The sequence below is a fragment of the Pyrus communis genome, chromosome 9, assembly GCF_041283825.1.
Source record: "Pyrus communis isolate YQ-2024b chromosome 9, ASM4128382v1, whole genome shotgun sequence".
NCBI lineage: Eukaryota > Viridiplantae > Streptophyta > Magnoliopsida > Rosales > Rosaceae > Pyrus > Pyrus communis.
The window spans coordinates 1,876,230-1,991,069 of NC_142573.1; the positions used below are offsets into that span (position 1 = coordinate 1,876,230).

Here is a 114,840-nt window from a genome sequence, read left to right on the forward strand (position 1 = left end):
TCATAACTCTTGTTTTCTCAGCAACAAATGAGAAAAGTAACGGCATCTGCCCCATTGGAAGCTGGTATTCTAGAATCTCATCACGTGCTCGGAACTTCATCTGAAAAAAGTTAAAGTTCCAATATAAAACTAAGAATAATACCATCTACATACACATCTCTACGCAATCTTTAATTGTAAGGTATTTTTTGGGGTCTCTGGACAGTCCCCTATATTATAGGGACTGGAGTTCCAATCCGCTAAAAGTCACCAAGTTCTTAACTTTAAGGACATACGATGGTAAGGACCAAGTATAGGGATAAACATTAGAGATACTCTAATTCAACGCACAAAACACCCATTCTTGCCGATGGTCCCACCATGTGCTCCTTGCGCGCGTGCGAGCGTCCGAACTCAAGGATTGCCCCTTGTAATTTGTAAAAGCAAAGAATAGAAAAAGACGACCATATTGTATTGCTGGTAGGTGAACTCAGAAAGAAACAGAACGCTCAACGGCCATACCTGAGCCCTCAGATTCACTCGTTAGATTTCTTTGTAAATTTCTTTGCATCCTTCCACGAACGTTCAGTTAAAATCAGCAATATATTAACCCGCTTCGAATATTCGTTGCAGGGTACAAGAGGAAATAAATAATGCAAGTGGGAATAATTAACCTGAATTTTAACACGTAAACGTACAGGAGAAGCCGGGGAAAAGCATCAAGGCAAAGGTCTAGGGCCCTCCCTTTCCCTCCGAGAAGCTTTTAGGAACAATTTGCGTTGACGACGACCTAGACTTTGCTGTGCATCGTCGACTTGGTGGAAGTTTCGTCGTGGGGCCTTTTGATTGGTGGGAGAAAGATGTCCATAATATTAATAATAACGATAGGATTAATTATTCTATATAAATAGAGATAGGAGGACAATTCTGGTATCCAGTTTTCTCCACCTACCGTGTGTTTTAAGCAGATCGGCAAAAGCTTGAAGATGAACGACCAGTAAGTCAACTTCGACTTCAAACTCCTCCGATCCTTGTTTTTCTTTGAATCCTTTGCCATGATTTTTCTTGTGTTATCTTGATTAAGCGGAAAATGGTCTGGAATGGCTAAAAGTGTGTTTTTTCAACAATCAAAAGTTCTTATGGTTGAATCTGGCAAAAAAAACACTTGCAAAACGCTTTTAGATAGACGGTATAAGCTCTTTTAGGAGAAGCATGTGCTATGTCCGCCTTCTACAAGCACTTCTATATTTCAAGTGCTTTTTCGAAGGGCACTTGATTATTTAATAAACATTTCTATATGTTCATGGTAAATAATAAGTGCTTATGAGTAAAGTGAATCTTACGAAATACAATAGCTTAATGATCGTCCTTATAGTTTACCAAAGTGCAATTTCATTCTTCCAAGTATTTGATGAAGTGGCTTTGTTAGAAATAGGTAGTATTATTCACGCACTTATTTTTATTCGTCATACATCTCTTGATTTTTGAGTCGTCAGATCAAATGAAATGAGGAAGATCAATGAACAATAATTTTCGGAAATAACACTTTGCTAGAAATATGACGAAATTTCTCTAGAAAACTAGCTTGTTTGAAATATTTTTAAAATCAATTCTTACTAAAAATATAAGTAAAGCCTGGAAAAACACTTCAAATGTTTCTTGTAAGTGTTTTTGGAATCTAAAAGTATTTTATCTAAAAAACTTTTAATTATTTTAAAAGTACAACTAAATGTCGTGTAATTAAAAATACTTTTGGTGGTTAGACTGACATTTTCAGCTATTTCAACAGAAGTTTCAAGCATGTTTGTTATTATAGTTGGATGCTATTTGCTTACACCCTCCTTTTAACTTTGCTTCAAATTTTTGTTGGTGATGACAGAATTAGCAGTGCTGGGCTTGAACTAGCAAATGTGCTGGTGACTTCTCCTCCCCTGCACCAGTCATGGGACGCGGTTCAGAAGCAAAAGCTCCAGACAGCTGCTGATCCGAATGCACAAATGGCCTTATACATTAATGAAACCAAGCACTCAAACACCATCATCATATCTTTTCTTACTTCACCCGTCACGCCTCACGATCAACCAGTGATGGTTTCGTCGTTGACTCTCAAGGACGCAAATTTTCCTCTCTTTGAGTTTTTGTGCAGCAAAAACACCCCAAGTTTCTCCGTCAATGAATTGGCAATCGAATTCTTCAAATTTAACCACAAAAACCTCGATAATTTGCGAAAAGAGGTGTGTATTATTGTCTCTCTGATAACCGATAATGCTTAACCGCTTTGACGACTCTTAATGATAGTGAGAAACAGTTAAAAATCATATATATATATATATATATATATATTGCTAGATTACATTTCACTTAATTAGTTTGGCTTCTTTGACAAACTGTTAATGTTAACGAAAAACTCTTATATATCCCTCATTTATAGAGTTATAAGAACCGGATATATTAACAGTGGAGTCCTTTCTTTGTTTGTTCAAAACCGAGTTTAAGTGTTTTTATTTTTTTTTGTTACTATGAATGAAGTTTGAGGAACTTATTTGTAAAGACTTCTCCGAATTGATTATATAGAAATTCAGTAATTGACTAACTTTTATGTCAATATTTCAGCTGGTAGCTAGCAGCAAAACCTCACGGATAGTTATCACTGGACATTCTTTTGGAGGTGCTGTGGCTACCCTTTTCACCTTATGGCTGCTAGAAAGCCTCGACTTTTCGAAAGCAAAACGCCCCCTTTGCATCACTTTCGGTTCACCCTTGATCGGTGACGAAAAACTCCGACAATGTGTGTTGGAATTCTCAACATGGACTTCTTGCTTTTTGAATGTAGCCTCCATCAATGATCCTGTACCTAAAGTCTTCCTAACTTCGCAAGCAAGTGGTTATAAGCCTTTCGGAACATTCCTACTGTGCTCCTCTTCGGGTGGTTCTTGCTTTGAGGACGCTGATGCCATTTTGCAACTATTGGTGGAAACCAGCTCTCAGTGTGTTCAAAATCCAGTTCCGAATTCAGGGACTCAGTTGTTTGATTACGGAAAGATTTTGAATGATCTCAAGACCAAGGCATTGTCTAGAGATGTCTTTGAGTTGGTTGAAGAGGATAGAGTTCCACTTAAAGCTGGAATTAAAACACAGTTGGCAGCAATATTAGGAGTTCTCAGCTCACAGGTATCAAACTTTCAACAGAAATATCTGATTTGATGATGATTTAGGGAAATGGTTTCCGCACAAACCTGTTTATTTCCATCTCTTGATTCTCCTTTGATTTATTTAATCCAAAGACTAGAAATAAACACGGGTGTGCGATGGGAGAATACGAGTTTTGCGGAAATCACATCCCATGTTTACTTCTAGCTACTAACTTTTCTCTTAACTCCTTTTGTAAAAGTCATTGCAGCAGCAACAACCCAAAATTGAATTCGAAAGTCTGATAAAAAAGATGGTCACTCACGAACGTAAAATAGCGATCCAGAAGACGAAGGTTTACAGTTCTTTCTTGAAATTGAATGACATTAAAAAGTACATGGCCAACATGGAATGGTACAAGAAGGAGTCCAAAGACATGGGAATTGGATACTATGACAGGTACAGAAACAAGCGTTACGCGAGTGACATTAATGCCGAAGAGTACAAGAAGAAGCTCTCAAACTATTGGCTTGACACGGTTACAGAAGCTGCGAACAAGCCCCAGACAGAAGGAGCCGCAATGCGTGTCCGTTTTCTTTTTGCTGGAACGAATTACAGAAGGATGATCGAACCGCTTCACATTGCTGAGTACTACAAGGAAGGTGGAAAAAATTACAGAGAGGAAAGGCCTCGGCATTTCGTTCTTTTGGAGCAATGGTACAATGAAGAGGAGAAAAAGAAGAAGGAAAAGAGAGAGAGGGAAGAAAGGGAGAACCCGCAACTGCGCAGCGCAAGCAAGTCCAACTCAAAAGCGAAGAGTGTGGCTTCTAGTCTGAATGATGATTCTTGTTTTTGGGTGCACGTCGAGGAAGCGCTTATCTTGTGCGACGAACTAGCAAGTAATCCAGATGCCAAGCTAAAGCTGATCGAATTTGAGCGTTACGTGCTGGATACGCTCGAGAATTTCGCAGTGACACCTGATATTTTCTTGGCGCAGAGCAGCTTCATGCGATGGTGGAACAAGTATAAAGAGATTGTGGGAAGTAGCTACTCCTCAGAACTCACAGATGTCATGAAGCGTCGCACTTATCGCAGGTATGCCGATGGGGTCTCGGTTCTTGCTGTTCTATAATCCAAGATAATTAAGTTTTAAGCAAGCAATGAAATCAGATAAAGCAAGATTAGTTTTGCTGTATTCCTCCCGATCTTCATAGAGAAGGACGGGCAGTACTTGCAGGACTTGTTGGTGCTACTACGTTTGAATGTTTTTGTTTGTGGTTTCGTGTTGTTTTGGGCTCTAGCATCAACCTCTCTCGTAAGAAAAATAATGAGTGGGGGAATTGTTTTCAATTATAATGTTGTAATTTCCACTTCATAACAGTAATCACGCTTGTTGTATTTTGATTTCACTAAGTTTGAGAGCTACCCTAATCAACATTACTTGGCGTTTGTCATGGTTTGCGTTGTATTAATCTTCATAGGAACCTATAAAGTACAAAAGCTTGATCTAGTAAATACATATTTTAGCCAAGTGACAAAGTGTGGAACTGGGATTCAAAGCTAAAGTAGAAATATTTACATATCCCATAGTGTATGCCTTCTGATGCTTTTTCACATAGCACGCAACGTGTGATTAAGCAACTAGGGGTGTGTTTACGTATCAGTAATCGAAAAGAGAATGTAGAATTGAATTCCGATTACAGAGTATTCTAGTGTTTACTAAACATGGAGGAATCAAAAAAGCAGTGGGGCCCACACAAATTTTGGAATTCAATTCCTTGTATTGATGCAATTGGATTCCCTAGATATAGGTGGTAATCCAATTCTTGATTGTTTGGGTAATTGGAATGACACTTTTGTTCCCTTTGTGCCCTCACTTACTGTTTTTATTTTCAAGACTATCCTTTACAAACCCATTAAAGTACATAAAATATTTTAATTGGAATAAGGGCATTTTAGTAATCATATTAGTTTATATTCCGATTATGCTGAATTAGTAAACAGTTTTATGAAATTCTATTCCGATTCCAGAACATTTAAGTAAATAGCTCCAACAGGAATCTGATTCTGACTTCTCCTCATTCCAACTCATCCTCAATTCAATTCCTCTTATTTTCATTACCGTTACGTAAACGCGCCCTAAATGGTATACATCTCGAGATAAGTAAGTCCATCTCCTAGTAAATTAGCTTGATGTAATGTAGTCACGTGACGCGTAAGAAACGAAGAAATGAGTGTACAACTTGTGACACAGTACATATACATTTTACAACTACATGTATGTATGCTCTGGGTGAGGCAGGTCGAGAGGGATCTCCATTTTTTTCAAAAAATAAAAATTAGTTGTGAGACCCACTCCACATCGAATTTCAACAATCCGAATTGTCTATTTTCTAAATCTTGATTCATAAATCATTCTTGCAAAAATTCAAGTCCGAAACCATTTGCCAATTTAATTATCACGATAAAATTTCAATGTTTTATTAGAACAATGCATTCATCAGTTTTTTTGAACTCAATTAGATACTTTAAATATTTTCGATTTAACTAATATTTTACAAAGTTAATCTATAAAATATAATTTAAAAAATACACGATTCAAATCGTGAAAATTTGATATGATACCCTTCCTTAAAATGAGGTAGTGATTTAGATAGACACTGTCAATTTGACATGCCAAATATTAGGAAAGTAGAGGGTAGACATGGGAAGAAAACCCAGCTTAGATATGGGACCCACATGCACATGCACATGCACATCCACATGCAGTTCTCATCAATCTCAATAATTTTCAACAAACCTTTTTGTTTTGATTCAAACAGTTTCCCACTTTCGTTTCTTCCGGTCCTACTGCAATTGTCCTTTCCTGCTTTCTGCTCGGAGGGCAAGGAGCAGTTTTTTATCTTTATAAGTTTAACTGCTCATTATTATTATTATTATTTTATTTTTTGAAAATTAAAATTGGTTTCAGAATTTTCTTTTCAATTTTTGATTTTCAAACGAATCTTATGATGTTTATAGGATCAATATACGTTAATGCATAAATGAACGAGGAGGAGCATGCCTAAATTGAGATATCATTCAAATTTACATGTGATTTAATATTTTAATAGATAGCGTGTTAGATTTTTACTCATGAGCTTCCAATTAAAAACTCTCTTATTTCTAAATTATTGTGATAATTTCGAACATTGTCCCTAATAATATGGAACAAATTTATCGCCACCGTTGTGTCCTGATTTAATAAATCAACGACGTGTGTAAGTTTTTCATTACATCACATTATATAGTTAAATTGATCAAGATGCTACGTGATTGCAAAATCATTCCATATAAATTGTTCTTTTAAATGGACAATATCGTCCTTTTAAAATCGGGTTGGGTCGACTATTCGATTAAGTACAACACACAATTAGCCCCTGGATTCGAAAATACAAATGAATCAGCACCATTTATACGTTTCAATGGAATGCTTGTCCAAATTGGAGCGGGGTCCATTTCCTTTCCGATAAAACAGCCACTTTGACTTTGGACCGTTGGATTAGAGATAATGATGAGCTTTCAGCGCGCTGTTTAGCTTTAACGCTGCATGATCCATCACGCAACGGACAATATACACGCCAGATACAACGTTGAACCTTTTAACCTTTCTCCCCTGTTTCCACCTAATTATCTCAGCCTTCATTTAATGACAATTTAATATCTACAATCCCTTGCTAATAGTTGGGGGGTTTTTCTTAACTAAGTTGTGTGTACTGTGTACAAAACTGTGCAGGATAACCACAATCGTACGTTGATGACCGAACTTTGAGAAATATTCCCAAAGTGGACCATAGTTTAGGTGATTTTGGGAACCGGAGGAAGGAAGTCCTCGCTAAGGGAGGGAGAGGCTGATATTGGCGTCGTGCTCGACCTTGTTGAGGGGGATGGAGGTGCGGTCGGTTCAATACTCAGATTAACCAAAGGGTAATGTTGTCCACACATATTTTTTTAAGTCTCACGCATTCGTTGTTAATTTATGTCATTTGATCATCTCCAAATCTTTCAAGTCAATTATCAAAATTGATAGATGTGTGTGAAAGGTAAAAAGGGGTTAACAACACTCTTAACTGGAGGTGGCAAATCAACTCATTGGGCTGTTAATGAGTATCCATTCATAGTTTGATTTCACCTTACACCATTATCACCATTACCAATCTTATCTCTTTAATTTGGTGATATCAAATTAAACGGATCTTAACTGGTATCCATTAATAACTCAATAAGTTGATTTACCACATCTACTCGTAACCAAATAGTGTTATTAATAAGCGTATCATAATAATAAATGAAAGGTTGACATCTCATATTGCCTCCTCTCGGAAGCACGATAGTCATAAAATAGAGTATAGACATGTGTTAGACCAAAAATGACACAGCGCGACAATGTGACATTCAAACTAAAAAATACTTGTTACTCTCAAGTTTAAGGAACAGTTAGCTACACTCAATATGCATCTTGACACAAATAGTAATATTCACACAATCATTTTTACCTTTCACACATCCTGATTAAGTTTTGGCTATTGATTTTTTTCAATTCATTTGATCCAACAACTAAAAATTGAAAAAGGTGTGTGAAAAGTAAAAATGAGTGTGTAAATAACATAACCCTGTGATAATACCTGAAATTTAACTTTTTCACATTGCAATGCATAATAGACTTTTTATGCGATTAGATAACTTTAAGGTTTAGGCGTGATTAATTAAACTATAACATGAGATGATAATGAATTACCCATTCACTTAACTTGTCAATTCTACAACTAATTTAATACGTCATTACAAGCCACGTCTACATTGCTAGGCACGGTCAACGTATAATTGACTTTATACAATGTCACAACCATAGTATTATTGAAGGGTAGAAAAGTCGTCCCCAATCACTCCATAAAATGGAGGCACATTGTCTGCCCTTCTATATTCTTTTATTTTGTATGATCACGGTTAAATCACGTTAACATTTTATATTGATTTTTTCACAAAGATAATAAGATAAAAAATAATAAGAATATAAAATGTTAACCTGATTTAACCGTGACATCACAAATAGGAAGGGATGAAAATGGCATCTAAACAGGAGGGCAGACATTATGCCTCCTCATAAAATAGGGGCATTTCCGTCATTCCAAATGCCTTGATCCGAAGTTCAACCCAAAATTTAAGTGGGCCGTCCATTACTCCCAAGCACGATTCCCGTGATTGACGGTGGACAGAGTGCCGCGTGGTCACTCCCTTCCCCACTCTAGCCCCCCCGGTAAATCCATCTCTTCTACCACGTGACCTCACTCCGTATTTCTCTCTCTGTCTTCCTCCTCCGAGCTTCCAAAAAGCTCATTTCTTCCTTCGAGCTACCGCCCGCCAGCTGAAGCAGTTGCAGAAGCAGCAGCAGCTGCAGAGAGAAGCTAAGCATGGCGGCATTCATCATTGTCCTCCTCACATCTCTACTATCTCTCACCACTCTCCCCACCGCCGAATCCCGACTCTACACCAACTACTACCAAAAATCGTGCCCGAGATTCGCCCAAATTGTCCAAGACACCGTCACCAGTAAGCAGATCATGAATCCCACCACTGCCGCCGCCACTCTCCGCCTCTTCTTCCATGACTGCCTCGCCAACGGCTGCGACGCCTCCATCCTCCTCTCCTCCACCCCCTTCAACAAGGCCGAGCGCGACGCCGACATCAACCTCTCCCTCCCCGGCGACGCCTTCGACGTCGTCGTCCGCGCCAAGACCGCTCTCGAGCTCGCCTGCCCCAACACCGTCTCCTGCGCCGACATCCTCGCCGTCGCCACCCGCAATCTCGTCACCATGATGGGGGGGCCTTTCTACAACGTCCCCCTCGGCCGCCGCGATGGCCGCTTCTCCAAAGCCTCCGCCGTCGAAGGCAACCTCCCCCGCCCCGCCATGTCCATCTCCCAGCTCATCCAGGTTTTCGGGTCCAGGGGCTTCTCCGTCCAGGAAATGGTCGCCCTCAGCGGGGCCCACACCATCGGGTTCTCCCACTGCAGCGAGTTCAGCTCCGCGATCTACAACTACAGCAAGTCAGCGCAGTCCGACCCGAGTTACAACCCGAGATTCGCGTCCGGGTTGCAGCGGGCATGCGCGGATTTCAAGACAAACCCAACTCTATCCGTATTTAACGACGTTATGACGCCGAACAAATTCGACAATGTCTACTTCCAGAACTTACCAAAGGGGTTGGGGGTTTTGAAATCGGACCACGCGCTGTTTGACGACGCGAGGACGCGGCCGTTTGTGGAGCTGTACGCAAACGACCAGAACCGCTTCTTCGGGGATTTTGCCAAGGCGATGGAGAAGCTCGGCGTGTTAGGGATTCAGACCGGAAGGCGGGGAGAGATTAGGCACAGATGCGACAAGTCTAATTATTAATTAATTAATTTACGATTCGCATTTAAATAATTTGAAAAGGAGAAAAAGACTTTGTTTTAATTTCTTTGTTTTATTTTTGGGTGCTTTTTTAAGTGCATTTTGTGGTGAGATCCAATATTTGTGAGAAGAAATGATAATATGTATACTTGTTTATTTATTTATTTTTGTTAAGGGGATATTTCATAAATATACATTTTTTTGTGAATTCTGCAAAATAAAATTGCATCCAATTTTCTTCAGTAGTTTTGGTTTTATGGTAAATCCCCGTATTGTACACTAGTGCCTCTGTTTAAGTGTCTTGGTTTTGGAAATTGTGCGGTTTAATTAAGGTAATGGAGAAATGTTGTAATTTGATTACCTATACATTTGTTTTATTCAATTGATATATGCTCATATAATGCAAATTGCGAGAATGACTTTCAAACTTACGAGTGAAGAGGAGAAAAGCTTGAGCTCGAATATTTCAACTAAGTTATTTGTTAGCACCTTTATATCAGCATGATATTGCTTTTCATTTTCATCACACCCGACCCTATATTGCTTCAAATCCATGTAAAAGTTAGCTGTAATAGATCGTAAATACAGAAAGGAAGGGAAAAAGAAAAAAAAAAAAAAAACGATGCTCTAGCTAATTTAGCTATTACTTTGGGATTTGGTTTACGGGAGAGCGTTTGTGGATACACGATGGCAGCAAATGGCATAGTCGAATGCAATTAACCAATTAGCTAGCATTTCAGCTCCCATTAAAAAATATTATAATTTAATGATGAACAAATTAATTGAATTTTGTCTATTCTGTACGTCTCGTTCGATAATTTATTTATTTAGAAATTAGTTTAGATGTTTTCTAAAACAAGAAGAAATTGATTTAAAATGGTCCGTATGCAAATTTGCATGTGCGTCGAGTAATTTATGTGCCAAAGCTCGGGTTTTAAATTTGGGAAAACAGCTTCTCATGTCGAGGAGGAGAAATTTTTCAGTGTTCCCGTCACACGAGATGGTACATCACGTGTCTCAATATAAATGGTGGGTCATATGTGTTAAAATATTAATAACTTAAAAATTAAAATTTTCCACCACTTGCATAAAAACACGTGGTGTACCATCCGTATTCCCGTCACAACTAAAAATTTCTCGTCGAGGAGGGGGACGAGGAGAAGGTTACAGTCAAACTAGAAACATCTGTCAGTCGGTCATGTGGGGTCCAATTATTATATGAGTATATAATGATTGTTCTTCCGAGAAGCCTTGTTCTCAATCCAACACAATCCTCTCCGCATTCTTTTGGTGGACATCATGAAGATCCGTATATAGTGTTCGTTTAAAGTTCCTCATAAATAAGATCAGGCGAGAATATGAATTTGTTCTCAATCAACATATAGGGAGCCAATCTCTGTGATTGAGTTGGGTTTTAATCATTTTTATATTCTTGTGTGTATCATATATTGATATTTTTTGGGGCACAAAAAACATTTAAAAATGTTCGGAATCATTATCATATTGATAAGAGAAGAAGCATTTGATGAACTTATAAGTAATTTAGATTATTTTTCATATTATCAATTGATTTTAGGGCAGGATCTCGACTTCTTTCATGGTATCAAAGCAGGTTGGTCCACGTGTGAAGTTCAACGGCCACATGTACTCTACATCACTTAATTTTGGTTGTCCACATGTTTGACTTAAAAATTTATCACACCTGAAAGAGCTTGTGACAATGTGAGGATAAAATCTCACATCAGGAAGGGACCAAACTATACAAAGACTTAGAAAGAATTGTCTACTTTTCATATTATCAATTAATTTTCTTCGTTCGTTGTATCACAGCTAGTTTGCTTTAATCCAGTTGAAGTCAATGACTATTTTCAGCATGGGCTCCATAAAATGGAATAGGATCCTATGCGGAGTCTATTTGTAGGAATCCAAATGTCCGTTCATCGTATATCGTGTGATTAAAAATTATTTGAAAATTTTTATTTAAAATTAAATATAAACAATACCTAATAAAAATTAACTGCACATATATAATGAATATTTAGATTTTCACAAAGAGAATCCGGAGATGATTCTTGTCCCTCATCAAATATCTTTTTAAATGCAATTTTTTAAACAGAATGTCATTGGATGTTGAAACTCGAAATCCAACGAAAGTTGACTACAGATGCGGCATCCAAAGCTAAGCTGAAGATTGGGCCCACTACTACTAAGAAGATGTGAGGCTGGTTGGATGGTAAAGATGGCCCAGGGACTATGGTGGTCCGGATTGGCCATCGGGCTTGTCTAATATTAACCTGGACGGGACTCTTCAGTCCGGCAACCCATAACTTTAGAATTATGCTTTGTTCGGGTTATGCTTGGTTAAAGAATAATAAAACAACATAACTCTTATCACGTCAAGTCACGTACCTCTCCAGAAAGCGCTTTTATATGTAAGTCATGACGACACACAGATTCAAGGTCCAAAATGTCACAAGTTCAAGCCCTACATCACAAATCGCATAATGTGAAGTCCAACACCTCTAAAATCAAAATCCAAAAAACATAAACTGCTTTTAAACTAATTTTACGCAATAAAAATGGTACTCAACATCTCTCTTCTTAACGTCGAAAGATATTTTAAATATAGAACCTCCTAAAAACTTTCAATTTTGTGAAGAAAATGAGACTTCATTATGCTTTTGGTATAATTTTAGGGAAGTGTTATTGGCACTTCAAAAATCTCATTTTACACTCCTCACAAGTGTATTTTTCTTTCCTAATATAGAAAGTTTGGAGTGTAGAATGAGATTTTTAGAGTGCTACTAACAATTCCTTAATTTTAAAGCTAGTAAACTATGCTATTAATATTTGTTCAGATTGAGAACACATGAAATAAATTGAAAGCAATCCAAAAATTATAATGCCGAAAAACTTTTATCTAAAAAAGCGCCAAATTATGTACTCAAAATTCAGATGAGTTGGCACTCAACCCGCCTAACCCACCACCGGGTTGACACCGAGTTCGACTCCCAAACCCCGAGTCGAGCAATTCCTCCCAGTCCACTTCTTCTTCTTCTTCCTTCTCTTTCCCTCTCATCATCTCCAACATTCTTCTCGCTTTCTCCCTCGCCCGTTCGCTTCCCTTTTTCTCCACCTCTCTCAACGCCTCCACCAACCCCGCCGTCTTCGCCAACCCTTTGAACCTCAAACCGCCGTAACTCAGCCCATACAATGTGCCCACACAACTCTCTTGAGTCGCCTTCGAGTCAAACTCGTTTCCTCTTAACACACCCACCAAACACTCCACCCCACCCGATTCCAACAACGCGGCCCGCCCGTTCGCACACAAACTCAAATTACACAATATGAGCAATACCCGACCCGTCATGTGGCCCGACTTTACCATTCTCAACAGAACCGGAACCGACCCTAGCTTAACCAACTTGGACCGGTTGCTCTGAACTAGTGAGAGGTGGTACAATGCGAGTGCCGAGTCATGCCGAGTCCGCTCGCTCTCGGACCGGAGTAAGTGCAGCAAAGGCGGCAACGCGCCCAATGCGCCAATCGCGGTCTTGCAGTCGTCATCAAGTGCCAAGCTGAAGAACGCACCGGAAGCGTGTTCCTGCGCCTCACGGGATCCTGTCTTGAGCACGTCGATCAGAGGAGGGAGGACTCCTGACCGTACGATCTTAATCTTGTTTGACTTTTCCAGCGACAGGTTGACCAACGCTGCGACGGAATCCACCTGAACGGCGGTGTACCTGGATATAATCAGAGGGCGGAGGCCGGAAAGCAACCGCGGGGTGCAGAGTCGGGCCCGGGCGTCCTCTCTGGTCCGCGTGATCTTCCTCAGCGAAGCCAGGGCCTCCTCGATTTCGAACACGTGGCAGCTTCTGAGCTTGATCGAGATTTCGTCTTCTTCTACAGAGCGGGAGGGATTACTGTTGCCGTTAACGGTTAGGATTTCGTTTTCCGAGAAGGAAGACGACGGAGATGAGTAGCAACTCGGCTGAGTTGAGAACGGGAGAGGCGGAGCCGCGGTGACCCATTCGTCGGAGCTCGAGTGGAAGTGAGTCGGGCGCCGAGTCAGATCGGTGGCCGCGTGGACGAAATTCACAGTAGGGGTATCCTTAACACCGTTGATCAGCAACTGATTCTCCAAAACTACGCCATTTTGGAGCTTGGTTTCGTTCCGGGAAGCAATGGAGGCGCGGACGAGCTTCTCGGCGGAGGCGACATCGAGGGGCTTGGGAGGATCGACCGAGGACTTCCGGCACCAACTGAGAATTGCAGATTTGAGAGCGAGGTTGGAGATTACGGAGGAGAAATCGGGCGGCGGAGAGTCCGGGAGAGCGGGCGTGTAGCTGAGGGACTTGCAGGCTTGGATGCAGGCGCGCTCGAAGGTGTGGCCGGAGGAGACGATGACCGGGTCCGCCATCAGAGAGCCGGAGATTGGACAGAGGAACTCTCTGGGAGCTTGCGGCTTTGAAGTTTTCGACGGAATTGCCGACGACGACCTCTGAAAAAGCTTCCATTTTCGCCGGGAACTCGGGCTTGCACCGCTCATCTCCGCCGCTCTTTCCGGCGTGGCGAAAGCCAATTCGTTCTCTTTTGATTTGTGGACCATCAGCTTCAACATAGCTTCCTGAAACTCCATACCTGAAAAAAGTAAGCTACTTTCTTCAACTCTGTATTATGGGAGTGAAAGTTCTGAGCTTTAAGCTTAAGTAAGGATTATGCCTAAACCCCATGATCCTTAATTCAAATTTAAGCGACTTTGAGAGGCCTAATCCGATGGGATTATGTTTTGGATAATTTGGATTAGCAGAGATATGGAGCTTGCTTGAAGGTAGAGTTTGGTGGGGATACGGCGGGAGAGGGAGAGGGAGAGAGAGAAAGGTTGGTGTTGTTTGTCTGATAGAGGAGACTGGGAAAAGGAATGGGATTCCGATTCCTCTGGTTTGGAGAAATTAGCCTGAATCACAAAACAAATGCTGGAGCTATATCAGCAACCCAATCTCTTGTTTTTCTCCTGCGGCTTCGCTTGTGTTGTAAGTAACTCATTTCCCTTGTAGAGTGTGCTTCCCTCGAGCTTCTCATGACTGGTTAGGTTATCTCCAACCCAGGGTTGGCTAGAGGGTTTGTTTTAGCCCTATGATCCTCTAAGATTCTCTAATATATTAATATTTTAATGAATAGTACATGGTCATATTTGCCTCCGTCTCCAACCGAGGGCCAGAGGGCTCGTTTTAGCCCTGTCACAAAAAACCGTCTCCAACCGAGGGCCAAAGGACCATAGGGCCAAACATAATTTATTATTTAAAAACTACAACTTAAATGTTGTTTAAGTTTCATGTTGTTAAATGTTTTTTTTTTATGTTGTATAATTTTAATGTTGTTTCATGTTACTTAATTTAATTTAATGTTGTATAATAGCTTAGGAGGTTATAGAAAAAAATAGAATTAAAAAAAAATATATGAAACAAATTTTGTGAAATAGAAGTTATAGGAAAAAAAATAGAATTTAAAATAAAATGAAACAAATTTTGTGAAATAGAAGTTATAGGAAAAAATGAAATTAAAAAAAATATATATGAAACAAATTTGTAAAATAAAAGTTATAGGAAAAAATAGAATTTAAAAAAAAATGAAAAATAGAAGTTATAGGAAAATTTTTGTAAATAAAAAATAATAATAAAACTGTTAAAAAAAAAATTCAAAGAATTCCTGTCAATTATAACCGACAGGAATACATTTGTATTATTTAGTATAAATGTATTACTGTCGGTTATAACCGACAGTAATACATTTATATTAGTAATACAATGTATTCCTGTCGGTTATAACTGACAGGAAATCCAACATAAGCAAAAAAAAAGGCCAGCTCTCTAGCCTTCTCCGATTCTATGGGGCCCTCTCAGATTCCAAAGCCCTCTGGCCTAGCCCTCGGTTGGAGACGGTTTTCGGACTATTTTCGACCATCTCCAAGCCCTTTGGACCATTCGGTTGGAGATGGCCTTAATGAATCGACACCCTCTCTGTATTTCTGTGTCGGGCCTTTAGAAAAAGAGATCCGGACCTTAATTTGTTTAAGGTTCATCAATAAAATGAGTTAACAGGGGCCACAAACTTTAGAATAAATGGTTTGAATCTCCTGATCCTTGAGTTTCGAACACAAAGATCAACGGTCAAACTTTTTGACTAATTTCTTAAAATTTTATAAATAAAGAAAAACTGTGGGGGAAGAATATATATATATGTCCTTGGAGCTTATTCTTTGATTAAGTACCAACCCTAGTCTGTCACAAGCCAACCCAATATTCCACCCATCAAATTTTATTGCAAGGAAAGTCTAAAAGCTAAAACACCTTCCTTAGGCTAAATTATACTAGAAAACAAAGGACGGTGTAAAACAAGTGATTCTATACATGATGGATTCTTACACGTAAACGAGACTATATCGTCTCATCATTATCTAACCGGGTGTGTATTAATTACTTTTACCTTGCGTTTTTTTTGTTATGTGACGAAAGAGATACTGATATTGTGTACACCAATAAGTACCCAAGAACCCTCCTCTAAACAGATGTTAATCCGTGAATCAACAGAAGCTTAGAGAAGGGTTGATGTGGAAATGTCTGGACCATCCATCTCATTGCCCACTTTTGCAGACAAATACATGCTGTTACAGCCGTTTGATCCCACCACTGAGAAAGTTTGAAGGAAAAAGGTACTCTCTCCTCCTTACTTTGCATGGAGATGGAGAAGAAGAGCTCCACTTTCATCATTATTTGTATATACTTAATAGTTAAGTTTGTGTAGCCATAGAAATACGCAGTTTCTTTACCAGTGTTCTAGGCTGGATAATATTAATATATCCCTTTCTTCTTTACCAAAGCGTGGTTGATTCCCTTTTTCTACTCAATACATGGATGATGGACCACCCACCCTTCACATAAATGACAGATTTTTCAAATGTGTCTGAACACGGGGCAGTACAATGTACACCATACGTTATTATACAATTGGAAAGGAAATTTTTTTTTTTTTTTTTTTAAATGTTCCTCTACCTATATAATGTAAATGACTTATGTGCTCGTTTTCCGAGCACACTGAAAAATCTGTTTTTATAAACTAGTGTTTTTTTTTCCTTTTCCTTTCCCTTCGTTATATGATTAGATCTAAGCCAAGTGCTTAATTCATTTCAAAGATTTGGGATTAGTTTATGTTAATAATTGTAATTAGTTAAGAGAGGTAATCTTTCCATTTCTATCGGTTGAACACAGCTTTCATGTTCGTATGGGGAGATCAGATTCAGACTCGTGATTTGGTTGTAGCCCTCCAGGAGGGCCCCTCCTTTGTCTGATTAAGATTGGAAGTTGCCTGTTTTTATTTAAATACATTTGTATTATTTTATGAATGTTGTTTTGCTTCCAAAATGGTTTTCTTCTGAAACATATAAGAAAGATTAATTATCTTCTTAATTACTTGGCGTATTTCGGAGAGTAATGCCCTATCTTTCTAGGTTATTTTCAGACCAAATGCTTTGGTTGCATTTCTAAATTACATGCACTTTTCACGTGGGGAAAGCTAATTTATATACAATAACAAAACCTGAAACCAAAAAAGCTGAAGAAAATGAAGATCTTGAGCTGTGGTTTTCCCTGGCACCCAACAAGGATGCATGATTGCACGCTTTAATCAGAACCCACCATTTCACACAGGGACAACTTTGTCAGTGTGTCGGAAACATGATCCGACACCAAGTATCATAATACAAGTAGTTGAATTTTTCTTCAGGTACTCAACCACTTGTATCATCAGACTTAGTGTACTAAGCAGTGTTCCCAGCACAAGGAAAAATCTCTCCAGAGCAAGTTCTATCCGTGGAGAAGTTTTCTGGGATCACGGCTTGGTACGTCAAGTGTCGTAATTTAAGTGATTGAATTTTTTTTGTCAAGTATCCAACGATTTGTATTATAACACTTGATGTACCAAACCGTACGTGCTTCCGACACGCTAAAAAATCTATCCTAACCGGGTCCTTTGCTCTAATAATCCTTCCATTGACATCCAATTATAGAGCAGCATATCTTGGTGGTACTGCCAATATACTCTAATCTAATATCATACATTATATTTCACTCAAAAATATATATATATATATATATTTATATATATCATACATTATATTATGCTGGATTTGCACGAAGAATTTTGGTTCTTTCGTCCTCTTTTGATGTTAATATGATATATTTATATGTGCCCAATGTTGATGTGATTTAAGCTTTATGAAAGGAAAGGAAAGAGTGTTTTGTTCCAACTTTACAATTTGGCACCAACCTTTTTGTTTGCTTATATAATCTCTAGTGCTGCATGGCTTTTGGTCTTTTCGTTCATACAATCATAGCCATAGGCAGGTCAGGTCACCATCTGCATGGTAAAAAGCACATTGGTTTTTAGCTTTTGTCTAATCCTTCACGTACATGTTTTTAACTTTAATGGAGAGGAACTTCTCTACCCCCGTTCCTTTCATGTCTTTCTTCTTACGTGACGAAATCAATTATAGTAAGATACTGATAGAGGAGAGAGCGGAAATTGACACAGAGCCGCTTTGACAAGTGCTATTTCATAGAGTGGGCTTAAACGCCGAGGACTTGGCTGGGTTAAAGCAATGTCATGGATTCTAGTTTGATTTGGGCATCAAAACAAAGAGAATCTCTTATTGGTGGGCTGCGAAGTTGATGGTAGCTTAGGTTTAGTAACTTTTTTGGGCCAATACCCATCTAGTAACTTTCTCACTCCAACTTTTTTGGCTTCCATTCTCATTTTGCAAGGTTACTTTGATGATTGGAACCATTTACTTCAGACATCACCCTCTGAAGACCAAGTCTGCAAAGAATCAACGAAATTAGAAATCGTTTAATCTTTCGATGAATGCTGTCAAATTTAAGTCTTTAAGTGCGAAACATAGTTTGTGGTAAAGAGATCCATTCATTGATAAGAAAAAGAAAAAACGTGAACAGGGATTCGATTGATGATAAAATAGAATCCTAAGTCTCGAACAGTAAATCGATTGATGATAAAGAAAGAGAATTCTTGGTTCAATTCTCCACCTTAACGACCGAAAAAAGGATTGATCAAATCCTATTGAGTCTAACTCATAAACAAAACGATATTATCTACACTAACGGGGTGAGGGATTGGGTTAATTCTTACAATGAGATAGCTATAATATGGTTTAAATTCGTCTTTGACGAAAATTAAGCCTAAGACCTCTCATTTTACAAGTGAAGATGAATACCGCTAGACTATAATACTAATTGACTTCTCTATTTATTAGATAACCATCGAAGATTTAATTAATTTTTTGCTCAGATAATTTTTAAATAGTTTACTAGACATCTTGATCATCGAACAACATTTCAAGATGAGTTGGAGAGCTGAAGCGAATTGATCAAAAAAATCTTAGTGGGGGGTGTATGTCCTATTTTTGCAAGGAGAGAGGATCCTCGCCAGATCTTTTTTTTGTGAGGATCCTGGAGATCTTCCAATTACATTCGTTCATCGTACATTATGCGACCAGTTTTTTTTAGGTACTGTTTATATTCAATTTTAGATTAAAAAATTTACAATGATTTCTGATCGCACAATATATAATAAACGAACATGATTAAACAATTCCCGAGATCTCACAAAGAAGATCCGGCGAAATCCCTCACTTTTTTGCAAGGATGGTCCAAACAGGTGGGTGGCGTGGGTCCTTCCTTCCGTGTCAGCGTTTGCGATGACGCGTACAAACTACAAATTGTAGGAGCGAAGAAAGAAGCATCGTGCGACACCGTTTGGAATCCAAGTCAAAGCTGGCTTTTGGCTTTAGCTTTTCCCGCAAGCCAACCCCAGAACCGACCCCTCTCCCTCTCCCTCTATAAATAAAATTTAAATTCCCCCTTTTGCTTACGAATTGTTTCATTGCAAAATTTAACAGACTGAAAAATCAAACTACGATCAGGATGACGGGGGGAACAGAAGCTTTTCCGGATTTGGGTCGGCACTGCCAGCTCTCCGATTGCCACCAACTCGATTTCCTCCCCTTCCAGTGCGACGGTTGCCGTAAGGTTTTCTGCGTTGAGCATCGGTCTTACAAGTCCCACGAGTGCCCCAAATCGGACCACAACAGCAGAAAGGTGGTGGTTTGCGAAATCTGCTCCGCCTCCATAGAAACCACCGGCTGCGACGACGAACAAGACCATAAATTGCTGTTGGAGAAGCACGCCAAGTCTGGGAATTGCGACCCCAAAAACAAGAAGAAACCCACCTGTCCCGTTCGCCGGTGCAAGGAGACTCTCACGTTTTCTAATACCAGCACCTGCAAAACCTGCCAGATCAAGGTCTGCCTCAAGCACCGGTTCCCGGCCGACCATGTTTGCAGGAAGCAAACGGCAGCTCAGCCGTCGTTGCTGGCGGGTAATGGCATCAGCTGGAACGACAGGTTCATGGCTGCTTTTGCTTCTAGGAAAGGGAAAGAATGCGGGAAGAGTGAGCGGGATTCCAAGTCTTCCGCTTCGAGTGCGCCATCTGTTCGAGCGCATTGAGAGACTGTTCATCTGCTTCTGCTGGGTTTGTTTACCATTCCGCAGTTCCATGTTTCTTCGACACAGCGTCGTTTCGTTGTAATTCTTTTAAATGGTCAAGATTTTAAGACCCTTCATCATTAATCTACAAATTACAATTCTTACTTTGATCCGATTGTAGTACACTAAAGAACGTTAGATTCCTCCGTAACTGCAAATCACAGTGTTACGAGTACTCTATGTACACAAGTACACGTACAAAACGAGAAACTGATGTGCAATGAACAAAATAACTAAAGATTAAATTTTGTGTATATAAAATACAAACAGAACAAGCCCTATAGAAGTTATTCAACCTAATCAAAACCCTCGCAAACCTGAACTTCAAACACGATTTCGGATACAATGGGTGAAGGTACATACGAACAAACGAAATGCTCTTGAAATAGCAGCAATTTTCTTTTCTTGGTTCTTAATAGGATCTTTCGTTGCATCGTTACGAGTAGGGATTACGGTGGTGGCCGTTTAGTACGGGGCAAAAGTGCAAGAAGGATCTTTTTTCTTGGTCCCTACATATTAAGCAACCTTTGTGAGAACGGACCGAGTTCCATTGCAATGAGCATGCAGATAACAGAGGAAGCTTAGAGTGAATGAAAATTACCATCGGTATGCCCAGCTCTTTGAGGTCCTTATCCCCCATCTGCTTCAAAGCAGTCATGTCTACCTGTAAATCAGAAAATCGAGAATTACGAAAACTTGAAGTCCGCAGCCAAAGATGAAATGTAGAACCTAATGTCATCTTCATTTATATTAGTATTCCTCCTTGGATTGATCAGATTTCCCCTTTAAAAACACACATAATATTCCCTATTTTAGATGCTGTGTCAAAAATCAGATAACGACAGCCTATTATCGTCATCCAAATTAAGGAAAGCAAATTTGAATGGAAAATCCAATTCGGCCAGGTAACTTACTTCTTCAGCCTGGAAAATAATGGCATATTTACCCAAACCAAGTCTATGCAACAACTCAGCAACAGTTCGAGTGTCATCCACCTGCACAACCACAGAGATAAACTCATCAAATTTGAAGTAGCAATACATGACCAGATTTCCCAAAAAGGAAGCTAAAATGGTGCAGTTACCACAAGGTAGTACCATTTGTGAACTTCTCTGCACGCCGCCAGTTGCTGGAGCAAACTGTGCTATTGGCCTAGCAGCTTGAGGGGCAGCTTTCATTGTGAAAATAAAGGAGTCTGTCGGCTGAGAAGAACCAACCATACCATTTCTCGGGAACTGGCCAGCTCTACAAGCGTCAACTGGCCTAAATGATGATGGTGGGTGCAGCTCTCTTGGTGGGGATCTACCTCTGAATCCATCCGTAGTTGGAGAAGAGTAGAAGTTTCCTCGAGAATTTACCTGGTATAGACCAGCTGGACTTTCTCTCAGAGGAGCCTGCCTCATGGGGCTACTTGCATTTGTTTCAGAAGTATGCTGCAGCACCTGGTATCTCAGTGAAGGATGAACAGGTTTTGAAAGCTTTGCATGAGGGTCCATCTGCTTGCGCTCTTCAGCAACTCCGTCAATTTGCTTCTTAGATAATCTTTTATGCAACAATTTCAATCTGAGGTCATTTCGACTGATTCGTGAATCTTCACTTGTTTTAATGCACCAGAGTCAATACAAAGAAACCATATAAAGAACAATAAACGAAATATAATAGTTGGTAATATCACGTAAGATAGTTTTACCTTGCAGTGTTCTATCATCCTCATTCCATTTTATGCCATCTCCTCGTTGCCTGAAAATTGATATTGAACGCATCATGATAGGATTAAAGACGCATCTGACATGTTATTATGTTACTGCCTGAAATACCAATTCTTGAAATGGGACGACCATAAAAACGTTACAACCATTCTCACAATGAAAATGCTTCAAGAGATAGTTCTGGTATTGGCGGTGGCTTGCACGGTAGAAGATGTTAAACGATTATGGGCATTGGATACGATGAGTTAAGAGAAATAACTGATAACAACCATAAGAAGGAAAAAGACTATTGGAGAATCACAGGCATTCCCAACACACAGCCTATGAAGGACTACTGAAACAAGTAATACGGTGATAAGCCAGGTAAATAGATAGAACAATGTACCGTTTGCCCGCAGAAAACGAAAAACCATGAGCATTACTCCCAAGTCTGCCTGCCATTCGTTTACTTCCGGAAACCATCCCACTATCACCACGCACCTTCGCAGAATTGGATACAAATCCTCCTCTCTCCACAACCTACAAATATTTCATCAAATAAGCACACAACACTCACAAATCGATCTGAATTCGCATTCAAATCGGTTCTTCAGCCCAGGACAGCACAACCCAAAAGTTCATCAAAGCATTCCAAATAGCTAAATAACAAAAGGGCTGGATTTGGATTTGAAGCTCAAGAAATTGAATCAAATATAGTAAACTTCAGACAAAATTGCTCCCTTTCCCATTGAAGCTTGATTAATGTGGAAAACCATACAATTTGAATAATTGCATCCACCCCCTTCTTCCTCACAGATTAAACTGGCGCAGAAAAACACAGAAACAAGAACGAAAGCAAAGAAGAAGAATTTACCTGACCAGAGCGACCGAGGGTGATGGTGACCCTGGAATTCGACATTTTTGAAAGTCAAATTCCTCAATTACTTTCAGAGATCCGGTAAGAAGAAAAGGAAAAGTAAAACCCTAATTTCAATCTCTCTCTTTCTCTATGTACGCTGCAGTGCAGATGCTGCTATTTGCAAAAGGAAAGGTGCTCTCGTCCATTTCCATGGACGCTGCGTGGCATCGCCATCTTCCAGTTGACGCCCGGTCAAGTCAATCTGCTGGGATGGGCCCAAGATATTCCCTCGGACCCACCGCCTTTCAAGCCCACTTATTTAGGGATCAATATAGTTGAGGGCCATATCAAAAGTATGGTTTAGGTCAACTAAATCACTTAATCACATAGGAATTATACCATAATTCTACATAAATAAAAAAATATTATATTTTTATCAAAAACTGTAAACTATTAAGTCATGACTTTTAATCAATTCCCAAAAAAACATCACCAATTTGCCTGAATTAAAAGTTAAAAATGCAGATCGTGTTTTTACCGCGAAAAACAATAATGTCTATACACTCAAGTGCATGTTTGATCTTCATGAATTCTCTCCCCTTAACATTCAATTATTTAACATAGGACTGGTTCGGTACGAGATCCCAAACGGAAATTGAGATTCGAAATTCCAGACCGAACTTTTGAGATTCTCGAATTTCGGGATTTCCGTATGGTTCGGGATTCATCGACCTCCCACCTTCCCTGCCAGCCCAGACGGCCACACCTCATCCCAGATTTGTCGATCTCCCCACTCCCCACCCCCCACCCCCATCTCCATCCCTCTCATTCCTGGGCTTGTCTTTGCAGCCTTCGGGAGTCGGAGCGCTTTGCCAAGAAATTTATGCCACGGTGTAAGGTGAGAATACCACAACTGTATTCAGGGCTTGAACCAGAAACACAATTTGGACATCAACATTTGGTTATTTGATGGCAGCAAAACATGCATATACTTTTTTATTACATTGGACATTAGAACAATTGAATGATTATCATACCCAACTTAATAAGCAACGTAGAATCTTTCTGTTCCGTTCATGCTGAAGAAAGATGGTTATTGGCCAGAGGAACGGTGGTTGATTAAATAATATATATATATATATATATATATATATATATATTATCGGTTTGGGATTCCCGCATTAAGGAAAATGTGATACCGATTCTCGTACCGAATTATTTGAGATTGATACCAAAATTTTCGATTCGAGATTTTTGGAATTTTTTTCTGGTCCTAATTTAACTCACTTTATAAAAAAATTAAAAAAATTAAAAAAAAATTAAAATGCACCAATAGGTGGTGATGACAAACTATAATTGTCCCATGTGTCTCAGGAACACATCCAAGTGAGTGTTGGTTTGAAGCACAAAAGCTACGTGGCAAAGTTTCATTTGGTTTTGAGGATAAGGCAAAGTTATATTACAAGAAAAGAATGTTGGGGTTCATGAGAATATGGCAAAGTATAGGGGCTGGAGCATAATTCTACAACCAGTATATATCCCAGAAAAAAAGGAAAGTGTGATTTGCACGCTTCATTTCTTTTTCTGCACATTCCGAGTTCATATTGAACCTTTAGACTATCTCCAATGGTTGGGCTAAAAGATCATCAAGAAGGTGAAAAAGAGTGCGGAAATTATTTCTCTCGAAAAATTATATTCAAAAGATGAGCTCCTTTTTTTATTTTTTATTTTTTATTTTTAAAAAAATACAGAAGTGGACTGTTTACACATAGTTTGCAATACACACAAAAAGCTTGTTACATGTTTGCCGTCGATTCTCTGATCTCTTCCAAGGAGATGGCCTGCATTGCATAAGAATTATTGAGGTAGGTAATTAGGTTATAAAATACCGTAACCGAAGAACACGACTACATAAGATTTCTCAAAGAATGATGGATAAATTACCTGTTCCGGTCCGGCAAAATCATTGTCAGGAGTGAGAAAGAGCATGCAGTGGCATTCCTTCCTGCCAACACCGATTTACAGTTTTCATAAGAACCAACCGGGTTGACATATACACACATCATTTTCATATAACGATCGTTTGAATTCAAATGTTAGAGCTAAAGTGAGTAGATAAGCTTGTGACTGTCAAGCTGGATTGAAACTTGCAGCAACTATCGGTGTTTCGCTGGAAATTTCCAAGTAGATTTTTTTTCTTACTATATTTTTAGCCTTTAAAAATATCTAACATAAAGCCTACTTATCTTCGATTTGAATTTCTGAGTACCAAAGTGTAATGCCGATAAAGATTTACCAATATATCATAATCTAGCGTGGGTTTTAACAACACTTTCCCGTCAAGTATACAAATCTACAAACAAATGAAATTGAAACCGTATAGAAAAACTAGTTGATATACTAATCTTATAAAATTATGAAACGATATATACCTCTCTCTCATGGGAACACACGGGCAGTTCCAAAAGCCTTGGCCTGCCTCGGCAGGTTTATCATCATAATGCCTGCAACACGACAAATTCAGACTTGGAAAACACGATATGACATGAATATGAATTGACTTTGACACTGGTAAGGCGTTTAAGGCATGGGGCGAAGTAAGAACACCATAGACTCATGGTCAAGAAAAACTATCAAAGAACAGATGCTTACCGACAAGGGCAGAGTGGTGCGCCCAACGAATCTTTATGGTCTGCCAACCCCTGTTGAAATTCGAGGATGAGTTTCTTTCACATACACTATCGAACAAATACAGTTTAATCAACTGCCATGACGATAATGAAGGATCCAAATATATAATCTCAGGGTGCCATAACCATCTGTAAGAAGATCTTTTCGCCCCAAATAAAATCTCTTGTGAATTGTGATAAAAAAGATAAAGAACTACAGCAGCAAGATACTGAACCGAAAAATTATGCATATGGGGGTCGATTTGAGGGAATAATTTAACGCTATTTCATAATCTATAGGATCTAGGGGGTCAGGTTACATGTTCTTTAGTGTTTGGTTGAAGGCCGGAAGCTCATAAAGTAATCGGCTTTGACGTTGATTTGAGTCATTCCAGCATACAACCACGACGAAAATACTTAACACAGTTCCAATTAAGCACACAACAATACAAGTAATAATATCCAATAAGTAAATTAATACACACCTTGATAACAACAGAAGTAACTCCCTTATCGACGCAGAAATATGTTCCGGACTTGCGAGCATACTGCTCGGAGAACTTCCTCATGATTTCAACAGACTTATCTGACGGCTCCGCTGCCAGAAAACACACAAATTTTGGAGTATCCATCAATGCGACATTCACGAGCTAAATTCTGACTGAAGCTCAAAAATGTTATAAAGTCACGAGCTTTCCAACCAAATGGATAATTTATGAAATCCCAAATTCTAATTGGCATCGCATCTAATCTAAGAACGTTCAATTGGTGCTGTAAATCTGAAGGGTCACTAATTATAAACTCATAAATTCAAATATAAAAAAATAATTAAAAAAAAAAAAAAAAAAGGAAAGAAGGAGATTAAGAAGTTGAGCAATGCTAACCAGCCTAACCTTTAGCTCGGATTACAGGGCGGCGCGTGGAGCGGTTGAGAGGAGAGACGAAGGACGAAATGCTGGCGGCGAACGACGGAGCTTGGAGTTGCAGAGTCATGGCCTCTGAGACTGATGAGAGAGTGGACCGCTGTGAAATTAAATTATTTTTTCTGGGTAATAATCCGTTCGCTTATATAATTTCTGGGGGTTTTAGTTTTGGAATTTTGGGGATTTATGATTTAATTTTTGGAGGGTTTTGGTAACTGGGATTTAACAGAGTTGTGGTAGGAGGAGCCGTTGCCCGCCACACGTTGTGAATATCGGTTAGGGAAACACACCAACCACTCGGTCCGCTCGCGGCCTCCACCAACGAATCCAACCCCCTTCCCTTCCTTTCCTTATATTATAAGGCCTTTGGGGCCTTTTCCCTTCTCGGTTTGTCGGCCCAATCCATTTATATCTGGCACGGAATTTACCAATTCTGGCCCAAATATGGATACAGCGATATTTGTGTTGAGACACTGGATTCGAAAAGAAGATACCTTGTATGTGTTTAATGTAAATGCGATAGTACATATATTGCTAATTGGTTTTATAATATCAGATCATGTTGTTTCATGTATAAAGCTCAATGGCTGCACGTGCCCCATTTCATCTAATTTGTGTTGTTCACACGTTAAGATTGAAAATTCGCCGCATATGAGAGGGCGTGTTAAGAGTGAATTCTACATTGGAGAAGGGAGGGACCTTGTGCTTGGAGTAGTTGGACTACTATCCATATTGCCAATTAGTTCGGTAGAATCTTTGTTGGCGGTTTGAGTAAAGTCACACTGCAAGTGGTCGTAATTAAGTTTGAACTCCTTATTCATGAAAAGTATTCACACTTGAGGCGTCAAACGTACAAGTAAAGATGATTATGGCTAAACCAGGGCGCAAGTGGCATAAAATGCAATCTTTAATCTTCAAACAAATTGGAGTGAATAATGGTGTGAATTGAACTCAGATTTTAAAATCCGGCTTCAGTCCTGCTGCGCCGGAAAATAAGGTTTTCCGTCCACAGCCAAAAAGAAAGGTATGAACAAGTCTTAAGAGCTTGATGAACATGGCTTGCATTTACCAAAGCCAATGGCCTTAGCCAATGAGTTGCCTACTTGATTTTCTAAAGTGCGAGACCGTTGTCCAATTTCATGAGTCGAGTTTCTTCTCTACTACGAGCACCAAACATGTACCACATGAAATAATTCAATTTGCTTGAAATACAGTCTTGTCGTTGCCCAGCTAATTGCCAAACGAAGCCAAAAGAAGTGTTGGCAGAACCAGAACCATTAGCTAGCTGGGGCAAGGCATAATTTCATGGAGAAATTCTTGAGTGAAGCAAACCCTGTACGGTACTTTCTCCATTTCATCTGTATTCTATATTAATTATATATGTAATCTCAATATCTCTGTTAATCTACACTGTCAAACAAAGGTGGAAAAAAGATCACCATGACCAGCTCTCTCTCTCTCTCTCTCTCTCTCTCTCTCTCTCTCTCTCTAATATACACAAGAAGGGTAGGGGCACAACATTTTGAAGTTTCACATGTAAAACTAAATGGGAATACGGAGAATAGCTCAATCTTTTATAAATCCTTACATAGATTAATCTCTCACCGGTGTCGGATTTTGTCTTCGCATTCTCATATGCCCTCAAGATGTGAAACTTTATCTTCACATTCTCACACACCTCATTTTCAAGTCTAACACATAAACAACACAACATGTGAATAACACAAACGAGATGATATAGACGGTGTGTGGTTAAGACAATCTGCTTTGATACTATGAAAAAAATTGAAATTCCACTTTAAAATCAAATAAAAATATGAATAGTAATACAGCCTCTTATAAGCTTTTACATAAATTGATCCCTCTTCCATGTGAGACTTTATCTTTACATTCTATCACAAGTACATCACCCATATCTGACAAAATGTACACAGCATTCATATAATTTGGGTAAAAGAACAAGATTTTCTTACTTCACAACCTGGACAGATCGATGAGATTCCCAGCTTATAGTGCATGTCGTTTTATATGTTCATGTAAAAATCAAGTGCACACTTAATTTCAGTAATACTTATGGAATTAATTTTAGATAAAAATTATTATTTTCCAAAACCAGTTCATGTTATAGGCTAATACAAATAATTTTTTCCAGCAGAAAAATTTATACAATGACTTCCATTTCATCATAAAATTTGAAACATAGATAAATTGATCCACATATAATTAATAGTTCTGATCATTTCAACAGGATAATCTAGAGAGAGAGAGAGAGAGAGGAGTTTCTTACTTAAACAGTAACTTGAGTCTTGATAACTAACAAACAAAACCAGGAACGGAAAACCCTCTATCTTTAAAGCTAAAACACACGATCTAAAGTTGTTCGCACAAACAAAGTACGTAAAGAAACAGGTTGCAAGAACATGAAAATTTGAGATTTGCTTGCTTTGATACAACACACTAGCAATAGCAAATCGTTGTCGTCGGACCAAGATGCTTGATTCCCCAAAAGCAACAAAGACTTGGACAGAATCTTTGAAATATATCAAGGAGAGGAGAGAAAAACTCATCAGACTCTTTCACTTTTTCTCACCAAGGAGTGAGAAAGGTAGTAGCTATAGCTGAGCTGAGCTTGGGTTTCAGCTGGCCGCTCGAAATCATGATGAGAAAGTTTTCTTTTCGTTTTGGGTCGTCGCTTTTTCTTCTTCTTCTTTTTTGTTGGTGATAATATTAAGGACAATGATGATGCTGCTTTTGTGGTGGGGTGGTTGAAGGAGGTGATGAAGTTGCAGGAGGGGATGGTGTGGTAGCAATGATGGCGATAAAGAAGGTAAGGAGAGGACATGATGATTGCTGTTTGGTTTCTGGCTTTGAAAGAAAGGCAAAGAAATGTCTAGGTTTTTTGTGCCTCTCTCTCTCTCTCATCTGACACATATTAGAGGGTAGAGAGAGATTGTGTGCGAGTGATGATGACATCCATTGATCAGGCCAAACCCTAGCTACTTTTCATCTGAAACCAAGGTGCGTACGTGTCAACCAAAATCCTCATTTTCATCTCTTTATTTTTAAGCCACTATATGCATTATTGAACTATTTGATAACCCTTTTAATTTTTAATATTTTTAAAAAACTTAAAATTAAAAATTTTGTTTAAAATTACTTTCAGTTTAATTAATAAATAAATAAAAATTAAAAGACAAATTCTAAAAACTAAAAATAATAGTTTGTAATTTTTCGTTTTTAGTTTCTTTTTTAAATTAAACATAATTAGCGAATCATGTGACTAGTCTAATATCTAATGTAACAAAATTTATCATTTGATTAAAAAATTTATTTTAATTTTTCAATAAAATAAAACTAAAATTAAAAACAAAATAATTATTAAAAAGAGAGTTTGTATTGTTTTCTTTGGTACAATGGATGGTTTCTCAGCCAACTTTGTAAATGTCGTCTCACCTAGCCGGGTCTAGCAGATTAGATGGATGCTTGGGAGGTCTCAGTGTTATTTCTTAATTTTTAAATACCAATTAATTCGAATAGTGATTAGCCATCTAATGCTTATGAGCTGCTAAACGAAGATTTTTATAACAGTGTCTAGAAGTTATATTAGGCGGAATTGGATCCTCTCCTGAGCAGAAGAACAAGATCCTCCTGACCTACTAACATGGACTGTTAGATTTTGATTCAACGGCTACAAACAAGAGGTCTCTCTAAAAGTTATAACAATTATAATCGTTGAATCAAAATTCAACAATTCGAGTTAGTAGATCAAGAGGAAGGTCCTGATCTCTCTCGCTACGAAGAGGATTAAATTCCATATTAGGCTATCCAAATGTTAAAACGCAAAAGTTGATTCAGGTTTTTAAACCATAAAAACTAATATTGATTCATCATTGAACTTAGGAGGCAGGACGGGTGGAACATTTGGAGCCACATATCTTTGACTTTGACTGGCTCGATAATGTCAGATTACCCATCATTACTTAAAGCTTAAACATCCAAACACATCCGTAATCCACTTTCACAGACCTTAACATTATTTCTTCGATATCGACGGAGAAACAAAACGCATGCTTCTAGGCAATGGCTGGTGCGGCCTGTAATGTCATGTCATTCTCCAAATAAAGCATCGTGGGTTCGTTCCACTTCCACACAAGTGGAAAAAGGAAAAAGACTTAAACAGACGAAAGATTTATATGAAACGAATAACATCTCGAGATAACGATGAAAAATCAAATTTTTTTAACTTTCAATACGACAACATAGGTTGGAAACACTGTCACATTAATATCCTGTTTTAAGAAAGAGATCGTTTCCAGATTTCTTTTATCAAAATCATCAAGTCTATTAATTTAGATCCTTGAAATTTGATTCAAAAGTTAAAATTATTATAACTTTTTAAGAAATCCCCTATTTGTAATTATTGGATCAAATTTCAAATTTCCGAATGAGTAGACTTCGTGACTTTTGTAGGAGAGATCCAGAAAGGATCTCTTTCGCCTGCTTTATGCATGTTCTCAAAATGAGGAGTTTTGGTTGGACAATACCTAAGGGGAAAATGTTGGTTTTCTCATTCCATAAAACGACTTTACCATTACATGACGTTCTGATCAACACATGTTTTTGTTTCTGAACCTCAACTCAACCAGCTCTCAGGACTTGCAACGTAAAACTTCGGCCACTGGATGTCAGGTGTCGACGGAGTGCGTGCATTTCTTCTTGCAGTAATAAATCAATCTATGTACAGAGGTTGTTCACCATTCCAAAGTAATAATCTCAATTCCTGGAATTTGAAATACCAAACCTCACACTTGTCGACGATCATGGGCTTCAGTGACTGCTATATACATAGTGAGTGTACGTGCACGCATACTACCATAGGCAATGATCAAGGGATAGATGATACCAATGGTATATTCTGGCACAAGCTAAGATTCCAACCTAAAAAGCCGCATCTTTGTCTTCACGAAACTTTGTTAGTACAAAATTGGCAATTCTTGATAAAATGCCTAAGTCTGTAATAGTTTAGATTTGTTACATATTTTCAATTGTAATTGTTTAAGTCTAAGGATGTCTCTCACACCGATGCAAAGATGTTACGTAAACAAGATACTTATTCAGGTACGTTTGCACGCATGCATTCAACTACATTCATCTGTTATCTCATGTTATTGTAATTAGAATAGGACTCTTGACCATTGTATGTTTTATCTCTTTTAAATGACTTATCCTTTCTATATTAATTATTAAAACACACTTTCAAAAAACAATCTGATTACATTGAGACTAATCTGATTGCATTGGGACTTATTGGTTTGCATTGGGACATACCTGTTTGCATGTTGGTAGGAGTCATTTGATTTTATGGATTGCGTTCTTATCGGTTTGCATCATACAGTGCATTAAGTCTTTATAAGAGTCGTCAAAGTCTTGAAAAAGGTGAAGCCGCATATGCATGTTTTTTTTTTTGTTCTAGATTGGCAGCAGCTTTGTGTTTTAACAAATGAAAAATAACTTTTCAGTGGCTGCCATCTTGTGGTTTCAATAGCATGTGTGTTTAAAGAGAAAATATCATTTTCATGCTAGTTTCATTTGGTTTTTTATTGAATGTCAATTATGAAAATGTGCCTTGTGATTTTCGTACTTGATTGTTTTCCAAACAAACACTTCATCATATAAACATTCTGCATGATCGAGTTAGTATCTTGCAAAGTTCGAGGAGAAGATGATTGACGATCGCATTAGTATTGTGCCACTTCAACTTGAAGACTGACGAAAGATCGAGTAGTAAAGCACGAAGACAAAGCTGCCAACTAGTATGGTTGTATCTAGTTGATGAGTTCTTGTAAGTCTTTATGTATTCTTTATTTTTTAGTGCTTCCTGGCTTGGTAGCCCGATGATTTTTCTAGTGATGGGTTTTACCTGGTTAAATCCTACATCATGTGCATACTCTTTATATTTATTATGACTATTTGTGTAGAATTTAGTTTGCATAACTGATTAATTTAAACCTTAATTTGGATTAGTTTTAAGTTGGAATTTAGTTATATTTCTAGGTTAAATTAGTACTCATCCTAGAACTTTCAAACTTGAATCCGCACTCAAGTCTTATTGCTCCCAGGAGTTCGGGAGACACAACACCCTGAGAAGAAGCCTTTTTTCCCTGTGTTAATTCCGTTCCTATCATTAAGGCCGGGATCATCTCCTGCGCCCCAACCCCTGTAAAGTACAACTTTGCTAGGCTCGTGGGAGACTAACACTGCACCTGTTGCTTGCTATAAGAGAGAGAGAAAGAGAGAGATCAACCAATTTATAATGTAACAAAAAATAAAAAAGGAGGGGATAAGAGAAATAAAAGGAACTTGGGCGTGCAGACCTCGAGTTTGAAAACCACTTCCAAGGCCGAAGTTTCTTTTGCTATGCCTTTGACGTTCACTATGGCAAGAGGGTGCTTCTCAAAGTGCTGCTTGATTGTCTTAGCGACACCAGCTACAATATTTTTCCTTCCTAAAAGGTGATAACAGAAGCTAAGTACTTAAAGTTTCTTACCAAATATATAAACAACCGTTTTAGCATAATGGTAGATGAACAAGAAGAGGCAAAAGGCAAACAGGAAAACTTAATTTGGATATAAAATTACCGACTGTAATCACAGGGCGATTTTTCATCTTGAGGGCTTGTTTTGCAGAAGAAGCCTCTCATTGTTGGAAAGATGCACTGCTCACGAGGGCTTCTCGTTAAATTTCTTTCTTGCCAATACTGGGACTGACGGTTCTGATTCACTATTGCCAGAAATGCAACGATGCTTGCCAACAGTTGCTGAGCTGCTCGAACCGTTTGACTGAATTAACAACATATATCAGACTGTTGAGAGTTGTCCCACATCGATGGGAAATAAGGTTTGCTATGTGTTTATATGATCTTGGACTATTTCCTAATTGCCAATTGGTTTTATGATGGAATTTTAATTTCATCATGGTATCCACGTGTGAAGCCCAACGGCCACACGTGTTCCACGTCACCTAGTTGTTGTCCACGTGTAGGCTTGAAAATCCACCACACTTGTTGTCCACGTGTAGGCTTGAAAATCCACCACACATGCGGGAAAAAGTTTGCTATGAGCTTATATGGTCTTGGGCTATTAGTCCTTAGCTATGAGCTTATATGGTCTTGGGCTATTAGTCCTTATATTGCCAATTGATTTTATGATGGAACATAAACATGCATAGGACTTCATGGTAACTATAATTACCGAGACAGATGTAGAGACGGGGACTCCCTCTTCTCCATTAACATCATCGAACAAATTTGCAACCGTTTCACTTATAGCTGGTTCATTTGAAGATACTGGATCAACTTTACCATTTTCATCCTCACCACAGATCGAAGAAAATGTAATCGCCATATTTTGTTTTATGGCTAGCTGACCATTTACTACAGTGCCCGTTTCATCTTCCAATTTCACGGGAGTCACATGAGCTTCTTGTTTGTCTCTAGCCTTGACAAATACTTTTCCATGTTCATATCCTCGTCATAGGTCGGAGAGAAACTAGTCACATTATCTTGCTGAGTGTCTAATTGATCGTTCGCCACAAAAACTAACGTTTGCCTCTTCAAAACTGTTATGTTTAGCTCAGTTTATTACTTAATTTGGTTTGAAGCGCATGGAAGTATATAAACATAAGATAGCTCACCAATTGAGTTATTGATTCGTTAACCGAGTGCGTATTTTCTGCTCCCTTGTCTTTATCTTAGTTCAAGTAAACATAGCACAATCTGCCTCACTTTGCCGAGAACAATAGACATAGATTTTTGAAAGAAAATGATAAAACAGAAATATGGAAACCCAGGACAACTCACCAACTGAAGCTTCAATTCATCTATGTTTTCGTTAAGCCTTAAAACATGAAGTTTCAAGGACTGCTTGTCAAAGCAGGAAACAAAAAAAGAGGAATCAGATGAAGTAGATATGAGATTGGGGAAAGCTCAAAACAGAAAGTAATTACACAAATTAATAGGAGTTTTAACAAAACACTTCCGGTACTGCAGTAAACCACCATCTGCTTAGATTTTTTATATCTTGATATACTCATGTATTGGCAAACGTGGCCTCAGAAATTATATGGATTTTATATGCAATTATAATTGTCTCCTTTAATATACAACAGAATTCTTATGCACAATGCAAATGCAGATCCAGCCAGCTCATAAACAAGCAAGACGAATCACAGTTTGATCACGAGTAATCCCCGAGTCAAGGCGTTCTCTGTACTGTAGATGGCGGAGATTCGTTTTCGGGAAGTCGAAAAACAAACAGAATCTTTTGAATTAAGCACTTGAAGACATGAAAGTAAATTTATTGATTCAGATATGATAACATGAGGCTACATTTATTTCTTTGGATGAAGGTACTGATCGACCGTGAGAGGTTTTGGACCGCCGAACCAGTTGATCAGAAAGATGTTCTCGATGTCTAATTTGAAGAACTGGAAGTTGTGAGTCTTGGGCCAGTCTGTTAACCATGCAGCAAAATTAAACAAAAATCACTCTGTTAGTTGAGCAGAAGATGAAACGAAAAGCTGAAATTACAAAAGGGTAATGCTAAGAGACTAAATACGGAGACATAATTTACCAATAGGAATAAGTGTTAAAGTAATAAACTAATTATCAACTTTCATGTCTTATAGTTTTCAAAATTTTGTTTACAAATTTAGTCTCCCTAACATTATCCATTACAAAATAGGGACCACAAGTGGTGTACTAGAGTGCAATGTTTATAATATCGGTATTGGTGGAAATATCGATATATAAATTGATGGAAATATCGATAGATATATCATTATTGATAACGATATCGGTTGCCTTTGGAAAATGTCATATGACAGTTTGTCGATATTCAACTGATATGTCAGAAATATTGATGAAATTTGTCAATTTTAGCCAAAATTTAACAGTTTCGCTGATATGGGGTAAAGGGCGAGCCTTAGCACAACAGAAAGGTTTTTTGTGACTGAAATATCACAAGTTCGAGTCGTGGAAATAACCTCTTTGCAAAGCAAGAGTAAGACTGCATACGATAAACGTTCCCTTGACTCTTGCAGAGTAAGAAGTCTTTTTGGGTTAGAGTTGCCCTTTTAACAGAATATCAACCGGTATTGAAGAAATTCAAACACTATATTTGTGTTTACCCTTCATCTCCGGATGCTTCGTGAACAAGGCCCTTTTAGCAAATTCTAATTCTTTAGGATCCGCAAGCCTCAGCTGAAAAAAATATCATGCATTCCAGGTTAGCCAAAATCAATGCGATTTCTCCTTCTTCTCATGGATAGTACGGATAACAAATAAATTTTCTGTTGCGGTACACCTTCCCGTTGAGTGTAAGCTTTGCACAAGTGGGATTTTCTGGGTCTGTCTTGCCACAGGTTCCGATAGGATGTTCACTAATTGTCAACGAAGCTCTTGGATCTTTCAGTGCATTTCTTGCAGTCGGATCAAGAGTTGTCAAGTAGAAGTAAGGGATACCACTGCCTTTTCCAGGTTCTCCGTCGCTAAATGAAACCACATTCCTGCATCGTATTTTCAAAATTATTTTATCCGAGAAAATAAGGATTTTTCATTCATTTCTTCTTTTAAAATGCTTTTAATATAGTAAATAGTTCTACACAAGTCAATTCTCTCTATTGAACAAGGCCTAGGAGTGTATGTCTGGCCTCGATCGAACCCTGCAAAATATTTCGCTTTTGCCTAAACTTGTACTCGTGAGGAATACTTGACTCAAATACTAGCATTGAGTAGTATATCTAACTTGATAATATATATAACAAGAAGAAATAAGAAATCTTACCCGAAGGGTGCTCCTCCCAAATCGCTTGAGATAGTACTGTGAACGGAAAAAAAAAAAAAAACACAAGTAAGCATGAAATGTCTAACTTCCAAACACAAATATCAACTACTTTCTAATGAAAATACTTCTAGCATAAACACTTATAAGCTAAAGTACTTCTTACAAAAGTAATTACAAATGACCCCAACAAGTGCTTCCATAATCAAAAGCACTTTTAAATTTTAATGGCAAACGTCACTAAAAGTGCTTTCTAACACCAATTTACAAGCAAGATTCTAGAGCACCCCACACATGTTTGAATTTCATCACAACACACAAGGTTCGAAATCAGATCTCCAATTTGACCAATAAGAAACCAAATTAAAATCACACAAATTCGGTTCTCTAATCAGCAAACTTAGGCCTGGTTTGGTACTGATGTGATTCTGAAAAAAGCTGGGAGCTATTTTTGTGTTTGGTAAACATTTAGCTTCAGCATTTTTTTTTCACAGTTTTGGGTGAAAAAAAGCCAAAAACAAGAAGCTGCAAAACCCAGCTTTGAAAAACCGGTTTTTTCCACATCTGTTTTACATAAAAGTTTACCAAACACTATAATATTGCATTTTTTTTTCAAAAGCACTTTTACAAAAATGTTTACCAAACACTTTGCTGCTTTATTTCACAGCTGCTTATTCTTATAGCAGAGCAAAATCAGTTTTTTTTTCAAAGCACAGCAATATGTGGACACAATGGTATCCCTCGTATCATGTGTTGTATCGTATCGTATCTCGATGTCGTATTCTCTTGTGGTCATATATCATTTCTTCTTGTTAATTTTATGCATCTGATCCATGTCGTATTGTGTCGTATCATGTATCCATGCATTGTAGGCCAAAAGCCTCTGTACCATCAAAACTGAGCGCCCCAAATTAACACACGACAGTAAAGTAAAAACCAACAGAAACAACACCAAAATACGAGAAGATAGTAAAGAGATCATTACTCCAAGACGCCCCAAATATTCTGGGAGACCAACCAACGAGCACTGGCAGCAGCATTCTCCGGGTCGGGTTTCTTCTGCAAGAGAACTCGCCCGTGCACGGGCACTTGGACATCCGACGGCACAGAAACCAGGTAGATTGCGAAAACGAAGTGGACAAGCCCTTTGATCTTCTTCGTCGTCGTCATCAGACTCTGTCTGTTTTCTGTCGTGGTTTTTTGTGTAGAAAGAGAGAGGGAAAGAAGGAGATGAGCATGATACTATACGGGAACGTGCTTTTTATACTCGAAATCTTATGGGCTGACCCCCGAATTAGCGGTTGTGAGCATGCGGGGAGGAGGTTCTATCCTCTGCAAGCGGGGGTGGCATATGGATAATGGATCGCTATTTACCTTCCTCATTTGTCTTTCTTCATTTACCTTTCTCACTCATCATTTGACACGTGTATTTTATTAACAAATTAAACTCCATAATTAATGAGTTAAAATCATAAATTCAAAATTTTCACCTTAAAATCATGAATTATGTAATTTAATTTGTTTGTAAAGTGCATGTGTAAAGTGATGAGTGTGAAAGATAAATATGGAAAGGCAAATAGAGAAGGTAGATAGTATTCCGGTAATGGATGTAACCGCACATTTCTCTTTTTTTTTTTTTTTTTTTTTTTTTTTTTTTTTTTTTTTTTTTTTTTTTTTCTATTTTGTTTAAAATTTATTAATTTCCTAACGAACGATAATCAATGCAAATGGATTTTCTATAATAAATTGGAAGTGATTTTCGCATACTGTCTTTGTCTCTTTGCACCCTTTAGTGTATCTTTGATCTTTGAAAGAAGTGCGTAAATGATAAAAAGAAGTGTGCCAAGTGCTTGCATTACTTTCTTAATATAATAACGAATAATGCTGGGAATACCGCATATTTATACCACACGTGATGTGATAAATACATTAGTCAATGAAAAATACTTTTATTAATTGACATGATGTTTACAATCCTTTGCAGAGAAATAAATCTTCAACTTTATTAAGAATATGAGATGTCCAAAAAATCTTGTAGAAAATGAATAAAAAGAAGTTGAAATTAAAATTAAAAAGAAAGTTGCATGCACTTCATTGCAGCTTAATTATGATACTTCATATATATAGTTGTGTTCTTGTCCATACTCTCTCTTTAATTTTGAATAACGCCTCCATCCGGCCCACGTTTTTTCTCCTCTGGCTTTTTTTTCCCTTTTTCTGTTCACTCTTTTTTTTTGGAGAATTCACATGAATTGTCCATTTGGAGCTTACACAACACTCACAAGTCACTAGTCACAATACCCACGACCATAAAGTATAAATGCACAAATATACAAAACGAAAAGGATTATACTTGGGTTCTGACTGTTTATTCATGCACACGAGCTCATGTGTTTATCTACCTTGCAACATTTGTTGAGTTTATATGATGGGCTAAAAAATATCAACTCAAGAAGCCCATAAAAGTTGGGCTTCACAATTGGGCTTTCCCACAAAACAGTTGGACTAGCGGAAGCCCACCCGGCAAGTTCGTAAATTCGCGGTAGCAGCGAGCACATTCCGAACTGCAAATAATGCAACCGAAAAGTCAGACTCCTCCTGCAATTGTCAGCGGAAATATCATCATCGATTAGACAATTCCGAAAGAGTCCGACATGTCGGCGCACGCCAGCAACATCAACCACCCAACCGTCTCAGAAATCCGAACCCTGCATTGGAATTGGAGCCCCTCGACATCTCTCTTCTGAGAGGAGAAACACCAATCCGAAGATCAAGCACATGGGTTTTCTCACCTTCGCCGCTGCAGGCGGCGGCCTGATTTTGATGGGCGTATACGAGGCCATTTCTTCCTCAATCCAAAACCCAAACGCAGATTCAGATTCAGATTCATCTCCGCCGTCGCCGCCTCAAGCTCCGATTCGTCCCCCGCCGCTGCAGTCTAAAGCGAAAACGCAGTCTCGATCATCGTCGATTTATTACCTCGCCGCCGCCGTTATTTCGTTGCTGTTCATCTTGAACTCTTTGGTTTCTTTCTTTGATGCGCTCGACTCAGCCGACGGAGTCGGGTCAGCTATGCAGTTGCAAGTCCTGGCGGTCGCATCGCTGTTCTTGCTGTACGCGATTACGGGTCTTCTGGTAAAATTCACGAATTCAGCTCTACCTTGTTCGTTGCTTAGTTTGGTCGGTCTTTTCGCATTCGTTGAAGAATTTTTAATGTTTTACCTTCAAAGAAAAGACACGTTCGGAATCGAAAATCGGTACTTTGATCTGTTGCTTGTGCCTATTGCTGTTTGTATATTTTCTACAATGCTTGAATTCAACAACCCCAAATCGAATTATCCGAAATTGGCTCGTGGGGTTGGGCTGGTTCTGCAAGGAATGTGGTTTCTGCAAATGGGTATTTCTTTGTACACCGGCTTCATGGCGCACGGATGCTCGTTGCACGAAAAGAGTAGAGGGAATTACACAGTGAAATGTAAGGGGCACCCTGAGTATCACAGGGCTAGAGCCATCGTCACGCTTCAATTTAACTGCCATCTTGCTTTTACGGTGGTTATGGTTGTGGGAGTGTACTCGATTATCAGTAGGAAGAGTGGCGGAGTTCGCGGTGATGTTTCGCACTATAAGCCGCTTGGCACAGAAGTACATCAGTTTGATAATCAGAGCCGGTTTACTTTGGATTCTGATGAGGATGATGAGATTAAAGAGGAGGGGAATTTGGCAATGCAGAAAGCCGGCGAAGTGGAATTGGGCGTGAACGGTTATGGTTCTCATAAGTGAGGTATATCTTACCGAATTTTGATATGCTGAACGTACTACTCCATTTTTCATGCTGCATTTATGCATTCAGTTTCAACCGACTTCCTGAACTTGATTATCGTTGTTGGCATACTGATAGTTCTTTGTAACTTTTCTATAGCTAGATATTCTTTATGGATAAGCTCATCAGCTTATATGGAGAATGAGTAAGGATTTGGAAAATGATGTAGTAGTTCTTCAATCTTTGATCTTAAATCGCATTAAGTTTCTTAAATCTTTTCTAAACTGCGATCGTGAAAGTAAATTGATGTCTGGTCTTTTATTAACCGTGTTAATGTTCATCAGTTTGTAAATCTTTTACTCATGTAACTCAGTTCGGCTGCTGAGTTCAGTTGAATCTTATTTATATTCTCTTGGAGTCGGACATATTAGGATTCAGGACGAGTAGTTTCCTTCTTCTTTTACACTTGAATGTTGATGTCCTAATCTATTTGTAAGCAGGTTCTTCATACGGAGGACGCATAGGAATTTTATGTATTTGGGTGCCTTAAGCTGGAAGATTGCATAGGAGCAGGTTCAATATGTAACTTTCATGCTTAGCCAACAAGTTTCCGAATTGCCGATTCAGAAGGACCTTAGGAACTCCACATTGTAGATTGATTTTCTTCAATTGCCTGGATTTTCTTGAAGACTTCTTTCATACTCTGCTCTGTAATCGGAGTAGCGTGAACATAGTTGGGCTCGGGAGTCTGTTACTCGCATAATGAGGACTCTGTATGGATCTACGGACGCAAATTTGCGCCTTGTGCAAGCATGTCCGACTCCAAGAAATCAAATGCACCCTTATGCAAGTGTGTCCGACTCCAAGAAAATGCAAATAAGGTGCAACCTTACTGAACTCAGTGTTAAGACCCTCTCTACGTCTTTCTCAATTGCACTGTAAAAGTAACTCTTTATTACACAAATGACAACTTTACAACTGACGCATGCTGCTTTACAAGAACCCTATTTATACCCCAACATGATCCTCTCCGGATCATTTTGGTGAGGATCCTGGGGATCTGTGAGTTGTGTCTATTCATCGTACTTCATGCGGTCAGTTTTTGTCAGGTACTGTTTGTGTTTAATTTTAAATAAAAATATTTAAACTAATTTATGACCGTACGATGTACAATGAACGGACATGATTCACGAATCTCCGGAATTCTTACAAAGAGGATCCGGATTCATTTATACTAACTATGAACATACTTACATGCTAAGCAACAAACCAACAGCTTTAACCACAATTAGTTACAATTTCTAATCGGACAATACTTGGGAACTCAGTGGAGAGTACCTAACTTACTGAATATCCTACATGGGCTGTTAGCACGCAGTTCAGCTTCCGCCTGATCTCAAGCACTAGGAATCCAGATCTAACGGTGATTTTTCACAGACGTGCTCATGGAGATGGATACCCATTTAATAGCCGTGGTGGAGTCTTGGCCCATTCATCGCCATGCTATTAAATATTTTGATTTAAGTTCTTTCTTTCTAAGAGGTGGAACAAAATAACCCGGTTGAAGCGTAATGATCATACGTCTGTGGATGTTGTGACGGGTGCTTATGACTTGGTAGTCTGTGGCTTGGCATGAAATTGGGCATCTGCTTGGGCTTGGGCATAGTTCTGTTCGAGGAGCTGTAATGCTTCCCACTATTAGCTCCGGCTTCACACGCCGGAGGTTGACTAGGGATGATATTAAGCGGAATCAAGGCTCTATATAAGACTGGATCGATGATGATCACCAAGTTCACTTATTAGTAAGTTCATCAAAAGCCGTGATTTTCTAGTTTCCTGTATCGAATAAATGTACCTATTGTACGGAAAAACCTGTCTTGTAACTGGTAAAAATTCTCCGTTGAGCATATAACTGGGGATAATTAATATTCTCCAACCATATAAACTGTACCTAGGTGTTATAAAAAAATAAACAAATAAAAGTTGTACCAGTATGTATATGTTGGACAAAATTGCAAAGAGCTTTATTTACAGACTTCATTTTCCAAGTCCAAATCCTTCATGCTTGTGTAACACCTAGACAAAATTACATAAAACACAAAGCTCAATGCACTTAGTGAGGCCAAAAACCAGTAGTATTTATCAAGTCTAGCTTCATTCATGTCATCAGAGAACCAGCTCTGCCTTCCTCCTGAACTTGTAACTGCCTCAACCGTTGCAATCAAAAGGGTACTCAGGTAACTTCCCACCCCAAAAACGCTAGTGTACAATGCAAAGGCCATTGTTCTCATCCTTCTGGGGACTTCAGAGTAAAAGAACTCTTGTATTCCAACAACGGTGAAAATGTCTGAAATGCCTAGAAGAATGTACTGTGGAAGCAGCCAAAAGATGCTAAACGGTACAGTTTCGGGTTGAGATCCCAGCATTTCCATTTCTCTGCTGATCTTGAGCCTTTTTGTTTCCACAACCGCTGCGATGACCATTGCTATGACCGAAACGAACATTCCGATCCCCATCCGTTGCATCACGCTAATACCCTTTTCATTAGACGTAACCAGACGCGTAATCGGGATCATTATTTTGTCATACAGAGGCATCAGGAGGATTATGGAAAGTGTGATAGCGCTTTGAAGAGTTGCTGGTGGAACCTTGAAGTTGCTTCCAATGTTCCTCTTCATCGTCATGCCTTGTTTGGTGAAAAATGTTGGAGGCTGTTGGAAAATCACTGCAAACATCAAAAGCATAATCCATATTGGCAGAAGCCTCAAAAGCACTTTTGCATTTTCAAGCACGTAGAAGCCACTTTTGGGATTCCCAACCAAGCTTGCTGTGCTGCTATTATTTTGACAGCAAAGCGGTTTCTCTTGAAGCCTACATAGTATAAAACCAGCCAAATAATATATCATTAGCATCAGGATTCATGTACATTCATTCTAAGGAAAACTAATGAAAATGACTTGAAAATTTTGAGTTTTAACGATAATGACAGAATAAAGGGTAAAGTGAATAGTATGAGAATTGACTTTTTAGTGTAAAAATGTGATTTTTCATTAAAGTGAACAGTACCGATAACTTTTCGTTAAAGTTCTCTTAATTCTAAGGGAAAATTTTCGATCCACACTCTCATTTTCTCCTTTTGGCAGTCGTTGATTTATATATGTCCCTTCATTCTCCTTTGTTTATTCAACCCAACAGGTAAGGGAGGAGTGCAGGGGAGAAAAAGAGAGTGGGAAAATCATTATTGTAAACTTGACCATTAAAACCACAAAAAGAAGTACCATGTTAGAAATTAGTTAACTTACTCTAGCTCGGTAACATTAGTTTCATTCGGTAATATGATTCTGCATTTCATTAACCTTAATGCAGTTGCCTTGATGACTTGAACTATGTTGAAAATAGGCTTATAATCCATTGCCTGATCATTTTCTCTGTATGTATAGATTCGGCTTCCACACATAAACACCACGACCGATATAACCATCGATATCATGGGGATGGCGAAACCTATAATCCAACCGAAAGTGTCTTGAATGTAGGACATGAGAGTGACACCCATGAGGCTGCCACTGCAAACACCAAAATACCACCACTGAAAAAACATTGTCTTTTTGCTTGATTTTTGGTCGTCTTTGCTGCTAGGAAGTTCCTCTTCACCGTCCAGTTGGTCTGCTCCAAATGCTTGCAGCGATGGGTTGTATCCGCCTTGACCTAGAGAAATCAAGTACAGAGAGCAAAACAGAAATGATGAATTGGAACTTGCTTTGTTTGCAGCACGTGTTGCCCGGGTGAATGCCGTTGATGTCAATGCCACAAGCCCCTAAAAACAAAACCATGTATATGTGAGCTTATAGTTGCACCTTTCCTACACATTTAGAGCAAAAATTTATCGTGACCAAATTGAAAGTCGAGAGGCCAAATCAGATAAAGGTCATAAACGGTAGTTGTAGTTGGGAGGTTTTATTTGTAAAAGATGTCAGTGCAATTAGTAGTAAACCTACTTGCTTTTTTTTTTAACAGTAAACCCACTTTTTATGACCTTTTATTCTTCAACAATAAATTAAGAGGCATTTCTAAAAATCTCCACTATATTCTAATGGAAAGAAGATTAGTGCAGATGACTCATACTCCATTTTAAATCTATCATCAGCAACATCTTGATTAAAAAAAAAAAAAAAAAAAAAAATTTGTGCCGAGCTTTTAAACTTTTAGCAAAAAAGGAATTTCTGTTTAATAAGATACTTTTAACTATATAAATTCCTATTTATTCAGTGATATCCTATGATCAAGATAATTGGCCTAAATTCGCTAAAACTATTTTATAGATAGTCATTTATATTAAGTAAGAATCAAAGAAGATCAAGTAAGTGCATATGTGGGTTAGGTTAGTTGACCATTGCAGCGTGCAAACCTTGCGCTAGAATTCGAATCTCACTTTCAACTAGTTAGAGATATCCCTTTGTCAAAAACAAAGGAAAGGAAGGGAGGAAACAAAGTGAATGTGTACTTACTGCAACATAGAGGAAAGAAGAGACCAAGATGGTGGGATATCTATCCCAGTAAGAGTCGACAAGGGGTGCAACTAAGAGTGGGAGCATGGATGTGAACCCACACCAACTGTTTACCGTCTTGGCTGCTGCCGAGTTGCTCATTTTCACCACATCGGTTAAATAAGTCACTAGATTCGATGCCACTCCTTTGTATGCAAATCTCTCCATCCCAGAAATCACTATAATTATAAATAAACAGACAAAAATTAACCCATCTGGCCGGTAAAACTCACATCATGAAGAGAGTATGATTAATTACCTATCAGAAGAAAGCAAGAGGTGCCGAGTCTTTTTCCTCCTGATCCAGCCATGATGTTCCAAAATTATATCAAAGGATGACTGCTAATGATCCCTTTAACATACAACCTCTGCTTCGATGTGATGCGAAGCTACTAGAAAATTGAGCTATAGCCACGGAACTCGGCTTTAGCGCTCCTATAATCTGTCATCATTTGGAGATTACTGTGCTGCTACTGTTGTTTTCATATTCCCACCAACCAGCAATAACGCAAACTTCATCATCATTGGCAATATATTTCCTTCCTTCCCAAACACTTATGAAAATGTTTTGTATATATAATGGTAAGCTCTCCAACAATGCTCGCACAAATTTATTAGGCAATGGAAAGAGCTGTCAATTAAAGTTAAATGGATTCCACTTTATTTTATTTTTTCAGTTTTGGGCGCGGTGTCTTCATGGCGACGTGACCAAGAAGGCAATGATCTGATGCAACAAAATAAGCCCCATACGTCAGTCTCTAACGTTCACTGTTTGATATCCTACCGATATATGTGCCACATAATGATGGAACAAGTGGAGCGTTTGACACGTAGGATGGGCCAGCCCTTGGAAAGGGATCCGGGGAGGAGCTTGCCAGGATTGCTTGGTAAGCAAACAACCAGTTATGTAGGCGCCAACTCCAAGTTCGGGTCAGTCCCAGAAAAAGGATCCTCTCTCAATTCCTTTCATAAAATTCACTAAATCCATCAATTCGGACCTTTAAAATTTGATCCAACGTCTAAAATCATTATAACTTTTAAAGGAACCTCTATTTTTAACCGTTGGATCAAATTTCAAGAGCCCAGATTGGTGGATTTGACGAAAGCGAGAAGATCCCTTTCCTCCTACTTTGTGTTCCATGTGATGCGAATCATGTGATATACATGGAAGATTCCCAAGGTTATTCCAATTAAGTTCCAACTAGTAATTATATAAACCATACAGAGTCGGATGATAAATAAATGGGATACACTTTCATGCAATTAAACCCTAAAAGTAGCTTAACCATTAATGTTTTCTTGCCAACCATACATCAAAGATATGTTAGAATAGGTTCCTTAATTTTTAGAATTTTCGCTGTGATTATTGTTTTTTAAGGTAATAAGTATTTTATTAAACAAATAAAATGAAAAACATCGTCATCAAAATACAATTTTATAATTATAAACACAACATAACGATAATAAAAAAAACAATCACTTTTAAATTAGTTTTATTTACTTTTCATTTTTCATACGGGGAATGAAAAGTAAATAAAACTAACATAGGGAATAATACTCGTGTATTCAAAATGATCACATAAACATCTTATATATTGTCAGATAATTTGGCATATCATATTTATTTTGCATCAAAACTAATGATTTGATGTAAACATTTCACAAACAATAACTTGCATGTGCCACACTTGTGCACGTAATTTCCATATAATTAAGATTCAGTACTAAAAGATGAATGATGATCATCTCCGGATCCTCTGTGGAAGAACTCTGAGAATCTATCAATCGTATTCGTTTATAATACATCGTGCGATCAGAAATCATTGTAAATTTTTTATTTAAAATTGAATATTAATAGTACTAGATAAAAATTAGTCACACGATATACAATAAACAGACACAATTAAAAGATTTCCAGAATCCTCACATTGAGGATCCGGATCCTCAATAGTGCTACTAGCTACTACTACCACAAGATAAGATTCCATGGTGATCAGAAAGCAGCCTCATTATCCTACGCAGAAAACACTTTTGACTGAGTGTCCAATCTCCGTTAATAATGATATGCACACCGGTCGGTTCTCTCCTTTCAGTCTGTTACAATTTGTTCATCTTTTTGTGTCGAAAAATCCACACAATTAGGGCAACAGAAGCAATAAAGTTTTGAGTGCGTTTGATTTTTGGATGCGTTTCGTTTGAGAATTGAACTAAAAGAGAGATTCATCAGCATGCGTTACTTGTGAAGGGCAAAGCATGCAGATGACACACAGGGACACACAAGTGACTTACGCAGACACACAGTTTACACACACAACTGCAGACAGGCATGCATGCACCCGCACTTCTTTTCTATATACAGTTGTTGTGTATATACATGCTGTGGTGGCTGACGAGGATGGCTGCTACGTATAAGTTTCAGCTAGGAATTAAACTAAGAAATCTAAATTAAAAAATTAGGTAAAAGATAACTAGCTGAAGATATGTAGTCTGGAAGGGACAGTTGGATGGAGCATGAATGTTCTTCAGTGCTTCGAGGAGTAGTTTTAAACTTTTCATTTGGGTGGCTTGCAGCGATGGAAAGCACTCGATTTCTTTATGAAAACGACTAGCGATTTGTAGTGAAAGATTTCTGAGAGATAAAAACAAAACAAAACCGTCGTTCCTAAGAAAGTACAGTCATGTGACGTTACTATTTCACTTAAATTATAATATCTATATTTTTATTTTATTAATAAAGTTTAGAAGTTATATCAGTTATGTCGTTCATCTTTATTATAACACATCGAATAATACATTATGTGATTTGTGTTCTCAGTTCTTATAAAATTTATATGATATTATATTTTCTCAAGCATGAGTGCCTTTTAGTGGTACCCTACTTTTGAGTTGTGCATGGTTGAGCTAGCTACACATGATAATCTTTACAAGAGGGGTCGACAGGGACAGGGACAACAATGGAGGCAAACGAACTGTCGCTTTGTAATCTTAAAATTCTTTGACACACGTATGCAAAACAATATCGAGACATGAGTGCCGCATTCTTGGATATTCTTCCGATTTACATAAACACAATCCACATGTTATGCTGTATTTATAGGTATGGAATTTTTGTACAGCGCGGTTAATTACACCTTTGAATGTAACAAAAGGGACTATTATTTATAAATGAATAAATTAATTTATATTGTTGATGCACGAAAGTGTAACCAACGGATGGTAGATGAAGTTGATCTCTGCAGTTGTGCTAATTACAAATGACGCACTCTCATGATGTTTAGTTTGTTTCACTTAAACACCAAATATATGTAAATATTTAGTACTTGTTTATAAGTGTTTTTCAAATGATTGAAAATGTTTTTAGTGAAATTGTTTTTGGATTCCAAAAGAATTTGAACTGCTTTCTTCATGAAGCACCAGTGATGTGTTTCTTGCAGGAAGCATTTCAAGTGTTTTTTTTTCAAAATTCACTTACATTTTTAATTTTTTACTAAAGATTAATTTCAAAAGCACTTAATCAAAAGTACTATCAGTCATTCTAAAATCACTTCTAAAATGATACCTTATTATAGGTTTTTTTAGTCAAAATGGTCCATGAGATTGACATATATAACTTCTCACGTTGATCCTTGAGATTTTAAATCGAGAGAAGTAGTTCATGAATTTGACCACTGTCAATCATTTTCGTCTTTTATTTATTAAAATTGTGGGTATTTTGTCGTTTTGGTCCTTATTTAACATTTTTCACAGAATTATCAGAATGATTGATGGAGGGACCAATATGAAGAGTTATTTCAATCTCAAAAGACCATTTTGACTAAAATACCTTTTATATATATATATATATATATATATATATATATATATATGTTCGTACCGTATCGTATATAGACTTAGCTTAGATTAAATCTTTAACTTGTTTGTGGTTTCCTTTTTTCGCATAGGTTTAATCAAGTCTAAGTTGGGAAAGAATGTTTAAGATAATATAAACTTTTAAAGACGTGAAGTAGTGAAATTTATATTTAATGGACAATGTAGTGAGTTTCTCTTTCATGATTAGTTCATCATCGTCATATGATAAAAATGCTACGTCAATCAAATGGCCCAGGGGGACTCTCAGAGTGGAGGAATGCTTGAGAATGAATTTGGTTATTGAGATTTAAAATCAATAGAAGTAGATCATGAATTTGTTCATCGTCAATCATTTTTGTCCTTTATTTATTAAAATTGTAGGTATTTTGTCGTTTCGGTCCTTATTTAACATTTTTCACGGAATTACTAAAATGATTGATGGAAGTGTTAGTGTTTCTGGAATCAATGAGTGTTTTGATGTAGATGGAGCTGAACAGAAAGAACAAACGATGAACAAAAGACTGGAGGAAACGAATGGTTTCGAGTTCTTCTTCTCTGCAGAAAGTTTGCAGAGGAATAATTCTTTTCTATTTAGAAAGGAGCACTAACGTGCTTTACATTAACTGAAGGTCCTTAACTTGGGACCACATAAACCTCTACATTTCATCCTAGACACACATCTTTCCAATTTCATGGATCTAACAACACATGGCACTCATGGCCCTTTTACAAAACTAGACATTTACACTTTGCCTCATTCTGCACAAGTGAATACACCAATTTAAACAAAAACTTATTCTAAAAACTTTTCAGCTCAAATACTTATAATTCAACACTCCCCTTTAAGTTTTGAGCTGATTTCACACCAAGCATATCTCGAAGATAGTTGAACCGATCCTTAGACAAAGGTTTTGTGAAGATATCTGCAACCTGTTTTTCAGCGGGACAGTATACCAGATCAATGATTCCTTCTTGCAGTGCATCCTTAATAAAGTGATACCTTCTATCAATGTGTTTTGTCTTTTGATGGAACACAGAATTCTTTGTGATAGCAATGGCAGATGTGTTGTCGCAGTGAAGGGGAGTAGCTACAGTTTGTAATTCTCCAAAATCTTCCAAAACAAACCTTAGCCATATTGCTTGTGTAGTTGCTTCTGATGCACTTATGTATTCAGCCTCTGCAGTTGAGAGTGCAACACAGTTTTGCTTGACTGAAGCCCAGGAAAACACACCACTGCCAAATGAGAAAGCATATCCTGATGTGCTTTTGCTGTCTTCCAAAGAACCACCCCAGTCACTATCGCAGAAGCCAATTAAGTAAGATTTTCTTCCTTTCACATACTCTAAGCCATAGTCCAGAGTTCCCTTGATGTATCTGAGTACTCTCTTTGCAGTTCCATAGTGTTTGTTGGTAGGACAGTCCATGTATCTGGCCAACAAACTAGCTGCATACATTATATCCGGCCTTGTAGCAATGAGATATAGGAGACTTCCCACAATGCTCCTATACAATTCATCACTTGCATATCCACTTCCATCATCTTTAGATAGCTTCTCAGTAGCTACCAGAGGAGTTGAGACAGTCTTTGCTTCATTTAAACCAAATTTGCTCAGTAAAGAGCTTGCATACTTCTTCTGATTAATGAAGATGCTAGAATCTGTTTGTATCACTCCCATCCCAAGGAAGTGGTGAAGGAGACCTAAATCTGTCATCTCATACTTCATTTTCATATCTTCTTTGAACTCTTCTAGCATTGATTTGCAACTACCAGTGTAGACTATATCATCTACATAGATAGACACAATTAGAATATCTTCTCCCCTTGCTTTTATATACAGAGTTGGTTCACTCAAGCTTTTCTTGAATCCGCATTGTGAGAAATAGCTGTCAATCTCACCATACCAAGCTCTCGGAGCTTGTTTTAAACCATAGAGGGCCTTATGAAGTTTGTACACCTTTTCTTCCTTGTCTTTCACTACAAAACCTTCAGGTTGCTCAACATAGACCTCTTCTTGTAGAACTCCATTCAAGAAAGCCGATTTCACATCTAACTGATACAATTTCCAGCTTTTTTGTGCAGCCAAAGCTATTAATGTTCTAATGGTATCCAACCTAGCAACCGGAGCATAAGTCTCATTGTAGTCCAAACCAGGCTTTTGTGCATAGCCTTTTGCAACCAACCTTGCTTTATTCTTCAACACTGAGCCATCAAGATTTAACTTAGTTTTGTAGACCCATTTGACCCCTATAACAGATTTTTCAGTTGGTCTGTCAACAAGTTTCCAGGTGCCATTCTTTTCAATCATAAACAGCTCATCCTCCATAGCTTTTAACCAAGACTCATCTTGTTTGGCATCCTCATACTTCTCTGGATCCATGATACACAGATTACATTGAGCCAATACATCATTCAGATTCCTCCATTTCAAATGTGTATTACCAAATGCTTGATTTTGTCCTTCAATTGCATTTGACATGCTTGAAGATTCACCTAGGATAGGTGACCTTGATTCAGATTCATAGTCTTCACTATTAGGAGCTCTTCTAGACTGAGATAGAATAGGTGATGTAGGGGACAACACCATTCTGTCATTACTCTCTGTGCTTATATCACTGTGCATGAAGCTTCCAGTATTAAGAAAAGTTGACCCTGAGTCCTCTTCCCAATTCCAGACAGCTTCTTCATCAAATACAATGTCTCTTGACAAGAACAGCTTCTTAGATAATGGATCAAATACCCTATACCCCTTCTCACAAGTTGCATATCCCACAAATACTCCTTTTAGGCTTTTTGGTTCAAGTTTATGTCTCTGTTCACTTGGAACATGAACATAACACAGAGATCCAAATACTCTCAGATGAGCTATTCCTGGCTTTCTACCAGAATAAGCTTCAAAAGGTGTGATGTTGTTTAAAGCCTTTGTGGGGCATCTATTCAGAATATATACAGATGTATGCACAGCTTCTGCCCAGAGAGAGTATGGCATCCTCTTCTCATGCAACATAGATTTCGCCATTTCAATCACTGTTCTGTTCTTTCTTTCCACTACTCCATTTTGTTGTGGAGTATATGCAAGAGTAAACTGTCTTTGTAATCCTTCTTTTTCACAGAACTGATCAAATTCTGCAAACTTGAACTCCCCTCCTCTGTCACTTCTCAATGTCTTAATCTTGAAACCACTTTGTAATTCTGCCATAGCTTTGAATTTCTTAAAGCAGTTGAACGCATCTGACTTATATCTCAAGAAATAGACCCAAACCATTCTGGTAAAATCATCTATCAGCAGCATGAAATACTTATTTCCAGCAATTGACTCAGTCTTCATAGGTCCACACAAATCGACATGAATCAATTCAAGTGGAGCAGTTGCTCTATACACTTGATTTCTAGGGAATTCTTCTCTGTGCTGTTTACCAAATTGGCATCCTTCACAGACTCCATTGTAATCTGCAAGCTGTGGCAAACCATGTACCATTTCCTTGTCTCTCTATTGTTTGAGACCACCAAAATGTAGATGTCCAAATCTCCTGTGCCAAATCTCAGTGGAGTGAGTAACACTTGCTTTCAGTACCATTTGATTCTCAGAGAACAAAGTCAGTGGATAACACCTATTCACTTTCTTTTTCACTCTCATAACCAAGCATTCTAGTGATGGACCATCATACACATTGCACATTCCACCTCCAAACACCAAGAAGTATCCATGTTCATCCATCTGACCAACACTGAGTAAGTTCTCCTTTAACCCGGGAAGATACATTACTTCTCTAACATATTTTCTCCCTTTATTTGTATCAATAACTAAAGATCCCATTCCTGCAACATTCACAAGATCTCCAGTTGGCATTTGGACTTTACCAGCTACATTGGTTCTAACCTCAATAAGCAAATCTACATTTCCTGTCATATGATTGCTACAACCACTGTCTATATACCACTCTCCATTCACCTTTGGTTCTGTGACAGTGTTGTTTGCATAAAACAGATTTCCTGTCATCTCCAGTTGACTTGCATTATTTGCCTTTTGCACTGACCTGCCTACATTACACTCCCTAGCCCAATGCCCAAATTTATCACAGTTGAAACACTTTGGTTTCCCTTTGTATCTACACTCACCAAAGTGATACTTAGAACACACTTTGCACTGAGGCTTTGCAACCTCCTGACCCACTGACTGAGATGCATTTGCACTCTGATAATTGTGCAGAGGAGATTTCTGCTGAAATTTGGGTTTTGATTCCCATTTCTTGCCTTTAGAATTCCAATTTCTCTGAGTTCTAGATGAACTCGAATGACCACCACTCTTGTTCTGCTCCTTTGGATTCACAGAGAGTGAAGAGAATGCTCTCTCATTTGCATCAACCATATGCAAATCGAACCGTTGTTCTTGACTTTTTAAGATTGCAACTACTTCCTGCAATTCTACAGTCTTTAGACACTTTGTATTTTCTATAACCAAACAGATAGAATCATAAGGTTTGCTAAGACTGATCAGGACCTTCTGCACTAGTCTCTCATTTGACAAAGATTCACCAAATGTTCTCATCTGATTGATTAGATCATTCAACCGTGTAAGATAGCTAGACAAAGACTCATCATCTCGCATCCTAGCATATTCAAATTCTCTTCTAAGATTCTGCAATTTCACAGATCGTACCTGATCACCACCATGATACTCTCCATACAACAAATCTCATGCCATCTTCGCTGACTCGGCATTGGCGATTCGAGGGAAGATTTGATCCGAGACTGCATTCTGAATGATTCCCAAAGCCTTTGCGTCTTGCATCAACACAGCTGACATTTCTTCATCTCCATCATCCTCCGACGATCCTTCAGACTTCTTCTTCTTCTTCGAATCAGACGTTTTAACTCCTTTCTCCACCAGATTCCACAACCCATGTGATTTGAAGATTGTCACCATTTTGATTCTCCAGAACTCGTAGTTCTCACCGGAGAAGATTGGAGTCCTCACTTCCGAGCCTCCAGATCCAGACATGGTTTTGATCTGAATCGACAACCTTCACAGAGTTTCAAGAGAGCTTCGATTGAGCTCGATAACTTCACAGATTTACGCCCAGATTGTTAAATCCAACCTGGCTCTGAGGCCATGTTAGTGTTTCTGGAATCAATGAGTGTTTTGATGTAGATGGAGCTGAACAGAAAGAACAAACGATGAACAAAAGACTGGAGGAAACGAATGGTTTCGAGTTCTTCTTCTCTGCAGAAAGTTTGCAGAGGAATAATTCTTTTCTATTTAGAAAGGAGCACTAACGTGCTTTACATTAACTGAAGGTCCTTAACTTGGGACCACATAAACCTCTACATTTCATCCTAGACACACATCTTTCTAATTTCATGGATCTAACAACACATGGCACTCATGGCCCTTTTACAAAACTAGACATTTACACTTTGCCTCATTCTGCACAAGTGAATACACCAATTTAAACAAAAACTTATTCTAAAAACTTTTCAGCTCAAATACTTATAATTCAACAGGAAGGACCAAAGTGAAGAGTTATTTCAATCTCAAAAGACCATTTTGACTAAAATACCTTACTTTATATATGTTCATACCGTATCATATATAGACTTAGCTTAGATTGTATCTTTAACTTGTTTGTGGTCTCTCTTTTTGCATAGGTTTAATCAAGTCTGTTGGGAAAGAATGTTTAAGATAACAAACTTTTAAAGTTGCGTGAAGTGGTGAAAGTCTCTTTCATGATTAGCTACCATCATCATCATATGATAAGAATGCTTATGTCAATCAAATAGCCTAGGGGAAATCCCGAAGTGGAGGAGGAATGCTTGAGAATTTCAGTGGCCGATTTGCAGAAGTCTTTTTAGCCAAAATGATTTTTTAGATTAGCATAACTTTCTTACTTTTGGCTTTGAGATTTACTTAATTACTTTAGTTATTCATTTCCGTCTTGATTATATCTTCAGTTATCCCATTACTCAGAAACTCGGCAGAAATCTTGCTCCAATGAATTCCCAGAGCACACGAGCAGGATTTGAGAAAAGCTGTTATCGAGGTTAAGAAGATAGGGGGATTTCTGGCATTCGAAACTGGCATGCACGTATGGAGTTCCACAAACTCAGACGTAGTGGGGACTCTCCATCTTCATGTTTCGACAGAAACTGACAAGGCTGCTGCAAAACACAGGTCTCACATGTACTACACGAAGCTAGAGTCAAGGATATAACATTGCAGTTGGAATGCATTGGGTCATAGCGTTAGAACTTTTGACAATTTTCATCCCTTGACAGAATTGACAGTGACATTGTAGCCCATTTATTGTGGACTCGATGCGATTAAGGACCCTGTTGGCGGTTCCAGATGGGTTCTCCGGCTCCTCTTTCGCCATCGTTCAGGACTTCTTTGTGTACATCTTGAAGCTGAGAAATAGATTTTGCCAAACATTATAAAGTTTATGATACCAGATGTTTTTCTGCTTGAAGATGGGCATGAATCTTTCCCTCTTGTCATGAGAAGTGGCAGCTCATGTTTGTGTGGCTAATGAATGTAATTGTGTTTGGACAAGTCAAGAAACATGCAAAGGGCAATAGTTGTGTTGGGTAGATTGGATGTTTGTAAACTTCTTTTAGCAGGCAATACAATATAATGTAGTTTGTAGTTCATGTTCGAGCGATATTTTGATATAATTTATATGTTCTAGGGATATTATGATATAAATTATATTACGAGAGAAATTCGAGTGTGAGATTATGTTTTAGCTAATTGGCTTACGTTCAATTCGCCTTACTTTAACTCTATAACAAGAATTTGTTGGAAAACTAGGAGTATATAATATTAACAAGTTTCCTAGATTACTAAACAGAGGTTAACATGATACCTGAGGCAGCCATGTTTTTGGTTGAAAAATGTAATTCTTCTACTTGTTTAAGATCTTATGTTCCAAAGGTGATAGAACCCTCGAATCTCAAAACAACTCTTCACAAGTAGGGAATTGGATTATATAGACACAGGCTTCATCTAATTTCCATCTATCGTGGAAATTAGTTACCTACCGTTGCCAACAGTTTTCACCAAGTAATGGATAAGCAGTTATCATTTGCTGCATGTTATCCACATATCCTTGCGTATAGGAAGCAGTTTTTCCACGTGTGCAACTTACATCAGATTGTATTGTTACCAAAAATATTTCATTCTTCACTAAATGATAGTTTAGTCCAATTAAGTTTCTAATAGAATTATCACTGATACACTAGACAGTTGATAATGATTATGTACATTTCAAACTACTTTAATCTATATGGATAGAGAGACTTGAACAAGTGAAATTATATATTTTTGACAAAGAATAATATTATTTACACAACTATTTTTATCTTCCACACATTCATGATATATTAATTTTTTGTTATTAATTTATTAAATTCATTCGATTCGACGATCGAAAATTTAACAGATTAAGTGTGAACTAAAAAAACTGCGTGGATAGAGTGACGAACGACGTCGTAGATGGTGTCGAGTTCAAGTAATATTCTCCCTTGGGATCCGATTTTAGCAAAATATTGATTAGGTCCAGGTCTCACCACAGAAGCCAAAAGTCAGCAAAAGTGCGTTAGTAACGAACTCTCTTCTCCTCCAAAGGTTCAAACTTTGAGCTTGTCTCCGAGGAGCTGAGATCTCCAGCCCAGCTCAAGATCTAGGGTTTCCGTTTCAGTCATGGAGGAGAAGGTAGTCGCTGTAATCATGGTGGGCGGGCCTACCAAAGGTACTAATCTTCGTACAATTCATAATCTTTTCCTTCAATTTTTGTGATTTTTTTGTGTTTGCTTTTCTGGGCAGGGACTAGGTTTCGGCCTCTGTCATTCAACACCCCGAAACCGCTGTTCCCATTGGCTGGGCAGGCTATGGTGTACCACCCCATTTCAGCTTGTAAAAAGGTTAGCTTTTGGCTTCTGGCTTTTAGCTTTTGGATTTTGGCTTTTCAACCTTTAACCAAAATCCCATTAAAGAATTTTGATTTCGAACTAAGTAGCAAGATTTGAATGCTTGATTTTATGCTACAGATACCCAATTTAGCACAAATCTATTTGGTTGGATTCTATGAAGAGAAAGAATTTGCACTGTACGTGTCTTCCATTTCCAATGAGCTCAGAGTGCCAGTGAGGTACTTGAGAGAGGACAAACCGCACGGCTCGGCCGGCGGACTGTATTACTACAGGGATATCATCATGGAAGACAGCCCGGTTCGAATTCTATGCTTAATTCTCGTTTGTTTCCGTTTTCCACTGCTATGTTTGTAATAAGATTTTGCTTAATTCAATGTTGTGTTTTGTGTCTGTGGAACAGTCGCACATCTTTTTGCTGAATTGTGATGTTTGCTGCAGTTTTCCGCTTGCAGACATGCTTGGTGAGTTTTGTGTTCCGTATTCATGTATGTTAATTGGAAGTTTATTGCGTGGAATTGTTGATAAGATTTCAAAAAATTAATTCCTTTTATTGCTTCTTGTTGTTCGTCGTTGCAGAGGCTCATAAAGAATATAAGGGGATGGGTACAATGTTAGTAATTAAGGTTAGTTTGTTGACAGACGGCTTGAATTATTGAATAATGTTGCAACTCTGCTCCATATTGCTGATGCTCTTTCCTCTTGTTTTTTCGTCATTCTATTCTTCGTTTTTTGGTTCATCTGTAGGTTTCTGCTGAATCTGCAAACCAGTTTGGGGAGTTGGTTGCTGATCCTGCCACCAAAGAACTATTGCATTATACTGAGAAGCCAGAGACTTTTGTATGTAAACGATGCAGTTAATGTTCAGAAATTGTTCATTTAGTTGGTGTTTGATGATCTCAATTCTTTGTTTTATTTGCTTGTTCCCGGCCACATTTTGTAAGGGTTATCTATTTTCTAAATGCAGGTGAGTGATTTGATCAATTGTGGTGTATATGTATTTACTCCAGATATCTTTTCTGCCATTCAAGAAGTCTCCAGTCACCGAGAAGGCAGAGGTTGGTCCTTTTCTCTACTGGCATTATAGTTGTGGATTGGTTTGCACTTGGGATCAAATTCTGGCTCTAAAGATGTTTTGTTACTTGATTTGTAATTATTGAGAACAAATTTGGCCTCAACACGTATTGCTATTCCTATTTTCTTTTACCCCTATGAAGTGAATGAATCATTTGCTACTCCATAGAATATTCAAAATTAAGTCATGAAGCTTGGATCATGATGCAAATGAATAGCCGTCCAGCATTCCTAGACGTCTGTCTGTATCTGAAGAATGAACTTATAGCTATTTCTCATTTGAATTCCCTGGTTTCGGTCTTCTGGGGGTCTGACTTTGTATTTGACAATTGCAGCTAATTTACGTCGTGTTTCCAGCTTTGAAGCCCTCCAGTCCGCAACAAGGTTGACATCTTTATCCTGGTTGCATACTTATACTTTGAATAATGAACTTATAGCGATTTCTCATTTAAATTCCCTGGTTTCACTTGGGAAGTGCTTACCACTTGTCCTGATCGTATCCATTGTGAATACCCGTTTAAAAGCTAAGATCTTTTTGTGTTAGTACTTAGTACTAGAAGAAGGAACTGTTGTTTGGAATGTCATGTCTTGTGGCATGAACGCAGTATAACGTGCATTTAGAAATAGAGTTGTAACTGGTTTAAATTTAGTGTGTGCCACTTTTAATGTTGATTTACACTCCACAGGACTCTTCCTACAGATTTTGTTAGATTGGATCAAGATATTTTGTCACCTCTTGCTGGAAAGAAGAAACTGTATACATATGAGACCATGGATTTTTGGGAACAGATCAAGACTCCTGGGTAGCCTAATTTATCCTAATAGCTTCATTTATTTTTCCTTTTCCCTTAATCTTTACTATCATTTGCCTTATACTAATCTTTGTTTTCTGTTACAGAATGTCTTTAAAATGTTCGGGTCTGTATCTTTCTCAATTCCAAATTAACTCCGAACACCTTTTAGCTAGTGGAGATGGTACCAAGAATGCTAGAATTGTTGGTAATGTTTATGTTCATCCATCGGCAAAAGTACATCCAACTTCTAAGGTAAGTTCACTTTCATCTCATCTTCTACTAATATACATGTACCCCATTTTGTTCTGTTCTTATTTGCGGTTGCATGTATAAATTGTACATGAATATTGAACGGTGTAGGATGGTGAATATAGTGGAGGCAGTAGTCATTACTGACACTCTGAATTAGAGCTTCCTTCTTCTGCATTTCCTTCTAAAGTGCGAGTTACTTTTGTGCACAGATTGGTCCCGATGTGTCTCTTTCAGCAAATGTTCGTGTAGGGGCAGGAGTAAGGCTTATAAATTGCATTGTCTTGGATGACGTGGAAATCAAGGTATTGAAGTTGGTATATCGATGGATAAACAAGAACTATAGTGTATTGGGAACGCTTTAGTGAATTTATCCAAACTTCATTGTTCTATTTCATGACAGGAAAATGCAGTCGTTATAAATGCTATTGTTGGATGGAAGTCATCTATTGGAAAATGGTCACGTGTCCAGGCAAGTCTAGCTATGTAGTTGCACGATAAGGAAAACTCACAAACTTTAGCGAATGCAACTAGTAACTTACCGTTTCTGTTAAGTTATAGATTTCTATAAACTTGTACAGCTTGCTTGTCATTCTTGTGGCTAACTAAGAACTTAATTTACTGGCTTAGGCTGACGGAGACTACAGCGCAAAGCTTGGAATTACCATCCTCGGTATGGTGCCTGGTTTCTCATTTCTTTCGTATATGAATTTGATGCTGTTGAATGCGCAAGGATATTTTTCAATGCATTTGACCGATTTGAAGAGCCCTCTCGTTTTCTTTTCGCAGGAGAAGAGGTGACAGTTGAAGACGAAGTTGTGGTGATCAACAGCATCGTTCTCCCAAATAAGACTCTTAACGTTAGCGTACAGGAGGAAATCATTTTATGATATTCAAGAGAGAGCTTGCTTCCTGGTTTTTGCTCGCCGCTCGTGTTCATGCCGGTATTTTTGTTTAATTATTTTGGTTGACCAGCGTATTGTATAATTGAGCTACGCAAGAACAGCTACGTAACATTTTTGTTTCGACGAAGAATGCATTTGTATCAGATGTGTAAAAGTTTATTTGTTTACGAAGGACAGTCTCAAATGTGCCAGAAAGCGTTTATGTGGAAATGAAATCGAACTTGAGACCTCGAGTTAATACTTTTTCTAGTACCTAATTTTCTCATTATATGTAAGAGTAAATTGTAACAATGGTTCCTCAACTTTAACTCAATTAGAGCAATGAATCTTCAACTAAAAATCTATTAGCATTGGTTCATCAACTCATTAAAACGTCGTGCTATAGTTTCTCAACTAAAAATTCATTACTAATGGTCCCTCAACTTTAATCCAATTGGAGAAATGGTTCTTCAACTATAACCCAATTGTAGCAATGGTCATTCTAACATAACTCATTTTGACGAAAATGACCATAGCTACACGTTTTGATGAGTTGAAGGATCAATGATAATGTATTTTTAGTTGAGGGATCATTGCTCCAATTTGATTAAAGTTGCGTAACCATTGCTACAATTTACTCTATATATAATATATCAGAGAAAATTGGCTTTTTAGCAAAAATGATACATGAAATTGACATGATTTCTCACTTTAGATCATGAGATTTGAAATTGATAGAAGTGATCTCTGAGTTTGAACATCGTTAATTATTTTAGTCTTTTATATAAAAGAATTTCCTTGAATAAGGATAAAATACCAAAAATACTTTGAATTTTTGCCAAATCATTTTAGCCAATTGTATACTAAATTAGGTTATTTTTGTCATTTTAGTCCTTATTTAACACCGATTTTTTGCAAAATGACCTAAATGATTGATGATGGATAAACTCAAACAACTTTTATCGAATTCAAATATCAAAGATCAAAGTGAGAAGGTAAACCAATCTCATAATTTTAGCTAAAAAGTCAAGAAAAATACAGAAGTCAATAGTGTTGAAGAGAAAAGTCCAATAATCCGACCGATCCGATTGGTATTGCCGTATTGGTCCCGTCGTCGCTACACAAACCAAAACCTCACTACTACAAACAAACTAAAAACTCTCCGCCGCGGGGCCCCACCCACCGTCAGCAAGCAAACGACCGACTGTAAAGTCTGTCTCCTCCTCTTCCTCCTTCCCTTCGATCTCATTTCGCCCAAAGCAAAACAAACGACAATGGCTTTCTCATCGTACATCGGCAGCACCCGCCGCGGCGGCTGGGCCAACTCCCTCCTCCCCTCCTCCTCCGCTTCCAACCCCAAATCCAAGCTCACTAGAAAGCCCCGCAGGCGATTATTCCTCCGCGACTTCATCTTCGCAAACTTCTTCATCATCGGCCTCTCGATCTCCCTCTTCCTATTTCTCATCGTCATCCTCCGCTACGGCGTCCCCACACCCCTCTCCACCCACTTCAAATCCAAATCCTCCACCCGCTTCTCCAAGCCCCGAAAGCCCATCTCCCGCAAACCCGTCTCGGCCGCCGATTCGGGATCCGCCGCCGCTGCAGGGGCCACCGTTGACATCACCACCAAGGAGCTGTACGACAAGATTGAATTCTCGGATGTGGACGGCGGGCCGTGGAAGCAGGGGTGGCGGGTGAGCTACAAAGGGGACGAGTGGGACTCTGAGAAATTGAAGGTGTTTGTGGTGCCCCATTCGCATAACGATCCCGGCTGGAAGCTCACCGTCGAAGAGTACTACGATAGGCAATCCAGGCATATTCTCGACACCATTGTCGATACGCTTTCTAAGGTGAGCAAAAGATTCAAACTTTTAATTGGGTTTTGCTTGAGCTTAAATTTTGCTCATTTGGGTTAAATTTTCTTGTTTTATATGATTAGTGCATGGAGTTCATATGTTGATTGAGTTCATATGTTGATTGTTTTAATTAACTACATATAATTTTGGTTTTTCTGTTCTGTTGAGGTTTTTCTGTTTTCGAAACTTTCCGAGATTGTGTGTGATTCAATTGAGTGGATTTTTCCTGGATGTGTAGGATTCTCGGCGCAAGTTTATATGGGAAGAGATGTCTTATCTCGAAAGATGGTGGAGGGACTCCTCTGATCTCAAAAGGGAGTCATTCACAAATTTGGTGAAGAATGGTCAGCTAGAAATTGTTGGAGGTGGCTGGGTAATGAACGATGAGGTAATATTCATATATGTAAGCTTTTGTTTAACTGAATGCTTGTTTTTACCGGTATAGCATATGCTTAGACTACTCTTAGATCTACGTTGATTTTTTAACCAATGCGTTCGTGTTGTTGAAGCTTAATAGATTGGTTCTTCTTCTTGGTGCAGGCTAATTCACATTATTATGCCATAATTGAGCAGGTACATTATATTAAATTTTTTATATTGTTCTTTGTTAAGATTTTATGCATCTTTTATGCTGCTGAAATGCTTCTTAAATCTTTTGGCAATTGATGTATCAGATGACAGAAGGAAATATGTGGTTGAATGAAACTGTTGGGGTTGTTCCTAAAAATGCATGGGCGATAGATCCGTTTGGATACTCACCTACCATGGCATATCTTCTCCGTCGCATGGGTTTTGAAAATATGCTTATTCAGAGGACCCATTATGAGCTGAAGAAGGAACTTGCACTGCATAAAAATTTGGAGTATATATGGCGTCAGAGCTGGGATGTGGATGAAACTACCGATATTTTTGTCCATATGATGCCCTTTTATTCTTATGATATTCCACATACTTGTGGGCCAGAGCCTGCCATTTGTTGTCAGTTTGACTTTGCTCGAATGCGTGGCTTTGCTTATGAACTCTGTCCGTGGGGAGACAATCCGGTAGAGACCAACCAGGAAAATGTTCAGGAGCGGGCACTTATTCTACTGGATCAATATAAGAAGAAATCAACACTGTACAGGACAAATACACTTCTTATTCCTCTTGGAGATGATTTCCGCTACATAAGCATCGATGAAGCTGAAGCTCAGTTTAGGAACTACCAAATGTTGTTTGACTATATCAATTCTAATCCCAGTTTAAACACAGAGGTCAAGTTTGGAACTTTGGAAGATTACTTTTGGACCCTTCGTGAGGAGGCTGAAAGAATAAATCATTCACTTCCTGGTGAGATTGGTTCCGGTCAGGTTGGGGGTTTTCCTTCTTTGTCAGGTGACTTCTTCACTTATGCTGATAGGCAACAGGACTATTGGAGTGGCTATTATGTTTCCAGGCCTTTCTTCAAGGCTGTTGATCGAGTACTTGAGCAAACACTTCGTACCACAGATATTATGATGGCTTTCCTGCTTGGGTACTGCGAGAGAGCACAATGTGAAAAGTTGCCCATGGGGTTCTCCTACAAGTTGGCTGCTGCCAGGAGGAACTTGGCTCTTTTCCAGCATCATGATGGTGTGACTGGTACTGCTAAAGATCATGTGGTCCTGGACTATGGGACTCGGATGCACACATCTTTGCAGGACTTGCAGATTTTCATGTCTAAAGCTATTGAAGTACTGCTTGGAATACGCCATGAGAAAAATGACAATAACCCTTCTCAGTTTGAGCCAGAACAGGTCAGATCTAAATATGATGTTCAGCCTGTCCATAGAGCAATCATGGCCCGTGAAGGAACTAGACAATCAGTGGTGTTTTTTAATCCTTTGGAGCAGACAAGAGAAGAGGTTGTGATGGTTATTGTTAACCGTCCAGATGTTACTGTTCTGGACTCAAACTCGACATGTGTTCAAAGCCAAATATCTCCTGAGCTGCAGCATGATAAAAGCAAAATATTTACTGGAAGGCATCGTGTTTACTGGCAGGTTTCTGTTCCCGCCTTGGGGTTGCAAACATATTACATTGCTAACGGGTTGCATGGATGTGAAAAGGCCAAACCAGCAAAACTAAGATTCTTCTCAAAGTCTGGTTCTTTATCTTGCCCCACTCCATATGCATGCTCAAAAGCAGACGCTGATGTGGCTGAAATCCAGAACAGGCACCAAATACTCACCTTTGATGTGAAGCATGGTCTGTTGCAGAAAGTCAGCCATAAGAATGGTTCCCAAAATGTTGTGGGTGAAGAAATAGCTATGTACTCTAGTATGGGAAGTGGAGCCTACCTATTTAAACCCAACGGTGATGCACAGCTTATCATTGAAGAAGGTGGGCAGTTGGTGATCTCTGAGGGCCCTTTGGTGCAGGAAGTATACTCTTATCCAAGGACCGAATGGGAAAAGAGCCCCATTTCTCATAGCACTCGTGTCTACAATGGAGAGAATACCGTACAGGAATTTCTCATCGAGAAGGAGTATCATGTTGAGCTTCTTGGTCAGGAGTTCGATGACAAGGAGTTGATAGTTAGATATAAAACAGATGTTGATAACAAAAGAATATTCTTTTCTGATTTAAATGGCTTTCAGATGAGCCGGAGAGAAACCTATGATAAAATCCCAGTTCAGGGCAATTACTACCCTATGCCTTCTCTTGCATTCATGCAGGGGTCTGCTGGTCAGCGGTTTTCGGTCCATTCCCGGCAGTCATTGGGTGTGGCAAGTCTTAAAAATGGATGGTTGGAGATTATGCTTGACCGTCGTTTGGTAAGAGATGATGGACGAGGTCTTGGACAAGGAGTGATGGACAACCGCGCAATGAATGTAATCTTCCACATTGTTGTGGAGTCTAAAATTTCAGCCACATCAAACCCGGTTTCCAACTCATTGCCCTTAAATCCCTCGCTTCTTTCTCACCGCATCAGTGCTCACCTGAACTATCCGTTGCATGCATTCATTGCCAAGAAGCCAGAGGACTTATCAGTGCAGCCAACCCCAAGATCTTTCTCCCCCTTAGCCGCTCCCTTACCATGTGATCTGCATATTGTAAGTTTTAAGGTTCCCCAACCTCTAAAATACACTCAGCAACCTCTCGAAGATTCTAGGTTTGCCCTAATTTTACAGAGACAGAACTGGGACTCTTCATATTGTAGGAAGGGCAGATCAGGTTGCACTAGATTTGCTGATGAGAATGTGAATCTCTTTTACATGTTCAAGGACCTTATGGTATTGAATGCAAGAGTTACTTCCTTAAATCTTTTACATGAGGACATGGATATGCTTGGGTATACTGAGCAATTTGGAGATCTTGCTCAAGATGGACACGTTCTCATCTCACCAATGGAAATACAGGCTTACAAGTTGGAATTGCGGCCGCCCAAATGAATGTACTAGCGACTGGTTTCTTACTGTATTCTCCTTGTTGCTTCTTCAGCAGGGTTTATAGCTAAGAGCTATGACGCATCCTTATCTCTCCCGTAGAAATGCAGGCATACAAGTTCAAGTTACTACCACACAGGCAAGGGTACTAGTGACTGATTTCATTACCGCATTCTCATGGACGCTTCGTCAATGGGGTTAGTAGCAAATTACAATGGTTTCTCACATCCCGCTATCAGCCTGATGAAAGTGGGAACCATATATATGATGCTACTTCAATACATGTTGCCAAGTCAGGGCATAGACAATTAGTAGAGTAGCGATACAGTCGAAGCAGTCATCCACGGTTGCCCCTGCTAGCAAGTCGATTGATAGACTTGCCTTCGGGATTCTTTTTGTTGTAAAACTGCTGATGACAATTATGTATGAGATTAGGACTAGTATTTGTGTTCAAAATGATAGTGAGGTAAGTGGCGATGTTTGGATTTTGTTTCAGGTATCATTTTGCTTGTAATGGTTCGCATCCATGAAATAGAGGGCTTTTTTTTTTTTTTTTTCAAGTTTGCACCTGTAGTTAATTCTTATCTCTGTGAATAGAGGGCTAATTTGTTGTCTAAGTACATCCATCCAAGAGATTCTTAGGTATGATCACCCGGGCCATGTCACCTGTCCGTCGAAAGCCAACAACTCTGGTTCGAGCACCAGGACACAGTGGTAAGTAGGGTCGGAATGTATGGGTTGGTCTTGAGTGAGGTTTTGTGCGTGGAGGGATGAGGCCGTTAAGAAGGCCAAACCCTAGAATTTCTCTCGCTTAAGTATCCATAGTAACAAGCGAAAAGGATCCTCGTCGGATCCTTTTTATCGAGATCCTGGGGATCCTGTGATCGTAACCGTTTATCGTACATTGTGCCGTCAGTTTTCATTAGGTACTATTTATATTTAATTTAAATTTTGAAATAATTTCTAACCACACGATATACAGTGAACGGTCATGATCACGGGATTCCAAGAAAAGGATCCGGCGAGGATTCTTTTCCAGTAACAAATGCCAAACATCTTTTGGACACTTGGCAAGACACACGACTTGACAAACATCTATTGAACGATCAACTGGGCCAACTGGCTGGCTATGCATATTAGGAGAAGCCCATATCCAAATCAAGGCCCATGTGCCTAAACATTCCCTAAGAAACACACGCATGCTCTGAAGCTGCTGAAGCCTGAAAGTTAGCGACTCTCTCTCCTCTCGCACAAAGATAAGCGCCTTCTCTCAACTGAAGAAATTTTGGTTCTCCGATCAGGGACCTCCGCCGCGTCCTCTCTCACTCTCTCTTCCTCTCAGAGGTCAGTCGCTCCTCCGCCGTGGTTTTTGTTTATATTTCCGATGTAAAATCAGTTCAATTTCTGGCACGATATTTTCAGATCTATCACACTTTATTTCTAGATCTTCCCTTGCGGAGCTTCTGAAATCAAAATTTCTGGAATTATTATTTTTCGGCTGCAATTAATCTGAAATTATGATTGATTTCGTTTTATTGGTATGAACATTCAAATTTAATTATGGGTTTCTATAGCGAATTATTTTTTCTCCTGTGATCTGTTAGATCTTCAACCTGCTGTAAGAGGAATTTCTCGGAAAATGATATTTTTATTGTGAATTTGTTTATTTCAATTTCTCGTTGTTTGTGATATAATTTGCCTATAGAAATTATCTGAATTGCAATAATTTGGGAATTTAGTTATTGAATATTAGACTTGAATTTTGATATGAAGAACATTGTAATCCAGAGGAAGCATAAAGGAGACAAATTCAGGAAATTGAAGGAAAGGTGATTTGGGGACATTTAGAATATAAATTGGTAACGATGCCTGCACAGAAGATCGAAACGGGTCACCAGGACACTGTCCACGATGTAGCCATGGATTACTACGGAAAGCGGCTAGCAACAGCTTCGTCTGATGCCACCATTAAGATAATTGGTGTTGGAAACGCTTCACAGCACCTAGCTACATTGTCAGCTCATAGCGGCCCTGTTTGGGAGGTAGCTTGGGCGCATCCCAAGTTCGGGTCGATCCTTGCTTCCTGTTCTTACGATGGACAGGTGATCATCTGGAAGGAGGGTAATCCGAATGAGTGGCAACAGGCTCATGTGTTTAATGACCACAAGTCGTCAGTAAATTCCATTTCTTGGGCACCTCACGAACTTGGTCTAATCTTAGCTTGCGGTTCTTCTGATGGGAATATATCGGTTTTCACTGCCAGGGCCGATGGTGGTTGGGACACCACAAAGATAGATCAAGCCCACCCTGTTGGAGTAACCTCAGTTTCATGGGCCCCAGCAATGGCTCCTGGCGCTCTAGTAGGATCTGGTCTGCTTGATCCCGTACATAAGCTGGCATCCGGTGGGTGTGATAATACTGTGAAGGTGTGGAAGCTGTACAATGGGATTTGGAAGATGGATTGCTTTCCGGCCCTTCAAATGCACAGTGATTGGGTGAGAGATGTAGCCTGGGCACCCAACTTGGGACTCCCAAAGTCCACAATCGCAAGTGCTTCACAGGATGGAACAGTGGTGATTTGGACTGTGGCTAAGGAAGGCGAGCAATGGGAGGGGAAGGTTTTGAAGGATTTCAAGACCCCGGTCTGGAGGGTGTCATGGTCACTAACTGGAAATTTGCTGGCGGTAGCTGATGGGAATAACAATGTAACATTGTGGAAAGAATCTGTCGATGGCGAGTGGCAACAAGTAAGCACAGTCGAGCCATAGGTTTTTTGATCACCACTACTTCCAATTACTGTCTTAACGGTATTCTTCATGAACTAGAGTGATAGCGTCTTAGAACAGAATTATCTCGGTTTTATTTTCAATACTTTGCCTGTAACAGTTAGTGCTTTATCGAATTGGTTTTTTGCTTATTGTGGGATGAAGATTCAGGTTTCGTGTTGTAATCAGTTGGAGTTGTTCGATCGTATGTGTTTTCACTCCTTGTGTATCTGTTTCTGATTTACTTTTTTTAGGTCTTTTTTGCTGGTGAAATTGTAAAGGGTGTGCTATCCACACTCTTTTTTACTTTTCGCACACCTTTTGTTAATTTCTCTTTGTTGATCTTCTTCAATTTATTCGATCTGGTGGCCAAAAATTTAGACGAGTGTGTGAGAAGTAAACAGGGGTGTGTAGATATCACACTCCAATGGTAATAGTCATAAGTTGTACTACTCGTTGGTTTTGGACATGAATTCTCTCCGGATCCATTGGTCCTAATCCATCAAGTCACATCATCCAGGTTATTAAAATTTGATCCAACGGCTACAAACAAGGGCTCACTTTAAAAGTTATAATAATTTTAGCCGTTAGATCAAATTTTAATGGCTCGGATGATGTGACTTGATGAATTAGCTGTTAGATCAAATTTTAATGGTCCTGATGATGTGACTTGGTGAATTGGGACAATGAATCCGAAGAGGAACCATGCCCGTTGGTTTTCACTTGGTGGAAATGCTCAAGTGATGACCAAATTATGATATCTTAGCTAATGTTGCTTTTACCTGCGTGGCAAGATTTTTGTTAGTCTGGGAGTTAAAAAATGAGATGTGATTGGAACGTAAGAATGAATCGAGATCCCCTCTGGATCAGGAGCCGACGGATCAAATAATTCAGATTACTTATTTTAAATTGTATGGCCTTCATTACGATAGAGCCGACGGATCAAGTAATTCGGATCACTCATCTCAAAATTGTACGGCCTTCATTAGTCCATCTTGGTGACTTATTTCACAAAAACCAGGAGTACAAATCTCCTTCTTCCTCTTTTGAACGGTCCAAATTGAATTACGTGATCTGTCAGCTCACAAAAACCAAGAGTAAAAATCTCCCTCTTATTTTTTTGAACGGTTCGAATCGAATTATGTGATATGTCAACTCATGATCTCAATTACAAAGAATAAACAAATAGCAAGCAAGTTCTTTTTTCTCCTCTACTTTAGCTAATTAGATACGTGGTCCAATTGCAAATTGACAACTCACTCGATTACAATAATTGCAATAGTAATTAAATTTTATTTTATTAGAAATTGATTCACAAAAATCCCCAACAAACTTATACTCGCTTTCGCCGTAGTAGGTACTTGTCTAATAAGATACGTAAATCAGTGGCGAATCTGTAATTTCCTCAAAAACCCAGGTCAATCTCATCAGCCAATCAAAATTGAACGGGCAGATAAAAAGATTGAAGATTCCAGGAGGCGCAAGCCACAGAGAGTGAGAGAGGCGGAGAGCCTCCAACAAATAGCCAGCTCGTTCATGGCGGCGCCAGCTCGCGCCTTCGTTTTCTCCCGCTTCGCCGACCTCTCTCTCAAGCCATCCCAACCGCCGCCACCGATTTCCCGCCACCTCCTCGTCCGCCCCTTACTCCCCTCCTCCTTTCCGCGGCGACGTTTGTCCGCCGGTTCAACTTCTTCCGTCCGATGCCTCATCTCCGGCGTCGACGGCGGCGGCGTGTCGGACGAGTTCGTCTCGACTCGGAAGTCCGGGTTCGACCGCGGCTTCTCCGTGATTTCGAACATGCTCAAGAAAATTGAGCCCCTCGACACCTCCGTTATCTCCAAGGGCGTTTCGGATTCCGCCAGGGACTCCATGAAGCAGACCATTTCTACTATGCTGGGGTTGCTCCCGTCCGATCAGTTCTCCGTCACCGTTAGGGTTTGCAAGGCCCCCCTCCATCGCCTCCTCGCATCCTCCATAATCACCGGGTAATAATTCACATTTCTATCCCCCTTCTTCAAATTTCAGTAAATTCAGTGCCTAATTGTATTAATTAGAGTAAAATTGCTTTGGGATTTATCGTATCAATTAGATATACACTGTGGAACGCGGAGTATCGGATATCGTTGATGAGGAATTTCGACATATCCACGGAGAATTCTGTGCCGTTGGATCGGTCGGAGATGGATGGGGTGTCGGATAGGGTGGAGAGCGGGGAAAGGGATGGTGGTAATGGTGTCGGGGTGAGTAGCGAACTTTTGGATTCAGCAACTCCTCAGGTTTTCCGCGATTTGCCTCCGGAGGCTTTGAATTATATCCAGACGTTGCAATCAGAGCTGACAAATGTGAAGGAGGTGAGCATTTGCTCTGTGAATTTTCTGTCCTTTTCATTTCCACAATTACTAATGCTTTTCTTCGAATTGAGCCTAAAATAGTCGAAAATTCTAGTTTGGATTGCTTTTTTTTAGTTTTGAAAGCAAGATCAAAGCTCATTTTTGTTTGGTTTATGATCTTCCAAGTTTTAGTTTCTGAACATTTTTATATTCATTGTATGTGTCTTTATCAATCATATATACGAAGGTGGCAAATCAACCCATTGGGTTGTCAATAGGTAACTATTAAGACCCGTTTAGTTTGATTTCACTGTCATAAGGTGGTGAGATTTGTGGTGGTAAGAATGGTAGTGGTGATGATGGTGTAATACCTTATTATGGTGAAATCAAACTAAACGGGTCTTAATGGTTACCCATTAACAACCCAATGGGTTGATTTGCTACCTCTAGGTAATGACGCTTAAGTTTTGTGTTTTTGAGCTTAATTTGATATTGAAGTTAAATGCCTGAAGGATTGTGCATTGTTTTAAGCAGAATGTGGGAATGACATGTTTTGGTTTTTTCAGGAACTGAAGGCGGAAAAGCAGGAAAATATGCAATTAGAATATGATACAGGACCTAGGAATGATTTATTGGACTATCTACGGTCTCTAGATTCTAATATGGTAATAATCTTATTTTGTGATGGAGTTGCAATTTTTATGAGTCCATCCTTTCTTATGATGCTACCATCATTTGTTTTAACAGGTAACTGAATTATCTCGACCGTCATCATTAGAGGTGAAGGAAATTATACACCAGCTTGTTCAAAATATATTGCAGAGATTCTTCAAAGACGGTACTTCCTCAGAATTTGTTGAAGATTTGGTGACAGCGGACAAAGAGATTGGCCTAGATGCTGATGGCGAACTTGAGACCATAGGAACTTCACGAGATTACCTAGCGAAGCTGCTTTTCTGGTTAGACTCCTGTCATAGTCCTCCTTAAATGGCTTGTTTTTATTGCTTGTCCAAATTTGCTTTGCATGAAGTCACTTCTGGGAATGGTCCGCCGTAGAGTCGTGGATGCAAAGTGCTTCAGATTTTTCTGATAACTTCGTAGTAGAACCAATTCCATTAGCCATTGAAATCTGAAAATTCACAATTCTTTTGGCAGGTGTATGTTGTTAGGTCATCATTTAAGAGGCTTGGAGAACCGATTACATTTGAGTTGCGTTGTTGGATTATTGTGAAGAGAGGAAAGTGCGAAGCGTGTACATTCTTCATGTTCATCTATGTCAACCTTGTTTGTTTTTCATCTGTATCATTCTTCTTCTTCGAAATGAAAGCGTTTTACGGAATAACGCAATAATTTTCGCTTGTTCTTCTGACCTCTTGCATCTTGGTCTACATAACTTAACCTATCAAAGATTTGGAAAGACGCTCTAAAAAAGATATTGAGCACTTGGAGCAAACTGAAACTTGATACAAAACCGAGCGCATTGACGATTTGGGCATATGTTGTTTGGCAAAATGGAACAATATGTTCCAAAAAATTTCATTCAGTTCAAATCTCTCCCTCTATTTACATCTGGTAGAAATAATATTTCTTCCCATCTATCAATGAATTTCTGTAAAAAAAAAATAATAATAATAATCCTGTTACTAATTAATGCTACAACATAAAAAATTGTTGATGGTGGTCGTGTTGAAGAAGATGCAGATCTTGAAGGTGACTTTGGTGGTGTTTGTAGAGATCGTAAGGGGCCCAGAGAAGATCGACAGGGCAAGGCATTCCCAAATCCAGCCGCGTCCATGGCTTCCCGCCCCCGCTCCAATGCAGCAAACTCACTGGACCCGGATGCAGAGGCCTGCAGCTGTTCATCAAATTATCGCCGCCGAGGCCGTGCTGGTTCCACCGGTGGTGAATCGCCTCCACGTCGCCGCCGAACACCAGCAGAAACGGCGGAAGAGAACCCAGCTCGTAAATCCTCTTCTCCTTCTGAATCTCCATCCAATTCTCGATCTTTCTCGTGAACCCTCCGGTTCTCCATCTCACCAAGTCGATGACCATCACGCCGGTGTTGAAATAGCACGGTTGTTTTTTATCGAACGCCTTGGGGAGCTCGGAATCTCTCCAGAACTCGTCGGAGAAATACTTGGTGAAATTGGCGTGGCAGTACTCCGGAGCTCCGATCACTTTCGACCCGGATAAGGAAATCCCCCATAACTTCTGGATATCATCGACGACAACGACATCGGAGTCGAGATAGATCACTCGCTTGACGCAGGGGTCGAGCAAATCAGCCAAGTAGCTCCTCGCGTAGTTCAATGGGTTCTCCAGAGCTCGGCGAATCGAAGGAGAAATCAGATGGTTCACCAGACTCTCTCTGAAGATATAAACTCGGAAATTAAGCGCCGGAAAAGTTGATGTCAGAATGCGAGAGAGGTGGTGAGAATCAACCGAGCCGGAATCCGAGGAGACGAAGTGGAAGAATGTGTTCTCCGGGCAGGAGGCTTGCTTGAAAACAGAGTGCACAGCGGCAATGGTGCCGCGCAAGTACTCGGAATCGATCGTCATTGCGACGTGGACGAGGGAGGAATCACAGACGTCGTTTGCTGCACCCGGAAGAACAGGGCAGCTGATTCCGTTTGTGTATTTGGGAGCTTCTGAGAAATCCATGTGGAATCGTTTTTCATTTCCCGGTCGGGTTTGCGAGTCCGGGAATGATCGGATTGCGTTTGCGGGAATGGGGACGGCGGAGAGGAGGAGGAGGAGGAGGAGGAGAGAAATGGGTTTAAGGAGAAGCATCGTCGGCGATGGAGGAGGGGAATGGAAATGGAGAGGAGGAGGAGAGGAAGGAGTATTTGTAAGTGAAATGGTCAACGAAAAAGCAAAGAGAGAGAGTAAACGTCTTTTTTGTGTTAACAGAAAAACGCGTCTGAATATTATTTGGTTGCTTAAATTGTAATAATTAGTTAGGAACAAAAAATTAAAATTGCACTAACAGTCCCCGTAGCTTATTCGGGTTTTCATTTTCATTCCGATAGTTTGTTTTTCTTTCGTGTTAATCCTTGTAGGTTCGCTTCGTTAGCATCATTTCAATCTGGCAATGAGGCCGAATTTTTTTGTTTCTCAGTTATGAATCAGTCGCAAGCGTCAACTCGGGTGGATTTGTTCTTTTGTTTCTCAGTTAAGTTGTTTTTCAGCTGTTGTTTTCGTTGCAGGCTTTTACAAGTTACGCTTATGTAGGGAAGGAGTTATGCTCATAAAAAGCACTTTTAGTCTTTGTATAAGCAATCCCAAACATGTCTAAAGTAAAAATCAAAACAAACTTATTTGGATGAAAGTGCAAAAAAATAAATTGTAGAGAAGAAGGTGAAATTTCTGGAAAACTGAGAGGACAGTTATGCAATATAACACATTTGGTTTGGTGCAGAGAAATTTTCTTGCAGGTGGGTTGTTTGAATATTATTTTAATATTGGATTAAAAAAAAGAGAATATTATTTTAATATGCCTTTCCACTGGAGCTTCTGTCCAGCATGGGAAGCCATGTGGCCATGTGCTTTGAACAGCTTGGATTATCATTACATTATTGCACTTATTGTTACTCAATGGCAAGTGTCCACATGCCATGAATGAGAATGAGGTTTAGTACGGATTTTTATTTAGAGAGAGAGATTCAAATCATTTAAGTTTTTGAATTTTTGCGAATTAGATCAGTGAAATAGGCTAATGAGACTGTAGAATTGAAGTTGACTAGTTCAGATCTCTCGATTTACAGACTCCGAAAATGATTATATTTATTTTACTTGTGGTACCAAATAAAATTAAAAAAAAACATTTATCTTGGACTAAAACACAATTGTTGTTTTTACCTTTCCAGTTTCGAACATAGTATCCCTTTAAAATTAAAAAAGTAACAGAAAATCTCAAAAATGATATAAAATATTTGAAGTTAATGGTGCTGCTGGAATATCGCAATTTTCATCAAAAGGAAAATTTGGTGCAAAACCAAACGCATATGCGTTTTAGAATTCATACAATCGATCATACCTAGTGATATAAGGTTTGATTGTTATTTTTTTAAAGTTATAAGTTGACCAATTATCATGGGTGACGATGTTCCCCTTGTTACTATAATTTTTTCGAGAGTAAGTAGTCAAGTTTATATATACATTGTAGAAAGCATCTAAGATGGCCTAGAAGATAAATGTGACTTGGGTTTACTTGTCACACAAGTTATCCGAGGTTTTCAAAATCTTAGAGCGACTTGGGGACTAAATTGAAGCAGGTTTGGAAGCCGACTAGTCAATGGCCATTATTTCCCCCTGGGAGTCGTAGATTTGACAACAAATTTGACCACCTTTGATTTTTCCATCGCGTAAATGGAAAACATAACGAAAAGACAAACAGAAATATGCAAATGACAGAAAAATTAAACTTTAAGTATAAAAGTGAGACGAAAAAAAAAAAAAAAAAGTACATAAAAACTTAGAGAATAATAAAATTGGAATTTTAAAAAATAAAAGTTAACCAACATGGCTTCCAAACGTTAAGAGTTCACGTGGACAGATGAGTCTTGTAGGAGAGGCGGCAACCACCTGGCCGGCTGTTGTCACCACAACGCCGCAGCTCCACAATTCCATCTGGCAGTTTCACATTAGATTTGAAGAATTCAAGCGAATTTAGACACACAAAAATCGGTAATTCCAGAATGTAACCGTTGGATCCTTATCTAACAATTCAACGCCTATAGATTTCGAGGCATGCTATGAGTCGGTTCATACTAGACAAACACGATAATTTTATCTCGTACAAGAGTGAAACTTCAATGCGACAATAACAGTATCTCAAGATAATCGTACATGGTCCATGGCACTGCATGATTGGGTTGAGAATACCGCGATTGAGGCATCCCGGGTGCAGGGAAGATCTACTCCCAGGAAACTTGAAACGTGTTTAAAAGTTGAGATGACAAGGACTAACCGGAATGAAGCGTCGTTTAAGAGAGATCTCCCGGAAGCATGTCATTGTGTTATTGACTCGGAACGCCAGTGACATACCCACAAGTGTAAGTCCAGAAAAAAGGACTTGAGAAAGAGAAGGTAAAATTGCAGAAAAAGTCTTTTGATTCAAGAAGCAAGACAAGTAAAAGAACGCGGATATACTTAAATTTCTTATTTGGAAAGTTTATACCAACCCCAACTATTCACATAACTGCATCAGTTTCCTACACCAACATATCCTAAACATTATACAGGAATTGGACTCACCAAAGTTCCAATTCCGATACCAGGCCGCTTCCTGCCTCTATCACTATACTCAAATTTTCGTTAACGATGCTGAAAGTTTGACAGACTTGACTCAGCGCAAACAGAGAGGCGATAAACAAAAAGTTCAAGATATAGAAACTCACTTTCTAGGATCTAGTACTCACACTGCAAGATCAAGCCACTCTAAAAGTTGTAGCTCCTCTGTTGATGCTCATTGCTCCATTTCCATGATCGTACTGCTTCCTGCAGCCTGGACAGCGCCCGTCTGCCTCTAGAATCCTTTTGTGGCAAAAGAGGCAAAGCCGAAAGCCGCATGAACATGGAATAAAGCTCGAGTCTGTGACATCTAAATCCTCATAGCATATAGGACATGAAGAAGGCTGGGGCACGACGTTTTGCCATGCCCATGCAATGGCTCCATGGCCACAATGCCAGTCTGATTGAACCACGAAACTATGCTGTTTTGGCACATTGGGCAGATTCTGAGGACGGGAAGCATCATCAGGTCTCCAAGCACAACGCGCCGTACGTGACCCAGGAACCATGTTTCTGTTCTCTGGATTCGATAATTCAACTCCAGGATTCTCGCTAGATGGTTCAAGGCCTGTGGGTTCAACTGTGATTTCAGCTTTGGAAGGAAAATCAATAATAGGGGTATGCTTGTTGTCCTCTGCATTTAAAGCATCGGCCACAGCCTCCCAGTCATCTAGACACCCATCATCAGCATCCTCCTTGCTGACATTTCCCAAACAATCACTTCCACTGCTCTCACTAAGATTCTTCATCGAATCATTACAATCCAAACTGCTTCCACTCGGACTGGTTGTCAGAGACTCCAAATCACTGTCATGGATGCTCGAACTATCATTCTCTCCTCCGGTTGAACTCGTTTCCAAATTGTCCAATGATCCATTTTGCCCTTTCTCTACTTGCCTAGATGGTGTAGGAGACCCACCCCTCCCATCCGAGTTCACTTTGTGCCCTTTATTCTTGACTGCATTGCACACGAAGTTTATTAGGATCAAATGTATATAAGAAAATTTTGATAACTACTAAAAATCTCTAACCTGTTCCACAAAAGCCGTTAATGTAAAACTTCGTTGGCTTTTGTGGGGGTGGGGAGAAGAAAAATCAAGTCATCAATGTCAGGGAAAACGTCAGTTGCCCCATCATAAGTCAGTTGTGCAAGACGCATATTGAAAAAAAAAAAAACAAAAACAATTCAGAAGCTAAGCCACTCTTCTGTCTTTCCTGAATCGATGTGATCAAAATTTCTACAAAAAGCTCGGCATCTTGATTTGGTTCATAGAACTACCTAAGGCATGAAAACGAATTTTCCCTATATCCATTGATCATGTCATTGATCGAGTAATGACGACCAATGGCAGTGAACTCTTGACAAAGAAACCAGCTTTACTTCAAAATTCTAGGTAAGAACATGTATGACACTTTAAATAAAGGTCCTTTTTCTTTTTCTAAATTTTTAACGAACATCATTGTGCTCACCCGATGCCTAAGTCTACATTTCGCAAACTCAAAGTTCTGCATCCAAATACAAACATTGTCCGATGCCCAAGTTTCGATTTTCATACCTCCACTAAGCATATTAGCTTCCATTGTTTTATTTGTTGAAGCATACTAGCTTCATTGGCAATCCAAAAAAGTAAATTTTTTTCTGGTCTTAGTGAAAATTCATATTTCAAAAAAAAAAAAAAAAAAAAAAAAAAATTTCGAGAGAGAAGGAAGCAATACCATGTGAAAGCCATTGCTCGCGGCGAACATCGAGCTTGCTCTGCTTCAATTTCGCCAACCTGTTCGTCTGAGAAAAACAATTACAAGTAAGAACAAATTCACAATTCACAACATCACAAAAATTCAACTTCAATTCCGCCCAAAAACCAAAATTGAATTCGAATTTCAGGAATGCACCAATAACCCTCGGCCGAAATTGAAACTTTTCATATTCGAATTTCCCTCCATTTCCAAGCACACGCAGACGTATGCACGAAAGAGAAAAGACAGAGAGCGGAGGAGAATGGACGACATAGCCAGCGAGCTTACCCTCTTCTTCTTGGCCAAGTCTTTGGTGACGACAGGAGAGCAGGATATTGAACCCGAACTCATTGAAATCGGAATGAAAATTCGATCCACAAAACCCTAGCTCTGAAAACCCCCCACAGGGAATGATTCGGAAATGGAAGAGAGAAATGAGAAGATAGAAACTGGGAAATATAGTGTGCGCGTGTGTGTGTGTATATATATATATAGAAAGAGAGAGAGAGGGGGTGGATAGGGAGGGAGTGGATATTACGAAATCTTCTGGCTCTCTTCTCTCTTTCTTTTTATGAGCTGATTTTTTCTTCCACGCCCACAGCCAAACACTACTTCTGCCTGCCGGTTTTACGTATTTCTTCGATTCCGAAACTGCCCTCGAGATCCACCTTTATTTACTTGCGTACGCTTTTCATTTCCATTTTTAAAACATTCGTTGAAAAAAAAAAAAGCATTCATGTCAATGAGCTGAAAATAGAAAAGGGATAAATGAAAATCACAATTTGATTTTTTTTTTTATCTTTTTATTTTAGGGATGAAAGGATTTAAGCTACATAATTAGAAATTAAACTTATTAGTTAACGATTCAAACATGAGACCTCTCTATTTACGTAAAAAGAAAAACATCAGCATAGTCTGATTAATTTAATATCTTATTAAGAGCACATCAATTATGTCGAAATTGGCTGCAATGCAAACACTGTCAGACGATTAAGATGATGTTTGTTTAAATATCAAAAATACGAGAAAATAACTAATTGTTGATATTTAAACGAGCCAAGGGCATTTCAGTAATTAAACGGTGCAGATTCTTGTTACTGCTGGCGGAGCTCAAGCCACAAGTGGCGCGAGCAGGTCGACATGCAGAAAGTGGATCCCCAAACGAGGAGTCCGTTACACTTCCACGTACGAGAACCACGTGACGGCCCATTATCCATTATCCATTATCTACGGTTACCGGATTCAACTAACTCCGGCCCACTTTCCATTGGAATTGAATCTGCTCCGGACCTTGGTATCCGGAGCCTAAAGAACAAGTCATCTGAACCGCTGATTGGTGTGTAAAAGAAATCAGAGCCGTTGATTTTGTATGGTGAGGCAAGAAAATAAATTAATGAAACCGTTGGATTGAATTTGTGCGAGCCAGATAAATTGATTTCTAGGCTCTAAATACTAAGACAAAGGTCTGGAGCGGATCCAGTTCCCTCTCACGCTAATCCAGTTCTCTAGGCCCCGCCCCGTTCTAGCTTTGTTACCCAGATTCAGCTTTTACTTCTTCCTTTCTGGTCTTGAATCTTTCTTTAACTTTTTTCATCTGTTTTCCGCGCGTAAAGAAAATGATTTCCGCACATTACTTTTCTCCTTCCACACCCTGTTTATTTCCATCCCAATGTAACTGATCCGAAAACACGGGTGCGCATATATAGTTTCGGTGATAGCCAACTCAAAAATCTTTCGGTAAGAACAGCATATATAAAACCACAAATTTGTAGTAATGAATCTGTTCTATGAAACATAATCTTATGGTGGAAAAGAATACTGATGCAGTAATGCCTGCAAAATGCTGGTATGAAACCACAAATTTGTAGTTAAAAAGCTCGGGATTTGTTAAAACTCGCGTGCTTTTCTGCTATTTGATCAATTTGTTACACTTACACAGTGTGCTTATGGAAGTGGGGAAGAAAATATCCTATCTATGACAAAGATTAAGAACTATAACTTAAATACCTTTCTACGAAATTATCATACACCAACCTTATATACACAACAATGGCTCGGAGGCCAATCTTCTGAACGAGACATGCTCTACGTGACCAGGCCCGCCATCATCCTTCTCCAGTCTCAGAAATCGAGTAGATGACTCCTGTTCAAGAAAGCTTGGCTTACAGTCGTTCGCAGAACTTGTATGGCAGTGGAAGATACGAAAAAAGGGCATATGTTTTCGAAATGTTTATCATGTCTACCTTTAGCTTCCCAATGTCAAACGATTTTCCTTCTAAGCTATGATGAGATTGATAAGAATTTGTGGAACCGCTGTACTCTCGTCTGATCACTATATGGTGATCGGGCCTCAGATGTTCTCCTTTTCCTTCTCATACGGAAGAAGTAATCTTCTGTGTCAAGAACGTAAGAGATCTGCCACATGATACTATGATGAATAAAACTCCGTGCACAAAAAATGCATAAGTGTGTGCGCGTGCGCACGTGTGGCTATTATTTCTCCAGCTTCCAGCTGTGCTTATATTGTAAAGAAGGTAAAACTGATGGTGATGCTGAAGATAAGAAATACATACGAGGGCAAGATACCTTGGATGAGTTGCAAGCTATCTTGCACTCCAAACCATTGACTAACTGAACACCGTCCATGGCCTTGCAAAAGGCAGAGGATTCATCTTGCCCTGCATATTTGCGCTTGTTTCTGCAAAACGGATTGGATCAGCAAGTTATCCATTAACTAACAAAAACACTAGAAATTTTTGGCTCATTCTATACCACAAGGTAACCTGAGCTGCTGTATATGACTAATTATTAACATATCATAACAATGTGAGAGGATTTACATGTAATTTTTCCTGCCAAAAAACACAGGAAGAAGCTAAATCCATCAGATGGTACCGTATTTCAGTGTCTATCATGTTTCTTCAGAGAAGTATAGCAATTCTAGCACTTTTAACATTAATGAAGAGTGCATTATCACCTCTGAAGGGTAATCCCATGCGGCTCCTTTTTTCCAGGATAAACCGGCAGAAATTCGTTGTGCAGATAGGATGCAAAATTAGGTTCCATGGAAACTGCAAACACCTCAGGCTTTTCACTCACACTGTCCATCAGCTGGATGGACACCCGGGAGGGTGAAGAGGACTGCACAAAGAAAATTAAAAATAAGTAAATCATAAAATAAGAAAGTATATTCAAAAGGGTAGGTTTTAGTCTAATACATGGGCAATTGTCAAAGAACTTACAAATTCCAATCTGTAAATACTCTCCTCATGAATGAGGACACGTGCATTTTCATGATAAACAGAATCAATTAACTTCCCAGTTTTCCGGGACTTTTCATATTCATATAATTGAAGCAGCTTATTGTCCGTCTCATCACTTGCAACAGTTTGAAGCTGCATAAATAACCACTAATCAGAACCTTGGCAGCAAAAAGCAAACACACATAATTTTTTTTTTTTTTTTTATTAAGTACATAATTTCCAGTAAGCAAACCTGTTTGACAAATTTATATATTAATTTGTCCAAGGTGAATAATATATAAGACTGGTTTCCAATAATAGCTCGGCATTCATCCTCAAATTTTGCATTATCAACAGATCCATCAAGCAAATTGTATAGAGCACTCAAAAATCTGCATGATAGATGAATAAATTATATGATTAAAATTGCTTTGAACAGTTGCCACAGTTCTAATCTATTATCTATACAAAAGAGAAGATGGCCTGAAAAATACCTGGCATACAGATCCGAAGAACTGCCATCCTTTGAAGTTCTCCATTTCATTTCTGCACCTGTGGAACTTGTTTTTGCAGATAAAATCCTTTCGTATAGAATCTGCAAATCAAATAAGTCAAGCTTATATCCAGTTGTAAATAAAAGACAAACTAACTTCCAAAAATGAAAGAAAATGTCTCTTACTTGATGAAGCCTACAAAGCACATAGAAATTATCATTCCCATAGAAAACGCGAGAGTCTTTCCTTTCTTCAAGTAAAGAACCTGGTACATGCTTCGCAAGAGGTTTCACAGACAAAAGAAAACGTTCTGACAATTGCAAAGACATTCCATCTCCTCCAACATGGTGCCCATCCACCATCCCTTCAGCCTCACCTTCACTCTCAGCCTTACCATCAATGTCATCCGGTTCAGCATCTTCATCATCGCCTTGCTCTTCTCTGGAACATTCATCACCAGCTGTCTCACTGCCAGAGACATCTTCACCAGCCTCGGAAACATTTTCACTATTTTCATCATCTGCATCTGCATCATTTTCTCCAGCTTCCTGACAACTAATGTCTTCCCCATTCCCAGACTGAAACGGTCTGCTTTCAACACTGCGGTTTTCCTTAGGCATAGCTTGCACCCCAGCATCTCCAGAGACAACAAAGTTATCCTCCCCAAAGTCAGCAATTGGTGATAATTCCCCCTCTTCCTTTTCAATTTTGGAGGGCCCAACAGACTCTTCATGACGACTGTTAACTTTAGTGCTTTCTGGAAACACTCCATTAGCAATTAAAGCAGGTTTTGCATTATCGACACCCTGAAGCACCAAACAGTAAATCAGTAGCATTGCCAAAACCATAAGGTGAAATAAATAAATTAAAAACAAAAGCCATCACAGATGACAATATTCACCTCTGACAACAGAACAGCATCAGCATTTCCTTTCTGTAAATGGTCATTGCCACTAATAGAAGCACCAGGCCTTGACGTGGTTGCAGCACACCCTTCAATTAAAAAAAATTCACAGTATTCTAGCATTATTATAACTCTGGAAAGTAAAATAAATCATAACATCGAATAAGATGCCATTACAATAAAGAAAATCAAATTCAGAAAAACAGACCTGATAACACTTCCAAGCTCGTTCTACCATGATTATTATCTGCTCCAGTTGGATGTGATGGTTGACTGGACGGCCACGCATTGTCCATGCCGGTGACCAGATACCTTTTCTTATGGACATCCATATTCTTCTGGTCTTTTTCTAGTTGAATTTTCTCAGATATAGAATCTTTCCTACAGACAAGATCTGCATCACGACTTCCATCTTCTTTAGCTGAGCTATCCCCGTTAGCCAAACTTTCCACTTCTGCTAAAGCATTTTCTTCTTCATTACACACAGATTTGGGCTGCTTAAAATTCAATGTGGCAGAATCACCACCAGGACTTCCATCGCTTTCTCCTATGCTTGACACAGTACAATTCTTAGCCCGATTCCTACTTTTGTCAACATCTTCATCATCCTCTGAATCATTGGGCCGAGAAGAAACACCCAGCATTGGCTCCAAAAAGGTAGTGTAAAGTCTCATAGCCTTATTTAATTGTTCTTTTGTTGAGAAAACCTCTTCACATGAATATTGGACAAGTTTATACAAGTCTTCATGTAAGCTGATATCTAAGTATTCAAACTCCATATGTGGAACTATAGATTGCCTGTTTCCAGCAGCAACGGCCAGAAGGATATCATCCTCTATCTGCTTTTTCTCTTTCAATTCCTTGATCTCGGCCACCAAAGCTGTAAATCAATAGGAGTCAGAATCAGCACGGAGGAACAGTTAGTAAAAACCCACAGAGAGAGAAGTGCTCAAGGAAACTAATCGTCAAATTAAAAACTTACATTTGCTACTCAAGTTCTTTGAATCTTGTTGTTTGAAATAGAAGCTCCGGTGATCAAGTGATTTGTAATGGTTTTTGGCATATATATCAGCCCAGACCTTGTTAAAATCGGATCTACACCTTGTCCATTCTTCTTGTTTCTGCTTCAGGCGAGTTAATACAACAGGCAAAGCCAGAGTTGGATTTTTCCGCAGTATGTCCACCACATCAAGACCATGGTCACCATATAAACGTTCAATGCACCTTAAGTTTAATGCTGCAATAAAATTAATCAAATGAAAAAGGTCAATGCAGTTAAAGGAGCTCAAATACCAGAAAAGATACCTGACATTTAATTGCTTCTCAATCAGTTAATAGATACCAACCAGTGAAGTGGTCTTCAATACGGATTGAAGTTTCCATGCTGTTCTTATTTTCATTAATGCTGTTCAAGAGTTCCTCCGCTCGCTTAGCAGTTGAGCTCACCGACTCTAACAACATATCCAACTCAAACCTAAACTTTCCAAAATGAAAGCCAACATAAGTTTACAATAATGAACTAGCATGTACTGTAAAGGAAATGATATTACATCAATAGTGATCTACAGAACCTACTAGGACCTCTATCCATCCATACGATCATGCAAGCTCACTTCCATACCAAAAGTAAAATCAACAGCCTTGTACCAAACATTACCTATCATCCTCGCATCTGAACAGACTTTCTTCATACTGATTTCTGCGCATATGTTTAAAAGAGTAATCTTCACTTCCTGAAGTCACAGAGACCCAATGGTCATTCAAAACCTGAGCACCAAGTTCTGATCTCTGGCTTGCTGAAGGTATTGGATACTGCAAAGGGACAAGCAACAATAAGTTGAGCATCAGAATATGTTACATAGTCCTATATTAAGTACATAATGTTAACCCGTACGTCTTCAGGCAGAAGCCGATAGCTTGGAGTACAACGTTCACAGTTAGAGAGATCAAGCTCTTGAATAGATTTTGCCCAATACTTCTCCCTGTATCTTTCCTTTTCTTTGGCTCCCTCCATTTCACGCTTTGGCTCTTTATCTTTGTCCTCTACCTTCACCGGTCTAGAAAAAGGAACAGGACCATCACTGCTCAGAGATTCTGCAGTCAACAAGTTACCAATCAGGATTCTCAAATTACAGAAGCAAGCAAAAATTCCAAAGAAATGAGAAATCACATGATAGCTCAAATTATGCCATGCAAAAGAAGAATAATTATTCTTCCAAACGCAGATAGTACAGAAACAGATCACTTAGTGTCTTATGAAAAAAAAAGACCAATGGAAGACTAATATACATACTTCTACTCATAACACCAGCAAGGAACCCATCTGCAAGAATAAATCCCATCAGATACAATCTAAAAGAAAAGCAACCACAAGAAAGCAGCTCAAAATTGATGGCATTTAAGTTACCTATATTCTCACAACGCTCCAAAAAATCATTAAACTCCTCCATAAGATCTGAATACTTTCCCAATAAATCAGTCACCTGAGATGGGTAAAGTTTACTGGAAAAAGTCAAACTAGAGGCAATAGCATTTTTTAAGAAAGTTTATTGAATAGAAAGATAAATATGTGGTTATCATGAAGTGTCCTTCGTCCAGTTTCCCCTAGCTCAAAGAGAGAGCACAAAATGCTTGACTTTAGAAGTGTTGATTAACTGCTGAACATGGAGTAATACGTACCAAACCTTGCAGATCATTCCTTTTAATTATTCCGTTGCTATAAATGTTAAGCAACTTCAAAAATGCCTGGTAGTCATCTTGACTACACAACCTCTCCTTCACCTTCTCACAGAAAACGAATCCCTGGCTGTACATGCCTAACATAAAAATGAGAGACCATAAGCAACACTGACGTAATAACACGAGAACTGAAACTATAGAACTTTAAAAAACAACAATTATGTTCCAAAGAATGATGAATGTAAGCAAAATAAGCTGCATCCATTTCCCAAGGATTTCAAAATCAAGTACTGTGATAAAAAAAATTCAGGTTTTCTTAATATTGAACAGGGAAACATTACAAGGCGCATTGTGGGTTAAAAGAATATTCAATTAACACATCTCTAATGGCAGACTTTCAGACCAACTACCAGAAATCACGTCTCTTTCTCCAGGTAGAATTTTACACTTATACTAAAACTAATCAAACGATGTGCATTTTTGTTAGTTCCATAACCTAAAATCGTATCAATGTTGACAAACCAACAATTTATTTCATAATTTTATGGCAGTGAAGACTAACATTTATGATGGCTATTATCATGAGAAACACACATATTGCCATTTCAAAACAAATTACAACTCCTTATTCCATCTACAAACCAGAGAATAAAACCACACTACCTAGATGCAACACATTTAAGAAAGGACCATGAATGTATATAACTGAAACAGTTTCATCATAAACTCACTCTTTAAGGAGTCCTTGTCATCATAAGGAGCAAAGTTAGCAGTCAAACCAAAACCTTCAACCTTCCTGGTGGATTTTCTTTTGTCAGGAAAACGCTGCAATTTGTAGACACTGTTATCATTCTCTAATTCTCTATCATCATCATCCCGATTTCTTCTATCCCTATTCTCCTTTTCACTACGCTTTCTATGCTCCTTCTGAACTTTCACCGTTCCTTTGTCATCGTCTAGCTCAGGACAATCAACACCAAGATCACGATCAGCATGGGATGTCATGATCCTATCCCTCCTACGTTGCTGTGAAAAGAAGCCGGCCCCCCATTACAAATCACTAACTAAACAAGAAAATGTCAAAAATATAATAGAAAGAGAATTTTGCAATTACCTTCTCCATATGCATTGGCCGAAATGTGGGTGTAGCAGAGCTTCGCTCATTGAAACGTGGAAATGAATTGCGGCCGTATTGAGCTTGATGTGCTGAAGCAGCTGCTGACGCATCTGGTAAAAATCTGGTGAACTCATCAAGCAAATCGGGATGCTCATCAAAAAGAGCGGCAACCTGTAAATTAATTTAAATTACTAAGAACATAGGGAGGAATATTTTCTCAGGTAAATAGAAATACCGTGTAACAGAAAACAATTCAACATCAAACGCCAAAAGTGAAAATTGTGTATACTTACCTCACTGTAAACCTCATTTATATCCTTGTGCTCCTTTCGATACATGTTCAATATGTCTAGGAATGATTTATAGACATGATCATCATTTTGGAAACGTTTCTGTGGGGGCATAAATCCATCAATCAAACAGAAAATAATAAATGTTTACACTTGCCATTAGAATAAAATTAAACATATTCACCTTTATCTTGTTTACAAAACTGATAGCTTCCTCAAACTCAACTGTCTTTTTTGGTGGAGTCTCATCTTCATCGAGGGTTATCTCATAACCCTTCGGCAAGAAGGTATTAAAGCCCAAAATTAAGTTGTTATGCCCTTTAAATAATTCCTTTACTCTTGCAATGACACCTGCTGTGTCAGTTCTGAAAAAGACAAAAACAGGAATCCAGTAGCTGAGGAATCAACTAGGAATGTATTACGATAGAAAAAAGAATGATAATGAGCACATTGATACCTTTGGGCCTTGAAATCTTTCATGACCTCAAGAAACGTATCGTATTTTTCTTTTTGGTCTAAAAACATGTCCTTCACCTCTTTGAGATAGGTTAGAGCGTCATTGGTGGTCAATTTCTGTGAAGCACCTCCTCCTCCTCCAATGGGCCCAGCTCCACCTACTCCAACGCCCCCTCCTCCACCTCCTCCCCCCGGTATCTGGGATTGCCTATTGCCCCACATCCAAAAAATGATCATCAAACTCAACATATAACTATAAAATAAATACTGTCAAATTCATGAAACATCATAAACAAAAGAATAATTACTCAATACATACAACTCCTTCCTACTTCCCCTGATAGTTGTTTTCTAAATCTAGTCAGCTACAACAGAAAAAATGGAACATACTTCCAGAAAACAAAGATAATCATCATTCTCAGGTACTATTTCCGTCAACATTCTGTCTACTGCATTGATCTAAGCCCCAAACATAAAACTATATTAATATTCATCAGCAGATTTAATCTTCCTAAACATATCTGCTGAAAACAACATACCTAACAAAATTTTCAGAAAGCTCTTGACTTTACGTCTAAAAACCGAAATCATATCTGCTGAAAACAGCATACCTAACAGAATTTTCAGAAAGCTCTCGACTTTACACTAAAACCCAAACTACTACTCAGTTCAACTCTAATAAACAACAAACCCTAAACAAATTGAACAAATTTCACGATAAAAAAGGACCAATCCAATCCACTGCAGGTTAAAAAGTACGCAATTCGACAACACAACGATCAAATTACACCAATATTCACAAACAAGGGCAACAGAACCAAATCGCGCACCGATACACTGACATGGGAAAAATTAAATCCTCACAAACCAAACAAAACATAAAGCAAATCATGCAATTGAAGAGTGATGAACAAATCATGGAACTTACGAGTCCCCGCGAGACGAACAGGGGGGCCGCTTCACTTGAGGGCCGACGCACACATCATCTCTTACTCTCTTCATCCCTGCCAAAAAAACCAAAAATCGCAAATCAGAAAATTGAACACAAAAAAAAAAAAAAAAAAAAAAAAAAAACAGCCATTTGCCGAAAGCAATCGTCGAAGACTTACTATTCTGCAACAGATCTTTGATCGCGCACAGAGGAAGAGAGAGAAAGAGAGAAAATTAGACCAAAAGAAAGGAGAGAGAATGGCTTTGGAGATATCTGTGATTGTCTTCTGCTTTCTGCTGCTTCTTGTGTTACGTTAGGAAGTGAATTTTGTGAGAGAAGAGACGAGAAGGGAGAGATTTTAGGTTTTGTAGTTTTGGAGGAGAAGAAAAAACGTGGAAATGGCAAGTAAAATAATCGGAGAGAAAGAGAGAAAAGAGAGAGAATTCGAAAATGCGAAGAGGAACGGAATGGCTTTTGCGTTTTTGGGGTTTTGTATTGAAATATAGCTCATCTCTCTCTTTTCTCTTCCCATCCGAGCCTCGGCCTCCACTTGCCAAAATTAAAAAAGAAAAAAAAAACAACTGGCTTGTTCGGTAGTGCTTTTAAACTAGTGAGAACGTTTTTAATGAAAGTATTTTCGAAACTAATTTATGGTTAATTTGCAAGTGAATTCTGAAGTGTTCTATATAAAAACAATTGAAGTGTTTTCAGTAAGAATCACTTCAAGTGCTTATTGCAAGAAACACGTCGAGTGATTTTATAACTTAAACTCATTTTTAGTCATTTAAAAATGTTTTCAAACGAGTCATATATCTCTTCTTAAATAAATGGATAATTCTAATGAGACAATCAATTTAAATCATATAACATGATTTTGAATATTAAATATTAATTAACGTGCTCAATTAGTATCACGGTTTGCACTAAAAATTGATTTACTCTAAATAAAGTCACCGATTTCGTTATTTGTTTTTTCTGACCAAATTATGGGCCGGGTTTTGGACAATTTCAGCCCATGATTAACTGTCATGAAAGTACATGTAAAGTATGTTTGGCCTACTTTTTTCCCATGTTTTTTTCAAAGAATGTTGCCCTTCTTTAGTACTCAAATTTTTGAAAAAAAAAAAAAGAGGTTAGAATAATGCCACGCTCTTGGAACTATAGCCGAATCTGATATTGCTCTAAAGTTGTATTGACCTAGCTTTCCCACAAGAATGATGTTTGATGTGTCATTTTGTTCCACATCATTAAGTAACTTAAAATACTTCGTCAATACCACAAAACAACTATGTCATCTTGACGAACTTAATGATTAGTAGTTTAAAGTGAGACATCAAAACGCTGGTTAGTGGAGCGTAACTGTCATATTACAACATTGGATTTTATTGTAACTTAAAAAACGGTTGCTATAATTATGGATTTTAAATTTGATTTAACCAAGTCTCTGGTTTAATTCAACATATTTACGTATTGGACTTTTGTATATATGACTAGAAATTGCTCTCGTTCTCTAGATAATGATGATGTGTCAAATTTTAAAATTATATGTATCATTGAAATTTAATACTACAATTTAATAATATTTTTTCTTACTTGTAAGTGAGAAGTTATAAATTTAAATATCATGAATGAATTGACATTTTATCATTCATTATTTTAGTTTAAAACCCTAGACTCAAAAGCACGCCTACAATTTTGCTCAAAATGGCGAAAGGTGAGTTGGGCCGAAATGTGGTCCTGTCTCCAACTTCAAGCTTTTGTTCAATTTTTCCTTTGTATGTTGCTTGTTTTGTTTGTTTTGTAGAGAGGCTGCCCCTTGTGACAGTTGGGATTCTTAAACCTGCAACCGCACAAGTTATTTGAATAGATTTTTCAGTATGTCGGGTACATAATTTTTATAAATCAAGTATTATAATACAAGTGGTTAAATACTTAAAAAAAATTTCAATCATCTGTATTATAACACTTATTGTACTTAACAGTATTTCCAGCGGCACATTAAAACATTTCTTAATTTTTTCAAGTGGAGTTAGGCTTCAAAACTGCCAATCCACGCAAGTACACAAACCTGGTGCCTTCCTCCTCGAAGCGGTAATGTGGTGGTACAATCAACTCCATGCACAAAAGTAAATATAAGATATGCAAAAAGGCAGGGCCAGAAAATAGTGGCAAAGGAGAGAAAGGAAAAACAATGGCAAAGAGTGGAAGATTAAAATATAGTTTGATAACTTGGATCATTCCTAACATCTTTTAAAGCGTAGGGTCTACGAGGAGTAACTATAAAGAAAAGTATTAAGCTGATTTAGGTTAAGTCAGTTAGTAATGACAATGTGTCGATTTATTTACTCAAGTTTAAAATTCCTTCTAATGAACTAGAGTTGTTTATAATATATATCATCTTGTTAGACAAAAGAAATCATAACATATATGTGACACCATTTTTTTTTTGCATAACTTTTAACACAAGTTTTTGTAGTGCCTACTTCGTAATGTACTTCAACGATCTGAACCTTCTGTCTTTTAGAACATTATTCATAAATCTTCGTCGCAATAAATTAGACAAATCCAAAGTCATTAACGTCTATTTGTAGTGAAGAAAATAAACAAATACGGTTCTACAAAGAAAATTCTTAATTCAATGGTCATATGGTTTCAAACTTGGATGATTTTTTTAAAGATATGATCTTTGAGAGAATGCCTAAAAGATAGATCTTCATATCGTTAAAAGACGTTACGAGCTCCACAAAAACATGTCAAAAATTATTAGAAAAAAACCGGTGTCACGAATCCATCTCCAAAGAAACTAAATCGCTTACGATCACTAAAAAAATGGAAGATCTTTAATTAAAAATTTAGGGGAATTGATATGAGTTTGAGTATAGTGAAAAAGTCGATTTTAGATTCAGTTGCTACAAAAGGCAAATAAAAAGAAAAGATGAGGACATTTTCTTAGATGAATATTACTAGTTATTTTTGTTTTATTTTAAGAGAATAAAATTTTAAGATAAAGGCTCATCCATAACTAGAAACTGGAAAAGGACTGTGGATAAGCTTATCTGTTCTCTTCTTCTCAACTTTTTCCTCGAGCATTCAACTTTGTTTGAAAAAAAGAAACTATTTGCCATAAGTGAAGTGAAGTGATTTGTTCTGTTAAAATTAATCGGTGCTAATGGATTTCGCAGGTAAATTCAAAATGACTTGTTAATTAACGGATTCATCCGTTAACAATCCGATCTGTTAAACATTCACCCAAAATCAAATGCTTTGGAATAATGAATTGAGTCTAAAATGCCAGGTCTAGTGGGTGGAAAGGCTCCCTCCTATCTTATGGTGATTCAAGTTTACCTAGTTCCAATAATAAAAAATCATAACAGAAACAAAAAATATAAAGTCAAATTTTGAAAACTTCAAAATTTAATTTTATCATTTTTTATTTTTAGTTTTCCTTGAACTGAAAACTCAAAATAGTTACCAAACATGCCTTTTGTTTTGTTTTTTATAAAACAAAAATGTAAAACCAAAATTAAAAACGAAATGGTTATCAAACAACCTTAGAAAAATATTATGAAAACTTTCAATGTCAATCAAGGATTTTTGGTTTTGTGTTTTTGACCACATTCAACTAAAAGCAAAAATTAGAGAATTGGGTAAACAAGAAAATTAAGATTTAAGAACACAAATGTTCCCGCGCTCCAACTGCGGGGACATCATCTTCTTCAGTAAACGTTCGACCTGTGCACTTTATTGCTCTAGTTCTTAAGACATCGAAACTTCTAATTGACCTCGATCGATTCTTATTAATTATGAAAACAACCAATGTACTTTTGTGTATCTTCGGGAGCCGTCAATGGCACTTCAAAAACGTCATCACTCACTCTAGCAAGTGCAACTTCTCCCTAAGGAGGAGTGCCTACGACTTTTCTGAAATGTCAATAACAACTCCCGTTATCTAATCATGTGGTTTATCTGCTCGCAACAGGTTCTCGTTATTCCATCTTCCAGCTGCTCCACCCAGGCTCGGTCCTACTAGGCATCCTTCTCTCCATTCTCGTTGACCCGAAGTCTGCAATATGGGCACGTCGGGTTATTGCTCCACCAGGTCCTAAAACATTTAGCATGGAAGCGGTGGGAGCAATCCAGTGAAATGTACCCAGCACTCAGTCTCCCCAAGCAGATACTGCACTCCCCGTTGTCCTCCTGAAAGTCAAAGATCAACAGCAGATTATGATAAAAATAATAACAATATTTTTATACTTATTGCAATGAGGAAATCATGATAATAATCTCAAAAGTTCAAAACTTCTCATAGAGAAGACTTTCTTTATTTTTCCTGAATTGATAATTTTGAAATCTAGAGTTTTGATTTTGGAATTCACATTTTCACGAGTAATGATTTTTCGCCAGACTGCTTATGTTGTCGGAATCCGAATTGAAACAAAAATTATCTTGATCAATGAAAAATTACCAACGGGAATACGGCCAGGTGATTTAACAAGTCCATGTGTTACGGATTGATATTTGCGACTTTCAGGGTTAGTATCTATAAGTATCCACTCATAACACGGGGACCAACTCATGTAGCTGTTTTCTAATACCACGCAACAGTTACTCATGAGCAGCGATCATATCCACAACTTTGACAACATAAGCATTTTATGTTGCTAGATATTCTGACAGAATACACTTGGCATACTTGCAAATAGTAATCATTTTGGCAAAATTCAAAAGCTAAAATAAAAGTTTAAATCAACAATTCAAATCAAATATCAGAAACCAAAAACAATATATTCATGTAATATAATCACCAATTAACGATCATATATGTTGTAATGACATTCAACGACTATATATATTTAACTGTCAATGAATAATTGAACTAAGTCATTCAATGTACTAGGGAATGCTAACAAATTAAGACACACGCTTTGATTTAAAAAATATATATGTACTCACTCACGTTTGTCAAGTTTATAGAGTCAGCAGCTTCTTCATCTTCATCAACAGTCTGTTTCAGCGAAGTTGCACCTTCGTCATCATCCGCGGTTATCTGATAACCCTCCGGTAAGAAGGGATTAAATCCCAAAATTAAATCCTTATGCCCTTTGAATAATTCCTTCACTCGTGCAACCACATCTTCTGTGACAGCCCTGAGTTCAGGAGAACGAGAACAAGAAAATTAATCCAACTGCGGATGTAACACCACCAACAACCCATCCATCATAATTTACAACAGAAAAATAAAAAATAATTTTAGTTTTAATTTGAGACTGGAAATTGGAAATCTGAACTTACCTTTTAGCCTTGAAATCTTTCATGATCTCGAGAAATTTCTCATAATTTTCTTCTTTGTCATAAAAGGCATCCTTCACCTGTTTGAGAAACAAAAGAGCATCGGCGGTTGTCAATTTCTGAGAATCACCGCCTCCTCCGCCGCCAGGTAATCGGGATCGCCCATTGCTGTGGTCCAAATCCAGAGAAGAACAAAAGAAATTCGTAAATTTGATAATATAATTATCTAAGATAAAAAAATTTATATAATCCAAAAAAAAAAGTTGGAAGAACGACAGATATACTTGACAAAATTCATAAAGCTCTTAAATTCACCTTTCAAAACCATTAGCCATCCGCCAAACAGAAATTTTAAGGACTTTCTCGAGAAAATAAGCAGAATTTGTGAACAGATCTCACGGAAGAGCGGGAAAGTGGTTAGGGTTTTGATCGCTGACAGTGACAAATGGGGACGCTGATATTTTAGGGTTTTGTGTTAAAAACAAATTCTTGGTGGTTTTGTGGATATGACCGCTTGTATTTTCGATTTTTAGGATAAATTTTTAAACCAAACTTTCAAATCAAATGATGTAGTTGTTGATGATTAAATTATTATTTAAGTGTTAATTAACGTACTTATTTCTTATTAGTGACACATCATTTAGTTTACAAATTTGGTTTAAAATTTTGGTCTCGCTAGCATTAACCTTTCTATAATTTGGACCACAATGGGCCAGTTTGGATAATATCAACGACTTTATAATTCTCCTAAAATAGCCAAATAAATTAGAATTGAATGTCAATTCCTCTTGATTTGTAAATGACAATCATGTTTAATTTTTATAGATTTTTTTTTTTTGACTAAATTTTTATAGATGAGGAGTTCGGTACATTTTTCTTTTTTGCTAGGGAAAAAACGAGTACCACTGGAGTACAATAAAAAAGGAAAGCATTCCAGCCTTGGAAGGCAAGGAGTGATCCCACATATGAGTGTTTTGAATAGGAAGATCAAATCTAGTAATATTGTCCGCCATGAAAGATATCAATGGCTAATCTAAGAAATAAAATGTGGGGTTAATAAGAATAGCACATGTAGTGCACAAAATTTATGGACAGTTGAGCATACAAATTGGCATTTGGTCAAGCGTTGGTGGGTGTTCGGACAAAGATCTCTCTGGAGAAGGCTCCTTGGACCTTAACACAGCTCCCCAAAGAATTGGCACTTTGGATGCATATGTTTTGTCAGCATTCTGAAATAACCATAAATCCATTCCTCATTGACAACTCTTTTTTCTTTTTATTGGTACAAGAGACAACATGTATGAAATACTTGCTAAACATTTGCTCCCGTAAACTTAACTAAACAAAAAAACATCATGAAAGGTTTGAACCCATTAATTACTACCACATACAAAGTTTGAAGCGAAACATGTAGTAAATGTTGATTGATATTGCTACACATATTACTTGTTAGATGCAAATAACTATCAAACTCTACCCAACTTTTGAGGGTTCAGAATTGAGCAAAATGTTTGATAACAGTCTTTCCCTCGTTGACAAATGAGAATATTGGGAAAGTGTGAGATAATAATTAGCAAAAATCAAAACGATAAGTCGTACAAATTAGTGGTAGAGGTTTGTCATTGAGAAATGGCTCGTTGTACTGTATGCCCTGCTTATGTAGAGCAGAGCACCCTTTAGATGGAGTATGATTCTCTCTCTTCCAAAATTAATGAGAAAATTCTACTTCTTTGGACCACTGAGGAGTTGACAACAGGTGCTCACGGTATCACGAAAAGGTCATCAGAATGAAATGACTGAAAAATCAAAAGTCTCAAATTCCTCCCTAAATCAAAGTTAACACAATTACACTCCCAATATAGCACGACATCATTGCTACCTGTAATTGTTGCATTCAATCTCCATTTCAATACACAATTAGACAAGACACAAACTCATCCAAAAAATAAATGAGATTTCTGTGGAAATTTTTCCAAAAAAACGGGCCGATGGTCCACTCCAACAATACTGATATTGTCCCCACTTAACCACCTGCACAATCCTTAGGTGTGAGGTTTTATCACAAAAAAACTTGATGTTAGTTGAAGTGGGATAATTCTATTTAAATTGCTTTGCTTTCCTTCCCCTAGCCGATGTCGGACAAACAGGGGGTTCCAACAATTTCACAATAGTACGTAAGAATTAAGCTTGCTGATTGAGCTAGGGTGCACTCAATTGCGTGTATAGATGATTCTTGACCGTTGATCACTATGAGACACAAGTTGAACAAGGGGTGTGTTATCCACCTGTTTGGACCTAAATTTACGCTATCGGCCCATACAATCAAGGCCGTTAGATGAGTAAAGTTCTAGACCGTTGGATGATAAAGTGGTTGAGATAATTTTCAATTATTATTAAGGAATAATATTGTGGTTTTAATCATAATATTATCTCTTAATATATATTGGATTATCTAAGCCTAATATTGGCTATATCCAGCGGATCGTTTAAAGATAAATGATATCTAAAAGATAGGTTGTTGCTTACCTTGAGAAGTCTTTAACCTAGACTCTAGCTGATGAGTTTGAATTAAAATCAAATTCTACACAAGTGAAGCCGCACCACACATCTGCTTCTATAAATACAAGCCTGCGAACACCATTCAAAAGACCCCGAATTCAACACCCAACTGCCCTGCGCAAAACCTCTCAAACATCTTGAGATTTTTTATTTTCTTTTTCCGCCGACACATCTTCAGTTTGGATAAACAGCACTGTGAAGGCAACCGGCGAACATCTTCAGTTTGGATAAACAGCACTGTTGCCGTAGAATCAGCCGTTCCCGAAGCACCTTCAGTTTGGATAAACAGCACTGCGTCGAGGCCGACCGATTATCTATCCAAGTCTCGGTCGAGAAGGATTTTCAAATCCTTATTGGCAGAGGTCATCACATTAGCCTTCTCGGCGAAGTGAGGTGTTACCAGGTTACTACATTCGGCACCATAAAAGCCGAATTTGATATTGAACTTCGTAGAACTAGCAGCCTTGTCTTCAGGCTCGAGAATCCAAAGGCCGAGATTTGTTCCTTCCTCGGCCGCAATCGCAAGATAAAGAAGTCACCGACGCGCTCAACGCAACATCAACAAATTTTACTCCTCGGCCGAGCTCGGCCGACGAGTTGGCACGCCCCGCATTCGACCGAAGGACGTAGTTAGCTTATTAATTACTCGGCCTGCGCGCCACGTAGGTTTTGTAATTTTTAGGGTCAACACCACCACACACCCCTTTTCTCACACACCTCTTATTAATTTATACCCTTCAATCTTATTCAATTCATCCGATCCGACGGTCGAAAATTAAAAAGGTGTGTGATAAGTAAAATAAGGTGTGTGAATATCACACCTCTTTGAACAATAGTTAAAAAGGCGATTGATCGTATTATTTTCATTGTCAATTTCAACTAAACTCTAGCAAAATTCTAAAATTATTTTCCTTCAACCTAACTAGTATATATGCATTATTGTGGCCTTCGTTGATCCAAGTCATGTACAACTTCCCCACCCCCCCCCCCCCCCCCCCAAAAACCATTGATTATTTATGGTAGAATGGCTATACATTTTTGCTAAACTTATATCTCTGGCGTATGATTAGCTTATTTAGTACTGTAGTTTATTTTTGTTTTGAAAAAAAAGAACTGTCCGTTGGCAATTGAGGGTTATAAACATTTTAAAGTGTTTTCTATTAATTTTTATTACTATCAGAAGCCTCAAAAGGAATCTCCCATGTCAATTGGTTGTTTTTCTTGGCAGTTGGATTTATCCTCATTTGGTTGACAAAGACATTCTGTTTCTTTCAATCTCATATGCCAACTTGAGTATAAACAGTGGTTAAAGGCTAGCTAGACTAAGTTCTAGGTCGGATTATTAATGTTAGTCGTCCGCCCAACCACCAGCGCAAGCTTCTTATATTAAAAAAAGGGAATTGTTTTGATTTGACACTCTAAATTTTTTATAATTAAAAGAAAAAAAATACACTTGTAAGAAGTGTAAAATGAAAATTTTTTAATGCTAATAACAATTCTCTAAAAAAATAGGGTAACAAAAATCATAAGAGAAGCAAGGTCCACTTGGCCGTTTCACCAGTTACTACCACTACCAGGCCTAATCATACAAAAGAAGAGTTTGGTCATGGCTCAAAATGAATGCTAGCTATATGCTCAGTACTTGCAAGTCGAACATTATTTTCAGGGAGTTGGGCTGAAGTAAAAGAGGCCACAGGAAAGTGGTTTAGGAGCCTTGAAAATTTACCGAGACTTTAATACATGCTAAACATTCGAAAAAAAATCTAAACATTGAACCTAAAATACATGCTAGACATTCTTTTAGGATAGTGTTATTCACACACACCCTCGTACTTCTCACATGCCTCTCTCAATTTCCGACCGTTAGATCTAATGAATTGAAAAAGATCAACGACAAAACGTTAACAAGGATGTATGAGAGGTAAAAACGGATGTGTGAATAGCACTATGCTTGTTTTAATTTAACAACTTACTAGACTTTTCATGTTTTATTTTAGTTAAAAAACTTTAAAACCATTGGTTCCTTTTACGAAACAAAAATGATATTCTTATCATCTATTTGTACCATCTTTTTAACAGAGATATGACCCACATGTATTGGTGGGCTCTACCTCTATTGAAAAGACGGTACAAATATATAGTAAGTATAACACTACTCTTTACGAAAAAACCTAATTAGTAGAGAGACAACATATATGTACATTAGAGTTTAAAAAAGAGAGAATATTTATACAGTACCTTGGCATCCCTTCTAGTTTTCTAGTCCATACTTCTTACCCAATGCCAACACCATTATTTCAAAAGAGACTTGAAGCTTTTGCAAGTTTACTCTTCCCGCTTAGGACTATTTAAACCTTCATCATCAACCACCATTTTGGTGGGGCAAAAAAAAAAGAACAAAAAGAAGGGAGGAGTTAATTATAATTTCAATACAATTCAGTGCCCTTTTCTGTGGGTGGGGTCCTTTGAAGGCTGACCAATGAGAAATAAGCACCTGCAGGCCCCTTGGCCAAAAGCGACGAGTGGGTCCCTTTCTCCACCACCTTTCCTTTATCCAGCACAGTAATCATATCACAATTCCGTATCGTACTCAACCTGTGGGCCACCACCACGCTAGTCCTCCCCACCATCACACGCTCCAGCGCGTCCTGCACAACCTTTTCAGACTGACTGTCGAGCGCGCTGGTCGCCTCGTCCAACAACAAAATGACAGGGTTTCGAAGTATCGCCCTGGCTATAGCAATCCGTTGCTTTTGTCCTCCGGATAGCTGCACTCCCCTGTCCCCGCACGACGTGTCATATCCGTCTTTCAATCCCGCAATGAAATCGTGCGCGTTGGCCGCCCTCGCGGCTTCAACTATCTCCAACTCATCGACCTTGTCCGATACGCCGTACACAATGTTTTCTCGTATGGTCCCGGCAAATAACGTTGGCTCTTGACTGACCAATGCTATGTGTTTTCTCAATGATTTGAGGTGATACGACTTCACATCTTGACCGTCGATTTTGACCATTCCTTTGATCGGATCATAAAACCGTTCTATCAATCCGATGATCGTTGATTTACCTGAACCACTTTGGCCCACCAATGCCGTTGATTTTCCGGCCTCGATTTTGATTGAGAAGCCGTTGAAGATCATAACATCGGGCCTAGAGGGGTACGCGAAATGTACGTTGCGTAGCTCAATGCTGCCCGTAATTCTTTTGGGGTCGAGACCTTCGGGGTCTTCAGGCTCGATTTTTGTGTACTTGTCTAACACGGCAAAAACAGACCCAACCGCGTCTGCTCCCTTGGCGAGGTCCGTGGTCATGCTACCAGCATCGGCAATGACCCGGCCCGTGCTGACCAAGACCATGAAGGTCTGGAAAAGTTGTTTTGCATTGACGTAGCCCTTGGCGACAAGCTTGCCTCCGTACCAAAAGTCGAAGGCCCAAGTGACGGTCGTGAGGCTTTGGGAACAAGCAAGTCCAATGCCGGCATACCATGACTGTCGGATACTCTCCCGACGAGGGCCTTCTTGGGCCTTTTCGAGCATTTTCAAGAGGCGGTTTTGGGATGAGAAGGCGGTGACTGTCCGGAGGTTGGAGACTGCTTCCGCGGCGAGCTTGCTGCTTTCTTCCTGGGATTTTATGGCCTTCTGGGACATCTTTTTGAGCAGGACACGCCTTGTGTAGAAGCATACAATGATGAGGGGTTGTACGGCTATCATGACAAGTGCAAGTCTCCATGTAATGATCAAACCCATTGTGCAAGCTACTGTTACTGCTGACATGGTTTGTACAACAAGAGCCATCCGATCACCCACCAAAGATCTCACCTGCAACAAAATAATGTTCATCTTAAATCTTAAAAAATTCCTACTTTTATATAGCTAAGAAGATCGGTCCAACTAGCTCTACAATGTTATTTTTCTTTTCAACTTCAAATTAAGTTCGAAGTTCGGATCACATTTATTTTAAGGAAGTTTTAACAAAAACATAAAATATGCGACTCCATACATGATTCTAATATGGACACACTCTTAAACTAGTGACTCATTTAAAAAAAAGTGTTAATAATGTGATCAGTTTGTTTGTCTGAACAACATTATCGATCATAGTAGATTATTAGTGAACAAATTTGAGGACTATAGCATCATCACATTCTGATTATACGTACCACATTGGCATCTTTGGCGAGTCTAGAGCAAATGGCACCACTAGAATTCTCATCCTGATCAAACCATCCCACTTCAAAAGTGAGTACCTTTGAAAGCATCCTCTCTCTAATCCTCTTAGTCAAGTACTCTCCCATGTAAGCAAAGTTGTAATGCTGGCTGACATTGATCAGCAACGAGAAGATTGCCAACCCTAGAAAGCAAAGAGAATAAGTCCTCGTCTTCGCTTTAATCTCGTCGTGGTCCTTCAAGAAATAAACCGATATCATGGACCCCATCGCAAACGCGTACAACGGCTGTACCGCCCCAAAAAGAGTCGCACTCGTGCACCCCATAACTGCTTGTTTCCACTCCGGAAGGTTCAAGGCCAAAAGTCTCCTAAACGAAGGCACGGGCAGTTTCTTCTGTTCATACTCTACAACACTCTCTTGACCCAGAGCTCTACCCTGAGCAAACGAGTTTGCGGAACTCGAACGACTCACCATGGAGAGCCTACGGCTGCTTGTGCTGTGAATATCGTTTGAAATGGAAGACGAAGCACCATAATGCCCTAACTCTTCTGGTTCCTTTTCTTTCTCCGTTCGTTGGAGGCGGACAAGGGACGTGTAGTGGCCGTTTTCACGTTCGGAGAGCCCATCGTGGGAGCCGATTTCCATGACCTGGCCGTTTTGAACTACGGCAATCACGTCCGCATTTCGGATGGTGGAGAGGCGGTGCGCGATGATGATTGTGGTGCGGCCGACGGCTGCTTTGTCTAGGGCTTCTTGGACTATTCGTTCGGATTCGGAGTCCAGTGCGCTGGTGGCTTCATCTAGGAGGAGGATACGAGGTTTCTTGATGATGGCTCGTGCAATGGCGATCCTTTGTTTCTGTCCTCCCGACATTTGAACACCCCGCTCGCCAACCTGTTTATCAAAACGTTAATTTGTTTTAGTACTTGAAAAATCTAGTTTTCTTGTGTCTGCATGTTTCATGAACTGTAATAAAAATGAAAGGAAAATTACTAGAAAGACTTACTCATAAATGATTGTACAAGACTAAGAATATCAATTAATATATTTATAAGAGAAACAAAAATCAGGTTCGCCACTTTAGCAAAATTTATACGAATAATGCAGTGACGTGCTGTAAAGTCATTGAATTTAAATGTCATGGCGTACTCATTGTAAGTACGTCTTTTTATTTACAGGGTCTTAGTGTAGTGATTGTATGAAGGAACTTCTAAACTTGAAACTTCTCCAAACATGAACGAAAGGATTTTTAATCAAGTGCTAGTTGGTATGTTCGAGGTATCTTATAATGCAGTTTCGACTGATGATTATAAAATGCAAGGCAAGCATCATTGTCAAAGAAGCAATAAAGATGTTGTTTACTGATTAAGTTTACCTAAATTAAGTTGTGCAAGACTAGCGGATGACACTTAATTGCAGTGGCGAAAAGTAATAAGGCCTATGTACCTTGGTGCGATTCATCCTCCATTGATCACCCTCCCCCTAACATTTAACAATTTAACTACTAATGTTATCATTTGAGAGTAAGAAAATGGTAGAATACTAGTTTAGAGCTTTTTTTTTATTGGGGTTTTTGGGGGAAGGCTTTTTTAAGACGGTCTAACATGCTAGAGAGGCAATCAAATTCGTATTATATTTAGCAATTATCTTGATTCCTGATTAAATTAAAACCTTACTTAAGGGCAGGATATAACGTAATAAAGTGCTATAACATTAATCACCAATTATGTAATAACCAAGGTGGTGAAGATTTATATGATGCAACTGATGGCTGCACATAGTGATGCGCATGCAATACTACTACTATATTGGGTTTGTTCTGTTGCAACTTTAGACGATTGAAGGGAAGACCTACATAGCCTAGTGGGGGGACAAAATCATCAAGGTTTAGGAGCAATAAGATGCATAAAGGTATGCGCAGAGTAGAGGATTATTATTATATAAAATAATAGATACACATCAAGGTTTAGGAGCAATAAGATGCATAAAGGAATGCGCACAGTAGAGGATTATTATTATATAAAATAATAGATATACAACTGTATAGTAAATATATAATTTTAAAACTATATCTATAAACTAAGATAATCCTTTTTTTATTCACATTTCTTACTTACTCATGTCATTCTCTACAGGAAAGCAAGGACTTCTCGGGAAAAATGGGAAATAAGAATAAGAAAGAGCTTGCACTAGAAGAATACACCAATGAAAACCATATTGATATAATTTAAAATCCACTTTTTGCCCAAAACATCCACGAAAAAGATAAGCTCAGTGTTTTTTACACACCTCAGCTCATTTCATACAACACCTTTCTAATTTTATAGCCACTAAATTAAACAATTATAAAGTAAAATTAACGATCAAAATTAAGAAAGTGTATACAAAATAAGGTAAAAAAAAAAAGAGTGTTGAATTACTGCCCTAACATAAACCCCCCAGACCAGTTTGTCTAGTTATCTTTGGCTCCCATGCGGATCCATTACACTAGACGACAAACATATCAAAAGACAAATTCTTTGACATTTTGCATATGTGAGTAACAATTGAAAAGCAATGATTTGTCATTTGCTTAAAAAGTGGAATGTTTAAATGTCACACCATTTCTAATAAAAATACTTGATTTTTATATGCAAAGTGTCATTCGTTTTTGTTAACAAATCAAATTTTGACATGTGTTGAAATATTTTTTTAATCTTTTTATTTATGATGATATATTTTAGTTTCTACGTCAAATTGTGATTAAAAGTTAAAAAAATAATCTCTTATATGAAAAAAGTCAGTAAGTATTATGTCACTAATTCACGTGTTACATGCTAGTGAAGTAATTACCTGAGTATCGTATCCTTGAGGCAACTGGGAGATGAAATTATGAGCATTGGCAGCTTTTCCAGCCTCAATAACCTCTTCAATCTCAGCGTCTTCTTTCCCAAAAAGTACGTTCTCCTTAATGCTGGTTGCAAATAGAGCAGGTTCCTGGCTCACCAAACCCATCTGCGATCTCAGCCACCTGAGCTGAAGCTTATTTATCGCCACCCCATCAAGAAGAACCTCGCCTCCGAGTGGATCATAAAACCGCTGCAACAGCGATATCACCGTGGACTTCCCCGAGCCGCTTCCGCCCACCAACGCCACCGTTTTGCCCGCCGGAATTGTCAAGTTGAAGTCTTTGAAGATGATGCTTTCGGGTCTCGATGGGTATGTGAATTCCACATGCTTGAACTCGACTTCACCGGAGACATCCTCTAGACATTCGCCTTCCATGTTGTCGGAATCGATCTTGGGAACTCTTCTTATCACTTCCATTATGCGCTCGGCTGCCGAACATGCCTCTGAAAAGTACTTCAAGTTTGATAGTCCAGAACCTAAAGCCCTGTTCACCAAAACAATAAAACCATGTATTAAGAATTTGGGTAAATTAAAAGGATCATAACAATCTACAGTACATGATACACGGTTAATATTTTATCATAAACAGAAACAAAATCGAAGAAAATCAAATGATGCATCATTTTTGGGAGGTTATATATAAGTTTGTCCTTACAAGAAGTACCAATTTACCAATCTACAAACTACAGTACATGGTACATTGTCATTTTTTTGGCGTAACGAATAAAAAAGAGGCAATATACATGAGTAGACATTTTATAAATTTTCTCAAAAATATAATAAGAAACACTAAACAAACAATATGTCATACACTACTCACAGTTTTGTGTCACTTTAGCACCCGTTTAGTGTAGTTCACATTCTATTTTTTATTAAAAGTCTAAACCAGTTTGATCAATGCAATTTCCCGACGAAAAGAAAAAAAAAAAAAAAATCAACAATATACGTATTAAAAATATGCAAAAAGGCGTCGAGCATACAATCCACCAACGGCGACGGCAGCACCAACAGCAAAAACAGTGCCTCCCCGAGCGCCATGGTACATGACCATTCTGCTTCCATAATATGACATGAAAGACCAAATGGCGAAGACAACGCCGTTACTTCCAATGGCCAGGCCTTTAGCCAAGCCCTGGCTCAATCCCAACTTGACGGAGCCCTGAAGAGCCACAGAGAATTCGGATACAGTTTTGTTTTCTCCGACGAAGGCATAAACGGTCCGGATTGAAGAAATTGCCTGCTCTGCTATGTTGGCAGCCTTGTTGTACTCTTCCCTAATCTGCCTAGCTAATCCCATCAAAGTCCTTCCGTAAATTAAACCGGGAATTACTAGCAGCACCACAAATGGAAACCCTACGATTGCTAGCCTCCACATCATTATAAACGCCGCTATGTAGCTTCCAAAGAACATGGAGGAATTCATCAAGAAGTTCGGTAACTGGTGGAATTTGAAACATGCAACTTCATTACTTGATGAAAATAAAGTCGTAAAGGTTATTAATACTACAAAACAGTCATTATGCACTCGCTTATTAGAATGACGATTTTAAAGTGTTGATAACAACTTTTGATAAATTATGCACAATGAAAACTTGTGGGATTACCTTTTCACTTAGGACATCTTGAATCACTAAGCTATCATTAGAGACACTTGTGATGACTTCTGAGGTGCTTGTGACATGTAAATCAAAGTAGCCTACATCTTGCCGTAGAACCGCTTTCAAATATCTGACTCTCATTCTAGCTGCTTGCCTCTCGCCGGTTCTTGTCCAGCAATATCCCTCTACAAAATTACAAATTCAAAGAGATATATTAGTTATTATTTCATTGAGTCATTGAGTGAGCAAAAGTAAACAACATTTGGTGAAACCCACCTAGGAAACAACAAACAAATCCCCCACAAGCCAAGTACAACAGCGCCACTGCATTCTGCCAACCACAAAAACCAGAACCCAGTTAGAAATTAAATATTTGTGTTTTCCTTTTTGCAACGATTTTCGCAGTCCATTTTTCAGCCGAGTATAATCTGAACTGTTTATATTTTTATGTTCACTCATAATATGCGAAGTTAGAGTGAAACAACAAATTTTCTCGTACTCCTCTTTCAATCAACTGCACTGCAAAGTAAATATTCCATAGTTTATATGCACTTGTGAGGGCATATAGAAAGCCAAAGAAAAAAAGTGTCAAAATTATCGGCTTTGAGTTTGTGAACAGAAGGTGAAAAGATCATTCCGCGAAAAGAGAGAGAGAGAGAGAGAGAGAGAGAGAGAGAGAGAGAGTGTGTGATACTTAAATTAAATGATTACCTTATTTATGTTATGCAGAAACGCATCTTGAGCCGAAGTTGGTGAACCGCCAATATTGTTCATCAATTTGCTAGTGATCAACAAAACTAGCGGTGTGGAGAAGCCATCACCAAGGGATCCAAACAGCCCTAAAATCATCAACAATCTATCAACCCCATCAGCATGCATGAAGATGGACCTCATGGACCCAACTTTCATCGTGCTGCTGCTGTTGTTGTCCTTACTGGGACTTTTCTGTCCCATTTTCCACCCTTTCTCAGCAACCAAACAACAGTTAAGATTCTCAGACCACGTCCCGACTCGGGTTATGTATGCTTCAAAAATATATAAACCCTTTGGTCTTCACTATAGTACACTATATATCTTCAGAGCCCATAGGATTAGGATTTCTTATGCATAGGACTTTTGTAAGTGAAATGAAGTTGGGATGAATAAAATGAACATGTGCTGATGGGAGAAGATCACGGCTGACTTTATAGGCTCTTCTCTGCGGATAGCGTCATTAGTGACGATCGGTGGGTCCACATGACTAGTTATTCCCCGTAAGCATCTGTTGCTATATAGTGTTTTTAAAAAGCAAATGATTATTTATTTATTTTATTCATTAAGCAACAAAAGAAATCGTAGAAAATGACAGATCACAATTTAATTATGTACAAGTGAACTCGGTAGATCACAATTTACATACTTCTGGGAAGAAAAATAAATAAAAAACTTTGTCAGGTTTTCAACTAGAAATCAAAGAAAAATAGATCACCATGATAAAAACTACAAAAACTTATAAATTAAACATTGAGACTATCCTCGATCAAAACATCAGCTAACATATCCGGTGATTCTTCAAACCAAATAGCTTCTTGCTCGCAAAGCAATCCCCCCTTGGCAAGCCTGTGGAATGTTGCAGGAACAATGGATTAAAAACGAATTGGAATATTGCAGAAATAATGGTGTGGAATGTTGCAGGAACAATGGATTAAAAACGAATTGGAATGTTGCAGGAATAATGGATTAAAAACGAATTGGAATATTGCAGGAATAATGGTCTCTGCTGGCGCTTAATTTCTTGATTTGGAACCTGGATCTTGGATTATTACTCATTTGGGTTTTAGAATTGGGAATTGCGACATGTTATACCTTCAACTTGGTACAAAACAATTATTAATTATATTTGAAGGGTTTTATTTATTTTTTTTTTTCCTACCTTTCTACTTTTTTTTCACTACTTCTTTCTATCTATTTATTTAAATCCACATATCAATCTTTTTTTTTTCTTTTTTTACCAGAAAATAAAATTTTATAAAAGCTCAAAATCTCTGGTACAACCAGTGCCCAAACAATCAAATCTAAAAACTTCCATGGCCGACCTCGGAAGACAGTGGTCCCAAAAGAAAGGATTATCTATCGAGAGACATACATGGGCTAAGGCATCAGCTATAAAATTTGTTTTCCTGAATATATGCTTCCAACTAATATTATAAAATCAGAAGCCAGCCACTTTATATTGTTGATGATCAGATTAAGACGCCAAGGAGGGACCCAATCGCCAAAGAACCACCTGGATAACCAGCTTTGAGTCTCCTGCAACCATTAAAGTATTTATACCCTTCCGTCTAGCGAGCAACTGTCCTTCCTTCAACGCAATAGTCTCCGCAGTAGAAATAGTGGCGCCATTCAGATTAATCGCCCCCACACCAACAACTTAAAACAAAAGCCGCACATAACCATCACAGTTTAGTTTAATACAACCGTGAGGGGGAGGAAGCCATTTGATGGGGTGCTCAATGGTGTGGTCGCCGTTGGATTTCTTCTTACAGTTGGTCTGCAAATAAGAAACACCAATATTTGCCACAATGGCTAAGCTAGTTGCCATAGGATTTAAACTTCTAAAAACTTTGTTATTTCTGTTATTCCAAATGTGCCAGCAGTTAAGGAACCCTTTGCTTGAATCACTCAACGCCTTTCCTTCCTTAGCATCCAGCGTTTCCAACCAATCAATCACATTATTTACTTGATTCAAATTATTTTTCCAAGGACTTACAGGAAAAAGGTTCCAGATCTCCATAGCACGTTGGCAATTTAGAAACAAATGATTTTGATTTTCCTCATCAATACCACAAATAGGGCAAATTTTTTCCATGTTCTAAACAAATTTCCTCATCAATCTTTTCTTTTTTTCCCCATTAAAACGAATATTAGCTTGATATTTTTGTTTTCTACCAAAAGGAACATTCTGAAGAAAATAAGGGTTTTATACAAAATTATGCCGTTAATTAAATCACAATTAAATATTAAAGTCATTACGTATGCATACCGTACTGGCAATTATATGCACAAATCGATAAAAAAAAATAATTGGTTAATCTACGAATATGTTAGACAACTATCACCAAACCAAATGCTCATTGGTTAAATGCAAAAAATATTGTTCGAGTAGTTGTTGCATATATTTATATCAAACTATTAGATACAATGCATCTAAAAATATTAATAAAGTAGTTGGTTCATATATTTAATGTATCCATTGTATTATCAAATTATTTACAAAACTTAATATTTGATTAGTACCCATGTAGAAAATATTATTTGGGATAAAATATTTCTATTACTATTTCCCCCACAAATAGAGTTAATTACTATTAAAAGTTGTTATTATTATTACCATATGATGAAAAACAATAACGCATATGCACTCTGTTGCGAGTTTGATCTCCACTAGTCTCTTTCTCTCATGACATTTACAATTTAACCTCCGCTATTGTTTGTGAAAAAACATTCACTAAATTTCAGCAATTACTTCATTGGTTGTCCTCAAGATTCGTAAATTATTATCAGTAGTATATATTTTTTTTTTCGTCAAACAAAGATTCGTACAAGACTCACATCAGGTGCATAAAAGAATTGCATCAAATATCATCACTTCCCTCTCATCACGATTACATTAAAATTAAGTATAAACAATTCTAATTAAGCTAGCTAGTTATTTGGATTCTAGAGTATGCCTGATATATGTGTTTTAAAATTTTGCTGACAGTCCTAACGGTGTCACTGAATCAATAAACCATAAAAATTGAATAAAACAAAAGCAATAACCACGCTGTACACTGCATTGTGAGACAGTTAGGCTGAGAAAATTAAAATAATACGGGACTTATCTGAGAGTCCTAACAGCTTATAACCAACTACTAATTGAAAAAACTAAATTTAAATAAGAGCTTGTCACAAGTGTGGTTAATATTTTTTTTCTTTAAAAAAAAAAAAAAAAGATAACTATTGAAAAATCACGGTTATTCATTTCTGATCCAGAAGAAGCTCGTTGGAAAAACATGGTTAATATATTGAAAAAGCATTATTTTATTTTTCTCGTTGAAAAAGCATTATTTTAGGTTGCCGTCTTCTGCTAGCTCATGGCCATAACCGTCAGTCATATTGACATTCCACTTCTCATCCAATAAATAAAAGAAATGAAAATAATAAAGAAATCAGATACCATTGGTACAAAACGATCAAAATCATATATATTCTGATTGCAAGGGACAAAAACGAGAGGTTTTCTTTTGTATCTAAAAGCATGGTTTTAGACTTTACTAATACTATCACTCGTATTCTCATCCCATAGATGTTTATTATTCAGTCAACTTTTGTCATTCATTATAATATGTGACAAACGTGAGACGTGAGCCCAGCCCTGTGTGGGCTTAATTAACTTTATAATTATAATTAGAGTTTCCTACAATCATATAATTTCTTATTCTCTTGTAATTAGCTTGTATATATACTGACCTTCATACGAAAAAGAATACAATACATAACTTCCCAAATATCTTTAGCAAAAAGGGACTTGGATCCTCCCTGGATTCTCTCCCTGGGAGTTATAGGGATTAACGCACGTGGACCGTTGATAAAAAATCATGTTGTCCTAATTTTTTTCTTTTTTATATTTTTCACGTAAAACAAGGTGTATTACTTTTAAAAATATAAAAATCTATTTAATTATAACTGTATGATTTTTGATCAACGATTATCGTGCCTTGATCCTAGGATCCCGGGGGGATCCGGCGAGGATGCAAACCCCAAAAGAGCATCTCTCAACAAAAACATGCAAGAAGGTGAACACGTGGCTCATAACATACACGTGGCTTGGACGATACCCAGTAATCTTATTTTTGTTGGTTAGGTATTGGGTTTAATTTCAATTGGTTTGCATATATACATAATATATTTATGGATTTGAATCCTCTCCTGAGCAAGGGAGACGGATCCTCCTGATTCAAACACATGAACCGTTAAATTTTGATCAAACAATTACAAATAGGAAGTTTCTCTAAAAGTTATAATAATTGTAGTCGTGGACCTGTGTATTTGGATCAGGAGGCTCCATCTCCTTTGGTCAGGAGAGGATCCAAATCCTATATTTATAAAGACTTGCATTAAATTTGGCTTTTATTATAGCTGCAGGTTTCTTAGATATGTTTCGCAAAAAGAGACTGTTAAATGTCGTTTTTTTAAGGGAGATTTTTAGTTATCTCATAATTTAACGTTATTTTTTATATTAATATTTTAAAATATTATGTAAAAAATATGAAATGACAAAGAACCTATAAAGAGTCATGTTTTTGAAAAAAATCTTCTTAATATTTCTCCTAGTAAAATCGCAAATTCCAAATTAACAAATTTATAAAAGAGTTGCATTAATTAGAAAATAGATTTGAAAACAGTCGCTAGAATGCTGTGGAATTGTGCATTAATATGCATGGGTGACCAAATTTGGTAGTTTTCAGTTCCAGAAACTTTATGCAGATGGTGCCACATGCAGAAATGTGGACGAAAAAGGAAAGACATGCAGTGGTCTTCTCTCTGCAGGCAGCAGGAGGAAGCCATTAATGCATTTTGACAGTTCTCATTGTCAAGAGTGAAGAAATTATATATGATTACAATTTATAAGCACTTAATGGGTACCTGTTAAGATCCGTTTAATTTAATATTATAATAATATAAATGTGAGATTGATTGTGATAATGATAATGTAAGATGAAATCAAACTAAATAAAACTTAATGAATACTCATTAACAACTTAATATGCCACCTCCCATCCTCAACTTCCTTTCGCTCATCTCTTATACGAATTTATGGAACATGGTAGGGTTCTCCTTGTCTGTTAGGAAGAGTAGAGATCCAGGATTTCAAGTAAAGTAGTACATATGACGTACTTGCATATGGCTTTATGTTCAAGCTAAACATATAAAGAAATACGTTTGAACTTTGAAGTATAATGTATAAAGTAAGAGTTCTTTTTTTTTTTTTTTTTCGGGTCCAGAATGAGAATTCCATCCCCCGTTATATGTTGAATGCTTGAAGCCAAATAAAGGGGGTTGACACTGATTACATACTACTATAATACCATTGTCGTTTTATTTTAATTTGTATTTTTCTTGTTGAAGCATTAGAAACGCACGTAGTGACGTTTTAGTTTGATGTGATATGTATAATTATCCACGGTCTTCTCTAAACTAATAAACCTAACAAATTAAAAATTATTTTGTACAAATCTAAAACAAAGTAAACGGTTCATCTGATTAAGTTGGACAATATTTGAAGATTACACTATGTACAACTAAATTGGTTATATTGATGGAATAGTTTGAGGAGATGCTTAATTTAGGTGACTAATGGTGTAGTTATGAGACCAGATACAAAAGAAGAAAACGATTATATGTAATATAATGTTTTGCAATATTAACACATGCACTTAAGATATTGTGTTTGATTTCTTCGTGAAATTGCATGCTTGAAAAGATAAGAAAGTAGCATCCTAATCACATTACCAATTGGCCGGCAGACAGTTGACATGGACATACTCTTCATTGACAAACTCATATTGCTATCAGAAACTAACACTTAATCATGTTATCATTAGTCACATCTTTCGGGTTCAACTCCATGTCATTTGTTTTTCTTTCGCTTGTCAATATGGTCCTTTACCCCATAAACGCCACGCGCCCCGCCCCCCCCCCCCCCCCCCCCCTCTCTCTCTTTTCTCTTTGTCTTTTTAATCCACCAACTTCAGTTTTTCAATTTTCATCACCAATATATTGAACTTTTTCCCATGATGCAAAGTGACTGGTCATGTATGTACTCCGTAGGAAAGTTCATGCAATAGTTTATGCTTTTCAATTACAACATACTAAAGAATCCATCATAAAATCAATGACAATACGATAAGTAATTCAATCTCTTATAAACACATATAAAATTTTTTCTTTTTCCGAAGTGGTATTCAATTTCAACACAAGCTCATATGTGTGGTAAATTTTCAAGTCTACCATGTGGACAATACAAATCGGATGATGTAAAGTACGTGTGCCGTTGAGCATCACATATGAGACGATATGACTCTAATACCATATATGAAAAAATGTGGGGTTTCATCATAAAACCAATTAGCAATACAGGGAATGACCAATTTCTTATAAACACATGCGAGATCAATTCTTTTTCCGATATAAGATTCACTCTCAACACACATATATATCAACTAACTGGTGGGATCGATCCATGACTGTGATTGATGCGCGCGGTTCATCTCTTATCATTCGAGGTCCCTTGATACCAACTTTTAATTTGTTGCCGCTTTTTCTTGTAGTGTTGGTTAAAATCGAGATATGTCTTACACTCGAAGAGAAAAACAGAGGTGTATGTAATCGGATTATATATTACCCTCCTTGATATTTAACCGGATTACGTGTAGTTAGTTACATAATGAGTGAGATAAGACAGATAAATCTAATTACATGTAAGAATTTCCCTCATCGTGTAACGTTATAGTTATGTTATAATTGAGAAGAAAAATTAACTTAGATGTCATGCTCAATCTAAAAATTGGTATCTCTATTTCACTCATCACATACTAAAATATATTAAGTGGCATTAATATATATACCTAATTACATATAAGAACCTCCCTACCTACATATTTGAGGAAAACAGCGGACGACTACGTTTCTTACCTATAACATTTGAGTATCAATATAGCTTTCAGTTGTGTATGTACAAGAAAAGTTCCAAAATCACTAAAAGTAAATATAGCAGAGAATATTTTTTTTCCAATTGGAAAAAGATTATATTTGGACCAGGACAAATCACCAACTGGAAACAATTCGTTCTCGTACGTTTTGTGTTATACTTCAATATGGGTGAATATATTTTGCATTTAAAAGTGGGAATAAAGGCAATTTTGAAGAGAATAAGATTTAAAACACCCATAATATTGGATTCCCCATTTGAAATATCTTAATTCTTTTAATTTCAAGACCACATCAGTCATATGTATATTAACTGTCTTCAAGCTCAACCACCCAATGTTCCAGTAAAAGTGGTTGTTTATAATTATGAACATGATTTGTATACTTACTTAGAAATTAAGAGTGGGATCAAATCCATCTTTATTGGGAATTAATAGCTAAACTTATATTAATTTTTTGCAGACAACCTGAACTTAAAACATATTGCGTGCAAAATTTGATTACATGAATATTAGTTTTAAGTTGCTAAATGTATCCTAATTTTTGCTTTGATGAGTCTTGTATTCATGTTCTTGTCAATTCATTGGTGCTTTTTAAGTTGCTGTAAAGAACTCATACACTCGAACAGTCTTATCTTCTATTCTCCCTTCTTTAAATCACTTTTATAAAAAGAAAACAAAAGTTATGTATTTACACTTTTGCAGTAGCATAGATTCTATGTACGGATCAATGTATTTATAACCGTCTGTTGTATTGTGCGCATCGATGCTGCCATTTTTCCAACTCCTGAACAAGAGCTTAAAAAAAAAAATTTATATATATACACACACACACACACACACACACACACATATGTACACATATTTGGTTCTAAATGCTTATGATTTTGGTCCTCAATGACAGCACGATAAAAGCAAGGGGCACACTCCGGTCCAGTGCTACTTGATTGTGTCCACCCTGGTAGACATGATCAATTTTAATTTGCTTGGAGCTATGCATTCCTTCTAATTTGTTTTGTTAATGCGTTAGTGTGTTTACAAGAAGGGTTTGACAACATGACTCTCACAAGTATTGCACAAGGGCTTAAAGATCTACAGCTTTTTACTATTGTTAAGTGATTTGATACCATATCAGACTTTTCACTTGATTGCTCAACGGTAACACATGCTCCAACACACGTGAAGTAGCATGAATGAGATAAAGTAGCTAGCTAGTAGTGCATGCCAGGCCTCTGTAAACTTGTGGGCGTCTTCAGCATCCCAAGCCAGTAAACTACACAATAGAGAAAAGTGAAGGAGGTGCTTCACTTCAATATGATTCAGCTAAAGTGGTTAATAGGGTTTGCAGATGGCTGATGCTACCCATAGAACTATAGAAGGGGACATTACTATTATTGCAGCAGAGGACCCGAAGGGTCCACAACTCCATACATCTAAGGCTCCACCATTGATTTGTTTTTTTCACACCCCAATTCGGAAGAACAGTTCCCTCATCATCAATTTATCTGCAGAATCTTTCAGCAGATTTAGAAACAAAGCAAATTATTTTTTCCTCACGATTAAAGAAAAAGCAACTACTTCTTAAGTCATCCAAGTACTACCTCTTTAACATCCCCACCATTACCAATCACCACCAGTTGCCCTAGGCGCCATATATGGCAGCTATTAGTATTTAAACAGTTCTTCCATTTCTCCAACTTTCATTTATTTGGTTCCGTTCAGGAGGTCAAAAAAGGGACATCCGGACATGCATGGAGGAAATGGAACATGCTTTATATCTCTTAATGGTTAAGGCTTCAGAGAAAGAGTAAAACTAGACTACTTAATGGAGTTGTTTTTTTTTTTTTTGAAGGAGTAGTTACTAGCACTTTAAATTGTTATCATGTTTTCTCTAAAATAATTAAAAATTAAAATACAAGAATTTTTTTTTTTTTTTTTTAATTTTTTTTTTTTTTACAGAAAGAGCACAAATGACATTTGTTGAATGTTAATTACAACACCCAAATAAAATTGAAAACAAGTGACTTTATCATAATTAGTCCCTTAGAAATTCAACTACACCAAGGAATCAACATGTGTGACATCACCTAGAGGAGTGATCCTTATATGTCTATTCCCATATCTACCTAGCACGAAGCCTTTTGGGAGCTCACTGGCTTCGGGTTCCATGGGAACTCCAAAGTTAAACGAGTAGCGCGCGAAAGCAATCCCATGATGGGTGACCCACTGGGAAGTTGCTCGTGAGTTCCCAAAAACAAAACCGTGAGGGAATGGTAAGCCCAAAGCGGACAATATCGTGCTACGGTGGTGGAGCGGGCTCGGGAAGTGATCCGCCCCGGGCCGGGATGTGACAACATGTCCTATGAATGAAAAATACCCACCTTAATTTGCCAACCAAATTACAAACACTTCACATCAAGGAATATGAAGACTGAAATTGATAGTTGGAGTTTTATTAATAACCAACTAATTAATGCAAGTTTTGATGACTAGGAAACCCTGTCATCATTTACTTCCATGATTGCCTAACTCGCTCAAATTGTTCTTGTTTTTGTGTGAGTGGCAGAGAAGCAGATGGTTTATCAATCCTCTAACAATTTTTATTGTTGTTATTGTCATACTGATGAGAGGCTGAAAGTTACATTATTGTCAAACATTTGATGATCATAATTTTGTTAATGATCTGTATCATCAACTTCACCAATAATCCAATGAATTAGTAAATTATTAAGCAAACAAAGTTAAGACAGCCCTGTTGAGCTGTGAGTTGGACCAAATATATGGTATTGTTGCACCCATTTTTCCCCTCAAAGGCTTAAACTTTGGCGCCTTGGCCCGATACTTTTGTCCATCTGAATTCTCATTCGTTGGCTAACTTTTGAAATTATATGCTTGTTGTTAAATATGCATCACCCTTTCTACATTTCTGTTAGTATAAACCATCAAAAGTGGATAGAAATAGTATATAGGACAGTTATGTGCCAACATCCACCAACCGTCCAACATGATCATGCAGCAGCTTTACTGCAGGCACATATCGGTCTCTGTTTCTCCTTATCACACACTCAACCCACTATCTCTCACCTTCATGCACTACATGAAAATTAAAAACTTTATGTAACTGCAATATATAAATTGTGTCGTCACTCTTGTTGTAGGGCAAGTTCTCTCCCGCTATCATTTAAGTTTTTGTAGCTAGGTCACTAAGTTCACTCTATATGAGTGCTTGTATATTGTACATTTCTCGTAGGTGGTAATCTAGTCACATAGACACATAGAGACAAAGAGATTAAGTGGTGAATTAATTGATTCTCAAATCAAGCTAGCACATCTAAAGATTCACACACAAATCTTCAGTAGAAGCACATATATCCATTATATCCATAACTAATAATTAATAAATAGTAGTACTGCACAAGGTTTTTTTGGGGACATTGTATAAAATTGAAAGGATACCGACATTAAATCATGGCTTCTGTGCAAAGGAAAACACTTTTAAACTCTTAAACCCTAAACAGTTTATACTTTTTTTTTAATAGAGATTGGTTGTTCATGTGTGACTATTGTTTCATATACATGAGTAGATTGGTTGTTCATGTGTGACTATTGTTTCATATACATGAGTCTTTGTCTACATCCTACATGTGCCCTCATTGTACTTTTCTCTTCTTTGCTAATAAGTTTTAGTAGATATGGGTGTCTAGGGAGCTAGGGACCAAGGGCATTAAGTTTATCGGGGGCTGAAGTTCCCTCTAATCGCTCTGTGCTGGGAAAGTAAGCTGTTGTAGTAGTTCGATGACTTAGCCCCTAATGTATAGTTCTGCTCGCATAATCATCTGGCCCTTGCCAATGCCAGAATTAAGAAAAAATTTAAAAAAAAAAAAAAAAATCG

At 38.1% G+C, this 114,840-nt stretch overlaps 15 protein-coding genes and 3 pseudogenes across 22 annotated transcripts; 8 read left to right on the forward strand and 10 right to left on the reverse strand.

Annotated features, from left to right (window-relative positions):
• The first annotated feature begins 441 nt into the window (after positions 1-441).
• LOC137739069 (senescence-associated carboxylesterase 101) lies at positions 442-4,562 on the forward strand. Its single transcript, XM_068478551.2, has 4 exons — positions 442-976; positions 1,859-2,213; positions 2,593-3,150; positions 3,371-4,562. The coding sequence occupies exons 1-4, from the start codon at positions 966-968 to the stop codon at positions 4,238-4,240; spliced, it is 1,794 nt and encodes a 597-aa protein (XP_068334652.2). The 5' UTR covers positions 442-965; the 3' UTR covers positions 4,241-4,562.
• A 3,852-nt stretch (positions 4,563-8,414) lies between these two features.
• Positions 8,415-9,747, forward strand: LOC137739659 (peroxidase 31). Its single transcript, XM_068479313.2, has one exon. It carries the CDS (start codon positions 8,559-8,561, stop codon positions 9,540-9,542), a length of 984 nt encoding a protein of 327 aa, XP_068335414.1. The 5' UTR covers positions 8,415-8,558; the 3' UTR covers positions 9,543-9,747.
• A 2,607-nt stretch (positions 9,748-12,354) lies between these two features.
• Positions 12,355-14,691, reverse strand: LOC137740813 (U-box domain-containing protein 40 pseudogene; annotated as a pseudogene). Its single transcript, XR_015966511.1, has one exon. The product of XR_015966511.1 is annotated as a U-box domain-containing protein 40 pseudogene (transcript).
• A 4,773-nt stretch (positions 14,692-19,464) lies between these two features.
• LOC137739534 (zinc finger AN1 domain-containing stress-associated protein 12 pseudogene) lies at positions 19,465-20,265 on the forward strand (annotated as a pseudogene).
• An 11-nt stretch (positions 20,266-20,276) lies between these two features.
• LOC137739533 (uncharacterized) lies at positions 20,277-23,027 on the reverse strand. The gene is made up of 7 exons (XM_068479138.2): positions 22,718-23,027; positions 22,250-22,383; positions 21,846-21,895; positions 21,253-21,746; positions 21,070-21,150; positions 20,757-20,819; positions 20,277-20,664 (listed from the first exon to the last, which is right to left on the reverse strand). The coding sequence occupies exons 1-7, from the start codon at positions 22,760-22,762 to the stop codon at positions 20,605-20,607; spliced, it is 927 nt and encodes a 308-aa protein (XP_068335239.2). The 5' UTR covers positions 22,763-23,027; the 3' UTR covers positions 20,277-20,604.
• A 1,336-nt stretch (positions 23,028-24,363) lies between these two features.
• Positions 24,364-26,617, reverse strand: LOC137740311 (ferredoxin-thioredoxin reductase catalytic chain, chloroplastic). The gene is made up of 6 exons (XM_068480173.2): positions 26,265-26,617; positions 25,857-25,969; positions 25,355-25,404; positions 25,135-25,206; positions 24,647-24,707; positions 24,364-24,543 (listed from the first exon to the last, which is right to left on the reverse strand). Exons 1-6 carry the CDS (start codon positions 26,362-26,364, stop codon positions 24,499-24,501), a joined length of 441 nt encoding a protein of 146 aa, XP_068336274.1. The 5' UTR covers positions 26,365-26,617; the 3' UTR covers positions 24,364-24,498.
• Positions 26,618-34,633: 8,016 nt separating this feature from the next.
• LOC137738854 (uncharacterized) lies at positions 34,634-37,363 on the reverse strand. The gene is made up of 5 exons (XM_068478328.2): positions 37,119-37,363; positions 36,137-36,172; positions 35,657-35,858; positions 35,481-35,553; positions 34,634-34,804 (listed from the first exon to the last, which is right to left on the reverse strand). Exons 1-5 carry the CDS (start codon positions 37,301-37,303, stop codon positions 34,683-34,685), a joined length of 618 nt encoding a protein of 205 aa, XP_068334429.2. The 5' UTR covers positions 37,304-37,363; the 3' UTR covers positions 34,634-34,682.
• A 1,330-nt stretch (positions 37,364-38,693) lies between these two features.
• Positions 38,694-40,875, forward strand: LOC137740046 (uncharacterized). The gene is made up of 2 exons (XM_068479834.2): positions 38,694-39,914; positions 40,394-40,875. The coding sequence occupies exon 1, from the start codon at positions 38,912-38,914 to the stop codon at positions 39,911-39,913; it is 1,002 nt and encodes a 333-aa protein (XP_068335935.2). The 5' UTR covers positions 38,694-38,911; the 3' UTR covers position 39,914; positions 40,394-40,875.
• A 1,018-nt stretch (positions 40,876-41,893) lies between these two features.
• Positions 41,894-45,076, reverse strand: LOC137738730 (protein NRT1/ PTR FAMILY 5.8-like). The gene is made up of 4 exons (XM_068478205.2): positions 44,700-45,076; positions 44,402-44,619; positions 43,196-43,710; positions 41,894-42,764 (listed from the first exon to the last, which is right to left on the reverse strand). Exons 1-4 carry the CDS (start codon positions 44,749-44,751, stop codon positions 41,918-41,920), a joined length of 1,632 nt encoding a protein of 543 aa, XP_068334306.2. The 5' UTR covers positions 44,752-45,076; the 3' UTR covers positions 41,894-41,917.
• Positions 45,077-55,766: 10,690 nt separating this feature from the next.
• LOC137739557 (uncharacterized) lies at positions 55,767-59,474 on the forward strand. The gene is made up of 14 exons (XM_068479167.2): positions 55,767-56,036; positions 56,111-56,208; positions 56,335-56,514; positions 56,618-56,678; positions 56,794-56,840; positions 56,962-57,054; positions 57,182-57,272; positions 57,624-57,672; positions 57,975-58,091; positions 58,187-58,334; positions 58,544-58,636; positions 58,735-58,803; positions 58,962-59,004; positions 59,121-59,474. The coding sequence occupies exons 1-14, from the start codon at positions 55,988-55,990 to the stop codon at positions 59,219-59,221; spliced, it is 1,239 nt and encodes a 412-aa protein (XP_068335268.2). The 5' UTR covers positions 55,767-55,987; the 3' UTR covers positions 59,222-59,474.
• A 743-nt stretch (positions 59,475-60,217) lies between these two features.
• LOC137740124 (alpha-mannosidase 2) lies at positions 60,218-67,461 on the forward strand. The gene is made up of 5 exons (XM_068479934.2): positions 60,218-61,065; positions 61,310-61,459; positions 61,612-61,644; positions 61,746-65,822; positions 66,267-67,461. The coding sequence occupies exons 1-4, from the start codon at positions 60,490-60,492 to the stop codon at positions 64,482-64,484; spliced, it is 3,498 nt and encodes a 1,165-aa protein (XP_068336035.2). The 5' UTR covers positions 60,218-60,489; the 3' UTR covers positions 64,485-65,822; positions 66,267-67,461.
• LOC137739347 (protein transport protein SEC13 homolog B) lies at positions 66,344-67,461 on the forward strand. The gene has a single exon (XM_088699657.1). It carries the CDS (start codon positions 66,344-66,346, stop codon positions 67,244-67,246), a length of 903 nt encoding a protein of 300 aa, XP_088555783.1. The 3' UTR covers positions 67,247-67,461.
• A 1,243-nt stretch (positions 67,462-68,704) lies between these two features.
• LOC137740027 (uncharacterized) lies at positions 68,705-70,935 on the forward strand. Its single transcript, XM_068479814.2, has 5 exons — positions 68,705-69,228; positions 69,333-69,594; positions 70,140-70,238; positions 70,321-70,532; positions 70,729-70,935. Exons 1-5 carry the CDS (start codon positions 68,780-68,782, stop codon positions 70,802-70,804), a joined length of 1,098 nt encoding a protein of 365 aa, XP_068335915.2. The 5' UTR covers positions 68,705-68,779; the 3' UTR covers positions 70,805-70,935.
• A 137-nt stretch (positions 70,936-71,072) lies between these two features.
• Positions 71,073-72,489, reverse strand: LOC137740026 (putative galacturonosyltransferase-like 10 pseudogene; annotated as a pseudogene). The gene has a single exon (XR_015966329.1). The product of XR_015966329.1 is annotated as a putative galacturonosyltransferase-like 10 pseudogene (transcript).
• A 2,216-nt stretch (positions 72,490-74,705) lies between these two features.
• LOC137740040 (uncharacterized) lies at positions 74,706-77,201 on the reverse strand. Of its 2 annotated transcripts, none has more exons than XM_068479827.2 (3): positions 76,891-77,201; positions 76,582-76,648; positions 74,706-75,823 (listed from the first exon to the last, which is right to left on the reverse strand). In XM_068479827.2, exons 1-3 carry the CDS (start codon positions 76,951-76,953, stop codon positions 75,003-75,005), a joined length of 951 nt encoding a protein of 316 aa, XP_068335928.2. In that variant the 5' UTR covers positions 76,954-77,201; the 3' UTR covers positions 74,706-75,002. The 2 variants fall into 2 exon arrangements, with proteins under 2 accessions (XP_068335928.2, XP_088555782.1); XM_088699656.1 differs by having other exon boundaries at positions 76,759-77,088.
• A 1,284-nt stretch (positions 77,202-78,485) lies between these two features.
• On the reverse strand, positions 78,486-87,256 carry LOC137738929 (paired amphipathic helix protein Sin3-like 2). 5 transcript variants are annotated; one of them, XR_015966328.1, is made up of 24 exons: positions 86,894-87,251; positions 86,713-86,788; positions 85,786-85,992; positions 85,513-85,693; positions 85,332-85,430; positions 85,036-85,209; positions 84,653-84,947; positions 83,922-84,058; positions 83,650-83,725; positions 83,536-83,565; positions 83,137-83,336; positions 82,900-83,054; positions 82,589-82,716; positions 82,225-82,479; positions 81,451-82,122; positions 81,240-81,331; positions 80,524-81,144; positions 80,339-80,439; positions 80,098-80,236; positions 79,845-79,997; positions 79,580-79,743; positions 79,176-79,300; positions 78,846-79,017; positions 78,486-78,745 (listed from the first exon to the last, which is right to left on the reverse strand). XR_015966328.1 is itself a non-coding variant. In XM_068478395.2 (24 exons), the coding sequence occupies exons 2-23, from the start codon at positions 86,784-86,786 to the stop codon at positions 78,883-78,885; spliced, it is 4,200 nt and encodes a 1,399-aa protein (XP_068334496.2). In that variant the 5' UTR covers positions 86,787-86,788; positions 86,894-87,256; the 3' UTR covers positions 78,486-78,745; positions 78,846-78,882. The 5 variants fall into 5 exon arrangements, 3 of the variants coding, with proteins under 3 accessions (XP_068334496.2, XP_088555780.1, XP_088555781.1); XR_015966327.1 differs by having other exon boundaries at positions 79,821-79,997; XM_068478395.2 differs by having other exon boundaries at positions 79,189-79,300; positions 86,894-87,256.
• Positions 87,257-90,363: 3,107 nt separating this feature from the next.
• LOC148694007 (paired amphipathic helix protein Sin3-like 2) lies at positions 90,364-92,457 on the reverse strand. Its single transcript, XM_088700578.1, has 4 exons — positions 92,320-92,457; positions 92,008-92,172; positions 91,673-91,862; positions 90,364-90,912 (listed from the first exon to the last, which is right to left on the reverse strand). The coding sequence occupies exons 1-4, from the start codon at positions 92,337-92,339 to the stop codon at positions 90,742-90,744; spliced, it is 546 nt and encodes a 181-aa protein (XP_088556704.1). The 5' UTR covers positions 92,340-92,457; the 3' UTR covers positions 90,364-90,741.
• Positions 92,458-96,742: 4,285 nt separating this feature from the next.
• Positions 96,743-104,377, reverse strand: LOC137740696 (ABC transporter B family member 15-like). The gene is made up of 7 exons (XM_068480527.2): positions 103,930-104,377; positions 103,495-103,549; positions 103,225-103,403; positions 102,601-103,058; positions 101,564-102,104; positions 98,723-99,625; positions 96,743-98,381 (listed from the first exon to the last, which is right to left on the reverse strand). The coding sequence occupies exons 1-7, from the start codon at positions 104,170-104,172 to the stop codon at positions 96,990-96,992; spliced, it is 3,771 nt and encodes a 1,256-aa protein (XP_068336628.2). The 5' UTR covers positions 104,173-104,377; the 3' UTR covers positions 96,743-96,989.
• Positions 104,378-114,840: the final 10,463 nt, after the last annotated feature.

Coding starts and splice junctions, on each gene's coding strand:
- LOC137739069 (XM_068478551.2), top strand. Junction 2,214..2,592: donor TCGATAATTTGCGAAAAGAG/GTGTGTATTATT, acceptor TCAATATTTCAG/CTGGTAGCTAGCAGCAAAAC. Junction 3,151..3,370: donor TAGGAGTTCTCAGCTCACAG/GTATCAAACTTT, acceptor CTTTTGTAAAAG/TCATTGCAGCAGCAACAACC.
- LOC137739659 (XM_068479313.2), top strand. CDS start 8,559: ATGGCGGCATTCATCATTGTCCTCCTCACATCTCTACTATCTCTCACC.
- LOC137739533 (XM_068479138.2), bottom strand. CDS start 22,762: ATGTCGAATTCCAGGGTCACCATCACCCTCGGTCGCTCTGGTCAG. Junction 21,896..22,249: donor TCGTTTTCTGCGGGCAAACG/GTACATTGTTCT, acceptor ATCAATTTTCAG/GCAACGAGGAGATGGCATAA. Junction 21,747..21,845: donor GGATGATAGAACACTGCAAG/GTAAAACTATCT, acceptor AAACAAGTGAAG/ATTCACGAATCAGTCGAAAT.
- LOC137740311 (XM_068480173.2), bottom strand. CDS start 26,364: ATGACTCTGCAACTCCAAGCTCCGTCGTTCGCCGCCAGCATTTCGTCC. Junction 25,970..26,264: donor CCCTGTAATCCGAGCTAAAG/GTTAGGCTGGTT, acceptor GTTTTCTGGCAG/CGGAGCCGTCAGATAAGTCT. Junction 24,544..24,646: donor ATTTTGCCGGACCGGAACAG/GTAATTTATCCA, acceptor TATGCAATGCAG/GCCATCTCCTTGGAAGAGAT.
- LOC137738854 (XM_068478328.2), bottom strand. CDS start 37,303: ATGACGACGACGAAGAAGATCAAAGGGCTTGTCCACTTCGTTTTCGCA. Junction 35,554..35,656: donor AGCTTACACTCAACGGGAAG/GTGTACCGCAAC, acceptor TATTTTTTTCAG/CTGAGGCTTGCGGATCCTAA. Junction 34,805..35,480: donor GAAGCATCCGGAGATGAAGG/GTAAACACAAAT, acceptor CATGGTTAACAG/ACTGGCCCAAGACTCACAAC.
- LOC137740046 (XM_068479834.2), top strand. CDS start 38,912: ATGGGTTTTCTCACCTTCGCCGCTGCAGGCGGCGGCCTGATTTTGATG.
- LOC137738730 (XM_068478205.2), bottom strand. CDS start 44,751: ATGGCTGGATCAGGAGGAAAAAGACTCGGCACCTCTTGCTTTCTTCTG. Junction 44,620..44,699: donor CTCTTGCTTTCTTCTGATAG/GTAATTAATCAT, acceptor TTATAATTATAG/TGATTTCTGGGATGGAGAGA. Junction 42,765..43,195: donor ACTAATGTTACCGAGCTAGA/GTAAGTTAACTA, acceptor TATACTATGTAG/GCTTCAAGAGAAACCGCTTT.
- LOC137739557 (XM_068479167.2), top strand. CDS start 55,988: ATGGAGGAGAAGGTAGTCGCTGTAATCATGGTGGGCGGGCCTACCAAA. Junction 56,037..56,110: donor GGTGGGCGGGCCTACCAAAG/GTACTAATCTTC, acceptor TTTTCTGGGCAG/GGACTAGGTTTCGGCCTCTG. Junction 58,335..58,543: donor AAGTACATCCAACTTCTAAG/GTAAGTTCACTT, acceptor TTTTGTGCACAG/ATTGGTCCCGATGTGTCTCT.
- LOC137740124 (XM_068479934.2), top strand. CDS start 60,490: ATGGCTTTCTCATCGTACATCGGCAGCACCCGCCGCGGCGGCTGGGCC. Junction 61,066..61,309: donor TTGTCGATACGCTTTCTAAG/GTGAGCAAAAGA, acceptor CTGGATGTGTAG/GATTCTCGGCGCAAGTTTAT. Junction 61,460..61,611: donor GCTGGGTAATGAACGATGAG/GTAATATTCATA, acceptor TTCTTGGTGCAG/GCTAATTCACATTATTATGC.
- LOC137739347 (XM_088699657.1), top strand. CDS start 66,344: ATGCCTGCACAGAAGATCGAAACGGGTCACCAGGACACTGTCCACGAT.
- LOC137740027 (XM_068479814.2), top strand. CDS start 68,780: ATGGCGGCGCCAGCTCGCGCCTTCGTTTTCTCCCGCTTCGCCGACCTC. Junction 69,595..70,139: donor AGCTGACAAATGTGAAGGAG/GTGAGCATTTGC, acceptor TGGTTTTTTCAG/GAACTGAAGGCGGAAAAGCA. Junction 70,533..70,728: donor CTAGCGAAGCTGCTTTTCTG/GTTAGACTCCTG, acceptor TTCTTTTGGCAG/GTGTATGTTGTTAGGTCATC.
- LOC137740040 (XM_088699656.1), bottom strand. CDS start 76,953: ATGAGTTCGGGTTCAATATCCTGCTCTCCTGTCGTCACCAAAGACTTG. Junction 76,649..76,758: donor ATTTCGGCCGAGGGTTATTG/GTGCATTCCTGA, acceptor TGTTTTTCTCAG/ACGAACAGGTTGGCGAAATT. Junction 75,824..76,581: donor CGAGCAATGGCTTTCACATG/GTATTGCTTCCT, acceptor TGTGCAATGCAG/TCAAGAATAAAGGGCACAAA.
- LOC137738929 (XM_088699654.1), bottom strand. CDS start 86,786: ATGAAGAGAGTAAGAGATGATGTGTGCGTCGGCCCTCAAGTGAAGCGG. Junction 85,993..86,712: donor TGTTCGTCTCGCGGGGACTC/GTAAGTTCCATG, acceptor GTGGGGCAATAG/GCAATCCCAGATACCGGGGG. Junction 83,337..83,535: donor TGCTGGTGTTATGAGTAGAA/GTATGTATATTA, acceptor TGTTGACTGCAG/AATCTCTGAGCAGTGATGGT.
- LOC148694007 (XM_088700578.1), bottom strand. CDS start 92,339: ATGGCTAATGGTTTTGAAAG. Junction 91,863..92,007: donor AAAGATTTCAAGGCTAAAAG/GTAAGTTCAGAT, acceptor TCCTGAACTCAG/GGCTGTCACAGAAGATGTGG. Junction 90,913..91,672: donor ACTCTATAAACTTGACAAAC/GTGAGTGAGTAC, acceptor TTTGACTTTCAG/GAGGACAACGGGGAGTGCAG.
- LOC137740696 (XM_068480527.2), bottom strand. CDS start 104,172: ATGGGACAGAAAAGTCCCAGTAAGGACAACAACAGCAGCAGCACGATG. Junction 99,626..101,563: donor CTCAAGGATACGATACTCAG/GTAATTACTTCA, acceptor TTTGATAAACAG/GTTGGCGAGCGGGGTGTTCA. Junction 98,382..98,722: donor TCGCCAAAGATGCCAATGTG/GTACGTATAATC, acceptor ATTTTGTTGCAG/GTGAGATCTTTGGTGGGTGA.